The sequence below is a fragment of the Equus asinus genome, chromosome 19, assembly GCF_041296235.1.
Source record: "Equus asinus isolate D_3611 breed Donkey chromosome 19, EquAss-T2T_v2, whole genome shotgun sequence".
Taxonomy (NCBI): Eukaryota; Metazoa; Chordata; class Mammalia; order Perissodactyla; family Equidae; genus Equus; species Equus asinus.
Window position 1 is genome coordinate 22,287,235 of NC_091808.1, and position 144,179 is coordinate 22,431,413.

General features: G+C 42.0%; 1 long non-coding RNA gene across 4 annotated transcripts; it reads left to right on the plus strand.

The window, feature by feature from the left end:
• The first annotated feature begins 32,951 nt into the window (after positions 1 to 32,951).
• LOC123278469 (uncharacterized) lies at positions 32,952 to 101,607 on the plus strand. Of its 4 annotated transcripts, none has more exons than XR_011495580.1 (5): positions 32,952 to 33,385; positions 33,642 to 33,728; positions 92,766 to 93,009; positions 96,059 to 99,525; positions 101,047 to 101,607. It is a non-coding gene; the product is annotated as an uncharacterized lncRNA (long non-coding RNA). The 4 variants fall into 4 exon arrangements; XR_011495582.1 differs by having other exon boundaries at positions 32,955 to 33,385; positions 96,059 to 96,452; positions 97,095 to 101,607; XR_011495581.1 differs by having other exon boundaries at positions 32,955 to 33,389; positions 96,059 to 101,607.
• Positions 101,608 to 144,179: the final 42,572 nt, after the last annotated feature.

A 144,179-nucleotide genomic window follows, 5' to 3' on the forward strand; every position in this document is an offset into this window, starting at 1 on the left:
CTGCCCTCCTTTCCTGTCATCCCTCTGAGGGTCTCTTCCCACTTGGAGACCCCAGAGGAGGTAGGGCTTTGGGGTCCACGTCGAAACGAGAAGGCTTCTTTGATCCCTCCAGGCAGAAGGAATCGCTTCTTCAACTCGTTGTGTTTTAATCAATTGTCTATGTGTAAAGTATGAATGGTTTGATGATAATTTGGGTAGAAGAAAAGCTGTTTTCTTTAATTTTCTATATCAGATTAAATCCAGCTTGGTTCTCTACTCCCGGGAGCTTTACAAGAGGTCAATAACGGTTATTACAGGTGGCAGGGGATGGGGTGAAGGGAACGACAGTAGCTCCCCCTTCTCCCTGGGGGATACATTCCAAGACCCCCGGTGGACGCTGGAAACTGCACATAGTACCGAATCCTATATAGGCAATGTTTTTTCCTACACATACATACCTGTATGTGCGTCTAGTTTAATTTATAAATTAGGAACAGTAAGAGATTAACAACAAGAAGTAAAATTAGGACAATTATAACAATATACTGTAACAAAAGTTGCTGTCAGTCTTAGCGACTTCAGCATATGATTTTTTTTCTTTCCTTATTAAGTCGAGAACTTTCACCTTTTCACTTAAAGAAGCACTTTACGGCTTCTCTTTGGCAGATCTGAATGGCCAGCATCTCTACTCTAGCACTTTGGGGCCGTTATTGCATGAAAGAAGGGTGACTGGAACACGAGCACTGCGTGACCTGGACAGCCATCTGATAACTGAGATGGCTACGAAGTGCCTAACGGGCGGGCAGCAGATATGGCATGGATCCACTGAACAAGGGGTCATTCACATTGCGGGCAGGACAGAAGAGGACTGGCTCGAGAGTTCATCATGCTACTCAGAAAGGCACACAGTTTAAAACTTATGAATAGTTTATTTCTGGAAATTTCCATTTAATACTTTAGGACCTCAGTTGATCGAGGGTAACTGAAACCACAGAAGTGAAGCTGCATATAAAGGGGAAACTACTCTCCCTCTTAGATTCTGTGAGAAACTTGGGGATCGTCCAGTCCAGGAAAATGGGGAGTGGCCTTGCTCATTATCAGGGGTGGCCTTCAAAGGAGGTGGTTCTGCCAACAACTCCATTCCTTCCGTGCCATGCTTAGCCATAGAAACCTCTGCTGAGGCTCCTGAGACCCAGTGCCCGGGGCAGCTTTGTCAGTCACTGATACACCTGTCCCCATCCAGGAGCCCGGCACCCCAGGGGCAATGCCCCGAGAGGCTCTGGTCTCCCTGCTTCCCTAAGTTACACACTTCCATTCTCCTTCCCTGTCTCAGGCGACAAGCATGCTAGGGGCGTTTGGCCATTCCCATCTCCACCCTCCCTCTCTTGGATGGGCAGTTAATTTCCTCACTGCACCTAGACCAGGGGTGGAAAATGAGCCCTGTGGGTCGTAGGCAGCTTCACAGCCTCTTGTTGCTGTTTTCCCTTGGTGTGCATGGTGGCATCCTGTATAGAGTTTAAATCTCTCTGTGTATCCTCATCACTGAGACCAAGGTCAACTGCAGTTTGTCATCTTGTGCCAGGTTCACTTTGCTCATTTACACTATCTGTCTGGTCTTCACAGGTCTGAGAGTTTGTAAGCCCAGGTATAGACTTTCCAGATACCTGCTAACTTGTGTGTGAGTGTGTGTGTGTGTTTAAAGCTCAGAAATACAAAGATACCTCTGTCTTCTCTACAGCATATGCAGAGAGCTTAGATCTTGTAGATCTGGCTACCCACCTGGTGAGGAGTAGTCAATGGGAATAGAGGAAGCTGAATTGCTTTCCACAGGACTATCTAGCAGCAAAAACAGCACACGATACTTTCTCAGTGGGTCGCCATGCTACATGGAGTTATCAATAAGTCATCTCCCCAGAATGTGACATCCCTGGTGGCAGGGATAACGTCTAACCCGATGCACGGCTTATTGAGACACCGTAGGTATTTTTGTTGGGTAAGTGAATGGAGAGAATGAATGATGGTGGCTTTTTATTGCTATGTGGTGGAGTAATAAAGTGTGAGCTCCTTGATTCTGGTTGTTGTCAAAAATGATCTGTCTTGTGAGGCAGAATTAGGGCCACTTATACCAAATAGGTTCTAAATTCCATGAAAGAGATCTCAGGGATTTGTATTACAGCCTTTTCCTGAGAAAACAAGGTGCAGCCTGATTTACCTAATCGATTTACCTAATCAATAAACTAGGCAAGTTTTATACATTGATGCCAACTCCCCCTGGCATGATCTCACGGTATTTTTTGGATGGGGAGGTGTTTCAGAGGAGCTGAAAGCAGTGGCATGCTGTCCCAGCACAGATCCTCCGTACATCACCTTTGCCCCAAACTCCCCCTTATGACTAACCTACTTTGCTTTTTACACAACAGAATTAGCATGAGTAAATCCATTTGAAAATGTATCTCCTTTCTATGGTTTTGTGTCAAGGAAAGAAGATAGAAATAGTATGTTCTTTAAAATTGTTTGTAGTAATACAAAAAAGACAGTGTTTATCTTTACCATCAATTCCAGTTGATCAAGTCTTACTTTGCCTGAAACAGTCCTGTCTGAGACTCCCTCCTAGATGCTTCTATACCTGGCATCCAGAACTGTAAATCAGGCTGGCAAAGGGAAGTGGAGAGCTTCCACGACTAGCTGGATAATTAAGGCCAAGACCCTGGTGGGGGAATTGGGCCAATGCTACAGGAGAAGAGTATCTGATCTTTGGTGGCGTGAACCATAAAACATGGAATGAAGAAACTGGGAGGGACCTCAGTGACTTTGAATCTGACACCTGCAGCTTGAAGATGAGCACTGAGAAGCCTGGAGAAGGTCAGTGCCCCCCAAAGGTCATTCATCACATGAGCAGAAGCTCTGCTTTGAGAGCCAGGACTCCTGCCTCCCCTGATTTCCTTTCAGGAGGTTTTCTTACTATCTCAGTTTTTTGGGGGGAATTATTTTTGTAACTCAGTTTTTTTTTTTTCTGAATTTCCAAATTAATTTTCCTAGAATTAAACAAATTATTCTTCTATAATTCTTTTTCCCTAAGACAAGGCTGACTAAGTGATTTATTTCAAGCTTCTTTCAAAGAAATACCTCTTTATTCATAAAATTCCCATATCTTAGGTGTTTAGTGTGATGGATTTTGACAATTGTATACAGATGTGTAGCCACCATGCTAAACAAGACATAGAACATTTTCACCATTCCAGAAAGTTCCCTGTGCCCCTTTCCACCAATAACTATAGATTAGTGTTGTCTTTTCTTGTATTTCACCTAGATGGAATCACATATAGTATATACTCTTTTGTGCTTGGCTTCTTTCACTTAATGCAGGGATTGGCAAACTTTTCCTATAAATGAGCAAGTAATAAATATTTTTGGCTTTACATTCCATTTGGTCTCTGTCTCAGCTATTCAACTCTGCCGCTGTAGCGCCTAAGCAAACATAGACAGTACAGAAATGAATGGGTGTGGCTGTGTTCCAATATCACTTTCATTACAAAAACAGATGGTGGACTAGATTTGGCTTGTGGACTGTAGTTTGCCAACATTTGGGTTAACATAATATTTGTGATATTTATCAATGTTGTTGCATATGCTAGTAGTTCATTCTTTTTATTACTGAGGATTATGCATAGTATGAAGATACCACAATTAGTTTCTCCATTCTCCTATTGATGGACATTTGGGTTGTTTCCAGTTTGGGGCTATTATGAATAAGGCTGCTATAAACACTTTTGTACAAGTCTTTTGGAGAACATATGTTTTCATTTCTCTAGAGTAAATATCTAGGAGGGGAATTGCTGAGTCATAGAGTAGATGAGTGTTTAACCTTAAAGAAACTTCCAAATAGCTCTTCTGTGGTTGTTCCACTTGACACTCCCACCAGCAATGCATGAGAGTTACATTCGCTCCCCATCCTTGCCAACATTTGGTGTAGTTAGTCTTTTGATTTTAGCCACTGTGATGAATGTCACTCAATCACTCTTGACTCACTCTTGAATCATGCTCTTTGTCCCTCGTGATCATCCTTCCATCTGTCATTTCTTACATCATTTTTAACTCCATCTCTTTTCCTCTGTGCTCTGTTTATATCTAAATCTGTAGATTTGGTACTCTTTATCTCAATATCTTCCAGTCTATTCCTAACCTTCTGTCTCCTTTATTACCAAGCGTGTAATATTATTTTTCTCCCTTGTCCATGTGAGTTTCCTCCAAGTCTATGTTCACCAGAATACGGAATCAGGACAATCCTGCCAAACTACCAGCCCGCCACACCACCCTCACTTACTGATTTCTTTTCTCAGTGAGGCCTTTATTCGTAAATGCAGTGAATGTGTATCCAAGCCAAACCTGGTGTGTACATAGCCATAACCTTCTCTAGCTCCAGAAAGAGCTTCTTCCACATGCTTGTGACTCCTGGAAATTCCTCTAACACAGCATTATTCCTCTCCTCCTCAAGCCTACCATAGTTAGACCTCAGGACGTGATTTCTCTGGATCAAATAGACATATTCACTTAAACTCATTTTTATGCAAATGACCAAGAGCTGCCTTCCTAAGAGAGGATTCTGGTAGAAAACAGAAAAAAGAGAGAAGGATAATTCTGGGAATGTAAGGTGGTGTTTGTAGGCAGAAGGGCAATGAAGGTAGTGGGGGTGGGGGTGCAGGGGAGGTGGAGGGGTTTGGAAGATGAGGTGTAGTACAGTGAGGGCCAAATTCACCTTCCTTACCATTTGTACCCAAACTGACTCTTCTACGGACCTGGATAGTAGCAAGCTGGATAAGCCCTTCCTCCTTCTTCTTCCTTAACTCTTTTTCACTTATTTTTCCTGCTCAGGATTAAATCGCCGCCCCTGTGACTTAGCTGTGAAGGAAGATTTCAGCCCTTCCAAGCTTCCTCTCTTCCCACTCTTCCAATTCTTAAGCTTCCGTTGCCCCGTGGTTCTATATTACCTTCCGGCTGCTCCAGATGCCCAGTAGAGGATCCCTCTGTCTCTCTTAAACTACGTCCAGGCAAAGGTTGTCCCTGACCACCTTGATTTTATTTAAGACTTAGCTATTCTGCGCTTTACCTTGGAGGGGGCAGTTCATAGACACACACATAACGCTCCGCAGAGTTAGCGACTGCCAACTTCTCAGGCGGATTACTTGCAATCCAACCAAGACAATCTGTTCAACCAAAGCAATGAAGCTGATGGTAGAGGACTGGGTGAAATCTTTTCTAGAGTAAGATGGGGGCAAAAAAATAAAAATGAAAGAAATCAAACAAACTGTTAAAGATGCATGTGGTTGAATTTTCAGACACTTGGCAAGCTGGCACAATATTTCTAAATTCATCTCCTACTTTATAGGAGGGGATGCTCCTAGATCCCTTCAAATAAAACAAGTTATCCAGCTCTAGAATCGGCCAAGTCAGTGCATTAAGACAGGTCATTAGGAAGACAGACTAACATAATATTGTACATTTGCTATTATTTGCCACATTTCAACATGAACAGAGAGAACCTTATGGATTTGGAGCCCCAAGACTGGGTTTGAATCTTAACTTCACTAACTTAATAGCTGTCTGGTCATGTGATCTCAAGAAAGTCACTTCGTATCTTTGTTTCTGTTATCTCGTGCTGTGTAACAAACTACACAAAGCTTGGTGGCTTTGTGGGTCAGCAATCTGGGCTGCACTTAGCTGGGTGGCTCTTCTGCTGGGCTTACTCAGGTGTCAGCAGTCAGCTGGCTGCTTGCTGGAGTCTGGGTAATCTTAGATGGCATTACCCGTCCGGTGGTTGTTGCTGACTATGGGCTGGGTCCCTCTCTCTATGGACTCTCAGGGTCCAGGAGGCTAACCCAGGTCTCCTCCCGTGGTAGCCTTAGGATGACAACAGAGTGAAAGTGGAAACTGTAAGGCCTTTTGAAGCTAAGGCTTGGAACTCTTGCAATGTCATTTCTGTTACATTTTAGTGGTAAAGTCAGTCGCTAAGACCACCCAGAACCAAAGCCGTAAAGAAGGATACTCTACTTCTTGATGGGAGAACCAGTAACATCACACTGCAAAAGGAAATGCATGTAGGAAGGGGAGGAATTTGTGGCTAGATGTTGCAATCTACCATACTCTCTGAACCTGTGTTTCTAAATCTGTAAAACTGGGCTAAAAACTGTCAAACAGATTAGGATTCTCAGTGTCTTCTGCGGGCTTCTTCTTCTCTCTTCTATCATTCTCTTCTCTACCATGTTGTGTCCTAGGTCCTCCGTGCCCTCTCTCTGATTTTTTTCTGAAAACTATCTCATCTATGCAGGCGTTGCAAATGTTTTCTGTAAAGGGTCAGATAGTAAATATTTCAGGCTTTATGGGACATATGGTCTTTGTCACAATTACTCACCTCTGAATTGTGGCATAAAAACAGTCATAGCAGACAATCTATAAATGAGCAGGCATGGCTATATTCCAATAAAACTTGCTCACAGTGGACTATGCCAATGACGTTGATTACCATCTATCCGCTGACGACTTTAATTTCGTCCACTCTCAGCTGTTCCCTTCATTGCAACAGGAGTAATTTCCAGAACTGCATTTGACCGTGTCTCTCACTTGCTTAAAATCCTCTCGTGCTTACCATTGGTCTTAGGGAAAAGATGAAATTCTGAATATGGTCTACAAGGCCCTACAAGTTCTCACGGTACCCACTCCTCCAGGTTCATGCCCCTCAACCTTCCTTCTCACTCTCTGAACAACACTCTCAGGACCCCATTCCAGTTCCTGATATTGCCAAGCTGCACAGTTTCCCTGCCTGGGTGATTCCTTCCACCTTCTCTTTACCTAGTTAGTTTTGACCCATCCTTCAGCCTTCAGCTCGTCTCACTTTCCCTTGTCTTTATGGACATCTTCCTGACCCTTAGATGGCATCCAGCTCTCCTGGAAGATTCTGGCCAAACGCATTGAACTTTCTGTCATCGTACTCCAGAGTTTTTAATTATTCAAATACTTGTGATTAATGATTGTGATAATTTGGGTCACTGTTCAGCAAATGTTTATTCCCCTTGCTGTCCCACTGTGGGCAGGGTATGCTTGTGACTCAACTCGGCCTATAGGATGTCAGTGGATATGACATGAGCAAAAGCTTGAAGCACGCTTGTGTGGTGGGATGTGATCTCTTGTATCTTTGCCATTGCCTTGAGAAGAACACAAGCTTGGTCATTTGCTGGTCCCAGAAGAATGAGACTCATACAGAGCTGACCTGCCCCAGCCAACCTGCACACTGACAAGTGTGATAATAAATGCTTGTTGTAGTCTGCCACAGGACTTTGGGATAGTTTGTTTTGCAGCAGTTGCTGACTGATGGAGTTATCGTCTACCAGTCTCTCCCAGCAGATCAAAAGATCCACAGAGAAAGTAGATATGTTTGTTTTGCTCATTGTTGTATTCCTATTGCTTCATACAGAAGGTGCTTAATAAATACATGTTGAATGAATAAATGATTAAGTGGGACAGTGTATGTGGAAGCATGTAGCATATAACAGTCACATGGTTGGTATTCAGCAGACGGTGTTTTAAAATGGGTTAGATAAATCTCAACAAAATCTGTATCCAGTTCTTTTCCGAACTTGAAAATACTGGGGGGTTTCTAATTCAGATTTATGTGTAAGAAAAATGCCCCCTAGATCTATAATCAGCTGTGTAGTGATTCTGCAATCACATTCTTTTACCCACAGGAAATTTAAGATTATTAAGGAAAATAAAAAATAAACGAAAGTTCAGGAAGTTCTTTGCTTGTGTTACTTTGTTTTCTAATTTTAAATCTTATTAGTTTAATGTGATAATAAAAAAAGCCATTTGGAGACAGGACAACATTATCACATCTGGAGAAAATAAGATTAGGACAAAGGCTCTATTCTACTTTTGAGGCACGTGTGTGGTTCTCATTAACTTTCGTATTATCTTGAGGAATATATTAGAAAATGTCATGCACCATAAACATTCCACGCAAAGGGGGTTAATTAATAGGTACATGTAGGATTAATGCAGATGCTAACCATTAACTATGATAAGTGCTCTCTAATAGCTGGTGTCCATGGATAATTAATGCTCATCAATTCCCACAGTTCCTAGAAGAAAACATAAAGATAAGATGCCAGTACAAATGATTAAAGGATTTTGAATAATTTCAAATAATTTTGAAAACATTCTTAAGATTTATATATCCAATATTTGGTTGATTAGGTAAGTCTTAAATAAATGTTATTTCTGCCGAACTATTCAAGATAACCTGGACTCCCAAAAAATCACTTCCCAAACTTCCTGTGTTTGTGAAATAATAGGTTTTCGGCATTCACATGTCTTTCCAATACCAAGGTGTCATTTTATATCTTTATTTCTATATAGAATCAAACTTTCCTTTTCAAATCAAACAGAGTTTTGTACAAAGAATTGTGTCTTTCTTCTCCACTTTATTTTGGGTCACTCCCTGCCTTGTTCATTGGATTTTTAGCATTGTGTATTTTTAACTGTTTATATGAAGAAAATATTACAAATATTAACAAGCCAGATGGATGTCTGTAAGTTTGGGTATGGCGTTACAAAAGTGAATAAAGATATTGCCATGTATATATTTACGTATTCCGATGCAATGCTTAACTCTATTAGTCTTACGGTTTCCTTTTGCTTTTCAAAATATTGTGTTTGATCATTTGTCATTTGTTTAAAGAAAGTTAGAATCCCACCTGTGGCGGACACAGAAATGCACCCCTCAGATCCTCCTTCAAGAAAGGAGTTGCTGCCTGGCCATGAGAATGTGGTTGGTGGACACCTCCAGGCAGGGATCCTTGAGCATTCTCCACACTGAGCTCCTGCACTGAGGTCCTGCTCTTCTTGGGGAAGCTGGCAGCCGGTGATGGAGCAAGATAGTGATCCAAGGGCTTAGCCGTGTCGACCCAAAGTGGGACTCCTCTAACAGGCCATCTTTGCTCCCTGTTGGGCAGGGCCATACTTTATCAGGTCTGCGTCACTGTCTGATGTCTTCCCACCCCATCCTGCCTCCTTCTGTTTCTTTCATGGAGGAAATTACTCCCTAATAACCCTCTGTTCCACTAACTTCTCCTGAGTGTCTGCCTCCCAGAGAATCCAAATGGCGCGCTATATTTCCCGGGACATAAGGGGCAAACCCAAATCAACTCGGCATCTGATTTGAGAGGACAAAGGCAGAAAAATTTGTTACATAAGCAAACCATGATAACCACACTCTGAGCTAGTTAGGATGAAGTAAAGGAAAAATGAGAAAGGGGAATTAATTAATTTTCTAAGATCTAAAGAATTAACGGTGATAAATCAAAAGAGTAAAAAGGAAAGCAGTCAATTTACTAACAATCAACAGAACATATAGATAGATAAATGCTCTTCCAAACACTTTTTAAAAAGTGTTAAACTCTATCATATTTGAAATGTATACTATGTATGTTCTGCATTAAAAGGCAATTTTTTGTTGTTCAACAAATAAATCTCTAAATGGATATGCCTTGTAAATGAATCTATTTACCATATATTTAACACTAAAATATAAAGTATTCACGTGAGCAAAACTGTTAGTCTGTGCCAACATAGAGGCCAGAGAAGTAGCCTCATTATTCTAAATCCAGTTTTTGAAGGTATTTATTAAAATAGCATTTTACCTGTGGAAATGTTGAGCTGACCAAAGACCATTCTGCAGACCACATTTGGAGAAGCGCTGCTGTACTCAACGCACCCTCCTGCGTGCAATTTTGTTTGTTTTGAGGTGAGGAAGAGATCAAAACGCGATAAGATTCATCTCTAATGCTTAACAGAAGTGGGAAAACAATGGAGACAGAAAGGACAGACATGGCCCTGGGTAACAATGGGAGAAAATGTAACAAAACAAGAATGCATATGTTTGCAGATACTTTAAATAGTTTCAAATATTTTCATACCAGCCCCTCTACTGTGATGCATTTGTAATAGCTGGCACAGTGTGGAGTAAGTTGAAAGTATGTAAGTTCACGCAGCAGAAGCAGGAGAAACAGTTGACTGATGAAGTGTGTTGTCTGAGGGCAGCCCTCCACGTTACCATTACAATATTAACCCCTTGGCTGCTAGTGCTGAGCTCCTATTGCCAACTTTCCATGGCCCCACGGCAGGAAAAGTGTGTGTGGGAGTGCACCTAAAATGCGTTCAGAGGTGATAGAAACGCTTTCCTGCACAGTTGATCTTTGGCACAACATTTTTATCTGCCCCTGTTCTTATTTCAAAACAAAATGATAGCTTCTGCTTTGTCATAAAACAGAGAACAAAGATTTCCAAGTTTTGAACAAAAGAGTTTCGGAAAGAAACTCTCTAGGTGGGAAGGTGTGGTTATTGACAAAGACTCTCTTCTTAACCAAACTTTAGTCTGGCTCCGGTCTTTGGGCCTTGTCCTCAAGAGCGAGAATCCCCCACCCTTGATAACTGATCCTCGCTCATCAGATTCCTTATCCTCCACCACCCCCAGGTGATGTCTGATCACCCCCCTGCCCCCCCCTCCCCCCCCCACCTTGAATCTTGTCAAGTCCATCAAGCCTGAATGCCCCCTAGCCCTGATGTTTCCTCTTAGTAATTTTCCATCCACTGACCCTCCACCCTGCTCTTTGGCTATACATCCGCATTTCTCCGATTGTATTCAGATCTGAACCCAATCTCGCTCCCTTACTGCAAAAATCCCGTTGCAGTAGTCCCTTGAATAAAGTCTGCCTTGCTGTCTTTAAGAAGTGTTGGAATGAGTTTTTTCTTTGACACTATATAGATAAGGTTCCTTTTTCCTTCTCACTCAAGTTTCTTAAGTGAGTTTCTACTATCTTTATAACCCTCCCCTATAGCTTTTATCCTTCTTATGTGGCCCTAATTGCCCATATTTATTTAAAGTTGCCCCTATTTATAGTGGATGTATGTTTGCTTATTTTGGTGCACTGTCCTTTAACGTGGTTTATTTGTGTTTGTCCTATTCTGCTGGTGGTCCTCGCCACCATGTCTCTTGAGTCAGTGGGAACGAAACAGAGCTAGCTAGCAGATAATTGCACCAAACTCATGGCTGGTACCCTAAATGATCTAAGCAGTGGGAAGTAGACAACTGTCACTGATGAGGAAGTGACAGATGTGTGGCCATTTTCTGGTGGCATGTCATGGGAAAAAAAGGCTGAGAGCTACTAGCTGGCAAACTTCTCAGAGATGAGTGTGCTGTTCTTTACACTCGACTCTTCAGCTCTCCTCTTACACTACAGCCAAGGTGAGGACTTGAAAGGGAGCTACTCTATCGACAGATACTGGGAATGCTGGTCAGGTTGGTGCAAAAGCACTTGACTCAGAGAAGACTGACTGAGTGTGGTGGAAAGGGGCTGGAAGGAGAGAGAACACGGGAGTGGGAGCGTGGGGAAGGGAAAATGAGGATCCAGATCTCACTGAGGGCTCTCTATGCTTAGAGAATGAGTGACTTTTTAGGAGGGATCTCTTCTGATAGCGGCCCCGCCCCAGAGAGCATCTGGGCTCCTGCTGCTGGGAGGGGAGATCTCCACTCACTGCATTTTCTTTCTCCAGTGGCCATGGAGGAGATGTACTCACTCACTGAGACCGTCTGTTGTTAGGCTTATCTTTTATAACTCATTTGCAAATGTGGTGTTTGTATTGTTTCTCTTGTAAATTAAACCTCTTTCTACAAATTATGCCTGTTTGAAAGATCGGTGGAGTTGGGTGTGGGACAAGGGGAAAGAGGCGTGTGTATAGTTTCCAGCCAACACAGATGATATTTCTAGGAATATTATACGGGAATATTTGTACCTAAAAACAGTAGCTGGGCCCTTTGAAGCTTTAGAAGGTGAGATCAGAACTGCCAATGGGATCATCCATTTTCCTTGAGGAATATTCTGACCCTTCCTTATTGTCTGAAGAGTGTTGCTGGGCTGGGCACCTATTTCAGGAGCAAATTCAAGCTTATTGTTACAGCAGTAACACTAGGAGTTGGTGAGTCGATTAATGCGCCATAATTTATTCGCAAAGGACAGCAGAAAGGGGAAAAAAAATCTATGGACAGCTTTTCCCTTTCTCTGTTCTTGGGCCCCTTTACATGCCAGTTTCCTATTTAAAGGGACCAGACAATTCATCTGGACTTATTACGTACAAGCTTCAGCTTGCTTTTTGCATAAATGCATGGTGCTATGTGAGAGAAGCCTACAAGAATAAATTACATTGTTGCTTCTAGCACAGACACCAGAATTGGTAGCTTTTCTTTTAAAAACAAAAAGTAACTACAAATTGTTACGTGTTCCTGTTAGTTATTCAGTAATAGCTATAGGGTGAGAGGGATTTAGGAGGAAAAGTGTGATCCCAGGTATTAATGTTCACGAGCTTTGTAGGCACACTCACATTTTGCCCCTAGAAATAAAAAAATTTAATGAACACATTTGCAGGGTTGAAATGGTCTCTGTTGGTGACTAGGTAATGCCAGAACAACCAGATCATGAATGAAAAATGCAGTTGATCAACATGTTGGCTGGTCCATCTAACGCTAATATTAACTGAATATTGTTTTCCCACCAAAGCGGATTCTGAACTCTTAATCAGTCGGTTAGTATTTCTTCAGTTTCATGGCAGTGTGGGAGGGGCTGAGGGGGCACGGGCAAAAGCCAGGCCAGATCCGTGCACACAAGGTGCTTAGAAATACTGTGGAATTGGCTGGGAGCTCAGAGTCATTTTGGGCCTCAGATCTGGTTTTGTTTAGATCACATTTAAATTTAATTCCTAATTTTTAAAGATGTTCTAAGTAGAGGAAAATATAAAGAAAGTGAGTGCTTTGTTTTATCTTTCAATATCTGATCTGATCTGATCTGATCTAGTTGATACCTAGATTTTTTATACTTTGGTACATTTATCCTTATATCTGGTCTTTCCTCAAGTCTTGCTGATTTTCTCTTATTAAAATGTTCTCACCTTTCCCTTTTCTCTTATAATGGACACATTAGTTTGGCTGACATGCCTTTTTCGTCTGAGAAATGTCCAGTTTTCTCATAGAAATGCATTCCCACCTGGCCCTGGATGATTGACCCCGAGTTGGATAAGTCAGGTTGATGCTCATCAGAGCCCAAACTTGAGATGAGAGGCAGAGAAAGCAGGAGTGGTTGATAGTGGGGTCACACAGAAGCATCCTCAGGTCTGCAAGAGAAGGCCCAGGGCCGTTGCTGGTGAGGTCCCAGGCTCTCCTCATCCCATATCTTTCCAGATGGGTTTGAACACTATCCCTTAAATTCCAGGAGACATCGCAGCATGTCTGCAACGGCTTCTTTTTTGTTTGTTTGTTTAAACTATTTAGAGTTGTTCTCTTAAGCAGTACAATAGCCACATTATTCAATAACACAAACAAAGAACCTTGACCAAGGGACATTTTTACTGACTAAAGATATTTTATCTTGTAGATATGAAGAAGTGCTAATATTTTTTCCCTTTTTTTCTGGTTTGACCAAAAAATGAAAAAGAACAAACAGAACAGCTACACTCAGGTAGGAAAAGAAAATAGAGGGAAGAGGTCCAATATTTCTTGAGAATAGGAAGTGTAGAACAATGGAAGATAAGTATATGGGCCTGGAGATAGGGGACTTGAGCTCAAATTCTGAACTTTCACTTACTGTGGGACCTCGGCAACCCCCCACCTCTGAGGCCTTGTTTTCTTATTTGTGAAGGGGATGATGATACCAACCTCACGGGACTGTTTTGAAGATGGCCAAAAGTCACATGGTGGAGAAGGCCTTGGAGACATCCCAAACAACTTCTGGATGGTTCCAAAGCTTCAATACCAGCTTGTGAACCCAACTGAGGGATTCGAAGGGAAATTGGTGCCCATTGTTGAGTGCCCCTGTGCCGAGCACCACACTCAGCTTTTTACATGCACAGTGTTATCCATGGTCATTGGAAATCAGTTCTCTAGATAGGGGTGTGTTTTAAGGAAAGAGTAACAACCAGTGAGATTGTTATGCACTCTGAAAATTTAATTAAATACGATGCAATTGTTTAAAGCGGTTCTTTGAAGGAATAATGATTCTCAGATTTAAGATTGAACTCAGGAATCATCACAGGACTCAGGAAACACTTAGGAGACCTGGGTCCCAGCTACGAATGTGCCACTGTGTAGCCGTGTGACATCACTTAACAATTCCAAGAGTCAGTTTTCTTACTTTTAAATAAAAGGATTAGAATAGAGTTTTAAGTTTCTGTGTACTGTAGAAATAAAGACCTTTCCATCCTTCTTAAGTGCAGATGAGTTTGACAGAGAACTGAGCAGAGACCAGTGGAGTATCCTCAGTGGGAGGTGGGAGTACGGAGCCCTGGTTGGCATTTTGGAACTTTGTGTGAGTCAGGGGAGGGATAAGGTGTGATGGTGATTGGCAGAGAACAATGATGCTGCACGTTCTGTTTCATCCCGTGAAACAAGGAGTTGTCCTTTGTCCCGCTCAACTTTGAACCTCTTGAAAAACTCATGCAGGTGAAAAGCCTGTTCATAATGATCTGAGTCTAAAACCTAACTCTATTTTATATAAACGGCGAAGTGTTTACTGTATAGTTTTAATTTTCTCTGAATTTTCCATGAATGCAATTACTGTGTAAGCAATGAACATCGCACTTTGCTCTATTTGGACTTTGACGAAGAAAGGTGCACCATTTCAGATGGCGTTCCCGATGCTTCTGGGATCTGAGGCATCAGTGGTCCCCACAGGGGTTCTGCGGATGGAGGCAGTGTCCGACGACAGCAGAGGTCTTCCAGTGCAGCCAAGCTCTTGCATTTCAAATGATGTGCCCTGTGCTTCTCCTCGATAATTCAGTGTAGGCATTGCAAATTTTGTTGGTAGTTGGGGTATTTTGCCTATGAACTTTGCCTCAAGACAATAAAAGGGACACATTTGTTAAAATGTGAACATTGATTTGGTGGAGTTGAGATTTACGGGGCTAGCATCAATTGAAGGGAGCTGCAACCTCAAAGGGCCTCAAAGCTGCAATGAGAAAGGATATTGAAAGTTCTATTTGGGATCTGTGAAGAAAGCACAGGGGCATTATTTTTGGCTTAATTTAGCAGTAATAAACTAGTTACTTCTGGTGAGAAAGGGCTCATTTCTTTTTCTATAAATGTTGCCTAATTACATCTCTATATTCATAGCATTTCTAGTCTTATAGTGTCAGGTGAATTTACTCTAAGCTATAAATATTCTCAGTCCCAGTTTGAGGACAAGCCAGGCAGTTAGCCTTACGCTGTCTGAGCCCAAGGCATCACATTTACCAGGAAGAGCTACTTCCTGTTAGGCAGCCATCCTTCCAAGAGGACGTCACTGGCAGCCAGCATGGCCTTATAGCTCCAAGCTTGTGACAGCCTATGAGCGTCACAGGCCTCTTACCAAATTGTCCTTCAACCCTTCTCCCTTTCACTTAATCTCATGCTTAGCAAGAAACTGAGAACATCATTTAGTCTGTGTTCAAAGCTATAACCATTACAACACTCGTCATGAGAAGAAGGGAGCCAATTCTAATGGAAAGCTGAGGGGTAGTCAGGGCCTTTATGCTTGGCACTAATGCTAGAAATGAGTGGCTGATAATTCACTGACGTCCATGGTGGAATAATCACTTCTGAGCCGTCCTTGAGGATACGTTCCAACATCAATGTTGCCTGTATTAGTGGTAGTGTGAATTTGTCTGTGGTCTGCTTTTTAAAAAAGATAGATGAAAAGGGGCTGGCCCCGTGGCCGAGCGGTTAAGTTCGCGCACTCCGCTGCAGGCGGCCCAGTGTTTTGTTGGTTCGAATCCTGGGCGCGGACATGGCACTGCTCATCAGACCACACTGAGGCAGCGTCCCACATGCCACAACTAGAAGGACCCACAACGAAGAATATACAACTATGTGCCGGGGGGCTTTGGGGAGGAAAAGGAAAAAATAAAATCTTTAAAAAAAAAAAAAAGATAGATGAAAAGAATAAACAATGAAATTCTAGTCACCACTCATATTCTGATCTATTCTCTTTCCATCCTCTTTTTAGAAGGCATTTTCCAAAATATTTTTAGAGTTCTTGGTATCTTCTTTCTTTTTCTTTCTTTCTTTTGTTTAGCAAAGCCAAAAGCTAAGTATGACAGCCGTAACAAAGCAAGGGTGAATCTGGCAACAGATTCTAACTTTAAAGTAACACAGCGGACACTTTCACTTCCAATAGTTCTCTTATGGTTGTCGGTATGCGTTGAGCAATTTTCAGGTAATAAAATTGTAATGAACTTTCCAAATGAAGCTGCCTTTGCTGACTGCTCCATGATAAATAAATGGAAGTAATTTGGGAGAATTGAGACTGGCTACTTCCCTCTCTCTCCTAAACACTCACTGGCTCCCACTCTCATAGCTGGCCTGCCGATAACCCTTTGTTCCTGAAAACCTCTTATCGTCTTCCAATCCTAGACCTGTGAAATGATGCTTTTGTCATGCTGTGTGTGACCGGCTCCCTGCATTGTGCAAAGACAGATTCTCTTTTATCCTCACCTTACAAAGAAATGAAAGAAGGCTGGATTTCTCCAAGGAAAAGGTGAGAGGTGGAAAAGCTGAATTGCTGAAGAAATGGTCAAGAGAGAGGTGCTAAGTGGATTTTCTCCCGGGACACTCAGAGGAGGATTACAGTAATCGTGCACAATTTCAGATGAGGGACGGTTCCCAGAACTGAGGGTAAAGGGTCCCGCAGAGGCCTGGGTGGAAGCTTCAGGATACGACAATGAATTCTGTGCCTTCTAATCTCCTGAAGGGAACCACTTTAAAGTTGTCCCTTCTGAGAACGACAGCTAGATTCAGCTAAGTATCAGATGTAAAACCAAAGGCCTCTCTCCCCTCTGTCTGAAAGCATAACTTTTGCAGTTTTGGAAGCTGTCATTTCCACATAGCAAAGAATGGCGCTCTAGACCCTGGCTGCGGGAAGGGAGAGATTTTTGCTAAGAAGCTCTGACATGGCACTGTTCTTCTAGAAGGTGACTTTTCTCTGATTAACAATATAACAATCTGGGGCACTGATATCTCAAATTACTCCCCAGACACTTCTGACACGGCTTCCAGAGCTGGCAGAATTTGCGGTGGGTGACCTCCCTCCACACTACTTCCCATTGCCCATGTTGACCTCTCCTTGCTCTGCACTCCCCGGGTCTGTGACACCCATTTAGCACTTAATTGTACCTCTCCTGGAACTGCTGTCTGTGTTAGGCAGAATTCTTTCAAAAATAGAGAAACCCAACTCAACCTACCTTAAAAAAAGGGAATTTATTGACTCACAGAACAGAAAAGTCCACGCATCAGCTGACATCAGGCATGCTCCGATGCATGGACTCAATTGCTGGGTCCAGGCTCCATCTCTGCTAATCTTTCAGCTCTGCTCTCCTCTGGTTTTACTTAATTCAGGCAGGCTCTTGCCATGTGTGAGTAAGAGGGCCCCAGCAGAGAGATTTTCTCTCCAAAGAATTCCCAAAATAGAATTGATTAGCATTTATTGAATTTTTAATATATTCCAGGCACAATTTTGAGCACTTTACACTTATCTTATTTAAGCTGCTGCACAATCCTATGGGTAGAAATTATTTTCTACACAAAGAACCGAAGCCATCAGAAAAGATCTGCCGTGTTCTTATAACCCACACTTGGTAATTGGTGTAGCTGGGTCTGCGCGGCTGACCAGGCAGTCTGCCCCAGAGCTGTTAGCTTAACCACTGCATTATGTTGCAATTGTCTCCTATAGGCTTGATTTGGATCATGTGTCCATTTCTGAATCAGTTGCTATGACCACGGCTAGAATACTCTGATCGGCCAGGCTTGGATCACTGTCTACTCCTGCACTGAGATAGCTCGATTCCACCCAAAACAAATGCACTGAGAGTTGATGAGTGGACTTTCCCAAATGAAAGACAAAAGGGAAAATGGATTCTGGGCAGAACAAAACATCTGATTTCCATTACACTGTCCATTGTTTCACAAGATTTTGTCTCTTACCCCATAACACACAGTCCAATATTGGGCACATATTACATGTTGATTGATTGGTTTATGAATTATACTTTTCCCTAAAAAAAGATGAGTCTTGAGGTTAATTGGCTGTTCTTCAACTTGTGATATGTTATGTTTCTGGACAAGGAACGGGAGGTTAAAAGTGTTAAGCCACATTTGATTTTACAATGGATCAGGTCAGGGATCAAGAGCTTGGTGCCAAATATTTTGTAGGAAGAATACAAACGCCATATGTGTACATATCTAGGTGACTATCCTAGTATGTGCAGCAGAAGTTTCCTAAAACGTATATAAGTAAGCCAATACAGTAAATAATAATATAACTATATTTTATTCGCGATATCCATGGGAAAGGGCTATGGAAGGCGGAGGGAGGAATTGAAGGGCTGTGAGGGGAAAGAGTAAAGGACTGTGGGAAGATCCACCCTGCTAGTGCTGGGAGGTGTGCTGGGTACTACAGGCTGGGACGGATTGAGAGCAAGAGGCAATAGCAGCCTAGAACTGGAGTAGAGTTTCATGTTCTGAAAGCAAATTTGTTATGTGACTTGGCTTGTTCATTGGCTGCTGGAAGAACCATGACTACTAATATGGGTGTAAATACGAAACAGTGGTGGATGGAGAGCTACTGGTATACCACCATGCCCTCCCCTGCCACTCATTTAGTTATTTAGCAAGTGTACTATGCATGCCATATAAAGTTTTTTGAAGAGGTGACATTTAAGTTGAGATGAGTAGGATGCTATTGATTCCAGGGGTTGGAAGGAGAGGCAAGGAAAACGGTTCTTTACTCAAAATAGTTTATTAACTAATTAAAAATATTTATTGAGTATACCACCTGCTAGGCACTGTTCTAGGTGCAGGAGACACAGCGGTGAAGAAAACAGAGAAAGTCCCTGACCTCCTGACACTTATATTCAAGTGGGCGAGATGGTCAATAAACAGATAACACACCTAAGAGTGTCAGCAATAAGTATGAGGTTGAAAAATCAAGCAGACTTAAGTGATGAGGGTAGGGAGTGCTTGGGGAGGATGGTGTCATTTGGTATAAGGTGATTGGAGAAGGGCTCTCAGGAGGTGACGTTTGAGCAGAGATCTGAAGGAGGTGAGAGAGTGAACCGTGAGGCCATTCTGGGGAAGAATGTTCCAGGCAGAGATCAGCCAGTGCAAAGGTCCTGAGGTGGGATCTTATGGGGAGGTGGAGAAACACACTGTGGGAGCAGAGGGAGCAAGAGGGAGAGTGGTAGGAGATACAGAGCGAGACGTGGGGGGGGGCAAAGGATGCGTGGTACTAGAGGTCTTTGGCTTTCCTTTTGATTGAGATGGGAAGCCAATGGAAGATTTCGAGCAGATGGGCTATGGACATGACCTAACATATTAAAATACAGAAGACTGCTTCGCTTGCTGTGTTGAGAGTTTACTGTAGAAGGGCAAGGGATGGAAGCCAGGAGATAATTTGGAGGCTAGAGCAAAAGTACAGGCAAGAGACACAGTATCTTGGATCACAGTGGTGGCGCTGAAGTTGGTGAGAAGTGATTTGATCTTGGATGTATTTTGGTGGCAGAGCCAGCTGGACTTGCTCACATGGGATGTGAGAGAAAAACAGAGAAGTCAAGGATGACTCCAAGTCTTTTGACCTGAAGAAATGGTAGGAAAACCATCGCTATTTCCTGAGGTGGGGAAGGCTGTGGGAAGAATGGATTGAGAGGGAAGATGAGATCTATTTTGAACACGTAATTTTGAGATGCCTGTTAGATATCCACGTGATTGGTCCGCCTGCCCTCTAGCTGTGAATTTTGGGTAGATGGAAGCTGTCAGCGCTTTTTATTGTCTCTGACACCAGCACTTGAGAGAATCTGACATATAGCAAAACTTAGCAACTTTTATCCACCGCTTGAATGAACAGTGAGAGGTAAGAACAGAAAGGAGAGTTGGTACCAGAAGAGGGAGTGTCCTTCTGGGATGGGAGATGAGGAGCCATTGAAGGTTTTCCAGCAGGGAAGTGACACGGCCAATGCTTTGATTTAGGAAGGTCGACCTGGTAGGTGTCCCCTCCTACCTCCAGTACATTCAGGAAGCTGCCACCACCTACCCACCAAAAACCTGCTCCCCCAGGACCTTCCTGACTTTTCTATTGTCCTCATAGACGGGAGTCTGACCACGAACTTTTGGCTCTGTAACCCTCTGGACCTGGTGTTCAGCCTGGGATTTCCCTGAATTTGAATGTTGTCTTCCTCTGTTGGTTAAATATATTCCCGCAGCATGCAAGTTCCAGTGCTGAGGAATTTAACCCTTGGTCCTGGCCGCCTCGCCAGGCCACTGCTTGACCCGAGTGGGGATCCAGAAAGCAGCCTGTATAGATAGATGGGACAGGAAGGAGAAGGGAGGAAGGAGAAGTCACAAGGCCACGGACCACGGAGGGGGCGGGGGGAATGACGAGAACAAAATACAGACTCTTGTACAGAAGGAAGGAAAACAGGTATACCGATGAGCACTTTTCCGTTTATTTTGGGTATTCCCTATGGTTATAAACTTTTATTACCTCATGATACATTTTGCACTGAACATTATTTTGGCTGATTCTTCATGAACTCTAAACCCCTTACAATTTTTCTTCATACCAACTTTTTTTCCCAGTGAGATTCTCACTGATAACTTTCTCACAATCAGCTCTTTCTCATTGGTTCTGTATGATGTTATCCTGAATAATAAACAGCCACCTGGACTCAAGGAAAGTACATTTAGAAGATAATGTTTCATTTTTTTAGTTCTGTAAAAAAAAAAAAAAAATCCAAATCTACCATTTCGTTCAGTATTAAAAGTAATTTAAAGACAGTAATTAAAATGACCTAGTAGGTTGAGGGCTTTCCACTTTTCTCAAACGTCTTCACTCCTTCGCCGTCTATTCCAATTCTGTCTTTGTAGTTATTTTGAACCTCCTCCTTCCCAGGTTCCCCTCAACTCTTGGCAGCTGTAGCAATCAGCAAAAAACCTGGTGAAGGTGGGGACAGTGGGCAGGAGGCCTCAAGAAATCCACACAGGGCTGATGTTGCTTTAGGAAATAGGTTAGATCGGAGTCCCCAGACTCTGCTGAGCATAACGATTCCAGGAGGAGCTTATTAAAGCCACGGACGTGGGGATCCACCCTCAGAGGGTCTGGTTTACACAGTCTGGGGTAGACCTGGGAACGTGTATCTTAACAGCTTCCCCGCTGGAATTATTCTGCATACTTATGTTTGAGAATCACAAAGCTAAACTTTTCTTTTTTAATCAGATTTTGCTTGGAATTCAACTATTTCATTTCTTCTGTCTCCATAGCTGATATTACTGCCCTCATCTGGTCCGTCGCTTTTTCTCAGGGGGCGGGTGAGGAAGTCACTGAGCTAACATCTGTGGCAATCTTCCTCTACTTTGCATGTGGGATGCCACCACAGCGTGGCTTGATGATCAGTGCGTAGGTCTGCGCCCGGGATCTGAACCCACGAAGCCTGGGCTGCCGAAGTGGAGTGTGTGAACCTAACTACTACGCCACAGGGCCAGCCCCTGCCCCGTCACTTTGAACTGTAGGTTTATCTGTGTATCTGTGTGTGTGAGTGTCTAGGACCAATCCTGGCCTACGTGGAAGAGATTTAAGTAGGGGCAATATTAAATATATTGAACAACTGGTAGATGGTGGGAGCCTGGAGCAGAGGCTGTAATTCCAACACATGGCTGTGCAGGGACAGCTCAGGGAAAGGTTGATGGGCAGCCACAATTTGGCGGAAGGGATACAGACAGGTACCAGCGTTTGCCTGCTTGGAGGCCAATGCTACTTATGGAGGCCCCCTGTGGAGTGGGCCGGAGCACTGGAGGAGTGGCTGGCTGGCTATTGGACCAAGGGCTGTCCGGTGGGGTAGGTGTTGTAGATGGTTGGAAAAGGGGAAGGAGGCACTGGCTGGGGGTGGGCTGCAAGAAGTGGCTAATTACCAACCAGAATAGTATTATTTCAACGTATTAATCAGAGTATTGCAGGAGAATCTCAGTCCAGGATTTAAAGAACTTCATCCCAGCTCCCTGGGGTTTAGTAACAAATCCTCCTTGTTACCATTCTGTCCCCATCCTTATGCTCTGATTCCGAAAACTTGGTTTTTGTGCTCCAGTCCTTGCTTGATAATCTGCCCATATTTCGCCTCCCCTGGGATTAAGGCTTGCCTTGTTTTTTTCTAGTTCTAACTGTTGACACTGGAGCCAGCCACCCAGCTCCTGAACTACATGAAGCAGCTGGCACCCGAACTGCTAACAGGTCTCTCTAAGCCTGCCTTCCAGCCAGGCCCCCCAGCCCCTCCCTTGTGTCGGAATCCTGGCAGGCCCTGCCCCCCCAACTCTGGGCTCAGCCCCTGCAGATAATGAGACCTTGCCCAGACATGTCCCAGGCTCCTGAGACTGGAGCAAAAGAGCAAAGGAGGCTTCTCCTTTCCCTTAGAAAAAGGTGAGTTAAATTTTTTCAAAACAGAATGCAGTCTTAAGGCCAATAGTCCAAAGAAAGTGTGTTATTCTGTCTTCAGTCAGCTCATCATGGAAAGAATAAACATAATATTTGGTTTCCTTCTCTTCTTTTCTTCTTATCACCAAACCAAATAATTTTCTATATTGAACCCCCTGGATTCAATATAGAAAACTAACCGAAGGAGGATATAGTTATAGATGATGGTCATAGTTTGTTTGAACACTTTAGAAAAGAAGAAAAATTGTTTCTAAACAATAATCTAAGTGAATCATCCGTGCAGATCACACGCACAACAAGAGCTGGAATGCAGCGCAAGTATTGAGCTGGCTTTAAAAATAAGGGTGCTGGTGTCAAATATTAGGATTTATGTTAAGATGGGACTCTTCCTACTTCAGTACCTGATAACACTGGACAATCTATTTGCCTATTTTTTGTGAAAATGAACAAAAGAAACCTAAACTAAATTGGAGTCGGGAAGGCCTGTAGGGGGAGCTCTTCCACTCTATCACAAGTCATCAACTACGCCAAACAGAAAGAGACAGGCGCTTGCATCTCGGACAGGAAGTAAAACTACTTCACTGCTGAAGGAAGATTTCTCTCCCCACCCAGCAACAACCCAGCCCATGAGAAATGCCACAGCCCAGCCAATGAGAAACGCAATAGCTCAGCCAATGAGAAACACCACAGCTCAGCCAATGAGAAACGCCACAGCTCAGCCAATGAGAAACGCCACAGCCCAGCCAATGAGAAACGCCACAGCCCAGCTAATGAGAAATGCCACAGCCCAGCCAATGAGAAACGCCACAGACCAGCCAATGAGAAACGCCACAGCTCAGCCAATGAGAAACACCACAGCTCAGCCAATGAGAAGCTGCTGCTGCCCTGAACTGTTTCTTTCCTCCAATGGAGATCCTTTTAGAACAGCCCCCCCCCCATCCTGCTTTTTCTCTATAAAGGCAGCTCCCCTTCCTTGTTTGTTGGATTTTCCTATGGTTTGCCATAGCGTGCACGTCCCAAATTGCAATTCTTTTGGCTTGGATAAACTTGTTTTGAGGCTTCCCAAGTTAACATTTTTCTATGTAGCAGTTGGTTTCTCTTACTTATTGATGTGTGGGAGCACCTTTATATGAGGGAGGTTAACCCTTTGTGATATGAGTGGCAGTATTTTTCCTAGTTTTTGTCCCTCTAGTTTTGCCTGTGCTGATTTCTGCCAACACAAGTTTTGATTTTAGTATTGACTCTCTCTCTCTATTTAGCAATATATTTTTTATGGCGTTTGTTTTGCCATACATAAACAATGGCTCCAAAGTTAGTTTTTAAATTCTTCTCTTATTTCTTCAGTACATTTATTGTTTTATGTTTTGCAGTTCCATCTTTGAACCATCCAAAATTTACTTAGGTATAAGGTATGAAGAATAAATCCAAATAAATTTTGGGGGGGAAGATGGAAACTCAGTTTTTCCACCTATTTAATAATCCATCTTTTTTCTTCATGAGATTGAAAAAAATTAACATCACTATATAGCAATTACTGTGTGCAACACTGTTTAGAGTCTTTTATTATGTGTATTAACTTATTTAATGCCCATAAACCCCTTTGGTGCACATATTATCATTATTCCCGTTTTACAGATGAGAAGTCAAGGCAGAGAGAAGATCAGGAATGTGTTCAAGGTCACATTGGTGTGAGTCCAGAATCCATGCTATTAACCAGTACACCATTCAGCTGCCAGTAATATATTGAGTGATCCTCTTGACAGGCCCTGCCATCGTGTTGCTAAAATCTCCAGTTTGTTGTTAGTGCTCTTGAGTAGATTCTGGCTTCTAGGGACCACGTGTCACTATAGCACTCCGCTGTCAGCCTAGCGGAACCCTGCCCAGTCTTTTTGTGCCATCCTCTCACCTTCTGGTGCTATATCAGACAGTGGTCCCATGGGGTTTTTGTGGCCAATTTATTTGGAAGTGGGTGGCCAGATCCTTGTTCTTAGTCTGTCTTAGTCTGGAAACGCCACTGAAACCTGTGCGCCATGGGTGACTTTGCTGATATTTGAAATAACAGTGGCTTAGCTTTCAGCATCACAGCAACACACAGCTGCCACAGTGTGACAACTGGCAGATGGGTGGTGTGGTTCCCTAACCTGGAAACAAACAGGGCCGGAGGGGTGAGAGTGCTGAATCTTAACGACTAGACCACCAAAAGTCCCCAGTAGCCTCTCATTATTTTTAGTATAAAAGATAAATATCTTTATTGTGGTCTACAAGCTTGTCAAGATCTGGCCCCGGCTTATATCTCCAATCTTAATTTGAACCATTTGCCTCTTCACACATTATGTTCCAATCACACAGATTGTCCCTTGGTTCTTTCTTGCCCCAGGGCCTTTGCACATGCTCCTCCTAATCTCAGAATACTTTTCCCTCCACTCTTAGTAGCCTGGCTCCTCAGAGAGAGCATCCTTGACCAATCTGACTAGAGGAGTTTGCTCTCTATTTCATCTTCCTTATCATAATTTATAATTTTGTTTGCTTATTTGTATTTTGTCTAATCTCTCAAAAATTTCTGCTTCATGAGTGCAGAGACCATGTCTTTTTCCTTGTTATATCCCCAACATTAAGCACAGTGGGTGACACATTTTAGATACTCAATAAAAATTTATGGAACAAATGAATGAAAATGGCTGCAAATATCTGTCTTATGTAGAAATGGGGAAATGTAGAAGTCAAAATAAAAAGAAATACGTAATATGATATTAAAGTAAATTATCAGTTTATATCAAATATTTACAGACAACCCACCACAGAACTGGCCCTTACTCCTCTGGGCGTTTTCCTTACATCTCCCTCAGAGAGTCTTTGACACGTTATTGTACTTGGTTGATTTTGTATTTTGTATTTTTGTGTTTACTTAGTTATATTTTGCTTTCATGTTTTTCTGCCTCTATCAAAATGTAAGCTCATGAAGTCAAAGCTGAATTAAGGCGTCTTTGTGCCTCCTTAACCCAGCGTACTGACTGGTATGTAACAATAAAAACATATTTTTGAATGAAAAGATTCTATGAGAGGGAGATCAAAAAAATTGTAACTCACGGTCCCTGAATTAAAGTAGTTTGTTTATAAGCTGGGTGAGGGGATGCGATAAAAAATACGTTAGAAGTAAAATGACATTCGAGATATAAAAAGGAACTCCAGACAATACAGTCATGTTCCTAGGCTGTTTGTGACTAATTAAAAATGGTGAGTTGCTTGGAATTTCCGAAGCATGAAAGATCTTTTCAGACTGGGAAGTCAGGAAGAATTTCCATGGAGAAGCCAGGATTTAAGTTTATTCTTGAGGGACAACAGGATTTGGATAATGTCAATACAATCTACCTTTGACCGTTTGCCCCTAATGAGGTCTGTTTTTGTAATATATTGACTTTTTTTCCAAATGGAAACCACTTAAAAATCCATAGATTTCTAAACTGAGTATGTAACATTTTAATTGGTAGCTTTATCAAATTAAGAAGTAAAATGAATAAAAGGAAACCAATTTAAGAACTGAGTGCTTGAAATAACTTTGTGATTTATTACTCTCTTTATATAAAAGGATTGACCTATGAAATTTTACAAGATAAAAATATATGATTACCATCTTTCACTTTCAAGAGGATAAAGAAAGGAATTTTGATTATTCCACCTCTTCAAACTTATCTCTGAAAAGTTCGATTTTCAAGTCCATTTGGGCTGTGAGAATAGAGTTATCTCAAAGAATGGAATCATCTGGATACACATGGAGCTGGTTCCTTAGGGCGCCAAGGACAAGTGAATGAATATCTGTGCTTATAGGACTGAGCACATGCACACTGCGGAGATCCTGCCTCTGCAAACGGAGAGAATTGAGTGAAGCAATTTCTCTGCCATGTCTCAGCCAGATTTTCAAGAACTAAATTGGGTCACTAGAGTTGTTCAAGTTGAAAAAGAAAAAAGACATTATAATCTCAAATCTTCAGTTTAGAAATTTCTGAAATTAGCTAACTGTCGTCTAAGGAAAAAAATGGATAGGCTCAAGGCAAGTGCCTATTTTTCTAGATTAATATATATTAGCAGGATGTATGCCGAAAGAATGCTCAGGATCAAAATAGTTTCCTGGAGCTGAATTAGGGGAGTGGTGCTATGTTACTATAGGTTCGGGTTGGGGGTACGCAGAACCAAGTTGAGTGGGCCGTGTGGTGGAGGCTAGATGGTTCTACTCTCTAATGCCTTTGTTTCAAAGTTATCGGGGGTTTTTTGTGACTGCTCTGGCCTTCTCTGTGCAGAGCCCGTGCTCTCCCCCTAATACAGTTCCCTAGGCATTATTTAATGGTTAAATGGTGTTCCAGCAAGGGCTCATTTATCAGTTGCTAAGCCACCACAAATTGCAAGGAGAAAAGAAAACACAGCTCAGTAGAAAGAGTTCGGGAACAGGTAAGGGGCTTATTTGCTAAGCCTAGATGAGTCACTTGCTGGATTAAAAACATATATTCGTGAAGAACTAGTCAGAAATGTGCCACGTCAAGACCCCATTTGTTCCAGGCCATGTTTTGATTTAGGAAGCAGCCAATTTCACATGTCCGTGAAAAGGAAGAGTGTTGATTCTTTCACTCATGAAACTACATGAACTTCCAGAGCTCTCCAATCCCCAGGTAAACAAAAGAGTGTCTTGTGTTATTTTCTCAGTTGGAGTCTGTTTAGAATAAAATCGAGCTATTTTCCCGATGGCTAAAAAACAGTCATTGAACATTATTCCAACAAGGAAGAACACGTAGTCTCCTCCACTCAAATCTATTAACACCTCTATTTTCTTACAAAGGTTAGACCTGTTCATCATTTAAACAAAACAAAACAAAACGCGAAAAACAACCTCTTAGGTAAATAAGACCAGTGAAGATTACCTGGTCATTTACAATTTCTTTGTAGTTTTCAGACGATTCATATACATGAGTGAGCTTCATGCATTAGATTTTAACAACATAAATAGATCTGATTTTAAGTAAGCATTTCTTATTGTTCTGGGCATGTATCCTAATTCCTGTTTCCTTTGGTTCTCTAAAGGTTTTTTTTTTTTTTTGGTTGAAAATTTATTTTTAAAAACATGGTGTATTGTTTTGTCTCAGCGTGTATATGCCTGGTTAGATGAGTTCTCATTAAAGGATGTTGGGAGCTGTTGTCTGAAGTGATGTCAAATTAAATTCAGAAGCATCAGCTTAACTGGTTGGTTGGCGTCTCGTAGGCAAAAAAAGCCATAGGGTGTTCTAATTTCTTTCTCTTTAATTTTTTTAGATACTTGTGTAGATAGTCTGATCTAGTCCAGAAAAAGTAAAGTAAAGTAGACAGTCAGGTTGGAAATTGTAGTCTTTTGCTTTGTCTCTGATTTTAAAGGATGTTGAGTCCTCCCAATTAAACATCTTGACCATTGAATTTATACTAAATGTGTGAAAACCAAGGGCTGATACTTACTAATGATGCTAACTTCCATTTATTAAAGTGTCAAATACTTTATATGTTTTTCATTACTCTTCACAAGTGGCTCTATGAAGAAAGATGCCGTCATCTCTATTTTATATATGAGGGCCCTGCGGCTCCCATAGGTTAAGGAACTTTTCCAAGTGGGGTAGCCAGTGGTGGAGCTAGGATTAAAAGCCCGTTCTCCCCACCTCAAAGTCACAGCTCCTGTCATTACTCAATGATTCTTGAACTTTTAGCTTTCATGAACCAGTAAAACTTCAGAAACCAAAACCAAAAAATCCTCAGGACTAAAATAAGGTTGACAATTTTTTATATGTCCGAATAAATAGAAATGAAAAAGAAACAATCATCATCTACTCTTAACCCAATTTTGTAAAAGACAGGATGTTTAATTACTTTTCTTATACCTGAAAATGTTAGCATGCCACATAGTTTCAGGTTACTTTGTGTTTCTGGAAGACCAGAAGTTGTAAACGTGTCTGATTCCTCATCTGGAGGGAAAAGCTACTTTGTGTGTAGGTAATGCATCCCTGGACATTTCAACCGCAAAAAAGCAGGACGGTCACATCTTAGAACAAAGGACCGTTTTTTCTGGGGAAGGAGATTTGGTAACCTTACACCAACATGCTTATATAAACACCAGTAAACCTTATCTTTCTTTTTTTCTCAAAGACTGGTGAAAACTGCCGAGGCCAGTGCAGGTCTGAGGCCAAGCATTGAGGAACCAAGCAGAACAAGACCCTGCTTTCCTCACCCGTGTTTCTGAGATGGGGAGACAAAAGAATCATCAGGGGTAGATTTCCATCTTACTTTCTAGATCTATAACGTAAAACTGGCTCCTCTCATTCCTATTGGGACTGCAGCTGTCCTTAGCATCTTCTCCGAGTTTCCCTGTGTTATCAGAAATCACAGCCTTTTCCCCAGGCCCTGAGGCAGTAGACTGAATTGGGTTTTCCTTTCTGCTTTATTGTTTTCAGATGTTTGCCAGCTCTCAATGGACCATTTTCTTTCACTGATAAATTTCAAGGAAATTACAGTCCCTGCACACAGAGGGCCAGAGAGACCCTCCAGCCTCTAGATAACGAAAAGGGACTGTTTCTTTCAACTCTGGGATCAACTAAACAATTGGAAAAGGGGTTGCTCCGTGAGTAGGAGCTGGAACGCTAAGTCCATTGCTGGGAACAGCCACAGCTGATATAATAAATCAGTTTCCAGAGCTTATATGAACCCGAGGAACGGTTTGCCTCAGTATCATTGTTAATTTAAATTAATTTAATGACAACATTACTTACATATGTGCAGATATGAAACTAAGTATAAGTTCTCGATGCTTATAGCTCTTTTTGTTATAAAACTAAAACAACTTTACAAACTAAGAAGAAAACTCTAAAACCAATAACACTCAAATTAACAACATTACTTTGAAGTGACAGATGAAATTGTGTTGCAATTGAATTGCTACTCACAGGATGAACACGTTCCTGATTGCCATGGTGCGGGCTTTGGGATTCAGCATGACTGTGTTTTAGCACGTAGTGGGGTGGTCCCAATTCTCCCATCACTTTTCCATTTGAACTGTGTGCAGAGAAACTTTGTCCCTTGACCTCATTTGCTTTCATTTGGGATAAATGCATCTTTTATTTCCTGTCTACCTCTGTTCTTTTCTCATTAGTCTACGTCAATTAGGATGCTACCTGACATCAAAGTGATCTTGAACACAAACACAGAGACAACGAAATAAAGTTGCAGTTTCAAAAAACCTCACTATGAAGGCCATTTCCTTTCTTCAGATTTTCCTGCTGCCCGGCTGGGAAGAACTGGAAGAGGCTGTTTCTGCTTCACCATTGTACCTCCACCACTCAAACGGTACTCCAGCACACAGTAGGCCCTCAATATATGCTGAACGAATGAACAAATGATTATCAGCTCTCATAGAAGGAAGTCATGGTCTAATGCCCACTGGTATGGGACAGAACCGGGCATGAATCATGAGTGTACAGGAAGAAAAATAATTTTCCCTCTATGCTTCTGAGTTTGTGGCTGAGATCCCTGTAATAAAAGATAGATTAATAAGAGAAGAACAAACTAAAGTTTATTAACATGTACACCTCATGTGTATACGGGAGATACCCAGGGAAAAGTGAGTAACTCCCTGAGGTGGCTTAGAACTCCAGCTTAAATACCATCTTCAGCCAAAGACAAAAGAAGAAACGTTTTGCAGTGGCCCTACTTTGTGTTTCAACGAATTTCTGTAGCAACGCATTTTTCTATATAATTTTGTCATTGTGTCAAGGCTTGATGGTGGTATAAGACAGTGAATCCCTGAATGTTTAAGCTGCGACATTCGCGTTTGCTTCTCCAGAAGCTTCGTTTCATGGATATCTATCAAGAGAGAATGTGCTCAACAGATTTCTTTTTGTGCACAAAGAAACGTGACTCAGTGGCATACCAATATAAAGAATAAATGCTACTTACAAATAGTAGGAAATCCATATGTTTCAGATGGATATAGAAGAACCTTTCCTTTAAAACCATGGTGATGAATCAAAATAACACAGAGCAGATGATTTTTGAGAAACATTCCAGAGATGTTCGGTCATTTATTTATTTTATATTGTAAAACAATTCAATTAAATTCAGTCAATTCTACTAAAGCCAATTTAAAATTCTCAAGTGTTTTAGCAGATCTGTCAATACCTTTGTCGCTTGGACACATCAGCCCAGGACAAGCAATATCAACGGGGCTATACCACCCTCAAGGGGATGAGAATTGGTTCTTTTAAGGGGGGCCAAAAATATTACATGGATATTAAAATGATCTGTGGCCCTCCAAAACTCAACCATACCTGACAAAATCTTATTCTTTGGTATTAAATTTCTCTCACTAGAGAGAATTTAAATTTAACTTCATTTTTTTCCTCAGGGAAGTGCTAATGAAAAGAGATTGAGAAACATCATCCCGTAGGTAGAGCAGTAAATATAGTAAATGTAATAGATGGAGGTACCAGAGGAGGCGATGGAGCACGTCCTTCTGTGCTGGCTGATTGCTTCTCTACATGTGCCCACGAGGCCACTGTGCTCTCAGCTGCCTCCACCCTGCCTTTCCCTCGGGTATCCTGGTTTGACATATCTTCCAGGTCCTCTCCTTGTCCCCACACAGGAGGAGCAGACTGGGGTTCCAGGCTTTAGCTCTGGTAGGGGCGCCTGCCTCCCTTCTGCTGGAGAGGACCTGTTCACACGGAACGCTTCCGGCTCCAGCTCATGTCAGAGCTGGACCGACACGGGCTTTCCCCTGGCTCCATGCTGGACTGCCATCTCTTGCCCTGGGTGGCTTCTGCTTTCCAGCTAGCTCTCCTGAGACTTCATTCACAGCTAAATATGTCCTCCTATCATTTACTGATCCTACTGGTTCTGCTGTGAATCCTTTTTGAATATTTGAAAAAAAGCAGCTTTGATCACCCATTAATCTTGCTTCTTTATCAATTAATAACTGAAAATTCACCTTCCCTTTGTATCTGTATTTGCCATATTTGTATATACCAGTTTCCTCATCTGCTTCAGTTTGGCTGGGGTGTCTTTGTCTGTAGTTATTATCTGACTCTTTGCTCTCATGTGCAAGGTAAGCTCTGGAATTGTTCATTTATGATTCTGGTCCCTTAGAAAGTACTGGTGAGAAGAAATCCCAAAAATCAGTAAAATATCCAACGAAATATTCAGCCTTACTTCACCTCCCAAAAAAGGGGGTGGGGAGAAGGTTTTGGATGGTGCATTCGGCGACCTCACATGCCCCATAAGCAGGAAAGAATCGCAGCCCGTTGCACACGTGGCCGAGCTGTCCCAGTTGCCATGTGAGCGGCCAGACTATTCAGATGATCAGTGCGGGTGTGGGCCAAGCAGAGGTCTGAAGTTGGGGACGTCACACTGCTGCAGCCCAGCTGGGTCCCTGCTGCTATTAGCCAAGTAGGGGTCTGGGCAGCTGCCTCACTGGGGGAGCCGGTTCCTGAAACGGTGTGAGGCTTCGCTCTGCTTCTAAAGCCAGTTATTTGAAGTGGCTGCGAGCTCCCACTTGTAGACAGGTTGGGTTCCAGCAGTTTATTTCAAAGTCAGCTGTTTGGAACCTGAAAATAATTTTTCTATCAAAAGTAATAAAAGAAAAGGAACATATTTAAACGTAAACCTCGACGAAATAATGTACATTTGCAATGAAAAGCGGTGGAAGAATGAAATGTTGTAGTTTAAAAATGAAGATTGTGTTTGCAGATCCATGAATTATAACAGAAAATAACCAAATTAATAAAAATAGCTTCTTATTTATATGACATGGCTTCAACAATGGCGCTTTTAATTAGATGAGGGTAGGAAGAAGGTTGGAGACTTGTGGAGATGATCGAGGGGAAATTCTCAGGACATTTAGAGGTTTCAGAAGTTAAAGAATAATTTTATTTAAAGCTTTCCTTTGGCACCCAAGCTTCACTAACACAAATCAGCCACCACGAGGTTCGTTTTTAATCACAAAGAGGGAAAGCAGAGAAAAAAAGAGGGAGAGTGTCTCAGATCAGGTTTCCTGGAAGTCAGAGTCTGAGAGAGAGATTGGGGTAGGAGAAGTTAATTGGGGAGCACACTGTGGAGGGACCCCGTGGGGGAGTGAGGCGGCAGGACTGGGGAAGGGGGACATCAGGCTGAGATGCAGCCACCACAAAGGACTCAGCTGATGCCATGGGGAGCCATGGAGCAGGCACAGCCCCTCAGAGTTTTCCCCTCTTGAAGCAAGGGGCCATGATCTATATCTAGTCATTGATCCATCACTGGATATGGGTCACTGCCAAGATCACGATCAAGATACACGTGATCTTGAGCAAGGCGACTCTCCAGCTGAAAGCAATCCCTGGAAAGAAACAGCCTTGAGAACCATGCGCCACTAGCATTCCCAGCCATGCGGGGTTGGTCCTCAGTCCTGGAATCACGGTATCTACCACAGAGCCAGGTTTCTTTTCCTGAGGTAACTTGGCAAGAGTTAAGGAGAGGAGGGAAAGAGTTTAAGTAGATGTGTGTGTAGATAGGGGAGAGAAGGCTGATCTGCAGGGGAACTCATGGCACTGTGAGCTGTGGAAGATGGAGGAAAGCCAGGGAGCAGCTCTTGCAAAACCCTTCTGAGGGGAAAGGAAGGATGTGTGAGGGAAAACACTGCTCAGGCTGCCAGTCGTTCTTGCCAGAACAGCTCAGCTGCTGGTGAGAGTGTGCTGGATTGGGGGTGCCAGCCTGTGCCCCAATGTTGAGTGTAGGGGAACTCAGATGAAGTTATATAACCTGCCCTGGGGGCTCTTGCACAGATAAGCTGGCAGAGGCCGCTGGTGGTTCCTGACAATTTCTGGAATGTAAGTAAGTAATGTTAAGTTTTGTGGGGAAAAGCAGTTTTACCAACCAGTTTTTAAATTTTTGTGACACTTTGTATCTTTCTACAAAATAGTGCTGTATGCCAGGCAATTATTTTTGATACCAATATGGAAATAATTGCATTTATTAATTTTTAATTTAACTGTGTTTTAAGGATTTTGTGATACTCTCTGAGCCAAGTGGACATCCTGGGTATTGTTGCAAAACTGACTGGGAATTTTGGATTCTCTTGAACAGAGCCTTGACCGGAGGAGACACAAAAGAAGTAAAGAGCGACCTTTGCTTTCAAGGAGATTATGATTCAATTTTGAAAGAGAATGCAAAGTAAGCTGCTGTTCCTGATGTCAGGGAATATTTTATTCTTCTAGAAAAACCTCTCAAGTATGGAGAACACTCGGGGGAGACAGAAGAGAGAGGTCAGGCAACAGATACATCTTTGCTGCTCTAGCTAGAAGGATAAATAGCCCGAGTCTTCCAGAGGGAGCTAGCATGCTTTTTTATACAAATCCTGGGAAGTCTCAGATTTTTAAGTATTGCTTTCTTGTTTACTTAGTCTTCGTGGTCCTTTGGAATGTGCGTATCTTAGATATTTGAGAGGCATTCTGGAACCTATATTCCAGGCATCGTCTCACTCATCTTACAGGCTAGTCCATCTGTGATTGACTGGTGTGCTTTTCTGGAATCCAGGTTTATCCTTGTTTAGGACATAATTGCTTGACATAAGCGACCCTACTTTGTGTTTCTTGGTTCCATTTTGTAAAAATAAGTTGCCACTTGTACAGTTCATTTTCTTTAACTTTGCCTTACTTCGCTCTTATTACCTGACAAATAACACATTTACTCCCTAGGAAGTAACCTCCTCTGCAAATCAGAGTTTGGTCGGACGGTGAAGAAAAATCATGACCGTGGCTGAGAAGGAGTCTGGTTCTCTTTATCTCTTGTTCCCTGCTTCACGGGCTCCAGAGAACCAGGAGAAGACACCCACGCCAGCCACTTTTCAATTCATTGCACTGATTATACTTTAATCAGATGTTTATATTTTCACTCCTGGTGATATGGTCGGGGTGCTCTTGATAAACATAAGATGTGGGAAAAGTTTATCTCTGAGTCCTCCATCCCTCTTGTAGAAACCATTTTCTTCTTCTGGTCTGTCCCTTTGAACTCAGGCTTACTACCTCTTCCTGCCATGACTTTCTCCTTTGTCCTTCCCTCTAGACCACCCATAGGCCTTCTTACCTGGCTTTCCTTCACCTCTGCTGTATAAACTTGCTTTGTTTGGATTTCCTTACCTCAGGGCCTTGTTAGACAACTGGCCAGTTCTTCTCATAAATCAGTTCATGCCAAGCTGTTAATAGTAAAAAAAAAAATCGACCCCACATATGTAACCCCTTGCAAAGAACTCATTTCCATTTTTTCTGGCGAGGGTCTTTAATGCCTCATCTCTTCCAGGCTTCCTAACCTGGCCTGTGCTCAGGGAAAAATTCATAGGATACACACAACACATTTTCCTGGAACTTCGAATCTATTTGAAGGTTTTTTTCCTTGGGGGGAAACACCACATTATTTTCATGTTAAAGCAAATAGAGATATACATTACAGTAGAAATCAGAATTCCCCATAGCTTAAATTAAAGCATGAGAAACAAGACATTTTTACTTTTGGTAAACTACTCTGGGCTAGGTCTCTGGATACTCTGGGATTTATTTTCACTTCTTCTCCCATCAGCGATTCTTGGATGAGAAACTCAGAAGCAGTGGCTTAAGCCAAAGTAGTTTTCAATGGTCAGAATTCTAGACATTTTAGGAGGTTGGAGGGGAAGATTTTTTTTCTTTCTGGCATTTCTCTGATCTCTTGCCCAGATATGGGATATATTTGGTGAGCCAGTCATGTGGGCAGGAATACATTTTTCAGACCCCAACACTTTTTAATCTCTCTACAAAGTTGGGCTTGGTTCTATCCGTGTTTTTGCTCATGTGCCGTTAGGTGAGCTAGAGATGCAAGTGATGACATTTAGCCAAAAGATGACACAGAGCTGCTTTTTAGTCTGCATTTTGGGGTAAGATAAGATCCGCTAGACACTTCTTTATAAAGGATATTTTAAAACAGTTGAATTGTTCACTTATGGTAGATAAGTCAATGTCAAAGAAGAGAATGAATCTTCAGGGAAATTTCAAGATAGTTTTAAACTTTTAAACAGGCACCTTTGTTTTATTGATAGTAAACTGTGTTCTTTAAAGAGGAGCTGCAGTGAGGAACTACAGAATTAATGAGACTATTTATTTACTTATTTTTTAGTCCGAGGATTTCCTAGAGAGGAACGATTCCAGATTCAGACAATAGTTCAAATTTTTCACACTCTGTTGCTTTAATGTCTGCTGTATCCAGCTGTGATTTCATAGCTCATGTGCTTTCTTTACAAAAGCGATCAAATTAATAGTAAAGCCAAAAAATTATAGTCATTTCCTTTGAAAAAAATTTCCATTTTTATATTGTTTTCAACAAATAACTCACCGTAACTATTGATTGAAATATGTACCATCTTTTGCTAGAGGCGCTGGGGAAGAAAGCATATTTTATCTTCCTGCAAAGCTGGAAAGTAAGCATTTCCTTAGAGATTACAAGGGGATTTTGGGAAAAGCCAAGGTGGTTTTCCTATGTTTGTACTTCTTCATGAAATGCACTAGGAAAGATTTATTCTTCCAATTTAAGCAACATTTTGGGAGGAACAAACCCCTAAAATCATGTATTGATCATTTAAGCCTTAGTGCTAACTTGTTTATTGGCAACTTTGCCATTTTCAGCTGAGATCTATTGTTAAGAATGTCTATTGTCAAGTCAAAGAACATTTTAATCACAACACTAAAGGAAACTTAAAAAACCAAATAACGTAATGGTACCATTCTAACAGAACAAGTTCACCTCTGTTTTCCTTCCTGTTTGTTCATTTTCATGCACGTTTCTAATACTGGTGCAATCCATTTTTGACTCCCTGTGCACCCAGCTGAGGAGGGGTTTGGGGTGGTGCCTGTTTGGTGGGGCGTGTGCATCACAGGGGAGGACAAAGTAACAAAGACGACTGCCCCAATTTTCGGCCAGGGCCACTCTCCATTGTTTCCTCTTGCTCTACTCTCTACTTCCCTTCCTTCATCCTCCTCTCCACCTACCTTCTGTTTTTATTGAAAGCGTTTTTAGGTCAAGTTATTATTATTTTTCACTTTCAAGTTATCACTTTTAAATTTAAGTATGTTTACATTTATTGGAGTTTTCAAATAGGAAGTGCAAATCAAACCACCAAATCTAACTGCTGGCTTTCACATCCTTCCTCTTTCTCCCCCTGACTCCCCCACCAGACCCAACACATGTAAATGAACTACCTACCACTTGCCAAGTTCTGGGGAGGGTGGGGGACTGGGGAATACAGAGATGGGTAACTCTTGGTCTCTGCCTTAAAGTGACAGAGTCACTGGTAAAGAGATAAAGAGAATGTTAGATAGTGAAGGCAATATTTGAGGAGAACCAAAAAGGGGGAACAATGCAATTTGCAATTACAATAAGGTGTGATAAACAATGTGATAGCATAATACAAGGTCCATGAGAGGGCACTGTAGGAGCCTTAATCTAGCTCTGAGGGAGCGGTCCAAGGAAGGTAACAATTGAACTGGCTTTGGAAGTTTGGGAAGGCTGGGTAGGGAAGGAAAGAACATTTTAGGTACACACAAAGACCTTGAGGTGTGAGAGTGGGATGGTTGGCTCTAGCTCAGGCCTCAGGTCCAGAGGAGAGTGTGAGGAGACTGAGCGGCATGTTGTGAAGGGTCTGGTGTTCTATGTTAGATAGTTGGGATGTGGTTCTACGGGCAACACAGTACCAAATGGAGATACTGGGGCAGAGAAATGACATCATCAGTTTTCTCTTGTATTGTTTTAAGGGGAAGTAGTTCTCGTGGCTAAGTTATTGGCAGAGGGTGGCACGGGGACTCAGGGGCCCTGTAGCCCTTTTCTTTGTCATGAATTTCTCACTACCTACCATGCTGTGGGGCACATGGAAGATTCCTAGTAAATCCTCGTTGAAGGGATGAATGGCTTGGCGTTGCATCCGAGCTTAAGGATGCCTAACTGTCTGCTATAAACTCTGATCTTGAGTGTTGCCCTTTGCAGCCCACCAGTCTCACAACTTAAGTCAAGACAACACGCATCAGGGACACTGGATCAATCCATTCAGTCCACTTCTCTTCCTTGCATCATGGGCTGGTGGCCAGTCAATGCAAATTGGACATTTAAATTCAATTTGAGGCAATTGCTGGGGACTTTTCTCAGTTCTGGGCTAAATGTCCTTGGCTTCAACTTCCATTCTGAGTCTTGATTCTCTCCTACAAACCTAAAGACTGAAGTTGGTCTCCTGGCCTGACTTTAGGTTCTCTCTGCAGACTTCAGTTAACACCAGCTCTTGAGCCTCTTCCATTGCTCGGCTCTCCGATAAGCCTGCCGCCTCCCTCCTGCTCTAGCATTCGGCCCAAATCCTGGCTCCAGGCACTGCAAAGTGCAAAGGTCAGACAGCCCCAGCCTCCTCACCAGGGGACATGTAGATTGTGCCTGTCCTGAGTCCATTTCTCCTTGTGAAGATTTATTTCACGTTGTTCAGAATCAAACACTATCTCAAAACTCCCTCTCAACCAATCCCTCTCTGTCAACATAGCTCCCCGACTCTCCATCTCGTTAACCTTTTTTCTCCTCTAATAATCAGCCTACACCATCCTCTTTGAAACATTCGTCTGCTGGAAAATTTAATGTATACTTAAAGCATTTGAAATAACTCTGAACCAGAGAAAGGAAAAACGCAATTGTCTATTAACTGGAGTATGGTACCCTATTTTGGATATTCTAAACTTCTACACGTTCTTCTTGAAGAAATGTTTTTTATGGAAATTTTCAAATGTATGCAAATTAGAGAAAATAGTGTAGGGGAGGAAGACATTTCCTCTTCCCAAATGTGGGTTCGTCTGGCCGGAGAACGAATTAAATTCACAGAGACAGAATAGCAAGAGAAAATTAAACAAAGCTTTAGGAGGAACCATGGCCCGGGGCCTTTCTTCCCGAAGGAAGAAAGGGCACCGAAGAAGTGGGGTGCACAGAGTGGTTATATACCCCCAAACAGGGTGTTTCACATGTGATTGAAATGTCCCTCCCACAACAGTCACAAGATTGCCCTGTCGGCACAGTGCTTGATGGACACAGCAGGTAACGGTCTGCTATCTCGGTGGGGCGTAGCGGGAGGCAGGCAAGTCTATTGTCTGGAGCTGGGCGGTCACAGGTGAGCGCAGCAATCAGCTCCTAGCCTAAGGAAAGATACTTAATCCTTAAGAAATGCCAACGTTGGGAGGGGGAGGGAAGTCAGTTACAGGAGGTTACCAGACTAGCACAATAAAACGCAGATTTAAGTCCTTGCCTTTGGTATTGATTAAGAGTTTCTAGAGAGAAGGTCATCTCCTTTCTTCTTCCTGGTACAGAGAGGGAGGCACCTTTACAGATAGAGATTTACCTTACAAACGTAAAGATGTCCTAACAAAGGGCAAGTTCCATTCCTCAGAGCCTCCTTCCCTGTCCCAGTTTATCAAAAGCAATCAGCCTCAAATAATCCTGATGCCAAAGAGATATATCTTGGGGTGGCCAATTCCAGGTCCCCACAATAGTATAGGGACTCTGTGTGCTCATCATCCAGCTTCAATAGCCATCAGCAAATGGCCCAGTTTGTTCCATCTGTACTCCCAACCACTATTTCCTCAGCCCCAATGGTTTTCAATTAATTCGTAGATCTCCTATGATTTTATCTGTAAATATGGAAAGTTAAGGACTCTTTTCTCAAACCTAGCCATAGCCCCAGGATCACATCGAAGATATCAAAAATTTCTCGATATAATCAAATATCTTGTTTATTTTCAAATTTCTCCAATTGTCTCAGATTTTTCAAAGTATGGTTTTTTAAAATTAAGGTCTAAATAAGGCCATACATTGTCATTGGTTGATATAACTCTAGTCTCTTTCGATCTATGAATTCCCTCTTCATCTCCATTTTATTTTTTCTTGTAACGTATTTGTTGGAAAAACTGGGTAATTCATCCCGTAGGATTTCTCAGTCTGGATTTTGTTGATTGTATCAGTGAAGGACTGTTTAACATGTCCCTTTGTTCTGGTATGTCTTATAAGTTAGTCCTCGTTACGTATTGAGGCTGAATCACATTCAGGTTTATTTAGTTCCTTCTGACAAGAACACAGTTTAAGTGGTGGTGTGCGCTTCTACCAGGAGATACAGAATGTCAAATTGTCTTCTTTTTGTAAAATTGGTAGCCACAAATAATCATTGCCAAGATATATTAATTTATTAAGGTTTGCAAAATGATAATATTTAAATTTTATCACCTTGCTTTCATTTAGTAGATTTATCAGGTATTTGGTTATCCTGGTACTGTTGGAATTGGCCGGGCCTGATAAAGATTCTTCCCCTTAATCAGTTTCCAAAAACATTCGTTGGTTGGTTAGCATCCTTCAAAGGAGACCCATTAATTTTAAAAATTATTTTTATAGAGGCCGGCTCCATGGCCGAGTGGTTAAGTTCGCGTGCTCTGCTGCGGTGGCCCAGGGTTCGGATCCTGGGTGTGGACATGGCACTGCTTGTCAGGCCACGTTGAGCCAGCGTCCCACATCCCACAACTAGAAGGACGTGCAACTAGGATATACAACTGTGTACGGGGGAGGGGTTGGGGAGATAAAGGAGGAAAAAAAAAAAAAAAGATTGGCAACAGTTGTTAGCCCAGCTGCCAATCTTTGAAAAAAAAGGGAAGATTGGCAACAGTTGTTAGCCCAGGTGCCAATCTTTGAAAAAAAAGGGAAGATTGGCAACAGTTGTTAGCCCAGGTGCCAATCTTTAAAAAAAAAAAATTATTTTTATGGAATAAGCATATTTTATGTGTTTTAATTCATTGCACTCATTATCCTTATTAATGCTTAAATTCGTCCATATTTGGCCAGTGAGAACCAATTCAGGTGGTCTTCTGAGTCTTTTGAGCAGTCTCAGCAATCTGTGAGAGCTGCCTTGCTTTACAGTAGGACAAGATGCTCCCGTCTCCTCTCCGTCTCCTTCCTCAGACCGGGAATCGGCCATTTTCCCAAGGGAACATGATTCCTTGGAGTTAGAAATGATTTACAGAAACAGCAGTACAAGACTTATGGCTGCTTATTGCTCTTGGGTTGGTCATTGTTTCTAGACCTTTTCAGAGGACAGAGGTAGGAAATATGTATTTTTTTAAAAAGTAAAATATACGAGTTCCTGCTGACACTTCTGGTTCACATTTAGGACGAGAGGGTGTTAACTTACGGATCTTTCATTTGCATCTTCTTTCTCTCAAATCAAAAATCCTGGTTTTTGATAACACTAACAGGATTTGTTTAATCTCACAGTACACATATAATAGACTCAGAATAACGACTTATCTCTCACATGAGGGATTTGATAATTGAATGCAGTTTAAGATTTGTTTGTACTTATTCTTGTCCTCAGAGTATGTTTTATAGATGTATGGTCAGTCTGCAGTGTTTCAAAGTTACCTGGAATATGTCCTCCCTGTGTTTTTGCCCCTACCTGATACAGAGTTTCCCTCACTTAATTAGTTTTGCTCTCAATTTTTAAGGATTACACTTTGTTATGTTGTAAAATTATGTAAAATATTTATATTGTGCCAAACTCAAACCTACAAATCAAGATATATTCAAAGAAGTCTTGCTTTGTCCCCTGTCTTCTCTACATAATTTCTTCTTTCCTCATGGGAAACCATTTTTAAAAAATTATGTTATTCCTTCCATTGCTTTTTTTTAAATGAGCAAGTACTTACAGGTATTGATAGCCTCCTCCTCCTTCCTAGTAATACATATATTTTTATAATTGCCTTTTTTACTTAATGATTTATCTGGAGATCACGCCATAATAGTATAGAGATCATCAGAAAATACAATATGCACTGGGTTATGGCATGAGATAGTCTAAGCATAATTGCACAGTGTGGCAGAGGTACAAAGGAGTGTCTGATGAGATTGACAAAGACTAGTAATCATCACAGATAAAAGTGTGCCTCTAAGGAGCTAAAGGCATAAGGGATGGGATTATATCCAAATGCACTGTCCTCATTCCTTTTTACAGCTGCTTTGTACTCCAATGGACGTTTGGGTTGCTTCCAAGTCCTTCATTCTTACAAATCACGTTGCAATGAAGAGCCTTCTGCATCTTTTTGTATTTTTGCCAGCAAATTGTTGGGTTAGATTACTAGAAATGGGATTGCTGGGTCAGTATCTAGCAAGGTCCCTCCAGAAAAGATCAGCAAATTTCCTTCCAAGAGATCTATAACTTTGCATTCCCATCAGCAGAGCAAAAGGGCCCATTTCCCCACCACCTTGCCAAAACTGTATGTTGTCAAACTTGGGTTTTTCCCAATCTGGTGAACGAGGACTGGTATCTCAGTGAAGTTTGAAATTATGCTTCTCTTATTAGCAATGTTGAGCTTTTTGTAGGTCGTGTACATTTGCCCATGGGCTGCTCCTTAGTCCTTTTGACAATATGAGGTCATTGGTCTTTTCTTCTCAAACTTTAAAAGCTGTTCATATATTAAGGATACTTATCCTTTGTGTTATAAGTTACATATGCTTTTCCTAGTTTATTTGTTTTCTTTTCACATTCTTTATGATGGTTTTCTCATGTAAAGGGTTTTTCTTTATTTTTTTACATCGGTTTTATCGGTGCTTTCTCTTTTTGCTTCTGGATTTTGAGTCTTGGTTATGAAAATTTTTCCCACTCTCGTATAGTATAGCAAACAATTCGCTCATGTTTTCATCTCGTAGTTGCATGGTTTCATTTGATTAAATTTCTGATACATTTGGAATTTATCCTATTTTATGATGTGAGAAATGAATCCATTTTTCCTTTTTTAAATAGAGTTATCTGGTTATGCCAATACCACTTAGAAGCCTGTCTTTTCCCTACTAATTTGAACTTTCATATGCAATTGTATTTTTTGCAGGGTTTCGTACTCTGTGAGAGATACTACAAAGGATTTTGACTCAAGTTTGAATTTTAGTTAAATGAATCAGCAGGTCCTGTGTTGCCCAGAGCACAGGAGGGGAGGTTAAAGTGATTTTAGCCATTGACTATGCTGGATAAAAGACTGAAACGTTGTAAATATTTAATGAATATTTAATTACATACGTGACTCATTAAAAAATAAATTAGTAAATGATTAAAAAATACGTTTGAGATATATATTTTGAACAGGACAACATTTCTACGAAAAATCAATTAGTAATAATGCAGTGGTAAACAGTGTAATGAGAAGAAAACTAACAGTGAGATTTATAATCTATCAACTTAGAAAAAGAACACGTTTGTTGTACGTTTTAAAATGTGAAACTCTGAGAGCTTGTGTGTGAATCTTAAAATATAATCAGATAATTTCAATGATATTGAAAAACATTACCACTGTATTTAAAAGAAACCAATGATGAATCCTTTCGCGAAGGGATTAATTCTTTTGGATTGTGAATAATTGTGTTTTAAATAAGATTTTTTTGGTGCAGATTTTGATGTATACGATTTTTTTATAGTTAGGGCACATCGACACATCTTCAAAACAGAATATAACAAAAACAGTGGCCATTTCTCCTTCTGAGAATAAAAGTAATGAAATGAAAAAGAATTAATCCAGGTTTTCATTATACCGGGAACACAATTCCAGAGATGTCGTCCAGAGATGCAGCCTAATTGGTGTTTCCAATCCAGCCTAGAAGTAAGAGCCAGGGCTCTGAAGGTGTCGTCCTAAGTCTTCAAGGATTTTCAGGTGTGGTTCAACGTCAGCTCTCCCCACACACTCTTGCCTTTCTTTTTACAGTTCAACATATAGCACTGCAAAGGAAGTCAGTTAATCGTTTTGTAAATAAATTTCTTTAAGAGGTACACAGGGAAATTAAAGAGCAGGAAAGGAAGAAAAGCATTAAGTGAGATGCAAAAGTGAGAAAGCTGAGAAAAGACTTCTCCAGCTGGCTAAGAATACAGGACTCCAAATTCTTTTTCCAGCCATGGCTGGAGTATGAGGAAGGAAATGACCAAACCAGTTCTCAGCACTTGGGGAGGAGAACGGCTCTTCATATAGCGCAGCTCTGCATTAGGTCACTGGTTTTTCTCGCTCTGGAATGTTTACTCAAGGAATATTGGAAGTGTACTTTCTCTTTTTATAATCTTGCAATCCTGAGAACCAGCAGTAAGAAATGCAGAGAGCCATGAGATGACAAATAGCTTGAGAAGAGCAGTCTACTTTATTTTCTCCCAGAGCTTAAAAATATTTTTGTTTTAACGATGGGTCAAGGTTTGAATTGGCTCAATGAATATTCCTGTGGTTTTACCACCCTGGCTAAGTATATTTAACTTCTCTGCTGGACATTTTCCATCTCTTCCGTTTCTTTCCCTTGAACCAGGCTCTGGATTCGGAACATTGGTTGCACACCCTAGGGGCATGAAAGGAACTTGAATTAAGTTTAGCTTTAGAACATACAGTAAACCTTTTAGATTTGCCACATTTGCCTCTGGGCCTCTGTTAATACGACTAAATGAATACCAAAAATATTTTGCAGAGTGTATTTTCCCTACTCTTTTCATCCTTTTATATCAAACAGATATGTGAATCTGTGCAGAGTGTCACCAACTGAGTTTATCCTTGTCCTTCCTGCAGTTTGAACTGTAATTCCAGCTCTTGAAAATGGAAAACTTCTTCCAACTTCTTTGCAAATTCTATCTCATAGCTATGAAAAAAATTTCACAGCAAAATATCGGGGAATTAGATGGTTTACAGATCCGATAAAACTTTACATGCTGAATCTAAGCTGAGCTGCGTGGCAGAGAGGTCAAATGAAGGCCAAGAGAGCCAGTAGAGAGCATAGAAAGTCTTATTAGTACTCTCCTGCACAACTTCAATTTGCTGCAAAAGCTTTGTAAGACTCCATAGCTTTCTTTTCCAAGGGAAAGAGATTCTCATGGGGCCTTTTCCACATCTGGGAATTTTACCTTGAGTTTTAGGTTTCAACTAGAAAAAGTCTTGACTCAACTTGGTGTCCTGAACTTTTCAGGTGTTGTGTCGTTTGAAGGCAAGAGAATAGGCGATTTCCATCCACTGGCTCTCAGAGGAGCAAACATTGCTAATTGGAAGCGGTATAGGTTACAGGACCATCCCGCTTATGTGCTTGCCTTTCCCATATGTTTTCATTCATTGTGAAATTAGCTTAAAAACTAAACACAAGGACAGTTTTAAGAGGTGATGATCCTGAAAGAGGAAAACCTGGGGGCTAGGACTAGTATGTTGATCATTTTAAAAAATTATTTTATTCATTAATTTATTCGTGTACTATGCATAGAATTCATAAACACCTATTTCATGCCAGGCACTGTGTTAAGTGCTGGGAACTAAACAGTGGCCAATATGGTTACAGTCCCTGCCTTTTAGTGTCTAATAAGGAAGCCAAACAATTAAACAAGTAATAACAGAGTACACACATTTTGTGATAGATGATTATCTAATTTGTCACTTAAACTGGGAGTCTTTTGAGGTTGAAAGGGGGAATTCTTAACAATTATGTTGGGCCAATAATTATGTTAGTTCAGATGAGATGGCCCTGGGCAGACTGGGATGTGTCTAACCTTAGGGTTGGGGGATCCAGAGGTGGCTATGGGACTGTGCAGCAGGAGCAGTAATCTACTCTGTGTGTAGTGAGGGTGGGAAAAAGGTTCCAGGAGGAACTTATGTTTAACCTGTTACCTGTGTGTCTCTCTTTCAGTGGGTTCTCCCCTGTGCTCCCCTAATAACTGCCTGAACTTCTGGGGGCTAAATGTTTCCTTGCTTTATTAACAGTTGAAAGGAGGGAATCTGCTACCCAACAGCTAAACCAAGTTCTGAGAATTGAGTGTCATCGGCCCTGACTGGCCTGATCAACTCATGTGCCTGTCTCTGAACCAGTCACTGTGGACAAGGGGAGAGAACAGGATGATTGGCCTATCCTCATAGTAGGGGAATTCAGGGTCGTGTTAGGAAGGAGAAATGGGTTAATAATAAAGCAATGCTATCTAGCACTTATTATATCTTAGGCTCTGTTCTAATAGCTTTATATGCATTATATTTTGTGCAGCAGAAATCTGGTCTGAGCGGAGTGAGGAGTGTGAATATGAATGGTGAGAATTGCTATTCTATATTAATAGTTGGCTTGCTTTCCTAAGTCAGAAAAAGCAATTGTAATCACTTACAAAACTCCCAGCTTTGTTGAGAGATAATTCACATACTATACAATTCATTCAAAGTGTCCAGTTCAATGGTTTTTCAGCACAGAGTTGTGAACTATCACCACAGTCAATGACATTTTTCTTCTCCCAAAGGAAACCCCATATCCATTAGAAATCACTCCCCATTTTCCCTCTTTCCAACTCTAGGCAACCACAACTCTACTTTTGGTCTCTAAAGATTCACCTGTTCTAGACATTTCATCTAAGTGGAATCATACAATATGTGGTCTTTTATGACTGGTTTCTTTCGCTTAGTGTAATGTTTTTAAGGTTTACTTATGCTGTAGCGTGTTTCAGTACTTCATTCCTTTTTATGGCCTAATAATATGCCATTGAATGGATAGACCATATTTGATGTGTCCACTCATTAATTAATGGATATTTGGGTTGTTTCTGCTCTACGGATATTATGAATAATGCTGCTATGAACATTCATATTTAAGTTGTTTGAGTGAAAGCATGTTTTCATTCTCTTAGGTATATACCTAGGAGTGGAATTGCTGAGTCATATGGTAACTAAGAGGAATTGCTAAATTGTTTTCCATAATGGCTGTACCATTTTACATTCTCAACAGCAATGTGTGAGGGTTCCAATTTCTCCACATCCTCACCAATATTTATTATCCATTTTTTAAAATTTTTATGTTATAGCCATCCTAGTAGGTGTGAAGGGATATATCTTTGTGGTTTCGATTTACATTTCCCTGATAGCTAATGGTGATGAACATCATTTTATGTGCTTATTGGCCATTTGTGTATCTACTTTGCAGAACTGTTTATTCAAAAATTTTAGGTTAATTTTTTAATTAGGTTATTTGTCTTTTTTATTATTGAGTTGAAATCGTTCTCTGTCTATTCTAGATACAAGTACCTCTTCAGATATATAATTTGCAGATATTTTCTCTCTGTGTATGTATCTATGTATCTAACTTTCTAAATAGTGTCCTTGCCAATACAAATGTTGTTAATTTTGATGATTTCCAATTTTTCTACTTTTTTCTTGTGCTTTTGGTGTCATAACTAAGCAACCATTGCTAATTGAGGTCACAAAGATTTATATCTATGGTTCCTTCAAGAGTTTTATAGTTTTAGCTTTTAAATTTAGATTTTAGATAGATTTTAAGCTAATTTTTGTATATGACATGAGACAATGGTCCAACTTTATTCCTTTGCGTGTGGATATTTGGTTGTTCTAGTACCATTTGTTGAAAAGATTATTTTTCCCTCATTGAATTGTCTTGGCACCTGCAATATTGTGATTTATAAGAAATATATATATTTGGTCACTCAGGTGACTAAAATATGTTTCTCAGATATATTTGGTCTTCATCCATAGTTCCTGGCTCACAGCTTCTAAAAACCTTATTGCTGAGCAGTAGGAACAATGGGAGCATCTTTTGTTATAATATGTGGCCTCTTGTCCTCAGTTCCTGAAACCACTTCAGAGCCATAAAGGTAGAATGGGTGTCTTCTCATATTCATGATAAGGCCTTTTCCACCACAGTTGGGTTTATGTTAATGAAGTGACTATTGGAAAGCACCTAAGGATGAGGGCTGGTTGCCAGGGGAAACAACCATGAATAGAGGGTTGAACTTTGAGTTCCACCCCTGATTCCTGGGAAGGAGAGATGGGCAGGATGTTAAATCAATCTCTAACGGCCAATGAGTTAATCAGTGATGCTTAGGTACTGAAGCCTCCACAAAAACCCAAAAGGAGTGGGTTCAGAGAGCTTCCAGGCTGGGGAACCAGAACACTTCCACATGCCACAGCGCCAGGCCCAAACTCCACAAGGACAGAAGCTTCTATTCTTTGGGAGCTTGTCCTATGCATCTCTTCATCCTGTTGTTGATTCTTATCCTTTAATAGCTTTTGTAATAGATTGGTAATCTACTGAGTGAATGGGTTTTCTGAGTTCTGTGAGCCCTTCTAGCAAATTAATCAAACCCAAGGAAGGGGTCATGTGAACTTCTGACTTATAGCCAGTTGGTCAGAAGTACAGGTAATGACCTGGGCTTGCCTGGCGTCTGAAGTGGAAGGTGGTCTTGTGGGACTGAGCCCTTTACCTGTGGAAACTAATTCTATCTCTGGGTAGAGAGCATCAGAACTGAGTTGAATTCTTGGACACCCTGCTGGTGTCTGAGACCTGCTTGTTAGTGGGGGGGAGCCCCCCCACTAACATTGGAGTTGAGTCCAGGAACCCTTTTCAGTTGGTGTCAGTGAAGTGGGATTTTCTAGAATGGCCCTGGCTCATGGAAATGTGTCCTTTCTGAAGAGAAAGGATAAAAGAGCAGGGACTGAGGAACCTTTAATCCCTGGATGGTTACCCAGTCACCCATGGTATGAAACTGCAGCTGCACTGGGATCAGTTAATGAAGGTGAAAGTTACCAGTGGAATTTAGAAATGGTAGAAGACCCGACTCCTGAGGAGCTGGCTCATTGGATACATTAGGAAATGCAAAGTCACAAGAAGCATGCTAAATACACAATCCCCTGGTTGCTGTTACCATAACAGACAAAGTGAAAGTGAAAGAAACTGCTAGGTCAGGCCCTGATGCTAAATTAAGCTCAGATTTGGGTGGATCCGAGCTTCAGCCATTAGCCTCAAAACTACCTAGAAAGGGGAAAATTATGCAGGGATGACAGAAAGTACCTCTAAGACCTCTGGCCACCAAGAAGTTAGTCAAAGAAGGATGAGGGCAAAACCAAGAAACTACTGAAACCAGGGGATATAGTGTGAAAGAACTGGCTTATTTTGTAGGTTGGTATCATCAGAATCCTGAAGAGCCTTTGCTAAAATGGGTTGTGGGAATAACCAATTTGTGGCCGTGTTTTTGGTTTTGAATGCTGTAGCGTGGAATACGTTTGAACTGATGCAGGATCCACAGCTCACTATTGAATGATCACAGAAGGCTCTACGTGATCCAGACGCACAGGAGGTTTTTCCCGAGGAAACAGGCAGCCTGGTGAACTGAGAAAAGCCTCCGTAAAATGTGTTTATCCTGAGAAGGGAAGGGAACTGCCCAGCTCCCTCTATAAATGCCAAATGGAAAACTCCAGGTGAAGCAGCTGATAAGATTCGTATGCAAGCCATGTGGGATTGGCTTTATGATGACTGGGGTATTCACCCACTGAATATGCCCATTACCCAGGTTATGGTAAATGCTGTGATTAAGGGGGCCCCTGTTGCATGGGTGCGCCATGTAACTTTACTGCTATAAAATTGAACAACAGTTTGAGAAGCCTTATCAGATTTGCTATCTCGGCTTCGCTGTATGGGTCTTACTGATATCAAGAACATCAGGGTACTTAAGAAAAGGAGAGACAAGGGGAGAGTCAAGGGCCTCGACCCAGCAGGGTGGAAGTCTTCAGATGGTTGTTGAGAAAGGGCATGAAGAAAGCAAACATTGATGGAGCTGAAACAAAGGTGTTGATGCAGCACTACCAGAGATGGAGTGGACCAGTGGGACCCCCTGTGGGTCCCCCAATATTAAGGGGTCCAAAATAAGCTCACTCTATTTACCATAGTTTGGAGGAATTTAAAATATTGGAAGGTCATGATTACTGTGAGAAACGTGATCAGGAATCTCCTGGGGCAATGATGAAACTGATTAATCAAGGTACAGACTAGTGTAGAAGCCAGGGTCTTCTGGCCCCACCCCTGGCTGGGGACTCAAGGCCATATGCACAAGTGTGAGTAAAATGGCTGGGGAGGAGAAGGGACTTTTCTGGGACTCCTGGATACAGGAGCCCAGCGCACTGCGATTTCACAACCTGTTGGTGAAGTCTTAACAGGGGCTAAGTTTAGACTGGGAGGATATGAAGATGCAACGGTTGATGGGATTAAGGTGAAAGTTTGGATGGAAATTGGGGTTTTTGAACAGATTTTGCAGGAGGTGGTCACATCTCCTTTACCTGAACGTATTATGAAAGTGGATATTATGTCTGACTGGAGGTTACTTCCCCTACCTAATATTGTAAAACAGAAGCACGTAAGTCTAACCCTCAGGCCAGTTTTAATTGGGCATGCTAAATGGGAACCACTGGAACTGCCAGCGCCCACAGAGCTGGTTAACTTAAACAGTATAGAATACCTGTGAACAAAAAGAGATAACCACTTTAATTAATGACAAGCTAGAAGTTGGAGAGTGGGTACCAATGAATTCACTGTGCAATAGCCTTGTGTGGCCTGTGAAAAAGGCAGATGGCTCATGGAGACTAACAGTAGACTATCAAGGCTTAAATAAAGTTGTATCACCCATAGCGTCAGCAGTTCCCAACTTGGTTTCAACCATACAGAAAATACAGGAGGCTGAAGCAGTCTGGTACTCAGCCACTGACCCTGCAAGTGCTTTCTTCTCTCTCCCTATCTTGGAAACTGCAGTTTGCCTTCGACTGAGAAGGATCCCAGTTTGGTTTTACTGTGTTGCCTCAGGGTTATCTGAACTCATTGACTTATCATGATTTGGTCAGACGGGGTATGGACTTGATGCAGGTGTCAAGTGTAGCAATACACTATGTTAATGACATTATGGTAATATCAGAAACCAAAGAGCAGGTGAGGACTAATTTGAATGCAATGGTGATGCACACGATCAACCTGGACTGGTTAATAAATACAGCAAAGGTCCAAGAGCCTGCCCAAACAGTGACGTTCTCGGGAATCACCTGGTCAGCAGCCACCTGGGATATTTCACGAGCGACTAAGAATAAACTGCTTTCACTACCCATCCCAGGACCAAACAAGAAGCCTGGCATTTGGCTGCTTCATTTGGATTTTGGAGAATGCGTATTTCACATCTGGGAATATTGCTAGCTCCCATCTATAAGACTACCTGAAAGAAAGCTGTATTTGAATAGGAACCTGAACAAAAACAGGCCATGTCTGAATGTCAAAAGGTGGTAGCTCTCTTAACGCCTTTGGGCCCGTATGACCCCACTCAGATATGATTTTGGAAGTGTCTGCCACCTATATTCATGCAGACTGGAGCTTATGGCCAAAGCCCGTGAATGCCTCCCAGCAGTGGCTGTTGGTATTTTTGATCAGAAAATTCCCAGATGCTGCTGCTCCCTGGTGCACACCACTTGAGAGACAATTATTAGCCTGCTATTGGGCATTAATTGAGACTGCCTCAATGACTGAAGGACGTAGAACAATCATGATACCTGAGATAGCCTTAATATCTTGAGTGATGTCGGAGAAACACGCTAATAAGGAAGACAGTGCCCAGAAGGGTTCCATAATAAAATGGAAATGGTTTATACAGGATCATGCTGCTGAGGGAATGCAAGGAGGCATCCATTGAATCCATGGGCAGGTAGCCTCTTTTTCTCTAAGACTGACTTTGGAGCCACCTAAGGAGCTGCTGACACCAATTGTCCCATGGACAGTGCCCTATGAACAGCTCTCAACTGAACAACAGAGTTGCTTGCTTTATGGATGGCAGTTCCAAGAAGAATGGACAGTATCTTATTTGGAAAGCGGTCGCATTAAAATCAGCAGGTGGCAAGACTTTAATTGGTGAAGGCAAGAATAAATTGGCTTGGTGGGCTGAGCTGTGTGCTGTTTTCCTAGCGATGATGGAAAAATTGGACAGTGGTAAAAGCCCCTATGTTTGGGTTTTTACTGACTCACGGGCAATGGTCAATGGCCTGATGGTATGGTCAGGTGGATGGGCAATGGAAAACAGGACCATTAAAGAGATGACCGTATGGGGTGAGACCCTGTGGAAATCACTCTGGGAATTTAAGGGGCTCGTTAAAGTAGGACATGTTGATGCCCATCAGAACTCCCTTCCAGGTTCAGAAGGTGAATGGAGGCACCAAATGGAGCTTTTTGTGTGCTCCCTTGAGGTGGCCACCTGGGTCCATGAATGAGTGGACATGACGGGGCTGTAGCAATGCAGAAATGGGCTGAATCTAGACACCTTCCTCTTGCACCCTGCAAGGCACAAAATGCCAACAAGAACTGTTCTATCTGTCAACAAGAGAGACAAAGATGGCGAATGGCTATGGAGGAAATTTCCTAGAGGGAAGGCCCTGCACATAGCTGGCAAGTGGATTAATTGGACCAATACCAGTAGCCCCAGGTGTGTATAAACAGGTCCTAACAGGAATAGACACTTAGGCTGGATTGTCTCATACTGTCTGCATTCTCGGTGGTAGACACAAATGCTCAAAATACTACTAAAGGATTGGAATATAAAATACTATACCAATTTGGGCCACTGAGTTACATTTCTTTGGACCAAGGAACACACTTTACAGCCCATAATGTGTCCAACAGGAGGCCAAGACATATCACACCAGATGGACATATTATCCTCAAAGTAATGGTTTAATAAAGAATTGGAATGGGCAATTGAAACATATGCTGTCTAAAACGGTGGGAGATAAAGGCATGAGGGGCCAGCTTGCACACCTTCATAAGTGTATGCTCATATTCAACATGAGCGAGGCGAAGGGAGGGTCCCCACTGGATAGATTCCTCCGCTTTTCTGGGAGATCTGGGGAAGAGGGGCTGAGGAGCATGCTGGTGGGACTATACAGTTCTTCCCACATCACCTCAACTTTCTTTTTTCCTAGCTGATGCAGTGGTCTCAGGCCCAGGGGTGCAACTGTGGGTGCTGGAAGCAGGGATGATTCCTGAGCAAAAAACTGTACTATACCTTTAAATCTTTACGTTAGAATTCCTAAGGGCCTGATGGGGTGGATTGTGCCTTCAATCCATCTGGCAAAATTGGGGCTGACAGTGAATGCTGCTGTGTTACCTAGTGCTCGAGACAGTCCACTAGTTCTGTGCCTGTGTAGCTCCACCCTATATGAATGGGAGTGGACTGAAGGGGACACAATTGCTAGACTGGTATTGTGCTAGCAATCCGGACTAACGCAGTGGCCAAACCTAACGTCCCCTGCAAGACTGGAAAAGTCTGGAAAAGTCTGGGTAAAAATAAACGACAAATGGAGAGGAGAAATAATAGCTGAGATTAAAGGGATGAATAAGTGGGTTATGCAATGAGAGAAATCTGACATTTTATTAATACCCTAAGAAAGGCTCAGAGCAGGAGAAGAATATTATCTCTTAGTGTAAGTACATCAGATGCCTGGAAGGGTGAAGCTATATGTTTGCTGAGACCATCCCTGCTTTTGGAACCAACAAGGTTGAATGGCAGCCTACAAACCTGAATGACATTGCCCTGGGAGGCAATCTGGTCATAAGACATGTTGATGAACTGAACTGATGGTTAATGACTAAATGGAACTCTAGTAATGTGCCAGTGTCTTGACTTCTATTTTTCAGGCTATATCTATTGCAAGGGATATCATTTGGGAAGGAATTTCCAGGAACTGCTTCCTACTGGGATTTCAACCATGTGGTATATGGCTCCAAGCAGACTGGTCACTTTTTAACTATAAATCTTGATGATAAAATGATTAGAAAGGTCCCTGGTTATAATGGATGAAATGTAATTGCAGCATGCCCAACATGCCACGGTGTGCTATGCACAAACTCTTATCAGCCTTGTTTTTGTGGGTGGAAAGATACTAAGCAAAATAGGGAAAAACATTGGGTTCCTGATAGGATTAAAGCAGTGAGCATCACATGGGGATCGAAATTCCCCTGGGGAATAGCCTCACCCTGAGACGAGGAAGGCCGTGGGAGGCCTTGTGGCATACTCAAACTGAATTATATCTACATGACTACCACTCATCTAACCCTAGTATGGAGGACCCAACATTTCTGGGTGCATAATGAGCATCCTAACTGCACCCAGGCCCTTAGCACACAATGGTAACAACATGCATGGTAGATGAAACAATGGCCCACAAGACAGAAAAGGGCCTTAGGGGAGACAGGTGCTGGTCTGGGTATCCTAGGAGAAGCTGAATTTGCTTTTGATGAGGAGTGGCATTCAGAAGAAAAAGATTTATTAACTAGAATAGGCAGATTAGAGGGAGTTCTCTTTCAGGAGGAAGGCAAAGGATGGGAGTCAGTCTGGAAGGATAATGAGATTTTAGCCAAACGGGTCAGGCAGACTCAACAGATAATGCTGGATAATGCTAGAACCCAGTGTTGGGAAAATGCCTGCACTCTGACAAAGAGGGCCTCTTGACTTCTTTAACACAAATGGAGGCTGAAGTGGCCATGGGGCAGGGGCCCTCAATCCTAGCTGCCGAGGCTCAAAAGGCACATCTATGGGAATCTTATGGCTGTCCAAGTTTGTGGAAGTTCTCTGGGAGCACTCGTAATTTACATGGAGGTACCATGATCTCTCTCACCCCCAGGAGAGCTAGAAATAAAATCTATCCTGTCGTATAGTTAGTAAGGATAGGAACTATTCTAAATACCACTCATGTCCTTCCCATAGGTGGGAGGCATGTCCTGCTATATAACAACAAATGATGGAAACCAGTCTCACTGTGAGATAAGGCAGGGTGATTGGCTTTGTCCCCAGTTAACTTGGAATCCAGAACTAACTGAATCATGGCCAACTGTAACGACCCCTGGCCTTAATAATATCTGTATAAGGACAAGGGTAGATTTTGCAGGGAAGGCAAAGCAAACACCACTGTAATTCTCACTGACTTATTCTGTAGTGAAACTGAACTGTACCATGACCATACTGCGACGCGGTGTAATGCTGGCGTTGGTAAGATTCTACTACTTCAAGTAAATAAGTCTTGTGATAATACCGATGTTGATGATGAGATGTATTGGGGGATTGAGTTAAAGCCTCCTCAGGACGTAACACCTAAGGATAATGACTGGCCCAAGGAGGAACTGGATTTGGTGGGTCAGCAGCAGATTTCTGTGCTAAAGAGTTCTACCCACGTTTATCAGAAAGTACAAGCAGCAATAGATGAGGGGGAAAAGAATAATCAAACTAGTGGAAGAATATAAAAATGTTGGTAACGGCTTTATAGGACAAATGAGTTATTTCTTTATATCTATCCCTACACCACACTGGCTTCTCCAAATATTAGGCGTATCTGTGTTGGTTCTATTGCTATATAGGTTCTATAAATGCTACACCAAATGTAAACGCTGTGACAGGGGTAATTGTTTTGTTATAAGGAATCCAAGTTCGAAGATCGGGGGTGGACTGTGATATTGTGATTTATAAGAAATATATATGTATATATATATGGGGATTCTGATGACCAAAATATATTTCTCAGATATTCTTGCTCTTCATCCATGGTTCCTGACTCACAGCTCCCCAAACACTTGAAATTTTCTGAAATTTCCTGAGCACTAAGAGCAATGGGAGCATCTTTTGTTGTAATATTTGGTTTCTTGTCCTCAGTTCCTACAAATGCCTCAGAGCCATAAAGGTGAAATGGGTTATTCATAACAAGCCCCTTCCACCACAATTGGGTTTATGTTAACGAAGGTGACTTTTGCAAAGCATCTGAGGATGGGGGCTTGTTGCTGAGGGAACCGACCATGAATAGAGGTTGGAACTTTCAGTCTCATCCGGATTTCCAGGAAGGAGAGAGAGGCTAAGCGTTGAATCAATCACCAGTGGCCAATGAGTTAATCAATCATGACTATGTAATGAAGCCACCATTAAACCCAAAAGGAGAGGGTTTGGAGAGCTTTCCTGTTGGGGAAACAGAATACTTCCATTTGCCAACATGCCAGGCCCCAAGCACCACAAGGACAGAAGCTCTTTTGTTCGGGACCTCATCCTGTGTATCTCTTCATTTGGCTGTTGATTTTTATCCTTTAATATCTTTTATAATACGTTGGAAAATCAAGTTTTGTGAAAATCAATTAACCATAAATATGGGGGTTTATTTCTGACCTCGCAATTCTATTCCATTGACCTATATATCAATCCTTATCCCAGTACCACACTTTCTTGATGAATGTAGCTTTGTAGTAAGTTTTGAAATCAGATGCATGAACCCTCCTGTTTGTTCTTTTCCAAAATTTTTTTGGCTGTTCTTGGTCCTTTGAATTTCCATTGGAATTTTAGGATCAATTTTTCAATTTCTGCAAAGAATCTACATGTCATTTTGGTAGGGATTTTGGTGGATCTATAGATCAGTTTGGGGAGTATTGCCATCTTAACAATGTTAAGTCTTCCAATCCATGAACATGGGACTCCTTTCTATTTATTTAGGTATTCTTTAATTTCTTTCAACAATGTTTTGTAGGTTTCAAAGTTTAATTTCTTTTATTAAGGGTTTGCATTTCTTTTGTTAAATGTATGTCTAAGTATCTTGTTCTTTTTGAAGTCATTGTAAATGGAATAGTTTTGTTAATTTTATTTTCAGATGGTTCATTGTATCTGTATAGAAATACAATTGACTTTTGTATAATAATCTTACATTCTGTAATCTTGCAAAACTCATTTATTAGTTCTAATAGTTTTTTTGGTGGTTTCCTTAGGATTATACAAGACCTTGTCATCTGCAAGTAGTCAGTGTTACTTTTTCCTTTTAAATCTAGATGGCTTTTGTTTATTTTTCTTGCCTAATTGCCTTGACTAGGACTTAGGATAGTGCTGAACAGAGGTAGCAACAGTAGGCGTTCTTGTCTTGTTTCTAATGTTAGGAGGAAAACAGTCTTTCACCATTAAGTATGATATTTGCTATTGGTTTTATATGGGTGCTCTTTATTAGATTGAGGGAATTTCTTTTTATTTTTAGTTTGTTGAGTGTTTTTATCATCAAAGGATATTGGATTTTGTAAAATACTTTTTCTGTATTTATTGGGATAATCACATGGTTTTAGTCCTTTATTCTATTGATGTGATGTGTTACATTAATTGATTTTCAAATCTTAAACCAACTTTACATTCCTAGCATAAATTTCCGTTGGTCATGGTGTACAATACTTTTGCATTTTGCTGGATGTGGTTTGCTAGTATTTTGTATCCATATTCATAAGAGATAATGGTCTGTAGTTTTCTTTCCTGTGACATCCTTTTGGTTTTGGTATCAGGATAATTCTGGCCATGTAGAATGAGTTAGGAAGTGTTCCTCTCTCTTTTGTTTTTGGAAAAGTTTGTAGAGAATATTATTAATCCTTATTTAAATTTTTGGTAGAGCTCACCAGTGAAGCCATGTGGGCCTAGTAATTCAACCTCTTTACTTGTTATACATCTGTTCAGATTTCCGTCACTTTTTGGGTTAGTTTTGGTAGTCTTTGTAGGAATTTGTCCATTTCATTTAAATCATTTAATTTGTTTGCATTTTGTTATTCATGATATTCCCTTATAATCTTATTTATTTCTGTAAGATCAGTAGAAATCTCCCCTGTCTCACTTTTAATTTTGGTAATTTGAGTTTTCTCTATTTCTTTGCTTGGTCATTCTAGCCAAAGATTTGCCGATTTTCTTGTTCTTTTCAAAGAATAAGCTTTCCATTTTGTTGATTTTCTCCAGTATTTTTCTAGTCTCTATTTCATTAGTTTCTTCTCTACTCCCTATTGCTTTCTTCCTTCTGCTTGTTTTGGTTTAGTTTGCTCTTCTTTTTCTGGGGTCTTAAGGAGGAATAGTTGTTCTATTTATTATTGAAAGTGGAGTAGTCAAATCTCCAATGATTATTGTAGAACTATTTCTTCCTTCAATTCTATTAATTTTTGCTTTATATATTTTTGAGGTTTTTGTTGTTAGGTGTATATATGTATATAATTGTTATATCTTCTTGAGAGATTAACCTTTTAATTATTATAAGATGTCCTTCACTATCTCTAGTAACATTTTTGTGTGTGTTTGTTTTGAGCTCCATTTTTTCTGAAATTAGTATAGCCTCTCCAGCTTTCTTATGGTTGCTGTTTGTATGATATAACTTTTAAAATCTTTTTACTTTCATCTTATTTGTATCTTTGAATCTGAAATGTGTCTCCTAGAGAAAGCAAATAGTTGGATCTCATTTTCCTTTAATCCAGTCTGACAATCTCTGTCTTTTGATTTTGTCATTTAAGTCACTCAGATTGAATGTTATTATTATTATAATTGTATTTATGCCTACCATTTGCTTCTTGACTTTCTCTTTCCCTGAATTCTCTGTTAAGCTGTCTTCCTCATTTGATATCACACTTCATTATTAGGCTTCACCAATTGCTGGCTGATTTCGCTATTGTTTTTGACAACGCCTAATGTTTAACTTGCTCCACAGTCTGATCTAATTAAATTCAGGTAGGAGTAGGTTTTGAGGCCAGTCTTTGAGGTTTGTTCTGACCTCAGGAGTGGTATTCTTGGCTATCTGTTTCCCTAGTTTTCTCTGGTTAGCTATTTTGCCTATGGTTTAGATTTTTATCCTTATAGAGTCTCCTTTTAATATTTTAACACCAAAAACCCATTGTTTTTGAGAGCACCCTTAGGCTTAAACTTCCCTGCACTTTGTTTACAATAAAGTCAGTTTTTTGGGGGACAGCTTTGGAGCCCTGTTCTTATGGATTGCCTCTTCCCTTGAACAAAATCTCTGAGCCATGGCTTTGGGTGCTGGTCATGGGGTGGGAGCCTCTGATCTTCTTGACTTGCTTCTCCTGGTGTGGAACCTCTGCCCTATGAGTGACTGGAAGGGATGGTAATTGGGTCCCTGATATTCTTGGCCTGCCAAAGCTGGTGTAGAGCCTCTGTCCTATGAGTAGGGGCTGAGTGGAGGATGGGTAAAGACTAACCCTCTCAGCCATATCCACCAGGAATTTAACCTTTCCAACTTGACGTTGGAGGGGATGAAAAATGCTGGTGCCCTGCCTTTCCCAATGAATTGCCAGAGCCCTTAACTCGGAGGAAGGGGGAGAGGGAGTTCTCCTTTTCTGCAGACTCATTCAGAGTGGAGATTCCTTCAAGCTGAGCTGGAGGGTAGAGGGAGCTAGCAGGTCATGGCTTAAGGGCCACAGATTCACGGTTCTTATCAAGAGTTAGATTTTTTTGAACAAATGTTTTTTCATTTTCTATATGTCCTTAGGACAATTTCTAGAGATTTTTAATGTGTTTCTTAGAAATAATTTTCCTCAGTTATAATTTATTCCCTGGGGAGTGAGTCCTTGGAGCTCCTCAGTGGCCATACTGGAAGTGGAACCTATAGACACTCTTTTTAATGTAGTCTAAAAATGCTCTTAAATGTGAAAGAAACATTTCAGATTGGAACTATGCTTTGGAAAATTGAGATAGGTATGAAATCTCCATAGTCAATGAGGAGGTGTGTGTAGTGCGGTCAAGGTCCCAGTAGGAAACAGATGGCCCACACCGAAGATAATCTAAAGAGGATACTTTAAAAAATATGTAGGCAAGGTTAAATCAGCAATCAAGGAATGATGACAGGGGCTGGTGCCAGAGGAAGTGGTACTATTCCCTTTATGATGTGATGGAGGGCAAGGAGACGTTACCAGAAACTGGTGCAAGCTGGAGCTCGCTAGTGAGAGGTCCCACCAGACAGGAACAGCAGCCTTATGTCAAGGATTGCAGTCACTGCACAACTGAGCCTGAGAAGGAGGGAGGAGGCAGGCTGGAGTGGGAGGAAATTCAATTCCAGAAATGCACACTCTTCTTACCCTCTGATTGCCTGTCAATGCCTCTTTTTGGCCAAACCTAATGCAAGCCAGAGAGCAAATGTGCTGGAGTGATATGATCCAGAGTGCAGCCCCTCAGGAAACAGAATGGGGAAGAGTGGAGAGTGGGTCTACAGATACTGAGGAGGAACACACAGCCATGGGCTTCTCTGCATGGGAACGGCAGTGCTGTGACCTTCAATGCTCTGAGACTAGATCCTTTCAGAGAACAGTGGGAAGAAGGCAATGACTGAATGACACTGATCAGCTTATATTCTCACATCCCCCAACATGTGCCTTCACCAGAGTCCACAACGTTCATCCTCATCTTCTTCAGGAATCACAAGTTCAGTGCATTAAGAAAGACAAAGGTGAAGAGTGATGTCAGCAACATGATGGAGTGAGCTGTTCCCTTTGTCTCTCCCCCTTCAAACTACAACTAAATTGACATTCATTGATCAGGGGAGAATACCCACACAGCACATCAGGGTTCCTGAGAGACCCACGCAGCTATACATCTGAAGGTGGGTGGACTACCTCAAGGGTGATGGTGGTGGAGATAGGTGAGCACCCTCTGACCCCCAGGCAGCCCTGTATACACATGTGACTGCTTTCCCAGCTGGAGTGCCCATAGTGCCACTGAGACCTTGAGGGTGGGAGCGTGCCTTGGGGTACTACAGCCTTGAGGCCCTGCATGATTGCTTTCTCATCCAGTGGGAGAGCCCACAGTGCTGCTGTGGTCCCCAAGGAGTGGCCCAGGCTCAGACCCAGTGGGGAGGCTTTGCCCACCAAGCACAGTGGCTGTTATGACTTAGGAGGAGACACTGGTGGATCTGTGGGCCCAGGAAAATGAATCCCAGCTGCTGCGATTGCCCATAGTACCACTGTGGCCTGATGGGGGGAGCATGTCTCAGTGGGACTGTGGGAGCAGGTGGTGGCAGCCTTGAGCCCCCATGTGATCAGTTTCCAATTCAATGGGAGAGCCCACAGGGCCACCACAGTCCCAAGGAGTGGCTCAGGCTCAAACAGCACAGCTGACAGGGATTTTGGCAGGCTCAGAATACACAGCCTCTGCCCCCTCACAATAGTGGCAGGTGGACTCTGTGACCAGATTACCATCACCATGTGCAGGTACAAATTTACCCCATCAAATAGGATGAAGAAGTATATTAATACTCTAGATCAGAAGGATAAAGATGAACACCCAGAAATCAACCCTGAAGGCACAGAAATCTACAATCTAAATGACAGAGAATTCAAAATAGTTATCATTAAAACATTCAGCGAGCTACAAGAGAATTCAGAAAGACAGTTTAATGAAATCAGGAACAAAATTAATGAACAGAAGGAATTCTTCACAAAAGAGATTGAAACTAAAAAGAAAAACCAATCGGAAATGTTGGAGATGAAAAACACCATGAATGAGACAAAGAAAAATCTGGAGTTCTCAAATAACAGAGATGATATTATGGAGAATAGAAATAGCAATTTAGAGGATAGAAATATAGAAATGCTTCAGATGGAAGAGGAGAGAGAATTAAGACTAAAAAGAAATGAAGAAATATCCAACTCAATTAGGAAGTTCAACATAAGGATTATAGGTACTCAAGAAGGAGAAGGGAGGGAGAAAGGAGCAGAGAGCTTGTTTAAAGAAATAAGAGCTAAGAACTTCCCAAACCTAGGGAAGGAGCTGGAATTACAAGTAAAGAAGTTCATAGAACTCCTAGTTACCTCAATGTAAAAAGGCCTTCTCCAAGGCATGTATTAGTAAAACTGGCAAGTCAATGACAAAGAAAAAATATTAAGGGAAGCAAGGCAGAAGAAAATAATGTGCCAAGGATCCCCTATCAGGCTTTCAACTGATTTCTCAGCAGAAAACTTACAGGCTAGGAGAGAATGGAATGATATATTCAAAATTCTGAAGGGCAAAAACTTTCAGCCAGGAACATTCTATCCAGTGAATGTACCCTTCAGAGAAATAAAAACTTTCCCAGATAAACAAAAGCTGAGGGAGTTCATCACCACAAGATCTCCCCTACAAGATATGACCAAGAAGAGCCTCCTGCCTGAAAAAAAAGAAAGAAGAGAGAGGTTACTAAGTCTTGATCAAGGAGATAAATAGGCAGACAAAATCAGAAAATTGCAACTCTCTATCAGAACAGACTAGCAAACAATTATAACATTAAAGATCAATGGAAGGAAAACATCAAGAATAAATATAATCACTTCATTTTAAGCACAAACTCTCAACACAAGGTAGAATAAGTTATGACGACAGTAACTCAGAAGAGGAAGAAGAAACGGATAGAAACAGCTTAGACCAAGGAGATAAGAGGCTACCAGAAAAAGGAATGTTTCATCTATGAGATCTTTTATACAAACATCTTGGTAACCACTTAACAAAAAATCAGAACAGAGATACAAATGATAAATAAAGAGAAAACGATCATTGAGAGCCACCAAACTGAATTAGCAGTCTGAAATACATGGGATGAGAAACAAGGGAAATACGGAACAATCAGATAACAAGTGATAAAATGGCAACATTAAGCCCTCATATATCAATAACACTCTAAATGTAAGTGGAGGGAATTCCCCAATCAAAAGACACAGAGTGGCTGGATCGATTAAAAAATAAGACCCAACAACATGCTGTCTCCAGGAAACATCTCAACTCTAAAGACAAACACAGGCTTAGAGTGAAGGGATGGAAGATGATACTCCAAGCCAATGACAAACAAAACAAAGCAAATGTTTCCATACTTATATCAGACAAAGTAGACGTCAAGATAAAAAAGACAGTGGGAGACAAAGAGGGGCAGTATATAGTGATAAAAGGGACATGCCGCCAAGAAGACATAACACTTATAAATATATATGTACCTAACATAGGAGCACCAAAGTACATAAAGCAACTATTAATTGACCCAAAAGGATATATTAACCGCAACACAACAATAATAGGGGACCTTAACACCCTGCTTTCATCAATGGATAGATCAACCAGAAAGAAAGTTAATGAGGAAATAGTGGAAATAAATGAAAATCTAGACCAGATGGACTTAACAGATATATATAGGACGCTCCATCCAAAATCAGCAGAATACACATTCTTCTCAAGTACACATGGAACATTCTCAAAGATAGACCATATTTTGGGAGACAAGGTAATCCTCAATAAATTTAAGAAGATTGAAATCATATCAAGCATCTTTTCTGAACATAATACCATGAAACTAGAAATCAACTGCAAGAAAAAAGCTGGGAAAGTGACAAACATGTGGAGAATAAACAACATCCTACTGAACAACAAATGGATCATTGAAGAAATCAAAGGAGGAATCAAAAAAATATCTGGAGAAAAATGAAAATACATCATACCAACTCACATGGGATGCAACAAAAGTGATCCTAAGAAGGAAATTCATAGCAATTCAGGCCCACTTTAACAAACAAGAAAAATCTCAAATAAGCAACCTTAAACTACACCTAACAGACCTAGAAAAAGAACAAACAAAGCCCAAAGTCAGCAGAAGGAGGGAAATAATAAAAATAAGAGCAGAAATAAATGAAATTGAAACCAAGAAATCAGTAGAAAGGATCAGCGAAACTGAGAGCTGGGTCTTGGAGAAGATAAACAAAATTGACAAACCCTTAGCCAGACTCACTAAGAAAAGAAGAGAGAAGTCTCAAATAAATAAAATTAGAAAGGAAAGAGGAGGAGTTATGATGGATACCATAGAAATACAAAGGATTATGACAGAATACTATGAAAAACTATATGCCAGCAAATTGGACAGTCTAGAAGAAATGGATAAATTCTTAGACTCATACAAACTCCCCAAACTGAACCAATAAGAAATAGAGAATCTGAATAGACCAATCACAAGCAAAGAGATTGAAACAGTAATCAAAAACCTCTCCAAAAATAAAAGATCAGGACCTGATGGCTTCTCTGGAGAATTCTACCAAACATTCAAAGATTTAATACTTATCCTTCTCAAACTATTCCAAAAATTTGAAGAAGATGGAACACTTCCTAACATATTTTATGAGGCCATCACCCTGATCTCAAGGCCAGACAAGGACAACACAAAGAAGGAAAATTACAGGCCAGTATCACTGATGAAAATAGATGCAAAAATCCTCAACAAAATATTGCCAAACGGAATACAGCAATACATGAAAAGGATCATACACCATGATCAAGTGGAATTTATACTAGAGATGCAGGCATGATTCAACATCTGCAAATCAATCAATGTGATACACCACATTAACAAAATAACGAATGAAAACCACACGATCATCTCAATAGATGCTGGGAAAACATTTGACAAGATCCAACATCCATTTATGATGAAAACTCTCAATAAAATGGGGACAGAAGGAAAGTACCTCAACATAGTAAAGGCCATGTATGGCAAACCCACAGCCAACATCATACTCAACAGGGAAAAACTGAAAGCCATCCTTCCGAGAACAGGAACAAGACAAGTGTGCCCACTCTTGCCACCCTTATTCAACATAGTACTGAAGGTTTTGGCCAGAGTAATTAGGCAAGAAAAAGAAATAAAAGGTACCCATGTTGGCAAAGAAGAAGTGAAACTGTTGCTGTTTGCAGATGACATGGTTTTATATATAGAAAACCCTAAAGAATCCATTGGAAACTATTAGAAATAATCAACAACTACAGCAAAGTTGCAGGGTACAAAATCAATTTACAAAAATCAGTTGAATTTCTGAACTCTAATAATGAACTAAGAGAAAGAGAACTCAAGAATACAACCCCATTTACTATCGCAACAGAAAGAATAAAATATCTGGGAATAAATTTAACCAAGGAGGTGAAAGACCTATACAATAAAACTATAAGACATTATTGAAAGAAATTGATGATGATATAGAGAAATGGAAAGAGATTCCATGCACATGAGTTGGAAAAATAAACATAGTGAAAATGTCCATATTACCTAAAGCAATCTACAGATTCAATGCAATCCCAATCAGAATCCCAATGACATTCTTCACAGAAATATAACAAAGAATCCTGAAATTCATATGGGGCAAAAAAAGACCCCAAATAGCTAAAGCAATCCTGAGAAAAAAGAACAAAGCTGGAGGCATCACAATCTCTCAGTTCAAAATATACTACAAAGCTAAAGTAATCAAAACAGCATGGTACTGGTACAAAAACAGACACACAGATCAATGGAACTGAACTGAAAGCCCAGAAATAAAACCACACATCTACAGACAGCTAATCTTAGACAACGGAGCCAAGCATATACAATGGAGAAAGGAAAGTTTCTTCAATTACTGGTGTTGGGGAAACTGGATAACCGCATGCAAAAGAATGAAAGTAGACCATTATGTTTCATCATACACAAAAATTAACTCAAAATGGATCAAAGACTTGAAAGTAAGACCCGAAACCATAAAACTCCTAGAAGAAAATCTAGGCAGTACACTCTTTGACACTGGTCTTAGCAGCATTTTTTTTTGCATACTATGCCTGCTCAAGCATGGGAAACAAAAGAAAAAGATAAACAAATGGGACTATGTCAGACTAAAAAGCTTCTGCAAGGCAAAGGAAACCAGGAACAAAATGAAAAGATAACCCACCAACTGGGAGAAAATATTTGCAAATTGTATTTTCAACAAAAGGTTAATCTCCAAAATATATAAAGAACACATACAACTCAACAACAAAAAAACAAACAACCTGATCAAAAAATGGGCAGAGGATAAGAATATTTTTCCAAAGAAGATATACAGATGGCCAACAGGCACATGAAAAGATGTCCAATATCACTAATCATCAGGGAAATGCAAATCAAAACTACAATGAGCTATCACCTCACACCTGTGAGAATGGCTATAATAACCAGGACAAAAAACAACAAATGCTGGAGAGGATGTGGAGAAAAGGGAACCCTCCTACACCAACGGTGGGAATGCAAACTGGGCAGTGCTATGGAAAACAGTATGGAGATTTCTCAAAAAAATTAAAAATAGAAATACCATATGATCCGGCTATTCCACTCCTGGGTATTTATCCGAAGAACTTGAAATCAACAATCTAAAGAGACTTATGCACCCCTATGTTCATTGCAGCATTATTCACAATAGCCAAGACAGGGAAGCAACCCAAGTGCCCATGGACTGGTGACTGGATAAAGAAGATGTGGTATATATATACAATGGAATACTACTCAGCCATAAAAAAGACAAAATTGTGCCATTTGTGACAACATGGATGGACCTTGAGAGTATTATGTTAAGTGAAATAAGCCAGACAGAGAAAGACAAACACCATATGATTTCACTCATATGTGGAAGATAAACAAACGCATGGACAAAGATAAAAGATTAGTGGTTACTGGAGAGGAAGGGGTGTGGGGGTGGGCATAAGGGATAAAGGGGCACATATATATGGTGACTGACAAATAATAATGTACAACTGAAATTTCACAATTTTATAAACTATGATGACCTCAGTAAAATAAAATAAAATAAAAATACAAAAAGAAAGACAAAGGCAGCTTTCAATGGCATTTTAAGCCAAGGAAGTGGATGCAAAGACGTCAGGAGGGTTTGTACAGCACTGGGAAACTCATGGCAGAAGTTTTCTGTCTAAGGTTTCCGTAGAATGCACAGAGGGAAGCTGCCTTAGTTTTGTGGATCTTATCATCTGTCAAATGTGTGGTCTAACAATTTCATGCACTTAAAAGGTAGAAAAATGAGGAAATTTGTGAATGATCTTCTTACATTTAGTGACAGTGGGATAAAATTCTGCAATACCCCACCACCGGTGATATGCAAATGCCTGAGTAACAGCCCACGAAATAACCCGGATAACGAACTCAGGCTGACTTGTACATACACAAGCTGGTGAATAGGCCAATCACTGCCTCAGGTTCCCTCTTCCATAAGCTCGGAGAGCAACCCCTTGGCTTCAGGAAAGGATGGGGAATGACGGCATCATCAGACATGCGTGGTCTTGTGCAGGCATTTGCTAGACTTCTCCCAGAAATGACCCTGATGCTAAAAGCTCTTACTAGGGGCTGGCCCCGAGGCCAAGTGGTTAAGTTCACTCGCTCCGCAGCAGGCGGCCCGGTGTTTCGTTGGTTTGAATCCTGGGCGCGGACATGGCACTGCTCATCAAACTACGCTGAGGCAGCATCCCACATGCCACAACTAGAAGGACCCACAACGAAGAATATACAACTATGTAGTGGGGGGCTCTGGGGAGAAAAAGGAAAAATAAAATCTTTAAAAAAATAAATAAATAAAAAATAAAAGCTCCTACTTTCCCTCCTTACTCTTCTAGCTTTTTTTCTTAACTATTTTTTTCTCTTTACTCTTTCTCAGGCTTTCCTCTACTCTCTGCTTCTAAGGCTTCAACAGGTATGCTGTTAGCTCCTTTCTCTTTCCAAAGACCAATAACCCTTACCCTGGTGTCTAGTGGTCCTTTCCTGTGCCCACCTGTTCACCATCTCTACCTTCCACCTGGTGCAGCACGGTCCCCTCCTGGCAAATGAACCTCCACTTGCCTTTTTATGGTCCAAAGTGGAGCTGCTGCCCCCTCCCGCTGCGTCCAGCCCTGCTCCCCTGGAATGTTTTCATGCTGACAGCAGTTTTAAGTAAAGCACAGGTTTTCTTTTTCCAGAAAGTTGGGGGGAAGGGGGAGAGAAAGGATTAACTGCAATTGCAATAAAGGGCTTTGGAGGCTTTGGGCCCAGGCAGCAGATCATATTTTAATACCTGCGGCTGAAACCAAACTTAAAACTTGGAGGAGACTGTAAATGCTTTGTTTTATAACACACAAATAACACAGCCTGACTATTGTTAAGGAAACAATTATTCTGACGCTTGTTAAAATGGTAAGGAAGACTATTCAGGACTATTGCGTAGATGTCAAGACTAACACAATAGAGGAGAGAGATTGGGCTCAACTCCGAATACAGCAAAGACAGGTGGGGATTTGTTACCAATGAGTAGACTTTGGGGAGGGGAAGTGTCAGTGGATGGAAAATTACTAAGAGGAGACATCAAAGGTGGGGGATGAGGAATTTGATCAGATAAATTGACTTAGCCAGATTCTTGCTAAAACTGAGCTAAGCAGGTTAAAGAAAACACCAAGGACAAGGCCTAGCTGAAAAGAGGGCTCAGAGGAGTCTGTCTAAAGTTTGGACAAGGAGCGAGTCAGTCACTATTCACTACAGTGTTAATTTGCTAAGCTGAACTCAGGCCTGCAGCCCTGCCTGCGTGTCAGTGACTGACTACACTAGCCCAATACAAAAGTGCACAGTCTTCATTAAAAGACAGCAAATATTGGGGGAAAAAACCCACCTCTTACTGATTAAGCAAACCAACTTGTAGGGACTTCTAGTTTCAACCAGCTCTCTGCACCTCTTTGTTCTCCTTGCTTTGCTGGAAGCAAGTGCATTATGGATTTATAAGCTGTGGGATTCTGATGTGTGTACTGTGTGATGTCAAAATAACGTCTGAAATAGGGTTCTGAGGGATGTGGCAGAATCTTTGCTAGGTGACATAGAAAGCAGACTGGAGATTTTCTTGTAAACACAAGCTGAGTGGTATGCTGTGACTTAGGCTGCCAAGCATGGTTTGAAGTTAAGCCAAACCACAGCTGACACAAAGAGGGAGAGCTCCCATCCTGAACTCCTTTGCTGTTCCATCAATACCCACGTCACAAGCTCCACTAATCAGAGATGTCTTGGTTTCAGCAGGAAGAGATGAGAATGTACATACATGTTTGTAAGCTAGTCTTCCCTCCGTTGCCTTTCTGAGGTCATAATGCACACAAAGAAAGTAATGTCAATGGCAAAGCTTGTATTGATAAAACAATTTTCATTTGAGTATTTGACTTTTTAGGCAGGTAGATATATTTATAGAAAAAGAAAGAGGGCCAACCCCGTGGCCGAGTGGTTAAGTTCGTGCTCTGCTGCAGAGGCCCAGGGTTTCTCTGGTTCAGATCCTGGGCGTGGACATGGCACTGCTCATCAGGCCACGTTGAGGTGGCTTCCCACGTACTACAACAGAAGGACCCACAATTAAAATATACAACTAGGTACTGGGGGGTTTGGGGAGAAAAAGCAGAAAGAAAAAAAAAAAGAAGATTGGCAACAGTTGTTAGCTCAGGTGCCAATATTTAAAAAAAAGAAAAAGAAAGAGAGGAAAAAAGAAAAGGAAAGAAATTATACATTCATTTCAAAAAACCTGGCTTAATGTTTTAGCAAAAGGAAAAAGACACCAATTATATTATATTTATATTGGCATGATGAAAATATTCCTTCTAAATTATTAAAAAAATTAAGTCTAAGAAACTGTACTCAGAGTTTTTGGAGAAGTACTCTGTATGTTTATAGATTTATGTCATCAGAATTAGAAGGAACTTTAGATATCATCTAGTCTGCGTCCTTCATTTGCAAATGAACAAATTGAAAGTCAAGAAAAAGATTCTAAACGAGCTTTTGATAAGAAGTACCAGCCCTATAGGCACTTTTTTCCAAGCTCTATAAATTCTGATGCCAATATTGATGTTCAATATTGCTTCCTGTTTTTCTACAGTAATTCCTACTAACATCACTGAGGAGAGTTTTAATCTAGGAAAAAATGCTTATTTGGGCATGAAAAGAGCAGAAATAGTACAGCAAAGGACGGATTCCAGGAGGTTTGAGATTAGGGTTCCCACAAGGGATTTCTCCAAGAACCATCTCACGTCTCTGAATCATAATTTTTAAATCTCTTGTTTATAATTAAACGTTTGAATTCAATTGTAAAAATAGTTCTTATAAAGGTAAGAAAAGGAGGTACTAAACAGCCCATTTCACCGCGGGTGGGTCTCAGGGCATGTTAACAAGTGAATCATTTCTCTTTGCAGATGCACGGAGTATGGAGCGTGGTGCAAAGTACTGGCGTTAGTGATTGCTTGTGGGAATGGGAGGCTTGGGTCCTGACAGTATTTTAAGGAATGGTTTATGACATCCTCTTTGAACTTCAGTCCTCCATGGATGAGCATAAGCCCCCAACTCAGAGGGACAGTCTATTCAGCTCTGACCCCCGCAAACAGGCTGGGAAGAGACTTATCTAGGAATTGCTTTAGATTGTGAGAAAAAAGAACGCTGTTGTGGCCCCACCCCTAACTCTTCGGCTTTGTTCTCCAGTGAATATAAACTTAACCTAAGGGAGGGGGGCAGCAGATGTGAACAGCACCAAAGAAAACAGGAAGTCTTGAGAGGCTGGGAACTGATTAGCACATATTTGTCTTTCGGAAGAGTTTGGGGTCAATCAGAAAGCCCTCGGCTTCACACAGGTCAGCAGCTCCCTGGTCTGCTTAGCACTGCGGGGGGAGCGTGGAAGCCAGCACAGAGTCTTCATCGCTCAGAAATGACCCCAGAGGCAGCTCCAGAGTTATCAAACTTTTCTCTGAGAACCTCTTGCTCGGTCTGCGATGCAGTTCATCCGACAGTGAGCCCCAAAGGCAAAATCTCATTCCTGATGGGTTTCGGTACTCACTGCCTGGGGTGGAGACAAGTGATGGGCAGAATTGGAACGAGTGTATGGATCGCACGCTGCTTCTTGCTAGCTCTGAGAATGGGGACAAGTTGCTTAGGCCCATTCAGGATCAGCTTCCCTATTTGTAGTAAGAATTCTGTTACCTTGTTGGACGTGGTACAGATGCACTGAGCTCATGTGCAAAGTGCTCAGGTCAATGTCTTCCAGATAACATCTCTGGGTTCTCAACTCTAGAATGACCAGACAGCCTAACTCGCATTCACTTATTCGTTCAACATACTCGTGGAGCATGTCTTCCTCCATTCAAAGCTCTCTGCTGCTATACAAAATTTTGAATTGCTTAAAGAAAATCAGAAGAAAACAAATCATTCATGGCTGCTGTTGGCATGTGGGCCAGTCTTAAGCGTACAAATATCTCCATGAAAAGTTAAATGATTCCCTCTCTGATGCTGAAGATGCATGATTACAGGGCAAATGTTTCAAATCTGCAGCAAGAACGTTACTTGAAAGACAACTAAAGGTCTCACTGTGGTTTTACATCCCTCAGAATCAGAAAAACAATCAACAAAAGACTGAAAACAAAACAACAAAACCAGGCTGAACCATCTTGCAGAGACAGCTCTGCTCCCAGCTCCCAGGCCCTGCAGGACGAGTTCTTTAAATCCATCTGTCATAGGAAGCCAGGCAAACCGCAGCTGTGGCAGTTCTAAACAGTGGGTTTTAACTAAGGAAGTTTCTTCCTGGAAATGCCAGTATTTCGGCTGCCTGCAGAGCTACCTCTAGCCCAGGGCCACCTGGGAAAGCTCTCTGGAGTCAGGAAATGTACTTTGCCTTCCCCCATTTCCTGGGGTCCTCACAGATATGGGGCGCAGCTCATACTTTCCAAACACCAGGTTGGGACAGTCATTCTACAGCAGTGGGGAGCTGCCGGACTCTCCTCTTGATGTTTTTGGGAGGTTGGATACTTAGTGAGAAGAACAGATCCTTTGAGGTTAGACAGACATGAGTTCAAACCCTGACACTGCTGCTTTCTACTGAGCGGCCCAGGGGAGTTTCTTCATCTCTAAAGGATGGTGACACCCACCTTACGAGATCTGTGTGATGAGACAACACATGCAAAGCATCCTATGCAAAATAGGTACTTAATAGGTATTTTTAGGGGAGGTGGGTTAGGAAACCTACAAAAGCCCAGGTGTTGCATCACATAGGAGAAGCCATGCATGTGAATATTGCCCCTGTCTCATTTGTCTTAGTGTGGGCATCAAGCGCCCGGGCATGATGCGGTCAAGACCTCTGGTTACCTTTAGATAGCGTTCACCGTTCCAGGTATCACAGCCCTTGCAACTGTATTTTTGGTATAGAGTTCGGTGTTGGGAACACAGAGAGTTAAGGGCAACCAGGAGGACTCTCTTGACCATTGCAGTTTGCATTCTAATAATGTCTCGAGCTTTGAAAACTTCCAAGGGTCTTAGATTAAGGCTCTGGTAATCCTTTGCTGCAAAGCAAAATATGACCCAAATATCCCAGAAGGTGCTTCAAGAAGGGTCAAACTGCTATTTGGCTTGTTAAATGAATTAAACAAAGAGGCCATTAGGCTGACGTGGCTTTAATGCTGTGGAGGCCTGTATAAGCAAACCAAATCTAAGCCTCAAGGGTACAAAATCAAAATGCTAAGGGAAACCAGTCACAAACAGCCAACTAGGTGCTAAGCTATGGCCAGTCAAATGACTTCCTTCCTTTGCTTGCACGCCGTCTCTACCTCAATCTTTCTCCTGGCTGTTGTCGGCAGAGTGTACCTAACCACTTCTAGCTTGGTGCTGGCCTGCTTCAAATTGATTTTTGTTGAAATAAACTCTAAAAGTTGTAATTTGCCTCAGTTTATCTTTTAATAGGCTGAATATCAATTCCTTATGGCTTTTGGATTCAGGATCTGTGACCTCTGATAAAGTGTCTGAAGAACCCTTTGGATTACTGGAAGGTTAAGATGAAGGACTGTCCATTTCTTATGCCCAGATGCCACCTCTGGACTTTACCAGATATCTGAGCTGAGAGGCCAGGGTCCGGCTGGAGCAGCAGGGTGTGGCTGTTGAGTGGGGCCCTATGTTACTAGACGGATTCATCTCTTTAACTGGCCTCTGGGTGCACCTAGATTCAGATTCTGTAGAAGCAAAGCTCAGTAAAACCACGCTCTTGCTCTCAAAAAGATTCCATTCTCTAGCTCACCCAGATGCCACCATCTTCAAGACAGACGCACATTTCCCCTAATTGCAACCCTGCATGAACCGCTTTTGAAACCAGAGAGAGCTCTGTTTCCAGGGCTTGGCTTTCTGCGAGATGACATCTTTCTGAACTAAATTTCCTCCATGGACAACTGACTGAGCTGTTGGGGGCTCTCGACTCGACTGCCCTTCACTACCACCTGGAGGTGCTTTCTGAACGCCTAGGTTTGCATTCCCGCGATCCACTCCAGACCCATTTAATCTAACTTTCTGAGGGTGGAGCTCACCTTCTCCCAGGAGTGCTGATGCACATTCAGGCAGAGACCCACAGGGCTGCGTGACTCCAAGCCCAGGATCCTTTGGAGATTTCAACACTGGAGTAGGAGAAAGAAAAGGCTCCTTTGTAGCACAAAAAATCTCATTTTAGTTGGGAGAGTGGGTTTGAGGAGATTTACTCTGCTCCTCTCCAGAAGCCTTCAGATAGCTGAGAAGAAAACAATGTTGTCAGAGAGAAGAGCAGAGACTCTCGACATGAAGTACTGTCAGCAAGACCCTTGAAAGCCTGGACGAGGGGCCTGTGCCTGAGTGGGCAAATTCCAGCCTTGCCTTTATCCCACTTACCACTCCCATTCTCTTCCACCCCAATCGTAAAGGAGGAGACAGACACACAAACAGAAGAATGCGCCCAGGGTACTCTAGCACGTTGGAAGAGGCTGCACCAGTAGCCTCAAACAGCGCCCCTTCCACTGGCCTGTGGGCAGCAGACGAGCTGTGGGGTCACAGGAGCCACCATCTTCTCTGTGGCCAGCTGGTGGGCAGTATCTGCCTTTGTTCTGCTCCACACATCTAGCCAAGCTTTCAGTTACCCTTTAGCCCAAGAAAGCTTTCAGATGTTGGCTTAGGATCAACAACTGGGATGGATAGTCAAGATCTTGGCTTCGTTCATTTAGTCAACACTTATTGACTAAATGAATGACTTTTGCCGTCAGCAGAGCAGTTATCATTGGGGGACCCTACTAGAGCAATGACTGATGAGGTCTGAGACAGTGCATAGGCAACACAACCATAGAAAAAGAAATCCACACCTTAAAAATAGCAGATTTATTTTAATCCTAAATGGGCACGAAGGGATTCTGATGGATGCATAATTTATGCAAATCTATGCAAATTTAGGTACCAATTAGACAGAAGAGGATTGGGTGACTTTGGAGAGACCAACCATGCTCTAAGCTGTCACCTGCCAGCCTGCTTCTCCCCGGAGTCAGATGCAGAGCAGATGGCAGGAATTAGAAATGAAGAAACCTCCTCCCTTGAACCTTTACCTTTGAGTCTAATTTAAGTGTCTGTGAGCTTCGAAGTGGGAGGACTGCTTTGATTAGCATTCAAGGGAGCTTTTAGGGACGGCAGTGCGTCGCTGATTCTGGAAACAATAGTACCTCCCCATGCGGACTCAGCTAGGCTCTCGCATGGGCTGCTGAACTGATGTCGGTAAGATGCTTTGACTTTCTTCAAATAAGACAGGTTTATGTATCGCTGGAAAAGCAGTAAAATGGAATGCTTCACAAAAAAAGGGATTCCATTTCTTCTAAGGAGACTAATTACAAGTGTGCACTTAGACACACACACACACACACACACACACACACACACACACATGCACTCTCACCATCACTTTAAAATGGAGCTGGTATAATTTCTCCAGTGAAGCCCAGTGCTGCGCCATTCAGGGCCAGCAGCTGATCACGAGCACAGTGCTGACTGCAGTTCCTTCTTCTGAAGAGTGCTCCCTCTGGAATACTGAGTCAGCATCATTATCCAAATAAACATCTGCTATATTTTGTTGTTAGTAATGATAATGACTAGCTGGGGTCGCTAAGGATGGGCTTAATGCATACCATCCAAATGGAAAATTTGAGAAAATTGGAAGCTTCAGAAAAACTGTAATTGTGTTTCCCTATTTACTTTCAAAAACAAGACTCTGCAGTATATTAAGAGCATTGTGTTGTCAGAACGCTCAGGACATGAGCCCTAGGATTTAGAGTCTGGGGTATTACAAAACATTGTTGGGTGGAGGAGGGGTTTTAGGAGACTGATCCAAGGACTTCTGAAGGTCTTTCAAGGGCTGCAATGAGTTCATGGAATGCAAGATCTCAGCTGGTAGCCTTTGGGCTAATAAGGATGCTAGCATGGTGCTGCTGCTTCGAAAGATCTGGGAGGGAGAGCTTCTAGAGTGAATCAGTGCTGGAGGCCTCCCACATGCAGGATGCCTGTCGTGCTGCATGCTGGGAGGGATGGCTATGGGGACAGAGCCCACATGCTCAGGGCTGCGCCTTCCTGTGGATCTGGCACAACCTGAAAGTTGGCCCTCACTAAATCAATAAGGGAAACTCCCCCACAGGAGGATCTTGCCGTGTGAGGTCTGAGCACATGCTGACATGTCCATGGGGATAATGAATCGCAGTATCTGATGGGAAGCAGAAGCTTCTCTGAGAACAATTCCTGCATTTTCTCTTGTGACACCCAAGCTCAAAGCATTCCGTATGTCTCAGAGGCAAATGGCATATATTGGAGCTTTATTAGACTCTAGAGCAACTTTTAAAGTGAGTCCTCTCAGGCTCAGAATCCAGCGCTGGGAGACGCATCGTGCGTTAATTACTCTCTGACACATGAGCTAATTTGCCTTTCTGAACTTCATTTGCACACAAAATGAGCATGTGTTGTAAAAGGCAATGTGCTCAGCCCACAGGTTAAATAGATGCGACAGCAAACTCAGACTGGTGAGGCAGGAAACAATTCTCAGAGTGGATTGGGTACGTAGGTGCTCTGTTCCTGTTTCCTCATCTAGACAACGGGATCAAAATGGCTCCCACTGTAGGAGAAATAGGTACCCATTGCCTTTGAGCTCTTTCTCAAGTTTCCATTTGGAGGAGTAATTCACTTTTCTTCATTCTTCCACAGTCCTGAATGCCTCTTCCAGGCTTTGCTTTTTATGGGTCTAATTTCTGGAAAAGACAAATGTCTTCTTTTCCTACACTGTTCTGGGTTGACCCCAAGTGGGAATAAGAGTGTAAATCACCTATAACAATTGTGGGCTGAAGACTATAAAATGCTTTGCAATCATTAAGTGCTCCACCAATTTTTAAGGATAATGCATTTTTCATGTCAGTTTTATACACAAAATTTATGTCAACTAGTTACGAATATGCTTCATTCTGAAATTCTCTGAGGCTTAGCCAGCACTGATGAAAACTCAAAAATAATAATGAAAGACCAAAGCACCTACACATAGCTTTCTTAATTCTGCATCTATGCTGACTCCACTCTAGACCTATTAATACCTTTCTGAGTCTATCTCTGAGAGAGGTGGGATATTGATTAGAAATGCTTTTGCCTGCAGGTAATGTAAAACTCTAAAAATGGCTTAAACAAATAGAAGTTGTTTGTTCACATCACCAAAAGCCTGAAAAGTTTTCTGATTAGTTTGTTAGCTCAATATTTCCAGGGCTTGCTTCACTGTGATTCTCTTGGCTTTTCCCTCATGGTTGCAAGATGGCTACTACAGCTCCAGGCATCAAATCCTCTATTCAAAAAAGTAAGTTGGTAAGTTTGATGGCTTTAAAATATAGCCTCAAATTCCTTGACACATCTCCCATGGAGAAGTGTGGTCTATGTTCCCTCCCCTTGACTCTGAGTGGGTTTGTGACTATTTCAACCAATAGAGTATGGGAGAAGTGATAATATGTGATTTCTGAGGCTAGATCATAAAAGGTCAAGCCTTCTGCCTAGCTCTCTTGAAAGACTTACTGTCTGGATGCTCCTCTTGGGATTCTCTCTTTCAAAATCCAGACACGATGCTGTGAGAAGCCCAAGCTGTCTGGAAAGCCCAGTGTAGGTGCTCTGGTCCCCAGTCCCGGCTGAGCCCAGTCTTTGTTATCCTAGCTCAGGAGGCAGAGAAGAAAGTGAAGAAGCCTCCAGATGATTCCAGCCCCTAGCCCTTTGCAACATCCCCAAAAAAGATCCCAGACTTCATGGAAGAAAGATGAGCCATCCTCACTATGCCCTATACAAATTCCTGACCCACAGGATTATTTTGTGAGCAAAATAAAGTGACAGCTGTTTTCCACCACTAAGTTTGGGGTGGCTTGTTAGGCAGCCATGGGTGTCCAGAACAAGGTGAAAGGACAGTGCCAAGTATGTATGTCTTTGACTAGAAAACAAAAAGTTTCCTAGAAGGCCCCAGCAGACTTCCCTGTATGTCTTACTGGTCATGACGTGGCCACCCGTATCTGCAAGGGAAGCTGGAAAAATAAGAACCACTTTTGATTAAAGGTGGTCTGTTTCTGGGGGATGTATGCCAAACAAAACGGAGGTGCTATTAGCAAGGAGGAGTAGGGGGAATGGATATTGGATCAGTAAATAACAGTTTGCCACAGTAGCAGAGGAAAAAATGTATTTTGAAATGCATTACGTATACAAGTGAGTAGAGGTAGTGTGTATGGGCAATTTAAAGAAGACTGACAAAATACTTGTGCACACACAATCTGTTATAAAGAAATAGAAATCACTGACAAATCTGAAACCCTGTGAAGCCCTGTCTGATGACAAACCCCTCCTTATCTCTACCAGAGTCTTCCGAATTTTGTGTTTGAGTCCCTTGCTTTTCCTTAGCCTTTTAACCTAGGAACACATATTATTTTGTTTTCCATGTTTTTTGAACTTCACATACAGTCATGCGTCGCTTAACAACAGGATACATTTTGAGAAATGTGTTGTTAGTCAATTTCATCATTGTGTGAACATTATAGAGTGCTCTTGAACAAACCTAGACGGTATAGCCTACTACACTCCTAGCCTCTATGGTACTAATCTTATGGGACCACTGTTGTATATGTGGTCCATCGTTGACTGAAGCATCATTATGTGGCGCATGACTGTATATAATATTCCCCTGGAACTTGATTTTTTTTTTTTTTAAAGATTTTATTTTTTCGTTTTTCTCCCCAAAGCCCCCTGGTACATAGTTGTATATTCTTAGTTGTGGGTTCTTCTAGTTGTGACATGTGGGACACCGCCTACGCATGGCTCGATGAGCAGTGCCATGTCCGTGCCCAGGATTTGAACTGACGAAACACTGGGCCGCCTGCAGCGGAGCGTGCGAACTTAACCACTCGGCCATGGCGCCGGCCCCTGGAACTTACTTTTTTCTGATCAACACTATGTTTCAGAGATTTATCCATGTTGATGTGTGTACCTGCAGTTCACTCATTTTCACCACAGTACTGTATTCCACTGCATGAATATATCAAAGTTAGTTTGTTCATTTTCTTGTCAATGGACATTTAAGTTGTGTCCAGAATTTTTGCTATTTTGATTTATTATGTTGTTATAAATATTCTTATACATGTCTCCTGGTACACGTGCAGGAATATCTTTAGGAAACATCCTGGAAATGGCATTGTCTGACTGAAAGGTAGATACATCCTCAACTTATCTAAATGATGCCAAAATATTTTCCAAAGTGGTTCTTATCAATTTACATGGTCTCTAAGAATGCACACTAATTCTTGTGATAGTGTAAGACTTGATAATTTTTGCCCATCTGATGGGTATAAAAAGACATCTTCTTGTCGTTTGAATTTCCATTTCCCTGATTACAAATGAGGTCAAGCATCTTTACATACTTATAGTCATTTGTGCTTCCTACTTAGTGAAATGTCTGTTTTTTGCCATTTTTCTGTTGGACTGTTTGACTTTTTCTTATTCGTTTGTAAGGATTCACTGTATATTATGAATACTAGTCCTTTGTCAGTTATGCACAGTAAATGTCATCTCCCAGTTTGTAGCTTGTCTTCTTAGTTTTATTTTTAGTGGCTTTCAATAAATAAAAGGATTTTTTGTTCGATTGTTTTTAATTTTCATAGTATCTGTTCATTTAAAAAATTACTGGCGAGTTTCAGTTCCATGGGGAAAACCCGGGGCTCTGGGATCTGTGCCAGGGCTGTGCCAGTCCCAGCAGAGCCGACTGTGCTCTGGAGTTCCCCACCTGTGGCTCCAGACAAACCGTGATGAATCTGAGTGGCTCTTTGCATTCCCATGTGGATGCCAAGCTGGTGGTAATGCAATTCACAGAACAACTCTCTCACCTGTCTGGGTCTAAGATCCAGCACTGGAGAGGCCTTGGGAAAGTCAGCTTTGGTGCCCGGGCAAGGGTTAGGCTACCCTTATTTGGAATAAGAGACAACTAGCAGGTTCCCTGAGCCTGTTCTCCTCAACTGCCACATCATAGCCAAGTTTCAAAGCCACCGTGAACAGAGGGACTTGTACTTCCCCCTGCAGTCCTGACTCTGAAGATGCAGGGTGTTCCTCTTTATGCCAGAGACTGGATACCACAGAAAAGGAAAGATTATTCCTTTTTCATATTCCTCTTCTGATTCCACTTGATCTCTAGTCCCATCACCACAACCAGCCTCATCTATCTGTCTCCCTAGTTTGTGTACCCAAGACCAGCTGAAGTCAAAATTGCAAAGTAGTTGAAGTTGATCATTGGCTTATGGTAACACCTTCCACTCTCAGATGGTCGCTTATTGCTGCCAGACATATTTAGCTCTGTGTGGCAGAGACAATGTGATGAGCGTTCTAGATGTTGCCTCTTCTTGGCCACACAGGAAGACTACACTTCCCAGCCTACCTTGCAGTTTTCTTGGGGACACACGACTGCGTTTGGCCAATGAAACTTGGGCAGAAGTGATATAATCCACTTCAAGTCTCAGCCCTTAAGAACATCTCATGTGATCCTCCAGCTGTTTCCCTTCCACAGTATTGGAAGCATCATATGGCAGATGATGTAGCAAAAAGAAGCATCCTGGCTCCCTGAGTCATCCTCTGAGAAAACCTGCACAGGAGACTTACTCAACCTGCATCAAACCGTGCCGTGAGCCTGAGGTAAACCTCGTTGTCTTGAGCTACTGAGATTGAGGGATTTATTTGTTATCACAAGCTAGTCTGATTTATGCTGACTGATACACTCCGCAGGAGGTGCTGCAGCAGAAATTCAATACAGAGGAAAATAAACGGAAAGAGCGGAGTGATGGGGACAGCACTGACCCTTCAGATTAGAACTGGTTTGGTCTTTGAAGTAGTATCAGCTTCAACATCCTTGGTGACCCAGGTGCCCTTTGCCCGTGACCTTGAGCACCATCTCCCCCTGACTTGCCCACTCCCCTCACTGCACACCCAGCACATTTCTTTTGTTTTACTTTAAATCTATTGAGCTAGATTTGGCTGCCCCAGGTCATACCAGGCAAAGCATCACATAATACAAACCACTAACTTCCTCCCACCCCCATAGACTCAGTTTTACTTCAGGAATATTAACTATTATAATACAATAGCCAGGGGGCTGGCCCTGTGGCCGAGTGGTTAGGTTCGTGAGCTCCGCTGCAGGCGGCCCAGTGTTTCGTCAGTTCAAATCCTGGGCACGGACATGGCACTGCTCATCAAACCATACTGAGGCAGCGTCTCACATGCCACAACTAGAAGGACCCACAACGAAGAATATACAACTATGTACCAGGGGGCTTTGGGGAGAAAAAGGAAAAAAATAAAATCTTTTTAAAAAAAATAAATAAAAATAATACAGTAGCCAAACAAAATATGCCCCTCCCCCTGAAAAGTTTTAAAAAAGGGAAATCTTCAAGCAAACGTTGTAATGAACTTGAAGCAATGTGTTTTGGGTAGTTCTAGACTGAATTAGTAAGTTGTTAGCCAGGCTTTACTTCGCTGATGCCTTTTTCTATAGCCTCTAAATACTGGAGGTTTTCTCCACTACGTTTCTAGATCAGTGATAAGCATTTGCATGTCTTCTCCTGCCAAGTCGTACACATTATGTTTAAAATACTCCCTGGAATTTTAAAACATCGCTATTGGAATGGAGTTTAGTGCTATAGACTAGGAGATTGAAATTCAAATGACTGGGGAGACCTGGAAGTTCACATAAAGGAGAAAAGTATGGCAAGTGGAGACAATAGGGACTGGTGGGAACTGTGGCCAACTTGTGAATGTATATGCTTTGTTAATTAGTGCCATGAGGGAATGTTGGGTCAAGGGTTTTTAATTTTTAAATCTAAGTCAAGAATCTCGATTTTAGGTTAAATTTCCCAATTTTTAAATCCTTAGGTGTCCTCCAAAAGTGTCCTAAGGGATTCTAATTTAGTCTAACTCTCCCAGGGAGATTTTGTGATCTACCTCAAATCACATGGCTGTTAAGTAAGCAAGGAAGACAAAAATTCGATTTATCTGGCCCCTCATTATAGGCACGTACTCGGTCTTATTATCAAGAATTTTTCACTTGGGTCTTGGTTGAGAGTTACTCAACTGTTTAAGAGTCGAGGTAGCCACCGTGTTTGTATCTTTTCTCTGGGAGGAGTTTTCAGGGACCTCTTTTACAGACAGGTGGCTTAATTAAGACTTAAGGATCAAAATCCACACCACTTCAGCATTACACCTACACACCGGAAGAACGTTTTGAAATACCTCAAATGTTCAGCCTTTCATGCCGTTCGCTATTACTGTTCATTCTCTCAACTCTGAATCTTAGTATGAGAATTTTGGTACGAGCGATTCTCTGATAGTTAGGGCCATTCATTTGGCATTCATTCCTTTTAAATTAAGCTTTAAGCTAAGAGGATTGGAAGGAATAATTTTGCTTGAAACTGGGAAGGTTGGTTTGGATGAATGGGAGTTTACAGTAGATGCACAGATCAACCAGAGCTTGTCAAAAAAGTGGAAGGTTGTAAGAGCAATGGTTATTCAGATCTCTGTCTTCTGGGAAGAATCTCTGACTATCTTGGAGCATTGTGTCAGGGAATTCAGACGAGGTGTCCACAGCAAGGATAGACAGGCTGGTAGAAGAGCATTACAAAATGGATGAGATTTGTGGAGTTTAGAAATATGAGTCAGCAACTACGGATGATAGTTTGATATTGAAAGAGCAGCAGTGCTGCCGTGACCACAAAATACACAGCAAGACATTCTCGAGCTTTGTGTTTATTCTCCAGCTGAACATGTTTTATTAATCAGGCTGCAGGGCTGCGTTCGGCTCCCGAGACAGACCTTCTGCTGTCCAGAGAACAGCTGGGCTTTCTCTCAGAATGTGCAGACGACTCAGGCACCCCTTTTTCTCTGCCCTCATCCATACAGGAATGAGTTGACGGGCTTGGTTTTTCTCACTGCTGAGGGACTATTTGATAACTCTCTGCCTTCTAGAATGTCTTTCCTTGGGCTTTTTTTTGTGTGTGTTGACAGTACCCTTCCTTTCTAATCACCTTTGAAAGACAATTCTTTCTTCCTTGAGCATCTCTTCTGGTGCTCCCTCTGGAAGCTACTATTCATTATTTAACTTCTTCCTGCATTTTGTTCTTCTTTACTCTTTCAACTTGGTGAAAAATATAGGAGGAAAGCTTGCTATTGTATCCTCAGCTTGTCATGCTTCCGCTTGTCCTTCCTAGTGCCTGGCACACCACCTTGTGTATGGTAGGCACTCAAAGAATTCATTCAGTGTGGAAGAATGTATGAATGAGTGAATGAATGAATGGTTAAACGTTCATATGGAAGGCATGGACTCCAACGAAAGTGCAGCACAGCAATGAAAGGAACGACTCCATGCAGCAGGTCAGAAGATTGAGATTTTGCTGCTCTTTCATTGTGAAATTCACAGTTCATGTGAATTTGTACATTCACTGGTTCACTCCACAACATTCGCTGAGTGTCTGCTTTGCTCCAGTCCCTGTGCAGTCTAATGGGAAGAGAAGCCCACGAGATGCAGTGTAAGAGGTGCTGTGACGGAGGCAGCCAGGTGGGCGATGCGAGCACAGAGGTGCATGCGGACTTTGGGTGGATAGAGCTTTGCTTATATCAGTTTAATGTCAGGGTATTTGACATCAAAGGTAGTACAGCCAATGGCTATGCTTTTAATATGAATCCTTATTTCTTTCTCTTCTCCCCTCCTAGCACCACCCTGACCCCTTCCTTGGGAATGAAAGCTTTTTTCCTTCCCATCCAAGGAGGGGGAATAGGGTGCTATGCTTATCTAAACAGTAACCCCTCCCTATATTCGAGGTTGGGGATATGCAGGGTGGCTAATGGTTTGGTTCTAGGCAAGTGGGATCCTAAACTCCCCCTAGTGAGGCATCCCATCAGTGGTTCAGTCTTAAGGAATAAAGAGCATATGGGAGGAGACCCCTGGACCAGCAGGGAAGGCGCTGGATCAGAGGGGCCATTGCCTAAATAAATCCTGAAGCCTGACTCTAGAGAGCTGCCCCCAAGGGGGCCTACTGCCGGGTTAGTGCTCCTGGACCGAGGGAAACCCTTCTGTGATGGGCTCTGTGTGAGTGCCTGAGAGACATGCTAAACCCGAGACCTCCCGGGCTGGCCTTCCAGGCTTCACATACAAGAGAAGTTTGCACACCTGCACCAGGGCCCTTTCATGGTGAGCATCTGGCTAAGGGCTGAGTGGTTACAATACCAGCCCTGCCTCAGACAATATCATCAGGCACCCGCAGAGGACACCTCCCTGCCATGCTCGGGACACTAGTAAACCTGAGAAGACCGTGATCACCTCTGGGGAGGAGCTTCCATAGATACAAAGGGAACAGTCCAAGTGACCCCTATCTGGGACAGTGGGGAAGACGGCGCCCTCATTGCAATTCAAGTGTATTCTGGAATCCTAAACCTGGTGTTCCTGCCTTCACCACTTAGCAACTGTGGAAACCTAATCTTGGGCGAATTACTTAACCTCTCTGAATCATAATTCTCTCGTCTATAAAGTGAGGTCCTAGAATGTGTTATACTTAGTGGTCGGGAGGATTCAGTAAGCTTTTACGTGGAAAGCAGCCGTCACAGTGCCTAACACAGTATATACTTGCTGTACGTGCTGTTGCTGTTGTGTTTTTGTTGTTGTTGCTTTTAATATTATGAACAAGAAGGATTCGAGGGATATTTTAAGGATATCTAGGTCTCTCCTGAGTCTGAAGAAAAGATTTTGACTCTGAATTTCCTCTCATCTCTCCATTTCCAGCCCTTATTTGTGGGCATTACATATGCTTCTCTAGGTCCCACTTTATAGCTGGTCTGGGAGGGCTGCCCCATGGCCGAGTGGTTAAGTTTGCGTGCTCTGCTTCTGCAGCCCAGGGTTTCACTGGTTCAGATCCTGGGCGTGGACATGGCCCTGCTCATCAGGCTGTGCTGTGGCAGCGTCCCACATAGCTCAAGCAGAAGGACCTACAACTAGAATATACAGCTATGTACTAGGGGGCTTTGGGGAGAGGAGGAAAAAAAAAGGAGGAAGAAGATTGGCAACAGATGCTAGCTCACGGCCAATCTTTTAAAAAAAAAAAAAGAATTTGTGTGGGATCAAAGAATGATGGAAAAAGCAGACTTTCTGTTTATTTTATTTTATTTCTTATATGAGACTAGGTATCTCTATCCAATGGACTGTGGTTTCTAGAGCATGTTTTAAATGGGAACAAAAGCCTTTGTTTTCATTAAGTTTTTCCACGCCCTATTCTGGCCCAATCTCCCATCACTAATCACATTATTGCATCTCACTTCGACTGATGCAATTCGACTTCTCTGCCCTGCACCCAGCTCCCGATGCTGGTCAGCAGAGATTGCAGACTGGTCTGAGGGCAGGGGTTCGGGCATCGTCGATCCAGGATGAGGACCCTGCTTCTGCTTTAAGGCTTTTGAAGCCAGGATAACTGGAGGGGGAACATCCTCTTATGCTTAGTTAGTTTCTCACTCAGAAGTGATCATTTATTAATCTTTCAACTCAATTTCTCATATTACTCTTTTCAACCTTCTTGTCATTACACTAGATTCAGTAAACACTGTTGATGATTTACTCTGGGCCAAATGCTGTACTTTCATGTACAATCATCCCCTCCATTTCCCCAGGCTGTAGTTCCCTTATTTTTATTACCTGAGAGAATGCCCCAGATCTCCAGTTATTCAATTAACAGCACAAAGGAAGAAGATATTCTACAGCATGTCACTGACACACTGAAGAAGGAAACTACTAAGAGGTGACCTTCTGTTTTTTACGTTGCCCTAGAAAATTTTCCTGTTCAAATTCCAAAAGTCACTTACTTTGACCTAACATGCCTCAAGCTTCAACTTTTGAAAACAATAGATATTGCTTTAAAATGTAGACAATGACCGAAAAGTCAAAAGGAATTTTGATATTACCAAATTAGTTGGTGATATGTGTTCAATAAAGTGACAATGGACATCTTATTTCCACAATAGAGATGGTGCAGAGTGCCTTTGGCATATCAGGAACATTTCTACTTAATTTTCAGCTCTAATTTATCATGTGCAAGGAATTGGATATCTGAAAAGCTGCAATAACTTTAACATGGAATCATCCTGGTAGATTACCAAAATGCGTTGTTCTTCCAAAAATAGTTGGATAGCTTTCTTTCTAAGGAAACTGTGAACCTAGTACCAAGGCCAGAAAAGGAAAGATTTGGACAGGAGTAAACTTTATATTGAGCACGAAACAGCTTCGGAGCCACCAACTACTTCATTTGGATAAAATGAAAACTTTCAAAGCAAAGAGAGACAAAAACTAGACATGTTTGGATAATATGAAGCTTAATGGAAATAAATTTTGATTTGTGACTTAGAAGCTCTCTCAAATTGGTTGCAGTTTTAGCGTGTAAAAACAGCTGGGAAAACAACAACATCTTCTAGTTGAAGAGGGAAAATAATTATATATCTTCAGGAAGGAACTTTGACCTAGAGATTTGCTTGTGTATAAAGAAGAAAGCATGTTCACAAATAGCGAAACAAAAGGCAAAGGATTTGGGATCCCAAGAGCCTGAATTTTAACGGAGTGAAATCTTCAGTCCCTGAAATTTGGAAAGGTGAAGAAAAACACTCAACAGCGAGGGCCAGCCAGGGCAGGCACTGCGAGATGTCGTGGTCCATTCAGGCGACTATAACAGAATACCACAGACTGGGTGGCTTCTAAACAACAGAAATTTGTTTCTCACAGTTCTGGAGGCTGGAAGTCCAAGATCAAGCACCAGCAGATTCAGCGTCCGATGAAGACTCACTTCCTGGTTCTTAGACGGCCATCTTCTTGCTGTGCCCTCATACTGTGGAAGGGATAAAGGATCTCTCTGGGGTTTCTTTTATAAGGACAACTAATCACCTCCCAAAGGGCCCACCTCCAATACCATCACATTGGGTGTTAGGATTTAACACATGAATTTTGCAGGAGAGACACACATCCAGTCGATAGCAGGAGACATTGATTAGTAATGTAGATTTCCCTGAAGATTTTGCCAGCTTGCATACTGCTGAGCAAGTTCCTTACAAATTCTTATCCTTCTTACCTGTTTTCCAAAGTCTACTTTTTCCTGCCATGATCTTAAAGGAGATCTTTCTTCTCTCCCTCTGCAGTGATGGCATCTTTTTCTTTCTACCTGGAGTCCTGTAGCTGCCCCCACCCTCACCCCTGTCCTCAATTGCCTTCCTCCTTTTCTTCCAGAGCCATTTAGCACTGTCCCAGTTTCACCCTCGAAATGGACGTGTCTACATCTTTTGCTGTGTACAGAAGACAGAATATCTTCCAGTTACAGGAAAACACTCCCCAAACCCTTTCCTTCTCCACAATCTACTGTAGTGGGTCTTCTGGGCCACTTCTCTGAGTCACTGGAGAAGTGACATGTCTGCTGCATAAACCAGGGATCTTCCTGGTTTCAGTTATGTCCTTTCCTGTGCTAATCCTCTCTTTGCAGTATATACTCTCTAAAGTTAGCATTTGACACCTTGAGGATACCAAGAGGGTCCTTGCTGCTCTATAATTCCTTGGTTTAGCTGAAGGTTGCTGGGATTGGCAACTGCTGCCCTTAGTAAGACAACTTCTGTACTGCAGAAGCTGCTCTCCAGCTCCTGAGCATACCCCTACCAGACCTTGTTAAAGAGAGAAATTCTCAGGTTCTGCTGAGCACCTCCACTAGAGGCATGTGACACAGGGAACACAAATAGTTGCCTTGATCCTGTTGTCCAGATCCAGTGTGCTTGCTGTGAAATAGAGAAAGGTTGTAGGATTTGGTGTGGTGGTGGTGGTGGTAGTGGTGGCGGGTGGTCAAATTGGTTTGGAATGACCGGAAGGAAATTTCCCGGAGCAAGTGAGACTTGAGCTGGGCAGCATATAAAGTAGCAGCAGCAAGGAGGAAACCATTTGTTGGAAGAGCATCCTGCAAATCGTGGGAATAAATGTTGCTCGTTTGAGGGCAGGTAGGAGAAGCCTGACGGGAGCAGAAGGTGCAGACTAGAAATTGAGACCATGTTTATTATTATTCTTTGCCTTTCATTTTAACTGCTTGTCTATTTCACACAATTTGAAGAAAAAAACAAAGCCTGCACGTGATATGAATTCAAATATTATACAAAGGTAAATGGTGACAAGTCTCCCTCTCACTTTATTTTTCATTTTCCTTCCCCAGAGGCAATCGTTGTATCTAGCTTTGGTGTATCTTCCAGAGATATTCTGTCTAGACACATATATATTTGTATGTCCCTACATGTTTCTGCACATTTGCCTGCCTATCTGTCTGTCTGTTCTTCCATCTTTCCATTTCTCATCCTCTTCTTTTTATACAAACAACAGCATACGTTACACACTGGTCTGTACCTTGGTTTTTGTTGTTGTTTGTTTGTGGTGTTTTTTTTCTAACTTAAAAATATATTCCAGATGTTGTTTCATATTGTGATCACAATTTGTTACATCAAAATTGGGATGTAGGGTATGACAAAGGATTCTTTCTGATTTGTAGATTCATTTTTACAAAAAGACTTATAAAAGTACAATGCTTGTATTGCATTTAATGAAACACTTAACTGAATGTGTTTGTGGTCGTTACTAACATAATGGCGGCCTGATTGGCCTGGCAGGTGTATGTGTGTAGAAGAGGCGGGAGGTAGGCAGCCCTGGAAGCGGGGAAGGCTACTGCGTAATCCAAGCGTGGTGGTGGTGGGGATAGAACACAATAACCACACCCAGTAAAAGCTGGTTTCAACCCTGTCCCCAAACATCAGATTGTTAAAAGACTGCCAATCCATTGGATGATATCAACTGGAGCTGGTTGACATTTGAAGGAATTACAAACCTCTCGTTATCTGTTTTTTAGACTTAAGTTTTTTAGAGAAGTTTTAGGTTCACAGCACAGTTGGAGGAAGGAAAAGAGATATCCTATACACCCCGTGCGCCACACAGGCACAACTTCCCCCACTATCAACATCCCCCACCAGTGTGGTACATTTGTTACAATTGATGAACCTACACTGACACATCATTATCACCCAAGTCCATAGTTCACATTAGGGTTCACTGTTGGTGTTGTACATTCTGTGCGTTTGGACAAATGTATAATGACATGTATCCACTACCGTAGTATCGCAGAGTATTTCACGGCCCTAAAAACCCTCTGTGCTCTGCCTCTTCAACCCTCTCCTGTTGGTTTTTAATCATATCCACAACTTCTTCAGCCAACTTGAGCAGATGTTGTCGAATGTCTCCACCCATGTCTCCTTGGCACTCGCCTTCTTAGTGCATGCGGATGGCAGCGTTCCCTGGCAAGGACTGTGACCCTGCTCGAGAGCTTTCTGTTGGCCTGAATGTGGACAGGTAGGAATTGCCAGGGAGTTAATTTGCCTGGAGTAGCCTTCATCAATGATGAAAGGGAGTTGGAGAGTAAAGAGCTCCGTTTCCTCAACCTTCAGTGGGACAACTCTGAGATGCGATCCATCCTGTACCCTAGATGTACCCAGAGGGATTAAGCCTCAGATACCCAGAGCATCTGTACCATATACTATGTACCATGTACTGCTTTTTTTCGCCTCACTTACTTTCCCATTTTCCTTCTGGTGCTCCTGAGGATCTCCTTTCACTTAACTACTTGCATTCAAATCGTTGTCTTGGGACCTGCCTCTGGGCAAAACCAATTTTAGATACCAGGGTTCTTCTAGCTCCATTCTTACCCCCTTCCAGAAAAAGTGCATGTCATCATTTAGTGCTAGTGATGAAGTCCATTTTGACAGATGGACCTCAGTCATATTGACTGTTTCAGAGTCAATTGGCTCTCTTTCATCTCCACCTCCCACTCCCATCCTGGCCATAGTGCCTGTTCTCATTTCCAGGGAAAGAACAATGTGAAGTGGTGCTCGCCACGGCCTGTGCACTATCTGTTTTCCATTTAAGCAGACTCCTGTGGGAGTTGACTCATGCAGTTGACATAAAGCAGCACCTTGCTGGGCTCATGTGAGGAAATAGCAAGAGTGATATGTCCAGCTAGATAATTCTGGCAATACTCACTCCTGTGGGTTCCCAGCCAAGGTCTCTGACCTTCTGTAGTCCTTTTATAGCCTTCTTGATCTCAGACGTTTTCACCTTTTATTTGCAGGGCCTTATGAAGGCATATATTGGTAAAGAAATTTGGAAATGCTGGCAGGATTTTGGACACAGAAATTAACTCGATATTGGGGCTCTAAACGGCTCTGTTTGTAGTCAACCAAGAGGCACAGTTTTGTAGTCCTCTACGGAGGGAAAAGGTGAACTCAGAAAACAAATCAATGTGACTTGACCAGAGCTTTTCAAAACTTGGTTGACCATTCTGTAGAAAATTTATATTCCTTTAGTGCAATCATTACACACTGATGGACAGATTTTTTACTAATAAACAAAAGAGATGGAGCCATTATAATTGAGATTTAGACATTTACTGCGTGTTGGGTCTCAGTTCACTCACATATCTATATGAAAGCAAAATGCTATGACTTCCCTGTAAAGGCTGGTTCATCCAGTAAATGTCTGGAGTACTTTGCAAAGCTCCCCTTGAAAAAGACAAAATTGTGCCATTTGCAACAACATGGATGGATTTTGAGGGTACATGCTAAGCGAAATAAGTCAGAAAGAGAAAGACAAATACTATATGATTTCGCTCATATGTGGAAGATAAACAAACAAACACATAGACAAAGAGAACAGATTAGTGGTTACCAAAGGAGAAGGGGGTGGGTGGAAGGTGAAAGGGGTAGAGGAGCACATATGTATGGTGACCGATAAAAACTGGACTGTTGGTGGTGAACACGATGCAGTCTATATAGAAGCTGAAATATAGTGATGTGTACCTGAAATTTACACAATGTTATAAGCCAATATGACCTCAATAAAATAATTTTTAAGAGAAAAAAAACCAGCTGCCTTTGTTTTAGAAGGAAATGCAACTCTTGGTCACAATCTAATTGTCGCTAGTCACTCCATGTAGCCTGGCGGGTGAGACTGGGCTTGGAGTCTTGGCACTTGGCATAAAGACCGGATCTGTGTCTCAGGACTACGACAGTTTTCATGTATGCGTAAGTCTGCTTGAGAAGAGACGTGGGAAGAGCCAGAAAACAGCTTATTCCAAAGACATTTAACTCTAGCCAAAGATCTGTCATTGGTGCTGATTATGAAAATTATGGAATTTACTACCTCGAATGAACTTCTTGAGTCATCTTTTCCATTTTGAAGATGAGAGACTGGAGCTTAAAAAGTTGGAGGAACTTGTTCAAGCTCACTCAGCTTAGGACTAGAACCCTAGACACTGTCTCCTTGACTTTTAAACAAGTGGTTCTCGACTGAGTTTGAGAATAAGGACGCTCCCTTTAAAAGAAAAGTTTGGAACCTCTGAAGGATAGCAGTCATGGTTTGTAACAGTCGCTGCTGGAGGAAGCGCATACATGCACCTGTGTTTGTGCATCCTCCTGATCACCCAGCCCCACTGTGCACGCTGGAGCCCCGTCAAATGCCACAATTAGCTAGCTCTGTTCAGTGGCCGTTTCAATAGTTCATTGATTGCATCTTCACTTGGGGGTGAAGAAAGTCTAGAAAGGAGTGGAAAAACCACTTTGGACTCTCCCCTCTCCTTTAACAACAAGTGTCTCTAGCTCCACTTGCACGTAATCAGTTCCTCCCTCTTCACTTCCACTGCCTCCATGCTCCTCCGGCTTCTCTTCTCTTCATGTTGAATCATTGAAACAATCTCCAAATGGCATCCAGATTCTGTTTCCTTCCTCCTTTAATCCATCCTGAGCACCATTGTTAAGCTTATCTTCCTAAAACACCAGTTTCACGTCAGTCTCCTTCTGAGAAATCTCTGGTCCTGGGAAACCGCTACTGTCTTTAAGATAAAAATAAAACCCACCATTTTGGCTTTTAAAGTCCTACCCAATTGATTTCCACTCTTTTTGTAATCATGCCAACTTGGGTTCAAATTCTAGGTTGGCTATTTCCTGGTTATGACACCTTGGATGTTTCTTAATCTCTCCACATCTCAGTTTTCTTACCTGTAAAATATTGCAGCAATACCTATCTTTCAGGGTTGTTAGGAGAGTTGGAAAAACTATCTACACCTGATTAATATTTTCAGCCTTTATATTTTTATGCTGCATTCCCCAACTCGAGCCTTTCTCCCTAGTAGGATGTTCTCTTTACTGACCTCTAAACGTGCTGTGCTCATTCTTGGTGCTAATCTTTGGTGGACTCATGTCTTCTCTCATAGGAGATCTCCATCTTTCCTTTTCCCTGTGCCTATCCAAATTCTACTCTTCTCTCAGAGTCCAGCTCAAGGTTCGCTTTGAATTCACTCTCCCCTCGAAGCCCCTCTCCAACATTCCAGCTGGTCTTTGTCCTCTAAACTTCCCAAATGAACAGAACAGCCAATAACCTCTTAATCACTTGACCCAACGTTTCCCCAGGTGTGACTGGTAGAAGACGATGCACATAAAAATGGTTTCATGGTCAAGTACTGCACCCTGTGTTCCTGTCTTAAGAGCTTCACAATTCACATTTGCCCAGTCAAGTTTCTGAGAGATTCTACAAAAAAGAAAATTATTTAACTGTGCTCAGCCTTGCAGTTCTCAAATCTATTTGGCTATGGAACCGATTTTTCACACAAAAAATGTTAAATCAAGGAGCGTGTATTCCTAGGAGCACACTGTGGGAAACTGACTTGATGGTATTGTGATTTTCCTCCCTATGGGATGTTAGTTTCCTGGAAGCTACGATTGCCTCTTATATTTTTACTTTTCCATCAGTATTTAGCCCTGTGCTATGCATCTTCTAGGTGCTCAATAAAGGTTTGTTAAGCAAAGTAAAAGTTTGGAGTGTGATGAGGTAGAGGAGTTTTAACATTCACATAGTTCTTATTGTTAAGAAGTTTAGTCAAGGTAAAAATGGATATCTAAACTGGTGCCTGAAATGAGGTTTAGGAGCCTGAGTGCTTCAATTAAGTATGCTATCCTTTTGTTCTGTTTATTTAGAGGTGAGAGATTTGATTAGATTATATCAACATATTCCCATTTGTTTTCCTTTTTAAATGGACTCGGAATAAGGTCTTTAAATAGTTTCAAAAGTTTGTGAGGATGGAACCACAGCTATGGAAGAAGCTTCTGTGTATATTTTCCAGATATGCATGTACAGTGTCTATGTAGCTCACAATCTTTCGAGCTGAATTTCTTTTAAAAGGAGCTTGAATATCATTTTGATTTAAAAACCACTTTTGGGGACAAAAGTCTAGAGATAATGAGACCAAAAGGATGTAAAGCCATAAAGTTACAACCTTGCAGTGGTGCTCTCTCCAGATGTGCTAAATAAAGTATGATTTATGGGAACGAGCTTTTAACCACATTCTTGATTTACTGAAGATATTTGGGCCTTAAGTTTTGCTTGATTCTTATACTTGAGGTAATGCCTAGATACCACATCTGTGTGCTTGCACGTGTGCTATTTTATAGGAGAGCCTCTTTCATTTAAAACTCTTAGGGGTATAAGGGAAAAATGATCTTTGAAGGAAAAAATTGAGAGAAATAACATTGCCCACCAAATGCCAGAGTTTCTAAAGGGAATTCGATCTGCAGAATGGATTGAGTCTGTGTTTCTCCCTTAGATGGGTTGGCTGGACAATGAAGTCCTTAATTTTGTATTCCTTGGTCATACCTTTTAAAGAGGAAATGCAGCAGTAGCTAAGGCCAGACCTTGGTAGGGCTGAGGTTCATGACTTGTTTAGCCCGTGGACCCCTGGATGACCTTGCGTTAGTCATGTCTCTCTGGGCCAGTCCCTCCTCCCATAGCCTGTGGGAGGGTGGTGCCCCTCTGAGGCTCATGTTTGGATGAGCTATCGACCGCAATGAAGCACCCTCTTGAATCAGCCTTTTGGATCATGGAGCAAAATAAGAAAAGTGTCCTTCATTCACATGTTTTTCCATCAATCTCCATTGCCTGGGTGTGGTGCTTTCATTGCCTCAGATGAAGAGCAGAGGATCTGTCCCTCTTGTTCAGTATTTAAAAATAGAAGGCACCGAGGGGTCAATCCTCAAGCATATAAACCCTTAAAGAGCATTTCCATACATGTGGTGATTTACATGTGATTGACAGTGCTCCGATCTTGTAAGACACCTTTCATTTTCATATTCATTGTGCACTGTGGAGTTTGTGACTCATGTTGTTGAACTGTGAGTCCATTGTTTCGTGTATTGGGCTGAACCATATAAAACTGTTGATGTTTGACCACTTTTGACCTACAAAAATAGCAATTTTCTATGGTTCAACCCTGTGGAAGCGAGGAGTAAAATCTGTCCTGGTCTTCTTTCCCTTTAATGCATCTTTCTTCTCCTGCTGGTACAGATTGCCCAAACCTCCATAAATCAAGTGGGAGGAGGACTCCGTCTTAGAGGTGTTGATCGGATCATCATAGCTGACCTGGACTCTGGAGTGAAGATGGCCAGTGTTGGGCACAATTAATTCATCCATAGAAGGAAGAAGACATTGAGGAAAATATCTCAATGAAGTAATGGATTTAGATGGTGTCAGGAACATCTAAACAACACAGCACTTGCTTCTACATCAAACGTGACATTTGGCATTGAGGGTAAGTTTACAGAGCCAAAGCTAAACTCAGGTCAGGAGCTGACACCGTGTTAAACCATTTTGACAGGTGGCTTATGTTTTTTTCTAAGGCCGGCCTCATTTGCCTGTTAAACATTAGGAGAATCAAAATATAAGAGAAACAGAGATCCTTATGGAAAAAGATGCAAGTAGAAATATTTTACTGCCTGGGAAGATGGAGGTTGGAGAGTGGGGATAGGAAAGAAAGTAAAAAGATTAAAGTAAGAGAGGAGTGGGGTAGTTGCCAAGGAGCTTAGCACCATTAAAGGTCAGTGTGTTCTTGGGTAATGCTACCTTGATGGCAAGAGGGAAGAAAAATGATTAGAGGAGCGTGTATTCTTTCCGCAGCATGCCTCCAAGTTCAGAGAAGGCTAAGCAAACACCTGGCTTACCAGAAGCAGGAAGCTGGGTTACGCTGGGCAGAGAAATATTGCATGGCTGTGGGACCCACCTCTAAATCCAATTCATAGCCAGCATACAGTCTTACACAAAAAGCAATCTAATAAAGCGTCTGTCTACATAGATCTACATTTCCTTTAATCAGGACTCGGTTTTTCTTAATCCTCAATCAGTTTTCAGTACTGATTGTAAATGGGACATTTTACTAAATGGCTAGAGTGGTTTCTAAGGAAAAAATAGGGCCCCATTTCTAGTCTGTACTTTTCTGAAACTTATGTTATTTTATAAACATAGTATTATCTGTTTTGAAGGTTCTATTTCTGCCCAATATTCTTCATGGAGGAATATTGTTATGGGAAAGCACCTGACACATACTGGTTGTGGAATGAAGTGGTGAATATTATGAACAGTTAACTTACACTGGTGAACTGGCTCTGCTGTTTTCCATCTAGCAGTCAAGATAAGATATGCTCAGCAAGTCTGTGAATGCTGAATGCTGGGGAGCCCTGGATTCCTGCAGAGTCATTGAGAGGTTTGCCTTCACTGGCCTCTGTCTCCCATGCAGGGACAATTGTATGAAAGCCCTTTCCCACCTCCATCCACCTCCATGTGACCTTATCCTTAGGCTGTTTCCTGTCTGCCCCACTGGTGACTGCTGGTCAGACTTTCTTAGGACGAAGCTTCCAGAGCTTTATCTACTTCCTCTCCCGGCTGATCAGCAGGTCTTATTTGTGCAGCGAGTCTCCCTGAGCCTGAGACACAAGTTCTGATAGACAGCGCTGCCTTATGAAGCGCCCAAGATTGATCATGGGGTACTGGCCTTTTAAAATCCTAGACACAAAAACCTCGGTACAAACAGGAAACAAAACATCTCAAGGTGGAAAGACTATTTTTGGCATGAGGCTGTCGGATTCCCTAAATCTCCCTATACAAGCAAGTTTCCATTTTTGCTTAGGGCTGTAGAGTCACTGTCATTGTGCCCAATATGGGAAATAGATCCACGTGTTGAAGGAAAGCGATGTCACGTGGAGTCTAACCCACTCTGCTCCTTTGATTTCTCCTGCTTTCCCGGGAAACTCTGGAAGATTCCAGAGAGCATGGGGTGAAAAACATGGGTATTGGTAGACCAAGATTCTCAAATATTGTATCTCTGATAATGCTTTCAGATTTGAGATCTACATGATAAATATAGATTTCCAGAGAGATAAGATAATAAGATGAGATTAAAAAAAGATAAAAATCATAGGGTAACAGGCCTGGGTCAGTACACGCTTGGGTGGACTAGGAAGTTTTCCATTTCCCTAAAGGCATTGAAAATATTGTGCAAGTGCTGTGTGAGTGTAGGCTTGTCGAGAGAGATAAGCAAAAAAAATAAGAAACAACAAGCTTGGGTCATTTTATCTCTGGAGGAGGAGGGTGTTTGCTCTGAAGAAAAAGCTGATGAGTTGCAATCTTCAGCCCAAACACTCTTGAAGATGGTTGGTGACTTTGTACCAGACACAGAGTTGTCTCTCCTCCCAAAACTCATCATTGACTTGGAAGACAAGTCGCAAAGAGATGAAACAGCAGGCTCTCAAGACAAAGTAGTCCAGGGCAAACATTCATGGGAATGGCAAAGAAACTCACTTGGGAGGGTTAGCAGCGTGCTGAGATCATCAAGATTTTCCGATTAAAAATTCCTATGAGAAGAAAAGAGGGAGACCATTAGAGAGAGTCCTTGAGCTAACTACGTTCTTCTCTTTTTGAGGAACAAGGCTAAGTGGTTAGGGGATATATATGGAAATAAGAACTCGTAGCCATATGGTGAGGCCTCTTGTATGCAGGAAAAATGGAATAACTGGCCTTCACGGGACAACCAGAAACCATTGAACGGCCAAGTCTTATGATGATCAGGAAGCCCAAAGGACCACCGTCCTCCTGCCTTGCCGGGGGCAGTGGTACGTGGAGAATTATTGCAGGGTTTGTCATTAACTAGCCTCAGCCTTGTTGTTTTAACATTTCCAGTTCCTCTGCTGAAAGCCCATTTCTGTCTTCAGCTCACAGTTAGAGGCTACTAGTCATTTTAGGGATTGGCTGATCTTGCTGAAGAGTCTACCCTAGCCCAGTCAGTTGTGGTCAAGTGGGCAGACGCACAGAGTACAGACAAAGGAATCTGTACATCAGCAACTGTTAGGGCCACTTCCTTCCTTGGTGGGCTAGGGCCCTGAAGCGCCTTTGGAGGCCCTACAGTCATGGCAGTGGATCCCCAACCCAGGTAGTATAGATGGACTTTCTTTGGCAAGTGCACTTATGTGCCTCTGCCTTTACTTTGAAAACTCAGACACTGTTTAATTTCATTTCAGGTGTGAGGTGTGTTGTACCCTAAATATCCGCATTATACACATATAGATCAGGGAGCATCAACCAATTAATTCTGTTTTATTTTTCATATTTGTCTTTTATGTCTTTTTTTAACGAGAAATACATGTGTGATCACAATGTAAATACACGCATATACATATATATGTATATATATTATATACACATGCATAATATATGTCAATGCCATCTTTTTATTATAAAAAGAAGATTGGTCTTATTGATGTACTAATACACTAAGTCTATCTTTCTTGCATTCCTGAAACATCTCCCAGAAGTATCACAAAAGAAGAAGCCTACTGTTTCTTCCCAAAATGGATTACTATTAAATTAATATGGAACATTCTCTGAAGGTGCCAGAAAGGCCTTGGAGAGGAATGAGCATTATAATACTACCAGGAGAATTGCAGCTCTTAAAAATGGTCATGGCCGCTCAAAGCCATCTTGCTCCATCTGGAGAGAGTCTATGAAAGTCATCAACTGCCACGTGGAAGCTTAATAAGGAAGGGACACTGCTGAGTCCTACATACAGAAATTGGTAAGATAGACCTGAGCTTTTGCTGGGAAGAGAGAGAGTGAGAAGAACTTTTCGCTGAAGAGACTTTCAAGGTGGAAGATGTCCAAGTTGCTTTGTCTACATGACGGTGGCCAGGAGAGTAAGAGGAGGCGGTGGGTATAATTCCATGTTTGTGACTCTTCATCATCAGCTGCTCTGTGAATCGCCTTCCCTTAAGGTTTTAATTTCTTGTCAATGTTTTCTTCTCAGCACCTCTCAAGCCATTCCCTTCTTTGGTGCTTTGTGTTTTTAACTTTTCCGTTGTTGTCGTTGCCTCCTGCTAACTTTCCCAGTGCAAGTATTCTAATTACTTTGAAACAACCCTAAGTAAGGCATTTGAGGAACCAATTGAGTTTTTTGTCTCCTCAGCTCTTTTTCCTCCGGCTCATGTCCAGCGCAATTGTTTCCCCATTGCATTATTTTATTTGAAGTGGCCTATATTCATGATACTACGGATTTAAGATAACACAAATAATTCGTAAGTTAGTATGACGAAGTAATGACTTTTACTCTTAGTTGGTTCTGCTCCTTTTCTCATCCATTCTTTCTGCTTTGGCTTTTTCTTTCAGTGTCTTTAATCACTATCTCATTGCATCTTCATATAAATTATCTTGTTTGATTTTCACATCTACACTTAGAGAGGTAGTGAGGTGCAGCGGAGAATTCAAGTTATGTGCTATGTGCTTTACGTATGGGTTTTCATTTAGTCTTTACAGTAACTGTTTCAGGTAGGTATTCTTATTCCTTTTTCGCAGGTGAGGAAACCGAGCCCAAGAAGGTTTAGGAACTCCCAGTCTCACATAGTTGATCGGTGATGGAGCCGGGGTATAAAACTCAAAGCTTGTGATTTAATTACCATACTCTATTATCTCGCTGTGTAACCACTATTTATGGGGTCCTTACTAAGCACCAGGCAACTTTAGATGCCTTCTCTTGTAAGTTATCTAGCAGCTCTATAAGGACTTAAATAGCTACATAACTTACTAGCTGTGCGACTGCCAGTTAACGTGCCTGAGCCATACTTACTTCATCTGTCACATAACACTAATAGTACTTTTCAATCTCTGCCCCACAATTACTGTGAAGAATTTATGAGAGAAGGAATATGAAAATAATCTTTAAACCAGGAAGCACGATGTAATGGTATACATTGTAAGCGTGGAAACGTTATTACTCCATTAATTAGATAATTTTCCAGATGAGAAATCTTAGGAAAAGAGAGGTAGATGTAACTTCAGCCACAAGTGTCCCCTGTGTGTCAGGCACTGTCCTTAGCACCTGGTGGAGTGGTCTGCCCAAGGTCTCCTGGTTCATTAGGGGCACATCTGGAATTAGAGTTGGGCGCGTTCCCTCGAGATGGAGAGAAGAGTGCTTTCTAAGACATTCCTTGTCCCAGAGGTGAGGTACTAAGCTGACGATGGTGATACCCAAAGTTGCTGCTGAAATTAAGAATGGAATTTATTTCATGCGGACTTTCCCTCCTGGAGTTTTATACTAGTCTGGTTGCCTTTTGCCGGGCATTGCCCTAGTCCTGCAGTATTGTATGATTTTCCAGTGTAGTAGATGATATCCAGATTTCTTTAGCCTCTTTCAGAAATTTCTTGCTATAAAGTGCTGGACCTGGAGCTTTTTAATATTCAATCATTGATTTACTTTTTAAACAAATGGAAATGGAAGCAAGATGTTTGGTTTGAGAGCCTTCATGGTTTGCCCATGCCGATTTTGCAGGTGCCCAAGTGCCACATATGTTTTCTTGGGGACACAGACTCACAGAAAGCAAGGCTCAGGTCGCCACTTGTGTTTTTTATCTGCTGGTATGTACTCTATGGGGAGATAGACAGTCTTCTGTCCTCTCTCCCAAATAATGAGACAGGATACCCAGGGCACGAGTCAGCAACAAGGGCTCTCTGGATTATCTTCCCTCTTGCCGCTGGCTCTCACTGGACCCTCAGAGGGGGAAGATCATTATCCTTCGCCGGACTGGATGATGTTTGGAAGAATGTGGCTGCAGTAAGGATATATTTGAGATAATGAGGAAGAGACTTATACCAGGGAAACAAGGCTTTTCGTAGCGGGCCTCTGAGGCTCCGGGCAAACAAACTCAAGGCTGAGCTAATCGCAGCCAATTTTTTAAAGTGATATTCAGGTAACAATTTGAGCGAATAGAAAAATTATTTTAGCAAAAAAGCTCAAAACAAATCAATGCATAGACTAGAGATGAGTAATTTCATGGGTTAGTGCAAAGCTATTAACCAATAACACGAAAGCAAATTCCTATTATTAAAGAATTCTATTGCCAAGTTACAGAAAATTCATGACTTTCCTAGAAGGAAAATGAGCACTTGTTTTATTTACATTAAAAAAAGTCATGTTTAAGATTCCTTACAAGTGGTATGTGTGTTTATGTATGTGTATGTATTTAATTAAACAAAGTTTGACTTAAATGTATATTTAATTAAAAACATGTATTTAATTAAATACATGCTTAATTAAATGTGGTTTAATTTGTTTATTCATCTCAAATTATAGAGCAGTCTGTAGTTTAGATGGGACATGGTTTCTATCAGTCTTGACCTGTTTTTCAGATGTCTTATTTTTTTGAATGGATAAGAGAAGAAGAGATGGCAATAATAATAATAACATTAATGATAATAGTAATAATAATAACATTTGTATAGTGCTTTGCAGGGTTAATCTCTTTTAAACTTCGAAACTCAGAGAGAGGGTTTTTGACCAGGGAGTCAGGCAGGCCAGGCATTATTATTGTTATTTTTTATGATTGAATATTTTTTTATCATAGTCATGTTAAAAAACTTAAAGTCAAATATTTTTGAATTAATAAAGCAAGTAGGATTTTACTTACAAAACGTAACAGGTTTCTGGAAAAACACTGCCCTAGTTGGCAACACATATTATGTGAGAAAGGCACGTGACACAGCTGTGTATAAAGACTAGTGTGAGGTGGTTGCTTAGAAAACCCCATTCTCTTCCTTCCCTGGGCATGGCTGTGTCGTTAGTGCCTGGCGCTCTGCTAGGTCATCTGGAGGACACAGTGTGTTTAGGACGTGCTGCATGCCCTCATGCTGTCTGTGATCTGACTGGAAAGAAAGAGCATGGCCATCTCTGAAGCAGGAACTGTGGCTAGAGCTGCCCGGGTCATGCACCCACCCTGGAGTTGTGGCCCAGGTAAGCCCACCCCAGCTACATACACCGAGAGGGTGAAGGGCAGTTCCCCAAAGTAAAGTCAAACTATCGTTTCCAGGTAAAAAGTGAATGGATTATGGGCAACAGATGTCCATCCCAGGTGCTTCTTCTGATGTCCCTAGAGTTAAAAAGTCCCAGGTGTTCCCGCTCTCCAAAGCCCTCCCTGTTTCTCTCAACTCTCCTCTCTCCCAGTGCAATTCTGTCATTTCTAGTTGCAAAACAGAATGCGTTTCCCCCATAGAAACAGGGTTATAAATGCTGGTTAAGCGTAGTTAATATGGTACCATTTTTAGTGTATAGTTCAAATACATTAACTTTAAAGAGCCTTTTGTGGGTAGTTTTGAGGATTTAACCATAATTTATAATACAGTGTCTATGTGAAAATGTGTGCTGAGAAACCGAACACTCAAACCAACAGACAAACTCTTGGAACGTAAGCTGGGCTTGTAGGAGTATGATTGATGCTAAATTTCGCAATAGAACCTGGAAGGGCCGAGACTGCTCAGAGAAAGGGGAGTTCCATTGGAGTTCTGTGGGCCTGGGGAAGGGGTGGGTACATGATGCTATCAGTCCATCAGCCTCTTGATAGCATCAAAATCTGACTCATGTTTCCCACATAGCATCCTGTGGATATAAGGGTGACCTGAGTCTCACGTCTCAGGGCCGCTGATCTGGTGCTGACCAGATAGCACTTCTTTCCTCTCCTGTTACCCCAACTATGTCCCACCTGAAACTACATCTTTACTTGAAAACGAGAGGAGGAATATATTTTGATTAAGAGGTCTTTTCTATTTGTTTCAAACATTTTAAATACAAAAATATAAGAAAATGTAAAATGTTTTACATAGAATATAAGAGTGAAAATTCCCCCACCTTTACCCCAGTGCTGCCCCCCCGCAGTGAAGTATTCACTGCTTCGTATATTTCAGGGCTCATTTTATAAAATGAATTTCTTAATGTGAAAATAAGTTACATCTCCTAGTTTTATCAACATTAGGCAATGTGGGCAGGAAAAGTGTCTATAATGGTTCAGGACTTTTCTGTTCCAGCCCAGGGGTTTATTACAGTTTGAATGGGAGTAGGCATGGATGTTGGGGAGAGGGAGGGAGAACTGAAAGATGAGTAAAGTAAGTGTAGTTTGAGAGGTTCTACACGTCTAATACGGTATCTCCTCCTGCTTTGAAAATCATTGCTTCCTATTTCAAAGCAGGCGATACCTGACCTCTCCATGGTTTACGGCACGTGTTCTTTAACTGATGGCCTGTTTTTAAACAATATCACACCACTTATTTAAGAATGCTTTCATTTTCTAAGTGTTTCACTATTGCTTTCATAATTTTTCTTCTATGTGTATTAAACCCACGATACGTTTTTTACTTTAGTTATTTATCTTTTGATGAAACTAAGAAAATTAATAAGTATTTTATATTTACCCACATATATACCATTTCCTGCAGTCTTCATGCTTTTTTTTTTTGATCCAAATTTCCGTTTCAAATTGAGGAGGTGACTGAATGAAGCCTTGGTGAGTCTCGTGCACGGCAGGTGTTTGCAGAGAAGCAACCACAAGTTCCGGACCCCGAGGCGGGAGTTGGTACAGAAGCACCGAGAGAAGTGGTGGACTGGGGGAGGCCTGTAGTCTAGACTGGAAAGCCATGCACCGCAGGACATTCAGATGGAGGTTGCGGTGGTGACCTAGACTGTAGTCGTGGTGACTGTCTGTTGATGTGATCAGGGGGTGGGGACTTTGAGCCACATATCAGTCTAACTTCTCACCCTCTGGGTTGGGTAGAGGGGGCTGGATATCGAGTTCAATCTTATGGCCCGTGGTTCAATCAATCATGCCTACATAATAAAACCCCAATAACAACTCTGGACACTGAAACTTGGCAGAACATCCAGGTTGTTGAACTCATTGATTTGCTGGCGGGATGACACTGATTCTATGGGGAAAGGGCTCACGAGTTCTACAATTGGGACCCTTCCAGACCTCACCTTATGTGTCCCTTCATTTGACCGGTCCTGATTTGTACCTTTTATAATAAAACTGTAATTGTAAATATAGTGCTTTCTTGAGTTCTGTAAGTCATTCTAGTGAATTATGAAACCTGAGTGGGGATCGTGGGAACCTCCAGGATTTGTAGCCAGCTGGTTAGAAGTGCAGTGGCCTGGGGATCCCTGGACTTGTGACTGGCATCTGGAGTGAGGGCAGTCCTGTTGGAGACTGTGACCTTAAATCTGTGGAGTCTGACACTAACTCTGGTGGTTAGCATCAGAACCGAGCTACAGCGTAGAATGGTCCCTTAACCAAAAGGACTTGTAAGATTAGCCACAATATATGGTGCAATGCGATGCAGAATAGCCAGGACTAGATTAGACCAGTTACCTTGTAGGAAGTCATCGATACCAATCCCAGATGATTCAGAGGAAAGCCCTGGGACCAGAGACCCCCTTATTACTTTCGTGTCTAGATGCTATATTGAGAAGGAAGAAGGAGAAGGAAGAATCCTTGAGAAGGGAAACAGCGCCAACAGGGTGTTCAAACTTTGGATGGATTGCGAAGGTATTTGCTTTAGATTGGAATAGACTGAAGTTTTAAAAAATTCTTAAAAAAAAATTTTATTAACAAGTTTATTCTGTTGAATCAGCAGGACTAGGGGCTTGAGAGCAATAGATCACTATAGAAATTTAAGAAAGCTGTCTTTTCTTCACTTGCCCCAACTCCCTCCCCGCCAAACATCTGTGTTGTAGTGAGTACAATTTGATTCGACTATGTCGAGGTTATTCTATGTAGAGCTTATTGACTCATCCTGGAGTTTCCTTTTCGGTTCAGAAGTATCTTGCCATATGGACAGACCCACATTTTCCTTTCTGGTTGTCAAATTATGTATCAGGTGGGCTGGAACATAATCAGTGAGTTTCCACGAAGCAGATGGACTATATTCCAGTGATTCATCAGTTTCCATGGGTGTTGGTCCAGGCCGTGTTTTGGGCCTCTGGTCCAGTGTTTGGTTATTGTGGGATTTTCTGTGGCTTACAAGATTCATTTGATCAATTACTGGTTATATTAAATGCTGGGAAGGAAATGAGGGGTAAGATCCTGGTTTAGTTGTCCTTTCTTCTTTAAATAGGTTGATTTTTACCTCTAGTAGGAAAACACACAGGCAAATAAATGACTTTGACAGAGTTTTTAAATTGCTTTAACAAGTTAGTGCCAGAAACAAAGAAGATCTGGATTCGTTCATCTTGTGTGTTCTTAGATCCTCTTCTGTCTCTGAAAATGCCTGATGCTGGTGACAAATGCAGATGAGGAGGCCACAGACTGAAATGTCTGCTGGGGCAGGTAACAAAAATAGATGAAATGGGCAGGTGTTGACTGGGGCAAATTGGACAAATGATCCAGAGGTTGCCAGATGTCTTATTTTTTCAAGAGAAACTAGAAATCTATTATTTTAAAAAATATGACTTGGGGGCCGGCCCCGTGGCCTAGTGGTTAAGCTCCCATGCTCTGCTGCAGGCGGCCCAGGGTTTCATCGGTTGGAATCCTGGGCGGGGACATGGTACCGCTCATCTAACCACGCTGAGGCGGTGTCCCCCATGCCACAACTAGAAGGACCCACAACTAAGAATATACAACTATGTACCGGGGGGCTTTGGGGAGAAAAAGGAAAAAAATAAAATCTTCAAAAAAAATTATATATATGACTGGTGAAAATAGTTGAGTGTTGGCAAAAACCCCATAAATATACAAATACAGAATCACTTTGCAGGACGAGTAATACCTACTGGCCAGGCGTATTTGGCCAAGTCATTATTTGCAAGTGCTGATGTAAATGGGGTGGTTCTGTGCAAATCTACACGTTCGAAGCGTGAGAAAACCTCTTTGTTCTATAGTTAGAATCTCTCTGTGAGGCTTACTGAGCAGGGCTTTTCTTCTTAGTATTTTATGGCTTAAGATATGGTCACTTGGTAATAAGTACTGATTAATATTCTCTCCACAAGAACCTTACTTGCTCCTCCCCAGACTGTTCTCAGATTCGCTCTCTGTACACTCTCTTTCCCTCCTTACTTCTCCCTGGTCAAACCATCTTCATTCTCCTCTCGAGCTTAATGACACCTGGTCCATGAGGACTACACACTGCCTCACCTGTCCTCATTTTCTCTCTCTCTCATTTTCGACTTTGTATTATAGCTCATATTTCTCTCTCTCAGCTTTGCATCACTCAACATAACTTGTCCTCTGTAAACATTTCTTAAATTGGATGGAAGTCCAAATTTTATACAGGTTCACATATCCCCATTATCTTCTGTTTATTCTTTCCCTTAATTAAACCCAAGGGATTGTCTTCTAAAGAAATTTGTGGCATTCTGTCATAATTCCTTCTCTGCATTTTCTTTCCATACCTATATATATCTACTTAAAAACAAATCCAGGCACATGCATCCTGCCAGTATTTACTAGCAAAGTCATTTTTTTGTAGTTTTAATTAGCTTTTTTGACTTTTAAACCATAGGTCTACTTGTCAGTGACAGACTGGATTATTAGTTTTATTATCACTAAATTGTTTGGTTAAAACTCAGCTTTGTATTATGCGCATAGTGAGATAATGTATTTAGGACTCTCTTAAATGACTTTGCTTCTCATAAATGTTGAACATGCTTTTCCTGTGTCTATATTAGTACTTAGATTTACTAATTTTCTTTCCATTTGAAGAAGAGAATTCATAATAAATGTTGAAGAATTGAATCTAGTTCACAACTACTGTGAAGACCTCTACTGTGATTTTTTCTTCTTACTTTTTCGGTAACTTCTGGAAGTTTCCCATGGATTTTACAAAGCAGCTCTGAAAATGAGGATAAGGTGACGAAATCCAAAAGCACAGGGGGTGGTCCAGAGATGGGAAAGCCCAATAGACTTGCGTGAGCCAACTGACCCGCCCTGTGCCTGCCAAGGACAGACTTGCTCTTCTCCTTCTGTTTTCCCTGGGCTCATCTGAGTGGGGCCTCCAGGGATCTTCTGTGTGATTAAATGGATAAAACAAGGAGGACTTGGCTAGCACACCACATGGGTGGGCCAGCCACTGTCTGAAAGGCAGTGTTCATACGAAAAACTCTAAAATGTTCCCTTTCACTTAGATTCAGTGGGGTCAAATAATTTTAGATGAAACTGTGGCCGTTAAAGTTATGTCAAACCGCAAGGTAGAATTAAATCTGCTTATCAGAATATCATCCAGAGTAAGAATCAGGTGGCACCTAATATTTGACTTATCCTACTTTGTACCTCTCAACTTTTGCTGCTTTGGTTAACATCTCTATGAGATATGTTGGTTTCACAGAATAGACAATGCCTTTTATCTGTAGGGATGTGTGTAGATGCCTCAGATGACAGAACTGAGTGTGAGTAGCATGAATACCTACCATTTATTTCTCCTGCTTCTCTTTCCAAAAAAGGATAGCAATATATGTTTTCCAAAAGATGCTTGGTAAATCACAAATAAATATGGAATTAAGAATATAGCTATCTTCTGTTACTTCTTAGATTAAGTCCAAAACATCACTTCATCCAACAGAGATTCCTTGGTTCGATCCCTCTGCTCTATATTCCTATTGTACCTCTAATTTCTCCTATAATAACACTCATGGCACTTTATTTTAATTCTTTCTTTTATTGCCTAGATCCCCAGGTAAACTGAAATTTCTAAGGCAGGCACTAAGTGTGTCTTGTTCACTATGATATTCTTAGTACTCGGCACAACTGATGTGTGCCTTTAACAAACATGTTCTTGAAAAATACTTGTCAAAGGAATAAATAAATAAATAAGCTTCATTTACAAATATATGGAAGATTCTTGATATTAAATTGTTAACCTATTTTTACTACTGATGTAAATGACATTATATCTACTTTTTAAATGCATACACATAAACTTAGGCTTATAGTACTGTAACGATCAAATTTAAGATGGCATCAATTGTACAACACACTACTATCTTATGTAAAAATTCCTGCCAATTGCAGTGTGACCTAGTGCTTTCTTATTTTTTAATGTTAAAAAAATCTTAGGTACAGTAATAACTCATTTTACAATTTATTAAAATCAGTGCTTTCCATTTAAATTAAGAAATGCTCCAAATGGAAGAGATTAACGCCAAATATGGGTACTGGTAAGCAATGAGATAATTTTAAAAATGGAAGCCCAAATAATTTTAAACTTTGTTGTATACCCATTGCCAATTAAAGAATATATGAAAATGACTTTTATTGCCAAAAACTCTTAGGAAAGTTATAATGCATTTTTTATCTTCTCAAGGAATAGACGCAAGAAGAATCCAGTTGCCTTCTCAAATATATCCATTTTCTTCTTATATAGTGAAAACAATGGCCTCCAGTCTTTCCAAGATCTGAAATAATTTTATACATTAATTGTATATTGTGAAATGTTCTCTTCTGCTTCCTGGTCTTCCCAAAAAACAAAAGTAAAGTGGCACTCAATATTTTCCTCTAATTATTTTCACAAAACTCTGAAAGGAGGAAAGTCAATTTAGGAGGAGAAAAAAAATATTTAGGCTAGATCTATTTTGTGTTTAATTGGGTTGCACTGCAGAGGGTCAGCACTCTTTGGTTGGTTGGTGGTGAGAATGTCCGGAGCGGCCATTGGCAAGCTCATGGAATTGGCAGGAGACACAAAGCAGTGAAAGTGATGAGAAAGAAGGAAAGGATGAAGGAGAAGAAAGAGGCAGAAGAGAGAGAAGGAAAAGAAGGAGAAAACAGAGACCATTATGTGTTGGCTTTTATTTTTCCTGCACAGGGAGACTTCCAATTGCAGCTGTCATAGAACACAGTGAAAGTCCGTACGTCGTCTAGAATTTGAGCATTGTCCAAGAATGTATTGGTGTAAAATCCATGTGTTGGTCTTGCAGCTGAAAGCTTCTTGCTTTCACCACCTTTTGTAAAGCCTCTCGTTGATCTGTCACATCATTTGCTGCAGTTCCTCATTCTCACTGAAATCTTTTCTTCATCTGGATCCCAGGTTTTCTTCCCACTTTGTGGGTAACCTCATATCTCCATTTGGATGTCTATTAGACATGTCAAACATCATGGCAGATCCCTGATTTCTACTCTCCCTCATCAATCTGCTCTTCCTGCCATCTTAGCCATCTCAGTGAAGGGCAACTTCATGCTTAGAGGAGAAACCACATAGTCATCCTTGACTTCTCTTGCTCATCCCACATGCAACCCATGAACAGATCTTGATGGCTCTGCCTTCAAAATATATCTAGAAACTGGGGCCAGCCCCACGGCATAGTGGTTAAGTTTGGCACACTCCCCTTTGTCAGCCCTGGTTTGCAGGTTTGGATCCTGGATGCGGACATATACCATGTGTCAGCCATGCTGTGGCAGTGACCCACATATAAAGTAGAGGAAGACTGGCATAGATGTTAGCTCAGGGCTAATCTTCTTCAGAAAAAAAAAAAGATATGTGTGTGTATATATATATATAACCTGACCATTTCTCACCACCTCCACTGACACCACCCATGTCCAAGCTATCACCATCTCTCGCCTGGGGCACTGTAGTGGCCCCAACAGGTCTCTCTGTTTCCATGCTTGCTCCATATAACATGTTCCAAAAACTTAAGTCTGGTCATGTCACTCCTCTGTTCAGAACCTCCAATGGCTCCCATCTGACTGATGTTGACCTGCAAGACCCCCCATGATCTGGCCCCCCGTTACCTCTCAGATATTCTCTATTGCTCTTCTTACTCATGTTGCTCAAGTCCCACTGGCTCCCTTGCTGCTCCTTGGAGAAGCCAGGCCTGCTCTGACCGCAAGCCCACTGCTCTTGCTGACCTCTCTGCTCAGAACAGTCTGCACTCAGATATTCACAGGGTCTTTGCTACACCTTACCAGCTCTCGGTGAGGTCTTCTCTGATGACCCTCTTTAATTTTTGCGATACCACCAAGTATTCTCTATCTTCCTTTTCTGCAATAGTGTACAACTGTCTTGTTTATTTTGCTTATGTCTGCCTCCCCCAACTAGAATATAAATTCACAAGGCAAGTATTTTGTCTGTTTTGTTCACATAGAACAATGCTGGGCACATACGAGGCATTCAAGAAGTATTTGTGCTATTATTGTTGCCTCCTCTGTGCTAGGTGGTGCGCTAGCCCCACAAGAGCTGAGAGTGGCAGGATAAGGGTGAGAAGATGGTCATATGAGGAGAGGTGAAATATTTTACAGAGAGGCTGATATTTGAGCTGTGTAGGAATTTGTTAGGAAGGAAGACAATGCACTTCTGTCAGAGGAAACCACGTCTCTAAAAACACGAAAGTATAAAAACAACTCCGATTTAGAATGCTCTCTTCATTCATTGCACTCACTATGTTCCCATCACTATTGTAGGCATTGGGGGAAAGAGATGGAGAAGAACAACCAAGTCCCTGCCCTCAAGAGACATTTCAGCAGCAGTTCAACAAATAAATAAAGAATGCCATTTTGTAGTAAGTTCCCTGGAAGAAATAAGCAACATGACATCATGGCCACAAGTAGTTGAGGTGTGAGATCTAGTCTAAATAGGGTAGTCAGAGAAGCTGTCTTTGTGGCTGTGATCTCTGATCTAAGACTTGAAAGAGAAGGAGTCAGCCATGTAAAGATCCAGGGAGAGTGTGGTCTGGGCAGAAGGACAGCAAGTACAAAGTCCCTGAGGCCAGTGTGACCCGAGGACAGCAGGTGGGGGTGGACAAGATGAAGTTGCAGAGGTGGGGAGGGCAAGGTCTTAGAGGGCCTCCTCAACCGTGTGTAGTAGACTGTGCTGTGCCATCCAAATCCAACTCCCAGCCCACCACTTCTGCCACTGGAGCACTCACTGTCCAGCTGCCATGAGTAGGGGCAGAACGAGGGGCAGCTGACCTCCCTCTGGGGATTACCCTTGGCTGAAAACAGCCTGGTCGTCCAAGGTCACACCGTCTTCCCCAGGGCAGCCCACAAGCAAGGACTGAGATACAAAGGCTCAGCCCCCTTTGCTGCAATGAGGAATGACGCTGTATGGTCATCTTGGCTCTTGGATCAACTGAGGCTTCTGCTGGGACTGTGTTGCAGCCCAATTTTTCTCTGTCCGATCCTCCTTCCTTCGTGTCCCCCATGCGAGTTGCTCCTGAGAGCACCCCCCAATAAATTTCTGTATACTAACTTCTGTCTCAGGATTTGCTTCCTGGGGAGACCGACCTGCCACACCATGGCGTATATTTTAAGTACAAACCAAATCCATGGAAAGTTTTATGCAGGAAGGCGACAGGATCCGACTTATGGTTTAGGAGGAGCAGTCTTGCCCCTGATTGGAGAATGGATTGTAAGTGGGAAATGATGGGGTCTTCATGGGGAGAAGTGTCTCTTCTTGTCTGAACTGTTTTGAAGGGATTGGGGGCTCAGATGGATATGGTGGCTGGAAGGACATGCAGACCCAACTCTCATGCTGGAGGAAACACTGTTCAATGGGGACAATCTATGGCTTTCACTAATCAGGCTGGACGGGACTACTGATGTCTGACATGGACGCCCTCTAAGATGAAATGATGGCATGTTGGGAAATGTACAAATGTTAGACCACTGTGTTTTAATGTTGCTGCCCTGTTGGGACTGAAAGAGAAACCACAAAAGTGGTTGAAAAGAGTGGATGTTCACACTACTATTAATACACGGAAGCAGGCAGTTCCTGGGGAAGGAAATCGAATCCTCAACAGCAGGTCTAGGACAGAACCGGACAAACTTCTTTTGTCTGGGCCTCAGGGCAGTTAGCAATGGAGAAGGTCACAGCCACCCTGAGGTCAGACTAGCCTCACTTTCCTCCATCCTCTGGTCTTCTGCTAGGGCTTCACATTAGCCAAATGTAACCAGCAGCCAGAGAGTACTGAAGGCTCATCAATGAGGTCCATAGAGGTCAGTATCTCCGGCAGAGAACAGGGTGGACGAAAGTAGAGAGTGAATCTGGAGGGGCAAATGGTACATACCTGGCATGCAGAGGAAAGTTCCTCTGTGTTGAAATTCATACTTCTCAAACTCTGATATGCAAATGGATTGCCTGACGACCTTGTTAAAATGCAGATAATGTTTTAGGAGGACTGAGGTGGGACCTGAGATTCTGAATTGCTATCAAACTCCCCAGTGATGCTGCTGCTGTTGGTACATGGACCACACTTGGAGTAGCAAGACTTTTCTAAACTAATTTTGTCAGAAGCTACAGCCTGCTCTCACCTGTGTGAAGGAAGCAGCTCTTGACCACCCGAGGAGCAGGCAGCAGGGAGGGAGTATATACCTCCCTTCCCTTCCTCCCCAACCTTGAGGGCTGGCAGCACGTGGACAGAGAAGAGATTGATGGCCTGAGCCTGCGGAGGCAGAGACCAACCAACTCAGGAAAGCACATAAAATATCAGCACCTTTGAGGATTCCCTGGAAAGGGAGTCTTGAAGTTGTTGTAAATAATGAGAAAATGACCTTATTTATGTTTATTGGGTAAGGAAACCTGGACTTAAGGGGAATGAATAAAGTTTGGTAGTTCAGGCTCAAAATCCATCATGGAACACCCATGTGCTTTGCTTTGCCGTTGCTCCATTGTTGACGGCTGCCTTTCTCAGTCATTTGTAGTTGGGCCATGACTGCTGAGAACAGACTCCTCAAGGGTGCAGGGCCTCTCCAGGAGGGGCCTATGGTCCCATGCAGCAACAAAGCACAAAAACATGTTTTTGACCACAGGCAGGCTGCCTCAGCTTTTTGCCACACTTCATTCCTGGAAATGTCATTGAAAGCAGGAAAATGGCAAGGAATGAGTTGTTTTTTCTTCTCTCACCATGGTATAGCCAGCACTGACTGTCTTTTCTGCCCAACGTTCCAGAATCGGTGAGGCAAAAGGTTGACAAGTTGACTTTGAGACCATGAATCAGCAGAGAAACTGTTGAATGAGTGAATCAATGAAATGAAAAGTGAAATATAGGGGTTTGCCAGCTCCATCAGGTCAGCAGATGCATGAAATGTAAGAGTGGACAGGAGTGAGGCGAGCCGGCACATTTTTCTTTTTCTTGGTAGTAATAGTTGAGAGTAATTTAATCCTAAATTCTCTCTCCAAGAGCTACGTAAAGGAGAGAATCCTTTTTAACTTCTTCAGCAGTGGAAACAATGATTTTAAGCAGAGCATTCTGCGTAAATTTCTGTAGGCCATAAGCCCCTGTATGGTGATGAGGGCAAGCGTGTGAGAAAAGGTGGGAGTTGACCCGTTTGTGGACAGGGAGTTCTACTCTGAAGATACAAACACTAATGCAGATGCTCCTGTGAATTGCAAATATACAGCACTTGCTCTGTGCCAGGCACTGGTCCAAGGGCTTTGCATAAGGAAGCCAAGAGTCAAAGCCACAGACACCCCCCTGTTATGGACTGAATGTTTGCGTCCTCTCCACGTTCACATGTTGAAATCCTAACCCCCAATGCGATGGCATTAGGAAGTGGGGTCTATGGGAGAGAATTAGGTCATGAGGGTGGGGCCTTCATGAATGGAATTGGTGCACTTATCAGAAGAGGCATGAGATGGCTTGCTTCCTCTCTCTGCTCTTTGCAAGAAGATGGCTGGTCTGCAAACCAGGAAGAGAGCCCTCACCGGAACCCAGCCATGCTGGCACCCTGATCTTGCACTTCCCAGCCTCCAGAACTAATAAGAGAAATAAATGTTTGTTGTTTAAACCAGCCCATCTATGGTATGTTTGTTACAGCAGCCCAAACGGACTAAGACAGCTCCTGTCACAGGAGCTTTGAAGGCACCAGTTCTCACTGTTTAGCTTTGTCCTCACTCTCCCCTCAGCATGAAAATGCTATAGGCGGGGTCAAAGAGATGTGGAAACCTGATTTATCTTTATTTCTTTCCTTCTTCTAGTGACTCACAGCTTTACCAAATAAATATTTTAAAAAAAGTAAGTTTGTGAAGCCCACACTCAGTAAGGTGGATTAAGAAGGGAAGAAAAGAGAAGTTTTTATTTCTTTTGTGAAGTTTGGTGGCAAATTCTTTTGACCCTTGGACTGAGTTCTCTGAAACCATCTGATCGAAATCCTCTCTGCTTTACAATTGCCTCCATCCTCTCTGCCTGCTCCCTAGACAGTTTCTTAAGCACAGCTAAATTCTGGGGATGAACTATTGTTAAACACAATCCTAGGGCTCTCAAGGAAATATTCATTAAGAATCGCCTTCCCCTCTGCCAACTACTAAATAAACAAGACTCATCAGACATTGTACACTGGAACCAGATAAATCCTGAAGATGCTTGCAGATCTATTTCAGAATGTGTGACCAATCCTGTCCTTCCCACAGATGAGCCAACCCATCCATGCCCTCCTTGCTGAACCTTGGTCTTAGCCCACCGGAAGCATGCACCCCATAGGAACTGGAGCTTTATCCTTGATTCTGGGGAACCCTGGTCATGTCCTGTCACAGGGGCAAATGAGGAGAAGGATGGTAGAAGGTACTAAAGAGAGAAGTGGGATAATGAGTAAATTAATCTATCACAAATTTTGACTAAGCATCTCCAGGTGTGCTTGGTTCCTTCGAGCTGGGGAGAGGCGGGAAAGGTGAATGCTGGGTTTCCATTTGGCTCACTTTAGGAAATACTGAGCAATAGCGCAAGCACACTTGGCGACCTTTGGGACAACTTCCAATCTGGAAGGGCACAGGCAAACCAGCGTTCGAGGACTGGTAAGAGCGACTTGGGGATTCTGCTTCCATCTGATCTACATATTTAGTAACATTTCTGAGTCAGGAAGTTAGGAAAGTTTTCATGCACTTCATTTTTATCTGTATTTGGTTAGGTTTGTGAGTTGCCATGAAGAAATAGACAAACAAACGCAGTCCTCCCTCTTTTCCACCCCCGCACGCTGCTACGTGGAGGACGGGTGCCCAGGCTGACAGGGCCCCCTTTCCCCGACTGACTTCATCCTCCCCTGCTACCCTTTCTGTTTGGCAGTTCGGGGGCTGAGCAGACCCCCGGGGCTGTGACATTGTGAGAGGAGGGCTGGAAGATCACAGTGTCAGCCCTGGAATCCTAGTCCCCAGATCCCTGCTTGTTTATGCTCCACCCCTGCTGCAGCCTCAGCCCTACTCTCTTGACTCTGGGACTAGACATGTGGCTTGTTGGGAAATTAAGAAGTCCAGCAGTGTAGGTCATGCACTGATGAATTCTCCTGCTCTTACCTTATGCTCCAATTCTGGTAACTTGACTTCTGCTTTGACCTGTGACCAGGTCATTGTCTTGTCACCCTGGACTTGTGTCCCTGCCCTGAGTTTCAGTTTGTCTAAGCCTGAGGTCATTCCTCTGAACTTTAGCTCTTGGCTAAAATTCTGTTCATTGCTGCCAGACCTCCCTTATTCTGACCATTAGTTGGGCTACCTGCTTATCAATTTGTGTGTCTTGTTCCTTGGTGTTCGTCTGTTGTCCATCATGGCTCCCGCCTCCCTGAGGCTAATTCTCCCCAGACTTTGCCCTGTGGGATACACCCTGACCTTAGTAAGCACACTCCTATTTCACTTAGGTGATTCTCCAGAGTTCTCACTGTATGGTAAATCTACAGAGGGGAGAGTCATCAAGCCTACAGTTCTAATTCTTATAAGCCACCATTTGCGTTGTCCTTGGGGATTTCCTACAAAGAATGACTACCACCACTGTGTTTTAATTAAAATTCATGTGGTTATAGGGAAGGAGACAGACTTTGTCTAGTCTAGTTTAAGTGAAAAGAAAAATTCACTGGGAACATCTGAGCTTAAAACCCAAGCCCCAGAAAAGTGAACAGTAGGGTAGCTGCAAGGATCTCAATGGCAGGAGTTCCTGTCTCTCCAGTTTAGGACACTCTGGAGCTCAACTCCATGACCCACAATGGCTGTTTCTCTTAATATAAAGCTTTATTTCCCCAGGAGAGACAGTCTGCCTTGCCTAGCTTCATTTAGGCATTCACCTCTGAACAAATCAACCCTGGTTCACATCACCAAGCAAAGACGTGGCATCTGGGACTCACCTCTGTGAATCAAGGCCAGTCCCCAGGAAAGGGTCAGACATGTGAACTCGGAATTCACCCCAAGACTCACACCAGGCAAGATCATGCTGGCCTCATGTGATACTGTGCCTCTCCTAACACACAAGCCCAGAATGCATCTCAGCTCCTCCAGCACAGCTGGAATATTCTTAAAGGCTCTCACTGAAGGCTAGACTTTTAACAAAAACATCAAGTAAAAGAGGTGCATACAACTAGAAATCTACTTTGTAAAATAAGACATTCATCTTCAGCTTGGGATATCTGGCTGAGATGCCTCCCTGGCTCCCTCACGGATTTCAAAATGTCTGTCTCCATCCTTTTACTAGAAGGAATGCCCACATAACTGAACAAATTCCACCTGTGGCATTTACACATGTGGTTTAGGGAAGAATACTTACAAAAAGAATGAGGCAAGTCCAGGAGAAACAGGAACACTTCTCTTCTGAATATTTTGTATTAGTGTATCTCACAATGTTCCCTTTCTTTGCATCATTGTCCCCACCAACCAACTCCCCAGGTCCCTGATCCCCTCAACATGTGCCCTGTCCTGCCCCGTCCCACACTGCATTGATCAGTCAACATCACACAACCTATCTAGAGACCCACTCTGTGATTCCTTGTGGGTGTAGGAGAGGAAGACATTTCCTCTACCCACTCTGGGTCCTTCTCGCTGGAGAATGAATTAAATTCACATGAGACAGAATAACAGGAGAAAATTAAACAAAGCTTTATAACATGTATACATGGGAGAAGCTCAGGCTACCTGAATAACTCACCAAAATGGCCGAAGCCAACACCGTAAATATCACCCTCAGCTAAAGACAAAGGAGGATGTTGAGGGTAGGGAGAATCAATCATGGGAGATTACGAGCCAAGTACAGTAAACAAGAGTCAGGTTATTATGCAGACTTGAGTCTTTGCCTTCCACATTGTTGAGAGTTTCTAGAGATAAGGTCATCCATCCTTCCTGGTACAGAGAGGAATATACCTTTACAGATGGAGATTTCCTTTACAATGTAGATGTCTCTTAACAAAGGGTAAGTGAATTCTACTTTTCAGAGTTTCTTTCCTGTCTGTGGTTTTTAAAAGTAACCAGCCCCAAATAATCCTCATGCCAAAGAGACATATCTTGGGGTGGCCAATTCCAGTCCCCCACATGGGCACGAGGTGATAACTGACTTGTTTCTGTCTTTTTATACTAGGAGAAAATAGATGTAGCCTTGTGTCCCCCACTTCCACCTGAGAATATTGACTCTGAAATTATTATGATGCTTTTCTGTGACCACAAAAAAGAGAAGAGCATGAGTTTGGAGTCACAGACACGCAATTTTGAATTCTGGGTTTCTCAATTACTAGCTTTCCGAGTACCTCAGTGTCCTGGTGCCTCAGTTTCTTCACCTGTAAATTGTGGGATGATTCCTCAGAGTTCAGGTGAATTTGAGATAAAGAGTCAAAAGCACTGAAGGAGATAACGTGTTAGCGTATATAAAGCAAAGTGCCTGGTACACAGTAGCAGCTCAAAAATGTATTCTTTCACCTTCCGGGTATAGAATTGTTCTTCTTTGTAGCACTGTAGCAGACGGCGAGTCAACTTTAATCTTTAGGTAATCTTTAGAAGTAAACATTTTCTAGTTTCAGAATTTACCTATAAAAACAGTTTGATGGCCAAAATTAATGATTTGTCCTAAACGACCCAGGTTAGAAAATTGCATTGTTTACAAAAGTAAAGTCAAAGATGGAGAAGCAGACATGGCCGAGAACTGTGCGCCAGCCAGTCATGGGGCTGATCTAAACCTCAGGACCACAGACCTGTGAGGCTTAAGCAGGTCTCTAAGACTAGATAATAGCATTTTGTTTTCTGTCTAGAAAGTTCCTCGTCTATTAGGTCAAAATGTTGCTTTGCTGGCAAATTTCATGTGCCAGCAGGTGTGAGTCCCAATGTATATAATGCAAAGGCCCTGAGGCCTGGGGCACTCCTTGCGAATGAGCATATATCCGGGTCTATTTGTCCATTGGCATTGCTTTAGCACATTGAAACTGCTGGGCTGTTTTTAAATCTGAGATACCGGGATGCCCATTTAGGTAGAAAATGTGCACAGTATCCAACAGTGTGGATTATTTGCCACATGCCAGGCCCTGGAGGACATACAGAGAGTTCTCTGGGTGGCACTCAAGGTGTCCAGGATCCCGATGGTTCCTGCACTCTGCAAGGCCCAGCATCTGAGTGCCTCTGCTATAGAAAGTGCATTTGTCATTTTCTGCACTCTCTACTTTCAGGCAGTTGCTGGAGAGTCAGGAGTGCCCCTCATCTGCTCAGAAGTTCTAAGAAGGGGATAAGACCTAGGGTGATACTATGGGCATTAATCCTGCAGACACCAGGGATGGAAGGTGCTTCCTGGGGAAGCCCAAATAGTTGGCTATGAAAAGCCCTCACAAGTTTGTTTAGCCTGATTCCTGCAAGTATAGAAGTAAAACATTACATACCCAGAAACAATCAGACTTACTAGTGGATTTGGATAATTCATTTTGCATGCAACTAATGGCAAAATAGAACACTGGTTTAGTAACTTTCAGGGGCGGATCCAATCCGAGAGACCAGGATATTTGCATCTTCAGTCCCTGGTGCACCACTCCTGCCCCCACACCCTGCCCCACCCCTGGCCCTGCTACCGTCATCTTCTCCACATCAAGGCTCCCTGGGAAGCTGAATGAATAAACGTATGTTTCCTTGGTAATGGAACTATCTTGAGTAAGATTTCATCCAGATCATGGGGAGACTGTATGAAGTACCCCTGCTTCTCAGCTGAGAATACCTTTCTCGTGAGGTGGCAAGCACACTCCAGTGCCCCTGGTGCAGAATCTGTCTCTTTCCTGGACGTAGCTAGACACACGTTGCTAAGTTTGCTTCTCGGGACCTGGGTTTTCCTTGCTGGCTTTGCCCTTCTGTTGACACATTCTTTTTAGAAGTATTAGCTCTAGTAGTGTCTACTTACAATAGATAATGATTTAATTAGTTTGACTTCAAGAGGGTCCAATGAAAGGAATGGAGCTGAATCATTCCAGATTTCAAGGGGATGGTAGGAAGGGGAAGAAGAGGAGGTGCAGACTTTTGGTGAAGAACTAATTGTTGGAAACAGGAAGATGAGAAAGAGATTTTGCTGTTATCTCAAGAAGCAGATACTGGGATCCTTTTCTAAGGCACTGTCTCAGAATTTGCAGGGTCTCAGGAGGGAGGATGATGGCTCTGTTTTGGTCCAGAAGAAGCCTGAAGGGCAGCATGAAGAGCGTGTCTGCCACTTTGCTGGGGGCAACAGGGCCTGACCAACGGGAAGGGGTAGCACTCACCAGCGGCCTTGTGAATAAACATCAGGGATGATAGTGATCACATGCGGGGAACAGCGAGGAAAGGGGCCTTCTTTCAGTTTTCTTGGACTACATAATCCTTGACGTGTATGACATATAGGGAGAGTGGAGGGAGTAGGGGCAGAAAGAGGCAGGGAAGAGTTGTATGAAAAAACCATTAAAGTTAGATCCCTACCAACCCTGGCAGAGGTGGGTGAGCCATTTGCAGATTAACTTAGAAAATGAAGGAATGCGATATTTCCTGCACCTGAGCGTCAAGGAGAAAACTCTTCCAAGGATCCTCACTGCTGATGCCCAAGACATACTTGGGTTGAAACAGGGGGTTGTGGACGAGAGTGCCTATATGCTGGCACTCCGGAGGGACGGTACTTTAGTTCTGTGGGCCATCATTCTCCTCCTACCTGCTCATCTCCCATATGAACCAACCAAATCCCTTTGTACTCCTCCAGCTTTAGGGGAAAAAGCAACCCACTTGATATGGCTCACAGAGTTCCCACTGGTTTTTCTCTAAGGTTCTCAACTCTGGCTGCACGTTAGAATCACCTGGGGAGATCTGGAAAAAATGACCATGCCTGAGCCCAACCGCCACCCAATGAATCGAGGTCTCTAGGAGTAAAACCCAAGCATGGAAGTTCTTTGAAAACTTTTCCACATAATTTTGATACACCGCCAGTGAGAGCCACTGGTCGGGGCCCCAAGATAGACTATCACAATGTAATTGGGAACTGGAGACTCGGCTAAGAATCTCAAAGAGTCAGTCAGTTGAAAAATAGACTCTTTTTAAAAAGTCTTGAAATTAACATTCTAAGAACAAGGAGGTGAGTGGCCACAGGTGCCTGACCCTTCAGAAGGAAGGCCAGGCCTTGAGCGGGGGCAGTGAGGGCAGCTTTGTTTGACGAGGGGAAACGTGGAAGCTTGGCATCTTTTGGACAGTAAGCGCACACTCTTACTGTCTGAGATCATGTCTGAAGGTCAAGACTGATATGAATTATTTAGACTGTTAGGGAGACTCCTCGCAATGAAATCAATTTTCCTTATGCAGAGACTGAAACGGTCAAACCTCTGGAGTAAATCAGACTCTACAAACAGCAGAAACACGGAAGTTCTGATGTTTGCTACCGTGTTGCTGATAAAACTGAAATTGATTGAGATGCCCCTTGGGAAGTCTCAAGAAAACCTAAATCTTGTTGCTAAGAAGTGTTATAATAATTTCCTTTGTATGTCGTATTCCTGAAATGTGTGATATGCATTTAATGAGAACTCAGAGAAGCGGGTAGAAGCTTGGGGTTTTCAAAGTGCTTCGGGATAAAGATTCAGAGGCTATATTGGAATTTCGTATTTTTCTATCTTGGGAGATTTTGGCTTTCTTTGGATGCTTTGGCACAAAAAAGCATCAGGCTTGGGCCTGCCCAGTGACGTAGCAGTTAAGTTCACATGCTCCACTCGGTGGCCTGGGATTCGTCAGTTCGGATCCGGGGCATGGACCTACACATTGCTCATCGAGCTGTGCTGTGGCAGCATCCCACATACAAAATAGAGGAAGATGGGCGACAGATGTTACCTCAGAACCAATCCCCGCCCCCCCCCCCCCCCAAAAAGCATCAGGCTCAAGAGACTTTCTGCTTTTGGTGTGACAGGAGTGACCATATGTCCTGGTTTGCCCCAAATGATTCCAGTTCACACTTGTTGCATGCCTAATTATTAGTAACCCACCTTTCCACTTTCAAAAGTGTCCTGGTTTAGGTGACAAATCTCATGGTGACCTTTGTCATGATATGGCGTAGCTCTGGGCTGGGAAGAGGAGACCTGCATTCTAGCACTGTTGCTCCCACTAACTCACTCTGTGCTCATAGCAAATTATTTTTCTCCTGGGGGCTCAGTTTTCTCTTCAGTCAAGTAAAGGGGGATCTTAACCAGGGACCTAGAGACTGGCTTCTGGGCCAGTACTCAATGTCATATGCAGATTTTTGTATGAATTTTGCTATATGTCTGCATATGTATCTTTGTATGTACATTTTTCTGGGGAGAGTTTTGATAGCAGTCATATTTCCAAAGGTTTACCCCAAATGGTAGAGAACTGCATGAACTCGGCAGTCCTATTAATCTCCAGAATTCTGCACTTCTGTGGTTATGATGCTTTTAAAATAGAACTTGGGAGTCAGTTAAAATATTGTCTGAGAATATTTCCACAGTGAGAGCTGTATCATAATTGATTTTCCTTGTACCAAACAAATAAATGGAATTTTATTTTTAGAGATAGGCAGCCCACACGTTGAGATGATAAAAGGACTCTCCGACGAGGCAGACAGGAACCCTGCAGCCGGGAATACAGGGCCTTCTCCTTTGGGAAGAGCTCGGGAAGGGAAAGTGAAAAACTCCATGGGAAGGCGGGGGTCCTTGTGCAGAAAGGAGGATTCAAGACAAGAGAAATGTTTCGATCTTCTTGTCTAAGACTGATAGAAAAGAGGATGGGAAATGAGTAATTAAGGAAGCAATTATTATTAAAATATTATTAATTATATTGTAGACTAAAAGAAAGGGCAGCAAGGTAGTGTTACCACACAAAAATGGGGTTTTCTTACCCAATGCACATAAAAAAGCCAATTAATCAGCTTTTGGGAAAAGGAAACAGCTTTATTGTTAGATCAATCTGTATGGAGACAGGAGGCATGTGCCCTCAGATCTGTCTCCCTGATTCAGGATTTGGGGTGAAATTTAAGAGGTTAGGGAGAGCAGGCTGGCCCGAGGCAATGCTAGTGGGACAGGTTTTGATTGGTGGGCTTTAAGTATTTATGGTGAGGTTCTAAACATTTATGGTACGACGGGGAAGGGATTTTAACCAGATCTTCCTGGGTGGCAGACTCCTCACTTCTGGTGAGAGTCCAACTTCCACGTTCTGACCATGTCTCGGTCCTGTGGTTCTGTGGGGAGGAGGATCTTTGGTTCTGAAGTCATTTCAGCTCAAGATTTCTTCTCTTGCACGGGCTCTGGCTACATGACTTCGCAAATTTTCTGAAAAACAATTCTTGATTATTGACAAGAGATGGGGTCTGTTCGAACTGGCTCTCATGGGCTCACGGTTACACTAGGAGTCTGCGACCAGCTTCCAGCTTCGTCCCTAAACTGCTTTGTGACCTTGGGCAGGTCAGTTCCCTCAGCTGCAAAACCATGGTGGAACTGCATAATCTCCAACTGCCGTGACTCGCTGCCGTGCGCTTGCTTGTTTCAGCTGCTCTGTCCTTTTTAATGACCCTGAGGAAATCTTTCTGTGTCTGTTTTTTAAGAATCCATGCACTGGCCAAAGGCCTTGCTATACTCTGTTTTTTTCCCTCATAAATTACGCCTCATTGAGAACATTTAGTATTTCCCACCTATTTGTTGTAGAGAGGAAAATTGCTTTGAAATTATGGCCAGAGTTTCTCAGTGCTTTGTTTTGAAGGGCATCTCACTTGAGCAAGACAGACTGCTTTCCTGTTCGCAGTGGCCACTGAACCACTTATGGAATTGGCTACAAACAGATCGTAAAATGCCTTGGGCAACATTACTTGGAGGGTCAGTCCAGAGTCTGGGAACCCCAGAGGCCTTGCCCGTGCGAAACATTTGGGACTAATCTATTTCTTTAGACTTTTTCATGAAGTAACTCATGGTGATGGTGAAAAATTAGCTGTTTGCCTTGTATGTATTGCTGTGCAATCCTCAGTGAGAACTTCAGATAGGATATTCATATTCGGGGACAACTCAAATCACAAAGTAAAAACTTTTTGTCAGGTGACATTATACAGTAGACCAGTGTAGTGGTCTCTGGACTGAAGTTTGAGCATCTCGAGGGGGATGTTATATGACCCATTGGGTTATGGGGAAAATGTTAAACTTCTCTTAGGGGTGCTGAGAGATATTTTACTGAGTGGGTGTGCCACTAGAAATATTTAGGTGACCCCTGCGCTAAACCATTATCTATTCTATGCCAGGTTTTTCTCTTGGGAGATACATATATAGAATGTGCTACGCTATACTGAGCAATAAGATTTCAACTCCTTAAGAGGCTTGGTCTCTGGACAACATGTGCTAGAACATTTCTAACATGACAAAGAATGACATGGTTGTGTCTGATATAATATGGTACCAACCTGACAATGTCAAGAAGAGTGGTTACGCAAAACAGATGACTGATGAAGTATGCTATTTTTTGGTGAGGAAGATTGGCCCTGAGCTAACATCTGTTGCCAATCTTCCTCTTATTTTTTTTTTCTCCCCAAACCCCCAGTACCTAGTTGTATATCCTAGTTGTGGGTCATTCTAGTTCTTCTATATGGGATGTTGCTACAGCATGAATTAATGAGTGTTGCACAGGTCTGTGCCCAGGATCCAAACCGGCAAATCCTGGGCTGCTGAAGTGGAGTGTGTGAACTTCTCCATGTTACCGGGCCATGGGTTTGATACTTGGTCTTTAGGCAGGTTCACTGTAATCAGCACCTCCACCCTGAAAAGAAATTGGGCTCTTCCTTTTCTGTTATTTTTTTTATCAAGTGGCAAGCAAAACAAAATCTCAAGTTCCTTATAGCTCTAGTATCATTTTTATGTCAATGTCGTTCAAAAGAACAAAGAATGAAGAAGAAAAGTGGACAAACCCCTATGTAGAAAACAACTGAGCTCAATAAAAAGAATATATACAATTATATATAACATAATATATAATAATTATATATGATTAATTTTATATTTTTACATAATCATATAACTTAAGATTAACTCCTAATTCTCAATCTAGGCCAGTGGCTCTCTGTCCTCACTCTTCATTAGAATCATGTAGGAGATTTAAAAAAATAATAATGCTTGGGATCTACCCCCTGGAGAGTCTGTTTTAATTGTCAGGTGTGGAGCCTGGCATCAGCATTTCTCAAAAGTTCCTTCAATGACTCTGGACCACTGGTCTAGGCATTTAAAAACAGCCTCCCCTGTCCCGCTGGTCTGAAGATTGGCAAGGAAAGCCCTGTGGCCTGTTAATTTCTGTGGGAAACATTAAATATTCCAGCCCTATTTCTCTTTGACTCTCAGGAGAAGCCATACTTTTCCCAACCAGTTGAATATCCTACGCCTGACAAAAGTAGAAGCTGGTACTTGGAGAACTTAAAAGCTACATTTGAGAAAGCAGGAAACTTGGCATTCGAGAACTATTGGTCCTCCTATCAGAAATTATTTTCTCTGGTCCCGACCCCTGGAGAGATAAGCTCTCCTCTCGCTCTTTCGTACTTGAGTGTGGGCATCAATTTCTTCCTTGTTGGTCTGGTGGGGCAACTCAGCAAAGGAAAATACTGATGAGTCATGTAACATTGGGGGAACTCTGGGAAGGAAAAAAGAATTGGTTGCCACAATTCATGTCATTTTTCAAAGCAAACGCATATCTAGATTTTCTTGTAAATTATCGATTATTTTGGGGATGATGGGGATGAGATATCTGGGGGTGCTCAGCCTTTCTCCTCAAATTGGAGCCTGCAGACAGAGCTCATCCATCATTTAGGTGCTTTCCTTTTGTGGAATAAACATATTTCTGTTAAATCCCCTCTGATGATTCATGGAGCCACGGGAAACTCGGAGAACAGAAATGATTTCTACATGAAACAGTAACATAAACTTTTAGGGGGGATTTCCCTTTTTGGTTTATTTCTAGGCACTTTGACGTATAAAAAGGAAGGAAGTCAACAGTACAATAATAGGTATAAAAAACAAGTGGACAAAGAAAGAAATCTGATTACTCTTCAACTCTCTCTACCCCTGGGTATGACCTATGTATCTATAGGCGACAGTGAGGAAAAGAGAGCTTGTGTTGGACGGCTTGATAAAGGGAATTTCATATGGGCACTAGCAAAAAACAAAGAAAAATGGTATTGAAAGAGATGAAAAAGCCAAATAGAGGATTGAGAGGTGACACAAGGGTTAGTGGCAGTAGCAAGCCACTCCTAGAAGGGACCCAAAATCAGTAATGGCAGGATCTCTCAAAAGTCTCCGCAATGATTCTTGATAGGCACGAGGGGTTGAGGACCACTAGTCTAGACCCTTAAAAACTCAACCTCTTACGTCCTGCTGGTGTGAATTTCAGCAAGGAATGCCCTGTGGTTTGTTTATTTCTGTGGGAAACATTAAACATTCTGGCTCTCTTCTTCTTTGAGAGGAAGGGGAGGGAGTTAGGGGATGCAGGAAAACAGGGCTGCTGAACGCAAACAGCAGCCATGACGAAAGCTACCAGCAGGAGCTGGGACCATGGAGGTGGGAGAGAAGGAACAAGAGAAGGAACAAATAGCTTTCCTTCCTCCTGCCTCCCAATATGCCTCCAGCACCTTTTATTGGCCAAACCTAACAGGAAGCCAGTTGTTTCTGACTGCAGTGCAATTTTAGCAGAACACAAATTGCCACATTAAATTAGTCTTGCTAATTTGAATTGTATTGGTTTGATAGTTTTATTTCTAATTTGTAAATTTGTTTTGGTGTTACATTTGTTTAGCATAATGAGTTTATACCTAGTTTTACATTTGTATATATATTTAAATAACTTTCTAATGAAAGTCATTTGTCAACATTAGGTAATTTGAGAGTGTTTTTCCTCCAAAAAGAGGATATACATTACTCAAGTTTGACAATAATGGTATAAAATTCTGATAGCAGGAATCAGCCAGGATTTAATTGGGCGAACTGGGAAAGAGGATCCGAGGGTTGCCTAAGGTTTGAGTCACAGGGAGTAGGGAGTTCTCAATTTTGCTTAGGACCACTCTTAAATACACACTTTAAAAAGAGAAGCCTGTTTACCAAAACTCCAACTCATAGAAAGACTTTGCTTTTATATCAGAAGTAGTTAATAGAATATGTCTAAGAGGGATCAGTATAAATGTGGTCAACCACATGGTCCGCCCCGAGTTTGACACTGCCCGTGGGTGATTTTTACAATATGTCCTCTTTTCAAATGATGGGCTTTGCAGCCTTTTCTGCTCATCAGCAGGAATTATTTTTGACAGACCAGAAGGTGATCTCAGAGTCCAGGCTGGGGGCAGCTGGCCTGGAGCCCCTAGTGACAATGATACATGGAGATGGGGACAGTGAGGACCAGGTTGGAGGAAAGCCTTGGATCCACTGACGGAAGCATTCTCTCTGGGTTCTGTCTATCTCACTGAGAAAACAAAGCCAAAACCAACCAAAAAAATCCCCACTAATTTCTCCACTGATTGAGGTATACATAACGTTTGTGCAAAAAAGAATAAGTAGCTTTATTTTTAAGTTTAAAATAAGTATGAAATAATTCAAGTATGAAAAAATAATAAGCATTCATGTACCTAGCACCCAGTTTTAAAAACTGCTGATGTTTTGTTCTTTTTGTTTCAGATCTCTTCCTCTCTTTTTTTTAGAAAAAATCATATGTGTATATGTATGTATATTACAGATACAACTAGAGCTCCAATGTTCATTATTAATCATTTCTTTCCATTTTAATTTTCCATTAGAGTTCTTCTTTGACCCATGAATTATCTTGGCAATTTCAAATGTCTGAATGCCTGGGATTTTGGGGCTATCTTTTGGTCCCATTGTGGTCGAAAAATATCACCCATCAATTCTTTGACATTTCTTGAGATTGCTTTGCTGCCTGGTCAACTTTATGTTTGTTTCATCTGTTCCTGAAAGTAATGTTTAGCATCTAATTGTTGGGGTCAGCTTCTGTATATTCAGTTAGCTCAATCATAGTCACTGTTTTGTTCAAATCATCTATATTCTCATTGATTTTTGGTCCTTGGATCTATCCATTTCTCAGAAAGAGGCATTAAAGTATTCTACTTTGGCTGTATATTCATCAGTTTCTTTTTGTATTTTAATTTTTGTTTTAAATGTTTTGGATCTAAAATGTTGGGCAAAACATGCACAGAATTATCCTATTTTCTTGGAGAATTATTCTTTTTATTATTAGGTAATGACCTTTTTTGTTCCCCAAAACACTTAAAGTCTGTTATGTGTATCAATACACTAGCTTTTTCTTGTTTAGAATTTGCCTGGTATATACTGTTCTAACACTTTATTTTCTGCCTTTCACGGTCATTGTGTTATAGTGTGTCTTCTGGAGGAAGAATTTACACAGATTATGATTTTGTCTGCTTAATCAATCACTTAATTAATTAAAGCCATCAATTGCTCTTAAACCAATCATAGAAGCTCAGAAAAGTCCCACAGAAAAGCACTTAGGACATATTACACATTTGATTTAAAAATGAATTTTATGGTTTTTCTTTCCTTTCTTCTCCTTCCTTTGATTGCATTGGTCAAATTTTCTTTATTTCTCGTTTTCTCAGTATATATACTGATATAGAAGTTTTACATTCTTGTGTATGCTACTTCTGTGCTTTTTTCTGTTTTGATGGTTACCAGTACATTTTTGATGCGCATGCTTGAGTTACACTGTCTAAACTTAATCATCTTGACCAATAAAAAGACCTTTGTACTTTTGACTGTAAATAATTGTATTTTTCACATCTGGTGTCTTACATCTAGCTTATGTTCAAATTCTCCAAATGAAATCTTATAATTTTCCTACATTCAATGTTATTTAGATTTACATACGTATTTACCAACTTTGCTTAACAGACCTTCTGGTTCCCATTCTCTCCTCGATTTAATTTCCTTTTATTCTGTGAGGGCCTTTGTATGCTATTTCTTGTTCTCTGTTGGTCTGAACACTTATTTTTATTTTTATCTACATTCTCCTTTTTTTTCTTTTTTTAAGGTATGGTTTTTGATGAGGAAGATTGGCCCTGAGCTAACATCTGTTGCCAATCTTCCTCTTCTTTTTTTTTTTTCTCCCTAAAGCCTCAGTACATAGTTGTATATACTAGTTGTAGGTCATTCTAGTCCTTCTCTGTGGGACGTTCTCATAGCATGGCCTGATGAGTGATGTGTAGATCTGCGCCCAGGATCTGAACTGGTGAGCCCAGGGGCCGCAGAAGCAGAGCACACGAACTTAACTGCTCGGTCATGGGGCTGGCCCTTTATCTCCATTCTTAAAGGACAGTTTAGCTTGGGAAAGTATTCTAGGTTGGAAGTTATTTTCCCTTAGCACTTTGAAGATATTTCATTTTCTTCTGGCTTCTGTTGTTGCTGTTGAGAAGTCTGCAGTCAGTCCAATTATTGCTCCTTTTTAGGAAGTGTCTTTTTTTTTCATTGATTTTAACATTTTCTCCTTTTTGCATTCTACAGTTTTGTTCCAAAGTATCTAAGTGTAGATTCATTTCTGTTTTTCCCCTTCAAGCATCATTTTTCAATTCCAGATGTTACTTCTTTGAATCTTCTTCATTTTCTCTATGAACCTTTCTAGAAATCCTGTTAAATGGACATATTTTGGATTTTCCAGTCTATCTTCCATCTTTCTTGTTTTCTGCCTTTCACATTTTTACGTTAAAAAAGGCTCTCCATGATGCATTCAAAGTCTTCTATCCTGAGACTTTGAAGCTTGAGCTGAGTGAAAAAGATCTGAAGGATGATCAGCAGGGGCATTTTCCACTGATTCCTGCTATCTGGATTCCAGGAGCTGCCCTCCTTTTTTTTTTGAAGGGGACACTTTTTTGAGCTCTGTTTCCAGCTTTCTCTTTTATTTGGTGACCTTCACAATATTCTTACAAGAATTTCTTTTTCAGCTTCAGTAGCCAGAATCAGTCTCTCTTGCTGGCCACCAAACAACCCCTGGGGTACTTTGCTCTCTACACGAAATATATTCCTGTATGACATAGGTTTTGGTAAATTAAACTTCATTTTAAAACTCACAGTTTAAGTGAAACCAATGCTGAAATGAATGTAAAACAGTTGCTTCTTAATATGTTAATTTTGGCAATCAGTTATTTTTACATTTTGAGTTTTCTTCAAGTGAGTTTCACCTGAATTGTGCTTTTCACAAATGTAGTTGATTGTGCCTGGATAGGCATAAGTTGACTTGAGGTCTATCTCAGTCTGTAGCATAAGTTATGGGGTACCTATGAGGATCTGGTGTATTTATAAAGCAGAGATGTACTTGTCTTATTATTAAGCTTGTTCAAACAAGGCTGGATGGGTGCTGCATGCAGGGTGGTCAAGAACCTCTTGTGGTCACATATTTGCTAAGTTGGAAGAGTGGATTTGGTTCAAGTTCCCCTTTTTTTGAACTTTTATAATCCAGAAAGAGTTCTCAGTGTTTTATCGTTTGGAAATTGCTGTGTGTAATAGGAACTAATGAATCACTTGTCATTATGAAAACCAAAGTAAAATTAGAATGTTGTTTTGCAAAAGCACACTGGTAGTTGTTCTTCTCAGAGTTGTGTAAGTTTCTCTAAGTGTGGCTGTTCCATGAGCCTTTAAAAATACATATACACCCTGATTTCAGGCCTCTGTGGCTAGGATCAGGGTGTTCTTCCTGTCTGGAGTACCCCCTTTTGCTGTTTCTTTGTCTATTGAAGTCCTGCTCATCTCTCAAGGCCAACCCAAACATTACCTTCCCCTGGAACCTTCCTTAATTCCACCCAGCAGAATTAGTCACTTTGTCATTTGCACTCCCTAATCCTTTCTCCATCCTGTTGGAGAGCCTATCTCTTCCACTAACAGACTAAGCAACATGGAAAGAAGGAGGCACTGACTCAAAGCTCTCTGTGGAGTAACTGCTCCATATCTGTAATCAAATCAGTTTATCTCCTTGGGAACTGAATCCTCTGTGTCCTCATTAACGCAGGAAACCCCTTTAATATATTTCTCAGAATATTTGGTATATGCAGTGTTGCCAAGGGACTACAATTATCTGCAGAAGGATTTTAATAATGCACATTGTGGAAACCAACATATCCCTTTCACCTGATTCTTTATTTGTTTCAACTTAAATGTTATCCAATGCCTCACACTTTGAATATTCTAATTTTGGGAAGATTCAACAACCCTTTTCAGGATGAGTCCCTTTTTTTGGGGCAAAGAATTTCAATTTATCACTGATATGTGGGGCTCGAGGAGAGATGTGTTTTAGATAGTTCATTGTTCTTTTTTTCTAACTTAAAAATAAATCTGTCTCAATTTGGAATTAGCCATGCCCATGCTCATCTTTCAGCAAATGGACATTTGAACAGTGACCTTCATAGGTCCCTATGGTTCACATGGTATAACCTATGGGCCCCCCATAGCCCTAATGGCTTTCAGCACCACCCTGGCCACTCCCTGACCTGGACTTCATGTTTCCTACACACACACTCTTTCCCTGAGCACAGTGCTCTTTCTATTCCTGCTTCCTGTGCTCAGAGTATCCTACTGCTAGTTTTTTACCTGGCCAAATCCTACTCATCCTTTAAGACTCCACTATAGCTCTATCATTGATTTTCGGCAAATATTTTCCAAGCGCCTATTGTTTGCAAGGGATACAAGACAGATTAGAATGTAAATTTCTAGTAAGGGACACACATAAATAAGTAAAAATAAGTAAGATAATTATCCATTGTGACATCTGCTCTGAAAGAAATGAATAGTGTACACAGCGGATGTTGGGGAGCAGGCTGTCCTTACGTAGGTTGGAGGGGAAAGCCTTTCAGAGGAAGTGACATGTTAACTTATCCTCAAAAAGGAAGCCTCAGTGACTGCTCCTGACTGGGTTCCACTCTCCCTCTCAGTGTTCGTACTGTATCCTATGCACATGTTCAGCACTTATCACATTGTGAGCCATGCTTATGTGTTGCAGTGGTACGCTAGTAAATGATGAGCAAAAAGCCCAGATTTTCAGTGTGTGCCAGTTTCCATGGTGTAAATACTGTCACCATGTCTGATTTCAAGCTACCCACTTGGTGTCACTGAAGTGAGATTGGGAAGAGACGCAGAGAATAGTCTCTCGGCAGCAAATACAAGCCAGTTTGAGTGGCTCCAGCATACCACAGTGTCTGTCTCTCCCACCAGGCTGTTTATCATTCAACGTAGGTAATAAATATTTACAATCAATGAATTCAACGATGTACTACTCAACTTAAACCCATTGTTTTTAGTGTTATCATTACCAACTATGGACTCCAAAGAGGATATAAATGGGAATAATAATTATGTAACTATGTATGTGCTTATTGAAATTGAGTGATGAAAATCTTTATAAAGGCACTAGCATTCTATACAGTATTGATTCTTATTACAAATCAAAAGGTTGGAATGAATTAGGAAAGAAAAAGAGAAAGATATATAGTCAAATATACAAATATACCACATATATCAGTATTAAGGCCAGTACTATGTCAGGAAAGAAAAGTACATCTAGACAGGTTATACATTCTATTAAGAAAAAGAAGAAATAGCAGGCTATATTTCAGGCACTGTGATGAGCAAAAACATTGGCTTTAACCTAGTCATCAGTGTCACCTCGTAAGAGGTGGGGGACATCATTTTATTCTGTAGGCATACCTTAAATAAATTTGCTTTATTGACAGAGCCTTATACATAAAACATATGAAAACGTGAATTAATGAGTTTGGATGATTCTTCATCTTGATGGTTATTTCCATAAACTTTGACACTGAAAAATGGTAGAAGAAAAACTAAAGAAATGCATATCTAAGGAAGATTCATAGTCTTTAAAACCAGAGGGATTTCACAGTGATTTCTCAGACTAAGCTAAACACACATCAGAGGTTCTCTGGTTATTTGACGGGGTCTACTCCTAGCCCCTCCCACATCTCCAATTTAGATGGCTTTCATCACACATTTGTTTGCCGAAAAATTATACTTAGAGAGTGTGGGAGATGAAGGATGGCTTCAATCTCTTTGCTGTTCCTCCTGTTGAGAGCTGGACTCTAACTCCTCTCCACTCGAATTTGAGCCAGTCTTAGAGGCTCGCTTGACCAATAGAACGAAGTAGAAGTAACATTCTGGAGCTTCTGAGGTGAGGTCAGGATACCCTTGCACTTTCCTCCAGAGTCTCTTGGAGCATCCTCCCTGTGAGATCAGAGCCGCTGGATAAGAAGTCTGGCCACCCTGAGACTACCTGCTGGAGGGCCATGTGCGAGTGCTCCATTGACAGTCCCTGTTGAGTCCAGCCTTCCCATCATCCCCACTGAAAAAGTAGTCTGTAAGTGAACCTGTCTGTATCTTCCAGACCATCTCACCTGCCAGTTGAATATTACCTAGCGGCATTCCTCAATACCACTGGAAAAAAGAATCACCCAGACGAGTGCTGCTCAATTTCCTGACACAAAATTATGATGCATGAAAAAATGTTTTGTTACACATAAACAGAAACTGAACAGAGATATTTGTCCCTTCTTTCCTCCCTTCCTCCTCTCCTCTTTTCCTCATTTCCTCCCTTTCTCCCTCCATTCCTTCCTTTCTTCTCTCCTTCCCTCCTTCCTTCCCGTGATAGGGTGAATAAACGGCCCCAAAGATGCTCAGGTCCTAATGGCTAGAAACTGTGAATACGTTACCTAATATGATAAAAGAGATTTTGCAGGTACAATTAAATGAAAGATTTTGAGATGGGGAGATTATCCTGGGTCATCAGGTAGGCCTAATGTAACCACAGGATTCTTATAAGAGGCAGGAGGGTGAGAAAATAGAGAGAAGATGTAAGGACCTAAGTGGAGATCAGACAGGAGAAAGATGCTACGCTACTGGCTTTAAAGACGGAGGAAGGGGCCGTGAGCCAAGGACTACGGGCAGGGCAAGGAAGCAGATCCTTGTTAGAGTCTCCCAAGGGAGTGCAGACTGGCAGACCCATTTTTGACTCCTGACTACCAGTTCTATAAAATAATAAATTTGTATTTTAAACCACTAAGTTTTTGGTTGATTTGCTGCAGAAGAACAGAAAACTAACATGTTTCTTACTTTTTAAAAAAAAATTTCAAGATGTAGTATACTGTAGTGACTACGATCCCAAACTCTGGAACCAAAATGTCTGAGTTTGAATTCTAGTTTTGTCTGCTGTCTTGTCTTGGGCTGGCTACTCAACTTCTCTACGTCTCCAGCAAGTCAGGCGTAAATGAGAATAATAACAATATTCATCTTAAAGGCTTGTGAGTTTATACATGCTAAGTACTTAAAACAATGCCTGCACTATACACGTTAGTTATTCTTACTATTTTTATCTTTATATATGCCAACTTTAATAGTTAAAAACATAATTTATAATTAGAGATTAACACTTTCAATTTTATTAATTGGTAGCATCTTAATGAAGATTAGCATATGGGCCATAGTTTATTTTCATTTGAAATTATTTACTCCATGTTTTTCTGTTTATTAAGATTACATACTAATTTTACCAAATTTTGAAAACCTTTTCAAAATGTAAAGAGAAAAGAGAACGTGTTAATAATCCTACCACTCTTCTAGAACCCACTATTGGTAATATTTTGACATATTTCTTTCTAGATTATTTTATATTTGAAGAAACAGCTGAGGTAATATTGTATACGTTGTTTCACATCCTGGGTTTTTTTCACATAAGTTTATATCATAAGCATTTTCCAAGAAGCACCATAGTGTGCAATAACTTTAATGTTGGACATTCAGCAGTTTTAAATGCTCATTATCATAAATAATGATGAAATAAGTCTTTTTGAACATAAATCTTTTTCTTTTTACTATGGTAAAGTATACATCATATAAATTTACCATTGCAACCATTTTAAAGTGTGCAATCCAGTGGCATTAAGTATATTTACAACATTGTACAACCGTCACCACTATCTGGTTCCAGAACTGTCTGTAAATCTTTGCCTGAATATCAGATTATGTTTGCATAATAGATTCACAGAGAGTAAAGTATTGCATTAAAGGAAGAAATATTTTTTTGGAGGGGGTGCTATTTATTTATTTACTTGCTGAGGAAGATTAACCTGAGCTAAGATCTGTTGCCAATCTTTTTCTTATTTTGTTTGAGGAATATTAGCCCTGAACTAACACCTGGGCCAATCCTCCTCCACTTTACATGAGGGTTGCCCCTTCAGCATGGCTATTGAGTGGTGTAGGTCTGTGCCCGAGATCCGAACCCTGAAACCCGGGCCGGCAAAGCACAGCATACCAAACCTCACCACTAAACCATGGGGCTGGCCCCAGGAAGAAATATTGCAAAGTACGTCCAGAAAGGCTGGACTCATTAGCTTTCCAGAGTAGGAGAATGTTGGTCTTATATCCTCATTTGCACTGAGTAGCATTCAAAATATCTTTGCTAATTTGACAAGTAAAAAATGAGATCTTATTTCATTTGCACTTGTTTGATTGTTATGAGGCTGAACACTTTCTAATATGTTTATTTTATTTTATCTTGGGAAATGTCTGTATGTTTTTCATTCATTTAGCTATTGGGGTTTTTGTATTTTTATTTTGTAATGAGATGAGTCAGATTCAGTTCAATTCAATTGAATACATTTGTATTCAGCTTTCATGCTTCTCTGCTAGGTAACTTGGAGGATATAGAAGATTTCTCAATCTGAAAACAAATAAGCCACAGGCAATTTTTGTTGTGGGGGAAGTAGAAATGGGAGGAGGAAGAGGTAAAGGGAAAGAGAGAGAAGACGAATTTTCATACCCTGTTCTGCAGCAGCCTGGGAGCTCCATGAAGATGCTCCAGGGCTCCCACGGGCCAGGAGGAGGGGAGCGGCAGGATTTTATTTGAAGAAAGGATCCCTTAGCTAATAAATGTTTGAAAATAACATATCCGGACTAATGGTTTGCAACCATGTGTGCGTATACATGTATCATCTGGGAAGCTTGTTAAAAATGCAGAGTCCTCAGACCTATCCCAGAAGACTCTGTGGGTGGAGCCAGGGAATTTGCATTTTAATCTGTTGCTGGGTTATTTCCTAGATAGACACTTTGGGAAACACTACTATATCCTGTTTCCCAACGTGTAGGATTAAGAAGACAATTTTTGAATGTTCCCCAAGATGATCTTGAGTGGGATTAAATAAAATTGATGTGGCATTAAATAAAATGGAATCACACAAGATGAGAGATTTTCCTTCGCCACTCTCTTTCAATCCTTCTGAAGGTATCAACGGGAAGTGTCAGTTTGGCGCTAATGTGTCTTTAACACCTTTCTAACACGTATTAACCTGCCTCTTGACAGAGACAGAACAGGACTCAAGCTCAGAACTTTTAGCAGGTAACAGTGTCTTGTTACATTTTAATGACATTATTTTGATGTTCTTAGGTTTATTGGCATGGTGACTTGCTAATTATGAAAAATCATACTGGAATTTTAATTATGGTAGAATAGTAAGATATGGGGAAATGATAGTAGAGGTGTTATGGGCAAAAATAGTGAAAGTTGAAGTCAAATAAATCAAACCTATAAATCACTGTTTTAGAACATGAGCTTCTGTCCAGAAAGAACAGACGTGAATCCTGAGCTGGGGGCAGTGGTGCTTGAGAACAGGAGTGGAGGTGGCTAAGAAGCTTTGGGAACGTCACTGGACACTCAGCTCTTGGTGGAGGATAAAGGGGGGAACTTCTCCTTTTTCACCATTCGCCCTGTGCCTCACACTGCCAGCCACCTTTAGAGGGGTGACACACTCTCCTGTTTACTCCTGCAGATGATTCAGGGTAGAACAGAGCAACTTATGTCTATCTTCAGTGACACATACGTGATTCTTTGCAGGACTAAAGAGCACGAGGACCTGCCAGCTGGCAGCCCGGTATTTGGCAGAAGGTTAAAGATGCTGCCTTGAGCAGTTACAGACAATTTCCCTCAGCCTCTTCTCTAATGCTTTGGAATGAAAAAACATCGCTGACTCACCGTGCCATGTAAGGCATAAGGAGGACTCTGAGAGGGTTTTGTAATGGGTTCCCTTTTAAAGCATGATAGAGACTGGATTATTATGGACTAAGACAGTTTCAGTTAAAAAACAAAAAAAAGGACAAACTCATTCAAATATTTTGGATTTGAAAAAGCTCATTCTAAATCAACAACCGTGGCGTTTTCTGATCAAGTGTTCAGGATAGGGGCCGGCTCCGTGGCCGAGTGGTTAAGTTTGTGGGCCCCGCTGCGGTGGCCCGGGGTTCAGATCCTGGCACGGACATGGCACTGCTCGTCAGGGCACATTGAGGCGGTGTCCCACACCCCACAACTAGAAGGACCTGCAACTAAGATATACAACTGTGTGTGGGGAGCGCGGGGTTGGAGAGATAAAGCAGGAAAAAAAAAAAAAGATTGGCAACAGTTGTTAGCCCAGGTGCCAATCCTCAAAAAAAAAAAGGAAGATTGGCAACAGTTGTTAGCCCAGGTGCCAATCTTTAAAAAAAAATTTAAAAAGTGTTCAGGATACCCTACAGGAGGTGTTAACTACAATGCTAGGAGTTTCCTTGCACGACACTCGTTTATTTTACTAGCTGTAGTCTACCCTATTATCTCCCTTGCTGAACTGATTTTGGCTTTTAAAATGTAGCATTTTATTTATTACAAACCTTGTAACTGTAGGATGTCTGCCACCACATCTTAATAATGGAATTATTCTACTATTCTTATTTTTATTTATGTATAGGTAGGAACTTTAAGGGACAATAAGCATTACAGTCATAATAATTTCATCCCTTTTAACCAGGGCTGGAAATAAAACAACAGAGCTATATCTTGGATACAAACTTGCTCTCAGTGTCTCTTCCCTTCTAGATCATTCTTTTGGAGGTTGGACGCTTCCTGGAGTTCTATATGGTTCACTCTGGAGACTTTGAGTTAGGCCTTGCTTTCAAAGAAAATTATTCACAATACTAGTTTTCCTGAACTCCATTCTCTCCTTCGCTCCTTGAGAATAGTATGTCCGGAACGGGAAGAAGACATCTTCCTTGCCCCTCCCCCACTGTCCCCCTCAATGTGGGCTGGGTGCTGCACCAATGACAGATCAGCAGTGACGATTCTCTATCCTTCTTTGTCGGAGCTTGCTGCCCAAGGGCACGTGAGGGCACACCTCAATCTCCAGAGACCTCATCTCCAGGTTTGGGGTGGTGGAAGAAGAGAGAGAAGACTTCTGCCTGCTCAATGTTGTCATCAAAAGCAATTATCATGTAACTCTTTGAGTCTGGCATTGTGCCGGGATGTGCGCCTCCGGAGCAGTCTTTCCAGTGGACGAGCATTCGCACCACGTTAGCACTGGTGTGGGTGTGGTGCAAAACTCACACTCATGGTGTGGCAGAAATGTGAACATTTCCCCTTTCACCAAATTTGTGAGTGGAATAAAAGGTAGCCTTAAACTTTATTGACTTCTTTGATCTTCCATCTGAGGGGCTTGAAAGCTTTCGGAAATAGGGATCCTGTGACCTTTGATCACGGTAAGTGGAAGCGAGAGAGTAGATGCGGTAGCATCTATGGGTGTGGTACCAGAATTGATACAAAACCCTTCCCGCTGCTGCTGCAGAGGCTCACCCCTGAGCCTCCCCGCGCGGTTCCCCTATTTGTTAGTCTAGTCTCCTAACCAAGACTCTGGGTAGATGAACTGAAGCTGACATATTCGTTAGACATTTTCCTTGTCTTGTCTGGTATGATTTCTCTCTCCTCAGTGGTGTGGGCGCGGCTTCGGTTCCTTCCTACACTCGCTCCTGTGCCTCCCCTCCCCCTCCCATCAGGCCAGAGCAGATTATTCAGCAGGTGAAGGCATCGCACGCAGTTTGAGGTTCAGCGGGAGAAAGTCTCCCATCAGAGATAAATCCTACTTCGAGCGTAGGTGGCTGTAAGTCTGAAGTGAAATGTCAGTATGGCATTTTAGCACTTTCAGTAGGAACCCCCAAGGGCCAAATAAACCATCGAGCAAGGCTGTAAGACACTGAATTTGGCTTGAAATATAGAATGAGCAGGTGATTCTGCTTTTCCACACCAGACGCCAAGTTCGTTCTGAAGCAGCCACACTCAAGAAGAGGGTAGGCTCCTGAAGGAGCAAAGTTTGGGAGAACTGCATTGAAAGTCTTAAGAGAAAGAGCCCAGAAGCAACGGCTCTGGTGGTTGGTGCAAGACAGAACTAAGCACGGGCTCTCGTCTCTCAACAACCTAGGCCAACCCCAAACAAGTAGTCTATGCGGAAACCAGGTGGTCATGTGCCAGTCTGGCATACATCAGAACATGTCATGTCCCCATGGTCCCAGAATCCCTACCGTGTGCGCAACTGTGAGGGCATAAGTCAATTCCAATCTTCCTTAGATAATGTCACATGGCATGTAATCTTCACTGTCCCTGGAGAAGAGGGCACATCGTGTAAGGGGGCAGTCTGCTAAGATTACTACTTTAAGGAAGAGACTGTTGCAAAAGAAGTGTTGTAGTTGCAAACAACTGACCATCATTAACCGTGATTGGGCCTAGACTCAGACCCCAGTGGGCACGTGCCTCCTCTTCCACTTGCCGTCTGGCTTTGGTCAGGCTTTTCCTGTGATTGTGCAGCCAGGAAAAAAACAATTCTTTTGGTTAGCATTTGGGAAATGGCTGCCCTTTAGAACCTGACTCTGTTCTCTTTGGTATTTGCCTGATCTGTACTCTGGAGCTACTCTTTACTCTGATCTTCTGAGCTCCTGGTGTCTTAGATTCTCCCTGGAGTTAAGAACACTATCAATGCCCCAAACCTGCTCCTTATACTCTGACAACAGATAACATATTAAGTTCAAAGGAAAATCTTAGGCAATGCTTTGGGGTCCTCATATGAAACTGAATTTTGATAGTATGCCAAATATAATTTTAAAAAGCCATAAAAACTCCACCAGTCTCAGAGCAAAGGGGTTAAAAATGCCTTGCATCATGTTTCTAGGGCTTCTTAGAACTGTCATATGGAAAGCACTTTTTACTTGCTGGCCAGCCAAGAAGAACTCCAGCTGATTTCAGCTGCTGCTAGTTGGTGTGTGCAAAAAAAAAAATTTTCCAAAGAATTTTGTTATCAGTAATGCTATGCAGCCTGGCATAACACACTTGACAGTATCAAAAGAGATGGTATCATATAAATGCAACAGGGAGCAGAATCCAGTTCTGTTTCGTGATTCGACCAGAAAAAACAAATGACATTGAGTGACCCGAGGCAGCCTGGATTCATCAGACCCCCGGCCCTTACACACGGTACGATTCTGCCCCAGCAAAGAGATTATAAAAGAAAGGTTACCAGGGCTTTCAGAAAGGAGACCCTATCCTTTTCAATTACATTTGATTTATGAACTGTTTAAACGATTTCCCAAAGTCTGCCTTCACAGTCTCTAGCCTGTCTGATAAACACTGCACAAAAATTCTGCTGGTTTGCAAAATCTGACTCGTTTGTGTCTGGAGTCCCCTTTTGGACCCTGGGAGGAAGGAACGTTGAAGTCTCGAAAGAGCTGCCGGTGACAAATGTCTACTGCATTTCCTGGTGGCAGGGAACAAAAGCGAGACTTGAAAGAGAAAACACACATGCTGTGGAATCCTCGCTCCTCCAGCTCCCTTGGAGCCAAATGCTGACCTCTCAGATTTTTATGTCCCTGCCCCCTCAGCCATTCTCCCTCTCATGTTGTGGTCTGTTCTCCAGAAATATATCCTTTTTGGTTTCAAACTAGACGGAATTATAGAAAACAAACTTTAAATTCCCAGGCCCACAATTTTCTCACAGCCAGGAAGGGAGTGGGTGAGAGTATCTGGATTGTCCTTCACCCCCAACCCCCACAACCTTCTTTTCGAAAGCAAATTCTCTTAAAACTATAGGAGAGCATAACTCAGCAGTCATTTGGCGACGGCTGAGCATGATTATCTTTCAAAATAATAATGACGCCAAACTTTGTAGAAAGAGGAAACCCGCTCTCTTTGTTCTAAAGGCCCTACGATGGAGATAAATATCTCTCAAGGCGTAAATACAAAAACTTTTTTTAGAACTGGTCCATCTGTTTGTCTAGACTTATAGGAAGGCATCGTAAAACTGTTATTTTCAATGGGCCAAATTCTCTTCCAATGCAACCCTATCTGCCCCAGAACTGAAATGAATCCCATTTTTAGAATGGATTTGGCAACCCTAGGCTGGTTCTTTTTTCCTTCATCTGATATAGATCTTGATCAACATCATATTAACAAGGGATTTAAAGGTTTTTCCGTTTGTGTGTTTTGTTTTCAACAAGCGAAGGAGCTTCTACCTGAGTGAGCCAAGGAGAGGGTTTCTCAGGCTCTGCTGAGAAAGGACTCTGGTGTGAGATGGTTTGAGTGGCTGGAAGGGCATGTCTCTTTCCCCGCGACCTAACATCGTGGTCTTAGAGGGTATTCTGTAGCACCGCTTTGTCTCCTGCCCAAGGCATCCGTCAGTATGATTTGCAGTTTTAGGGTGTCGGCTCAAAAGAGACATAACTTCTTATTCCACAGAGAGCATGAGAGCATCTGGGAATTATGAGGGTGTTTATGAGTAACATGCCTGGTAGACACATGAGATCAGCTTTCTTCCTGGTCCTCACCACCACTGAGAAGTGGGGTGGGCAGACAGAGGTGAGGTGGAGTGGTATGGCAGCTGGCACACAAAGTGAGAATAGTCCACTTGGCTGTATTTAAACCCTATTTGCCATCTATTATTCCAGTGTTTGGTATCCAAGGGCACTTAGCCCAGGCCGGACTTGCCTTCCTGTTTATAAGAGGAAAATGCTTTAGACACTTATTTAAGAAAGACTCGAAAGTTTCCTTGTGCATCAAATAAATGTTAAACAAACAACATATTGATGAGGTTTTAAAATATGTGACTCAGAACTATATGGAATTAATTTTGCTGGAATGATCCATGAACTTTAAATATCAAGGAGCAAAATCTTGGACATTTTGCATTTGTTTTACATGATATCTTCTAATTCAGAAAAGGACAGATTTTTATGTTTCCCTGGCTTAGTGATGAGTGTGTCAAGTTTTAATATTTTCTGAGGAAACCAGAAGATGAATTCTGTCTTTTGGTCATCAGGGTAGGGCATCATATGTAAGAAGAGGCAGGCCCAATGCTGGGAGCCTTACCCTTGGCGATGGCTTCCATCAGCGGTTTAGAGCAGTGATGCTGAGCTCCCCTCCTGCATGGGCCTCAGCCTTCCTTTCTGTAAGGATGTGCTCCTGGGCCTCAGCATTTACTGCCCTCACTGAGATCACATATAAGTGATGTGGGGACCTGAAATTGGCCACCCCAAGATATGTCTCTTTGGCATCAGGATTATTTGAGGCTGATTGCTTTTGATAAACCGGGACAGGGAAGGAGGCTCTGAGAATGGAACTTGCCCTTTGTTAGGACACATTTACATTTGTAAGGTAAATCTCTATCTGTAAAGGTGCCTCCCTCTCTGCACCAGGAAGAAGAAAGGAGATGACCTTCTCTCTAAAAACTCTTAATCAATACCAAAGGCAAGGACTTAAATCTGCATTTTACTGTGCTAGTCTGGTAACCTCCTGTAACTGACTTCCCTCCCCCTCCCAACGTTGGCATTTCTTTAAGGATTAAGCATCTTTCTTTAGGCTAGGAACTGATTGCTGGGCTCACCGGTGACCGGTGACCGCCCAGCTCCAGACAATCCACTTGCCTCCGGCTACGCCCTCTGAGACAGCAGACCACTACCTGCTGTGTCCATCAAGCACTGTGCTGACAGGGCAATCTTGTGACTATTGTGGGAGGGACATTTCAATCACATGTGAAACACCCTTTTTGTGGGTATATAACCACTATGTGCACCCCACTTCTTCGGTGCCCTTTCTTCCTTCGGGAAGAAAGGCCCCGGGCCATGGTTCCTCATAAAGCTTTGTTTAATTTTCTCTTGCTATTCTGGCTCATGTGAATTTAATTCGTTCTCCGGCCAGACGAACCCCCATTTGGGAAGAGGAAATGTCTTCCTCCCCTACAGTGACAATGCTATGGGCACAGACTGGGCTCTAACAAGAGTACTGTGCTTTTCCCACTGTCTGAATGTCATGTGCAAAGTGTGAGGAGAAGCAGTAGTGGAGTGTGTGTGTGTGTGTGTGTGCGCACATGCTAAAACACCTTTAAGAGCCAAAGGTGGTCAAGGACAGGAGAGCTCTTGCAAATTTCATTTCTTTCTCTTTAGTAGAAACAGCCTGTTGCCAAACCTACGAGGGCCACAGCCAAAGCTTTTACTAAGATACAGCAAGTGTTCTTTTCAGCTCCCATGGTAGGTTTTGAACCAGGAATGTCATTCTCTCAGATGCATGTAACTGTTATCCTGTGATGATGTGTCTCCATTAGGAGGTGAGAAGTGGTACTGATGCTGACATGATCTGGTGAAAGATGGTTTGAGATAGGAGTGAAAACGACATAACAACCTAACATAACAACTCTGATCAACCTGCAGTGGCTGCTGGAGAGTTATTGAGAAGATTCTGCAGTGAACACAGACTAGCTCCACAGAGAAGTGTCATAATTAACTTTTAATGGGTGTCACAGGTATGAGAGGGTGAGTGGTGGCATTGTGCTATGCTGTTGTCATTGCCACAATGGAACATATCAGTGATAACATAATCAGATGGATCTGGCTTCAAATCAGATCTACCCTGGGAAAGCTGTGTGACTTTGAGCAAATGACCTCTCTGAGTTCAGTATGCTTCTCTCGAAGGAGGACATCTTCCTTGTGGAATTTTTGTGAGGCTCAAGCAAGATAATGTGTATTTTCTCTTATTTGTATAATTGTGACTGATAAGAGGTAACTAGTGTCAAGTGAGAAAACTTTAGGTTAGAGAGATGTGCTTTGGGCTGGCATCATTGACTTTTCATTAATGAAAGGAGACTTCATGAGGAAATCCAAGTCATGGAAGGCTTCAGTTCAGACTCAGCATAATAAGGTGAAGAGTATCATTTCCCTAAAGCAGCGTCAAAGGAAAACTACGGAATTCCCAGAAGGAATTAATGGTGTGGTCTTCAGTAGGAAATGACACATCATGGTGATGTGGATGATTTTAGTATGGCGGGAGAAATCCAACCACATCCCAGGGTGTTGCCCATTATGGTCTCTCCCATCCACAGAACCAGAGCTCATCCTTCCTTTGAGCCTGGATCCCATTCCTCTCTACAAGGGAGCAGACACGAAAGCCTCCACCTTTCAGCCTGAGCCTCCAGAATTTGCAACATGTATAAAAAAAGCAGTCACTGGGCCTCCCAGGGAAGGGGGAGAAAATCGGGAATAGCAAATGAGGTAGGGCTCTAACGGTGAAGAAGTCGTGGGAAGAGAAAAGAGAGAGTTGGGATACTGCAGGAGGACCACACAGTCTCTCTCAGAGGGCTCTCTTCTTGTGACACGGAGTGCCCAAGTCATCTCTCCCTATCCTTTGACGGATTTGGGGCAATTTTCTGAATGTTTGAAACTTCACCAGCGTCCAGTGCATCGTCTGTTCAGGGGGGGTGGGGAGGTGCCAACCAGAAATGGCGGTGGGGAAACCGTTCCCCCATGACTTTGGAAAGCACCATCATTGTGAGCCACTGGGCAGCACGGATCTTCAGTGTGTGTTCACCTACCCAGCTGCAGAAACAATACAAAATGGTACAGCCGATCCCCTCTGAGGTCAGGCAGAATAGATTAGGTGGGATGGAGAGAACACTTGTGGAGGTTACATTACCATTATCATCATCATCGTCGTCATCTCCAGCCTAAGGTGACCTCTCCAGTGGCCAAAGGGACACTCTGAGTTGGAGATCATCTCTCTGGAGTTCCCTTGGTATGTAAATTATGCTCATTGGCCTTGGGGACATCTGAGTTTCCCATTACCGGTCCTATTGGTACTCCCAGACTCGGACTTCCCTCAGTCCAGCGTGAGAGCAAGGGCTTCTTTGGTTCCAGCAGAGGATGGAGACCTGCCATGGATGTCACAATCAGTGACAGAAAGAGATCTCTGCGTACCCAGGATAATGACCACAGGATTCTAAAGTTTATGTCAACTGCATAACTCTCCATGATTGTTATTCCCAGCCTATTTCTCTGTAGCTACCAGTAAAATCCTAAAAAGGAAAAACGTTTGAGGGTGGGTGAGGGGTATGGAACAGAAGGAAGGGGGAAATCTGGAGGCCCGGCCCCCTTCAAGGCTATCTAGGACAATGGAGAAATCATTAAGCAAGGTCCACGGGTCTAAAGAAGGAGAGTAGGGGTTGCCATACTCGTGCAGAGACGCTGGCTGGGGGTTTCCTAGACAGGTGCCCATGGTGATTCCCTAAGAGTTTGACTTCTTTTTCCCATAACTGTGTAGGATGCCCTAGATAAAAAACTCTGAGCCCAGACTCACCCAGCAATCATACAGAGGGAGGAAGCAACGTCCTAAATTTCCACTTTGAATTCCTGCCCTGACTGACCAGTCTCTTTCACTGCTGTTTGTGAAGCGACTTTTAGTCGCACAACGCCCTGCCCACAGCTGCAGCTTGAACACACACACGGACAATCTGTGGATACTTTACTTTCGAATATTTGTGATTGACAAGTATCTTTTCAACTAATGCTTTTGCACTTAAAATATAGTAACCTAATTGTTTAACGTAAGTGTGAAGGGAAGGGCTTCTCCTCCTCCCGGCCCTCTCTTCTTTCTCTCCTCTCCCTCCCCCTTCTTGCTTTTCTCCTTTGATCTATGAGATGGTTCAATTATCATGGCAGTGTGACTTTAAAATGTTTTTTTCTCTTTGCAAATGCATTTTGAGCAAATCCTATGATGGCAATTGAGAGATCACATTTAGAAAAGCTTCCTAAAATCTTAAACCCTTCAGTTAATAAATCTTGCAAGCTCTATAATTTATAGATGGGATCAGAACATTCCAGCCTCTATTTGGACTCTGCTCTCCTAATTCTCAGGGGTAATGAGATGATGAATGAGTTAATATTTGTTCAAGGATTTGAAGAAAAGCAATGTCTTAAATGCTTATGTGTTTTGACCTCTAATTTCATTCCTACAGAGTTCCCTTTAAGGGAGAAAAAGGAAGGAGACGTAAACAATTTAAGCAATTTTCTCTACTTCTCCCCAAAGCTGCAGAACTCCATCAAGGAGGATAGGAGGCGCCAGGGATGACAATGCTTGCTCAAGAATGATTCTTGCAGGACCTAAATGAAGGATGCAATCTACAGATATCTCCGAGGACCTCTAGCTCTTTCTGGGTGAGTCTGTCCACCACCCCCACCTCCCCCGCCACACCCAGAACTTTCCTATCATCCAGTGGTGTGATCCTTTCCTGGGGCTTTTTCCTCCTAAGTTCACATCACAGGGTCAAAGAGTGTCTTCTGTCCTTCAGAGTTCAGATAGATGACTAAGCAGCCACCCTGCTGAGGTCGCTTGACCCAGGGTTTTAATCGCCGATAATATCTCAGGAAAGCTTTCTCCATAGTCATTACGGTAAGAAGAACGAATGCAAAAAAGCAGAACAATAAAAACAGTAACAATCATGTCATTCATCAAGTCCTGGTCATGAGTGAAGTTCTGCGCAAAGTCCAGACATTAATTAATCCTCACAGCAGCCCTATGAGTGGGGATTATTATTATTCTTGTCTTACATATGGGGAGACAGGCTCAGAGAGGTTCACTAACTTCACTGAAGTCACACAGCTAGCAAGCAACTGAGCTGGGATACAAACCTCAGGTTTTCAGATTTGCAATTGGCACTCTCATCCCAAAAACCTTGTTTGTTCCTTGCAAATAGAAGGAGATAAATAAATGTTAATTAACTAAATTGAATGGAATTATTTGCTATGTGATTTAGAGAAGTCTCAATTTTCCAAGGCAAACATTTCACGGTTAACAAATAAGAAAGGAGTGAATATTATCTGTATTTTCACTTGTGTGACTGAATCAAGGGGAGGGCAATTTGGGGACTGAGGAATTTTTCTCTCATTCAACTGAGAGTTATTGAATGATTTTTTTCCCCTATGGCCTTTGAAGCCGTATCACATAAACAAGTACCTGTCTACACTGACAAATAACAGAAAATCTTAGCAGAACCAACCAAATGCTCAGACATTTACTGAGCACACAGATTCAGCGGACTCAGGCAGAAACGCCGACGCTGTCTTCAAAGAATGCAAAATCCGATGGAAAAAGAAGGACCTCAGGGAACTTCCTGTGTCTGGTTTCATTTGCAAGCAAGCCCTTGGCCGCTACACGGGAAGCTCTGGAACTGAATTCTGAGGGGAGTTAGGATTCCCCCATGAGCGTCTCAGGAGATGCGAGTTTCTGCTCCACCAGGTGGATTTCCCATTTGCCCCATGTCGAGAAAGTGAGGCAATTCCAGAGGAACGTGGCGCTGTAACACACCCAGCAGGAAACCCACGCAGACGT